Source organism: Notamacropus eugenii, chromosome 2 (genome assembly GCF_028372415.1).
Source record: "Notamacropus eugenii isolate mMacEug1 chromosome 2, mMacEug1.pri_v2, whole genome shotgun sequence".
NCBI lineage: Eukaryota > Metazoa > Chordata > Mammalia > Diprotodontia > Macropodidae > Notamacropus > Notamacropus eugenii.
The window spans coordinates 269,516,013-269,660,191 of record NC_092873.1 but is presented as its reverse complement, the minus strand read 5'-3'; the positions used below and the strand labels follow the sequence as shown (position 1 = coordinate 269,660,191).

The following is a 144,179-nucleotide window of genomic DNA, read 5'->3' as shown; positions in this document are numbered from 1 at the left end:
AGAGACAAGACTGGGTCAGAGTTATGGTGGTTGGTGAGAACAAAGTCTAATCCATATCTCCTTTCTCCCTCAATACATCCAAAGAGCACTGTGCTGGAGAAATTTCCAACCCAGAGTTTAAATATAAATCCTATTCTTCATTCTCCCCTCATACTAGATGGGAGAAGAGAGATAAGGAGAAGAGCCAATCCCAACTGTCCCTAATTTAATCTGTGTCTTTTTAAAATGCCTTTTGTTTATCCTCTATGGATATGCTATTTTATACTCCTAATAAAGTACAAGACAATTAACAGTCATTTTTATCTACCCATAGGTTTGAGATTCAAGGCTGAGGCAGAAGAAGTAACCTAGAGGAGAAAAAAATGGGAGCCCAGAGACAGAAAAAGCTGTACACTTGAGGAGATTTTTGTAATCTATTTTGTAGCATATCCATACTCAATAGATTGCCTTTGAACCCAGAAAGAAAATTAATAAGGAAACAAGCCTATGAAAATTGTGGAGGATTTTAGAATGGTTCCTGAGTGAATCTTGGCAATCCCCTTCATCTTCAACGACATCTTGGTTTAATGTGTTTGAAAAAACATTTGTCCTTTGGAGTTTTATAGCGCCTTTCCTCTTCTCCATGATCTTTCAAAAGATCACTGGCAAAGGCCCAGAAACCATTCTTTTAGTGTAATAAGATGAAATTTGGTCAGCCTGGTTTCTCTGAACTCATTGACAGCAGGTAAGTGCCCTTTAATTATTTCCTCACTTAATTGAGATTCAACTCCATGACAGACTTTTTTATTCTTCCCTCTCAATCCAAAAATAACTTTCCTTGGAAAAAGGAAACGAAAAATGAAAAAAAAAATTTAGTTCCACCTTCTCTCTGTTGTCCTATCAACATAAGCAACGGTCTTATCACTTCTTTGATTTCCTCTTGATCCCAGCAAAACAAACCAAAACAAACCAACAGCAACACAAAAAGTCCAAGCCCTTTTTGTTAACCTCAGAATTCACCCCCAGCTCAGATCATAAGAAAAGCCTGACACTCTTCTCAGAGCTTAGGGCTGCTCATTGCTTCACCCTCTGTTATCTTCTCTTTCTTCCTTCTTTCATACACACATTTTAAAAAAATATGTTGGTCAGTTAGTTTCCTAACCAGTCACATCAGTTCTTATAATCAACAAATCAATCAACAAACATTTATTAATCACCTACTATGTGCCAGGCAATGTGCTGAGTGCTAGGGTTACAAAGAAAAGCAGAGGGCAGCCCTTACTCTCAAGGAGTTCACTGTCTAATGGAAGAAACAACTATATATGAACAAGATAGAGACAGGATAAACTGAGGATAATCAACAGAAGGAAGGCATTAGAATCAAAGAGATATAGGAAAAGGTTTCTTGAAAAACGTAGGATTTTTGCCAAGACTTAAAGAAAGCAGGGAGGTGGAAATGATGAGGGAGACTTTCCAGGCATGGAGGAGAGCCAGTGAAAATGCCCAGAGTCAGGAGATGGTGTGTCATGTTGAAGCAACAGCCAGGATGGAAGAGACTGGGTGAGTAGAGAGATGAGAAGAAAGATGTGAGCAGAGAAAAAAGGTAGAAGGGGACCATGTTATGACAGTTCCCTTTTTACTTATTAGACCAATTTAACCAATCTTCAGAATTTCATTCTTGAGGGATTCTTGGGCCCTCATTTCTTGGTTTCTCATCATTTCTCCTTTATCAGACAATAAGAATCAGATCCAGAAGAGGAGTTCCCTTCGATGGATGCTTCCTCTACTTTTTGAAGAATGTGAGAGCCTCCTGCCTGACACATTTGGGGACTTCTCACTAAGTAGATAGAATGTTGGGTGAAAGTCTGGAAGGCTCCTGTTCCTGAGCTCAAATCTGGCCTGGGACACTTACTAGCTCATCTATAAAATGAGCTAGAGAAGGAATGGCAAACCCCTAGTATTTCTGCCTAGAAGATTCCATTGGGGACACAAAGAGTTGAACACAACTGAGAAACAACAAAACCCACATTAATCTGGCTCATTGTCCCTACACAAGTGAAACCTGGGAACTCCAAAATCTACTAGCCCATCACCTCGCTTCCCATGATGGCCATCAATTCCCCTTACCAACACTCAGAACTACAAGACTTCAAAACCTAGAACAATTGTATTCATATAGTTAAAGAAAAAACAAAACAAAGCACAGCAAGACCCACAATGTCCAAAATGCCCCAATTCCTATAAGTCGCTCTTCCCTTGCTTAGACTTACAATGTCCTGGTGACTTTTAGACATATCCTGAGGAGATATTTCTCTCTGATCCTTTTCATCTATTTCTTCAATGGTGACTCCTCTACCCTGACACCTAGCGGATGTAACCTCTCATTCAGTCCTTGATTCCCCAGATGTTGCTTAGTTGTGTCTCCTCTTAATCTCTGAAGCAACAGGCCTGTGGACTGTTGCCTTGAGTAAATAGTCCTGAGCTATTTACACCTTCTGTTGTTTAACTTTGGGATCCCTCCTGACCCCTTCCCCATAAAGGACTTCCTCTAGTGACCAGGGGAATACCTCTCTCCTGGATTGCTCACTTGATCTCTATTTTTTACTCAGATCAGTTCTACCCAGGCCTCTTCTTTCTGTCTTGCAGGGTCCTGTTTACTTCCTCCCTCAAGCATTTTCTAGGTTTCTTCTCACCCTAGTGGAGTCATGTCCCCCATGAGTGTCCCTTTTTACCCTAGTGGAGTTGTATCCCCACATGAATCACCAAGAATGGACATCTGGTTTGGCACACCTTGGAAGATGCTTCATCCCATGCAGGATATGTGCCCTGGGCAGAGAGCAGACCTTTTTCTATTGTTTTTTGTCAGGTCAAAGAATACTGCTCAGCAAGGAGTCACCAACTACCAGGCCTCCTGTCCTCTTCCGGTTTGCACATCCACATCCACCTTCCTTGGAGGAAAAGCAGCTGCTTCCTCTTCAGAGTGTCCAGCTCCCCCCTCCACAGGAAGAGCGTCATTCCCATTTCTTAGTTCCAAACGTCTTTGTTCTTTCTTCCTTTCCTTCTGGGAACCACTTTCTTCCACCAACTTGGGGCTGCCTTTCTCTGCTTCTTTACATCCATTATTTTCTGTTTACTTCTTCCATTTTTTTTAGAAACACTTTCTAGTCTCCCTTAACCTAGAGAGGAGGAAAGCATTCTTTCGGCTCTTTTTCTTTCTTTTTTAGAAGGGATACATATCTACAATGTGTTCTTGTTTAGTCATTTCAGTTGTGTCTGGCTCTATGTGACCCCATTTCAAAACTTTCAAAATTGACTTTTTGAGCTCATGTACATACTCTTGGGGAAGGGGGTGAGGCCTAGAGCTTCTGACAGTATCTTTATTCACAGACCCTCTCAGGTCAGGGCTCGAAGAATACCTGGCCAGCTCTGCTCTCAACGACTGCTCACTCTGCCTCAGACCAAGGTCTCCAACTGCATTCTGGGCCATCTCCAGTGATCCTGATCTAAATCTGGCCCCTGGACCCAGATGGCTCCAGAGGAGAAAGTGAGGCTGGTGACTTTGCACAATCTTCTCTTACTTGAATCACCTTCCTGAAGTCAGGGTCCTCTTCAAGAACAGAGGACAAGTAACTATTACTCTGTCTCATATCACTCACCAAACCCTCTCATGCTGAATTCTTATTCACAAGGTTATTCTCTTTTTTCACGGACTCCCAAACACTCAATACAAGTAGTCACTCAAAAGGTTTAAGCTTATTCTACTACAATGCTCCACCCTCAGTCTTTCTGTTTCCTCTGGAGACAGCTAGGGGACAAAGCAGATAGAGAGTGCTGGGCCTGGAATCAGAAGACTGGAGTTCAAATCCTTCCTCAGATGTTTACTATCTGTGTGACCCTGAGCAAGTCACTTAACCCTAGGCTGCCTCAGTTTCCTCATCTGTAAAATGGGAAAAAATAATAGTGCCTCCATCCCAGGGTTGTTGTGAGGATCAGATAAGGTAATATTTGTGAAGTGCTTATCACAGTGCCTGACACACAGTATGCACTTAATAAATGCTTATTTTCTTTCTTGCTTCCTTTCTCTTATCTCCCACTAGTTAGGAAAGCTGGAACCTCCCTGACCTCCCAGGACTCAGCCTATGGATGTCTTTAATCACTTTAGTCACATGACTATACCCTTATTTCAAGATGCAAAACTTTAGCTGTATGATGATAATAATTACGGAAACAGCTCTGTCTCCATGCTCCTTCTTTCATTACCCCCTAGTTCTCCAGCCGCTCCATGACCATCTCCATCACTCCTAAGGCTATTCTTCTCAGTTGGAGCCAGCTCAGTCCAGCAGTTGTGTGAGGACAAATTGATAAATTTTCAGTGTGAGCATTTATACCTTAGAAACCAGCAAACAGACAAATCAGGGCTTAATTAATTGTTTTGATGATTGCCTAGACTGAAGAAGGTGATGGAGAAAATCATAATAATGTGGATTTAACTTAAAAACGCCATCTTTCCCAGCCTTGAGTACACAGCTGCACCTTCCTTCCCACCATCTTCAACACCTGAGCATGTCACCACCTCTCTGAATTTCTTCATGCAAAAATGAAGGAATTGAAATAAATGACCACTAAGGTTGGCAGTTAGGTGGCAGAGTGGATAGAGCACTAGACTTGAAATCAGAAAGACTCATTTTCCTGAGTCCAAATCTGGCTTCAGACTTACTAATTGTTGTGACTCTGGGCAAGTCTCTTAACCCTGTTTGCCTCAGTATTCTCACTTATAAAATGAGCTGGATAAGGAAATGGCAAATCACTCCAGTATCTTTGCGAAGAAAATCCCAAATGGGGTCACAAAGAGGTGGAGACAACGAAATGACAAAAGGGTGGAGGTTTTAGGATCCTGCTCTCCTCAGACTAAGGAATCAATCAATCAGCCTTTATTACATACCTATGGTGTGCCAGGTGCAATGGAAATACAAAGACAAAAATGAAACAGTTCTTCCTTCAAGAAACTTATATTCTCCCAGTTCCTAGTACAGGGCATTGCACATAGTAGACAATGACTCTCATGAATGAATGTATACTGTTGCAGAGTGTATGATTAACCTTCCAAATAGTGAAATATCAGTAAACATTTCCAAGCAAATAGCACTACTTGTCATCTTACTATAATTTAAGAAAATTGGTGGTATCTATTATGCCCTATTTCCCAAGGAAAATAAGTTTAAGGCCAATTCTCTTAAATTAAATGGCATTTTCCCTTTTAATTATTGAAAAAGTAACTAAACATACAATACAAAGATTCGTGGACATCATGGACAAATAGAAACATCCAAGGGTCAATGTGGTATGGTGGAAAGGGTGCTAAGTTGGGAATTGAGAAAGATTTGCATTTAAAACACACCTCTCACAATTTTCTATGTGGCAATAGGACAAGTAATTTAACCGCTCTAAACCTCAGTTTCCTCAGATATAAAAGGGAGGGCATCTACACCCACAGTGTTAGGGTCATCAAATGAGTTATTATCTGCAAATTATTTTATATACAAGGGGCAACTAGGTAGTGCAGTGGATAGAGCACCAGCCTTGGAGTCAGGAGGATCAGAGTTCAAATCCAAGCTCAATACCTGACATTTACTAGTTGTGTGACCCTGGGCAAGTCACTTAACTCAGACTGCCTCGCAAAATAAAAAAAAAGAAAGAAAAGTCTTGTGTATATGTAAAAGACCTAAGTAAATGTCAGCTATCATTAGTGCTAATTCTGCTCTGGACTCACATTTTTGAAAGGCAAAATGAAAAAGAGTACTGACTTTGGAGTCAAAAGGTATAGGTTCGAATCTAGGCTTGGTGATTCACTTGCTATTTGATCTTGGACAAGTCACTTACCTTTCAAGGTTTTCATTTCCTCTCCGATAACATATCACTTGAGTTCTCTATGCTTTCTTTTTTATTTTTTTGTAGAAAAAGAATAAGGTTTACTTTATACCTCCCATAAATTCTGGAGCTAGAAAAAGCCTGAGAGGTCATCTAATCTAACCTCAGCTCTTTTTACAGATAAGGAAACTGAGGACCACGAAAGTTAAGTGACTTGCCCTTCCCCTTTCCTTCAGTAAATAATAGGTCACAATGATAATATCAGCATCAAGTCATATTTACGTAGTGTTTGAAAACTTTGAAGCACTTTCCTTACAAGAGCCTTCTTCGATAGATGGTCCAAGTACAATTATCCCCATTTAACAGATGAGGAAGTTGAGGAATAGAGTCATTGATTGAGTGACTTGCCTTTTGCCACACAGTCTGTCCATGGGAGGCCAGATTGAAGCCCAGACCTCTCCTGATTCTAGGTCTTGTGTTCTTTCCAATATTCTCTTCAGCCAGCCCTAGAATTCAGAAAACATGAGAATAAAGAAGATGCTAAGCAAGAGCTGATTTTATTTACTTTTAAAGTCACTGTACATGATGAAGGTTTTGTCTTAGGAATAGGGAATAGACTGGTGATTTCATCAGTAGCAGGAACTCTGTGGTAAGGAGATTCTCTCTGCCAATGCACATCTGCACCTTGTAATAACAGAGAGTTGCCCAGAGCCAAGAGAGGTTATAGGATTTAGATGTGGACACCCCATCGAGTATCTGTCAAAAACAGGACTTGAGCCCCGGTCTTCCTGCCTTCCAGTCTAGCTCTCCATCCACTACACCGCACTTCTGATGAGTGAAAAGAATAGAAACCATTATCCTTTATGAATAGAGCTTTTATTTACATTATATCAATAATTACTCTGGTCTTAGGAAGACCATAATTATAAATATTTGTATTATAAATCTCTGTTTTCAAATGTTTGTAATTTTTAACCCAATGTTTTTTGTTGGTGGGTTGTTTTTTTTTCTGTTTGGGTCTTAGCATTCTCATGATTACTCTCTGGGGATCTTGGAAATGTTGGTACGTATCCATTTGGCTGTTTAGTGATTTTTTAGTGTGGGAAAAATATGTGGTTATTTCAGGTTATGACATTTAACTGTTATTTTCTTTCCAAGTTCAGCTTACTCGCATACAGTAGGGCTTTTAAAATGCAAACTAGTGCTTGGAACATGGGTTCATTGATTTAGAGATGGAAGGGACCTCAAATCTTCTAGTGTAACCCCTACAGAGAAGGAAATTGAGGATCCAAGGGGTTATGTAACTTTCCCAAAGTCCCCCCAAAAAGCTCATAGCATCATAGATTTAGAGCTGAAAGGATCTGCAGAGGCCAATTTATCCATGCCCATCATTTTCTGCGTGAGGAAACGAGGGCTAGAGATGTTGTATGGTTATATCATTTAACCAAGATGACAAAGGTGATCCATAGGAACCCAGGACCTCTGACTCCAAATATGAAGCCTTTCTACACTGTGCAATGCTATGTTTGCTATCTTGGAAGAAATGTAATACAAAATAAAATCATGCATGTTAAAAGTAGGTATAAGAATAGATATTGTTATTTCACTGATACAAAAACTCCCTGATTAATAAACTCATTCTAAGAATACAAATAGGCCCCTTCTCTGCAACTCAGTCTTAGAAAGTTGCCTAGAAACATCTTACATCATCTACCAAGATAAAATCCAAGTGGGTACATGAGTTAAATATAAAGGTCAATACTGTAAGCAAATTAGGAGAGCAAGGAATAGTTTACTTGTCAGATTTATGGAGAAGAGATAGAGAACATTATGTAATGCAAAATGGATAATTTTAATTATATTAAATTGAAATGTTTTTGCACAAAGCCAATGCAACTAAGATTGGAAGGGAAGCAGAAAGATGGGAAACAATTTTTACAACCAGTGTCTCTGATAAAGGTCTCATTTCTCAAATATATAGAGAGCTGAGTCAAATTTATAAGAATACAAATTATTTCCCAACTGATAAATGGTCAAAGGATATGAACAGGCGGTTTTCAGATGAAAAAATTAGATATATATAATCATATGAAAATATGATCTACATCGGTATTGATTAGAGAAATCCAAATCAAAACAACTCTGAGAGACCACATCACACCTGTCAGATTGGCTAATATGAAAAAAAAAGAAAATAATAAATGCTGGAGATGTGGGAGAATTGGATATTAATGCATTGTTGGTGGAGTTGTGAAATGATCCAACCATTCTGGAGAGCAATTTGGAACTTCGTCCAAAGGGTTATGAAACTGTGCATATCCTTTGACCCAGCAATACCATTCCTAGGGGTATATCCCAAAGAGATAAAAATGGGAAATGAACCCACATGTACAAAAATATTTATAGCAGCTCTTTTTGTGGTGGCCAAGAATTGGAAATTGAGAAGATGCCCATCAATTGGTGAATGGCTGAACAAGTTGTGGTGTATGAATGTAATGGAATACTATTGTTCCATAAGAAATTATGAACTGGCAGACCAGAAAATCCTGGAAAGGCTTACATGAACTGATGCTGAGTGAAGTGAGCAGACCCAGAAGAACATTGTACACAGTAACAGCAACATTGTGAGAGACCTAACTTTCATAGACTTAGCTCTTCTCAGCTATGCAAGAATCTAAAATGACTCCAAAAGACTCATGATGGAAAATGTTATTCACATCCAGAAAAAAAACCAAAACTATGGAGTCTGAATGCAGAGTGAAGCATGCTATTTACTCTCCCTCTCTCTCTTTTTTTTTTTATGTTTCTTCCTTCTTATGGTTTCTCCCACTGGTTCAAATTCTTCTTTATAACATGACTAATGTGCAAATGTTTAATGTGAATGCATCTGTATCAGATTGCACACCATCTTGGGGAGAGGATAGGAGAGGGAGGGGGAGAAAATTTAGAATTCAAAATCTTAAAGAACTGAATGTTGAAAACTAAAATAAATAATTTTTGAAAAAAAGAAAGTTGCCTAGAGCATTCAGAGATTAAGTGACTTGCCCAAGGTCATACATACTTGCCCAAGGTCATATATACTTGGCCAGGACCATTCTAGAGATGAAAAATATTTTAAACCAACAAAGAAGTCTTCTCAGGGTTCTCTGAAAATACATCTTAGCCATTTTTTATAGAGTAATAATATCCCATTGCATTCATATACAAAATGTGTTCAGCTGCTCCTCAATTAGTAGATACCCTTTAATTTATAGTTCTTTTTTGATTTTAACCCCTCCTTCAGGATCTACCCTCCAGAGTTGAAGTTTGTTTTGCTCTCAACTATTTTCTCTCTGCTATGATCCTCCCTCTGAACAACCCCTCCCCATCTTCATAGCTTTTCCTGTTGAGTTTGATGTATCTCTTCACCAAACTCTCCCTCACCCTTGAACTTAGACTAACTTGGGCATCCTTTAATCCACCACAACAGAACAATCCTCTCCCAGTGATGTTGTGTAGCTATATAGTGAAAGGCTACATTGGACTATTCTATTGTTCTGGGTTTTTTAGCTGAGCTGTAGAATGTTCTGGCTGCCTGGTGCATGGAGAGAGGCCCAGAGAAACTCGAATGAGCCCAATAAGAGATGAGCAGAGTTTAATCATTGAAAAATGAGCTATTACAGAATCATTGTTAAAAATATGGGGAGTGGTCTATCCCAAAGAAACTGACTGCTCTACTTTCCTTTTCATAATAAGCCTTCTTAACATCATAGATTTAGGGCTAGAAAGGCCCATGGAGGTCATCTAGTAAGGACATCAGAAATTAGCCATGACATCTCTCTCCCTTGTTTGCAGAGGTGCAAAGCTTTGGTCATGGAATGCTGCAAACACTACCAGACTCAATTACTGTGTTAGTTAATTTTGCTGAACTGCATTTTCTCACTTCTATACTCTTTGGTACAAAGGATAGCTCAATGAGAATGGAAGAGAAGGATATATTTTGAAATTGAGATTAAAAAATGAAATATATCAATAAAACTTTTTTAAAAGAAAGAGATTGGGACAATGAACCATTTTGGAAAGAACTAAAAGAGATGTTCAGGTGTAAAAAAAAAAAAAAAAGTAAAACCAGATAGCATATTTCTTATCATGTAAATCTTTAGATCTAAAATGCTTGTGTGCGGGAGGCGTAACTTTAAAAGAAATCTGTGAGCACTCATTCCTTCTAAATTGCAGATTTCTATTTGTACATGTATCTGCTCATGGATACAGCCTCTTACACTTGCTAGAAGTTTGTCCTGGGTCAGTAAAGATGTTCCCTTTTCTCATGCTTTGGGAGATACTCATGCATCTATCCTCAAGGTAAAATACAGCAGAAGAACCTAGACACTGATCTCCTGTCGATGTCTATAACACCTTCAGGTTTACAAAGCATTTGTTATCATCTCAGTTTTGCAGATGAAGAAACAAAGAGTCACAGAAGCTGAGCTGTAACTAGCAATACTGGTAATAATTGGCTTGGGTAATTAAGTCAAGGGTAGAGGAGAATCCTGTACATTGCCCTCTGCTGGAGAAGAAGAGTCAGAGACCACCAGGCCATTAGACTACTGCAGGGAAATGTCTGGTGCGGAGAAGCAATGAGGGTAGAACTCATCTAGAATGTGTGTTTGTTCTTTATTGCCGAAGAAGACCATGACATCAGAGAAATGATGACATGACTTGCACTTGACTTTGTTTTGAGGGAGGGAGGGCTGTGCAGGTCACCAGCCTCACTTCTCCAGAACATCTGAATCCAATGATCAGATATTTGTCAGGATGATTGGAGATGACCCAGGATGAGGCAATTGGTGTTAAGTGACTTGCCCAACGTCACACAGTTAGTGCGTATCAAGTGTCTGAGGTGAGATTTGAACTCAGGGCCTCCTGACTCCTGCGCTGGTGATCTATCCATTGCTGCCCCAAAACTTACCTAGAACACTGCCATTAGGAAAGAAGTGCTCTATCTGACAATTTCTTATTATAACTAATTATTCTTGCTAACTATGCACTGAGCTTGATTGTTTCTGCAACTGTGAATGTTGTCAGCACCTTCTAAATTTTAGTAACCTCAGTCAAAGTTTGGGTCACTCCACCCTAGCTACACCTGTAAAAAGGTTATGTCACTTGTCCAACATCACAACCTGTAAGTGTTGGCAAAATTCAAATCTAGGTCTCTGCTGACCACATACTCTTCCCACTATACCCTACCACATCAGTATAGTACTTTTATCAAGCAGCTGATTTAAAAATATGTAAGCATTTAAAATAGAAGTTTTAGAAATGAGCTGGGTGCCTCCAGGAGAGATGAGGGCCTTTGCAGAGAACAAATAACATGCAACAAAGCAATCTGACTCCAAACCCTCTTCTGCTACTGATTTAATAACAACAAGTTTGATATTCTCTTAAACATAAGCAAAGGTCAGCCAAACACAGGAAGACAACCAGCCCCATCCCTTTTCCCTTTCCCCCTCCCCTTCCTCTCTTTAGTTCCCTATCCCCAAAGGGTGGACCCAGCCTTTCCCAAAGGTTTATTCTCAGAACTTTGGGCTCCCACAGTGGAACATGCCACAGATATGGGAATAAAGCTTTCTAGTCAATAGGGAAAACCAAAAATACAAGCTCAGATCTTTAATAAATTCCTAGTCTCTTCCTGACCCAGTTCTCTCTGTCTTTCTGCCAGGCTTGTGGCAGAAAGTCTGCTGTTACTGCAATTACTGTTCCAAATAAAAGTCAATTCTTCCTGGGAGGAGAAATAGATTTGTCAGCAGACTCTACACCCAAAATCTCTGAACATTTTTTGAGGTTTTCTACATTTTCTGTCATTGATTTGGTCCTGAAGGACCCTCCAAATGCTGGAGAACAAGTTTACCCATATTTCAAATGCCCCAACACTGGGAATCCCAAGCACTGATAATGTGATTGGTTAATGAGCCAATTGAAACATGTAGAAGTGAATTTGCAAGAAGGAAATAAAAATATTCAATCCTTGCTAAGAAAGTTATTGGTATTTCATTTCATTCCAGGAAATCCCAGAGCCTATAAATAGAAAGGAAACACTCATACCTTCCACCATCATTCTTACCATAACAGTGGTAAGAGCTGAAGCAAGCTTTCTGCTCTCCATTGTGGGGGAGGGAGAAAGAAAAAGGAGGTGAATGTTTCTGCAACACATTTGTTAACCTGAATGACTGGTTCTGAACCAAGGATCACAAAAGAAAGGTTCAAAACTCATTTCAAAACAGTCAGTGTGCTTGAATTAATGACCTTTCTCATTAGCTGCTGCTCCAACAAAGATGTGTTCCAGCGGCATCCGATGCTTCCTTCCTGTCAGGGCCTCCACCCAAGGCAATTTTAAACACTCATACTGTGTTATAGCCAAGTCATTGCTAAGGACGTGGCTGAGTTAATCTTTGAGGGCCTTGTATTTACTGTTTATTAATATCCTCTAAATTTAATCTTTGTGTGTGTGACCGTGCAGGCGATAATAGCATTTATTTTTACCAAGTCAGGTGTATGGAAATCAATAAAAAATGTGCTTTATAAAATCAAAGGAGCTTAATGACTACCAAGGGGCTTAACTAACCATCCATTTCAATAAAAATAATAATAATTTCATACCTTATTAACACTTAAAAAGGTAAGCAAGAGAACACCAGCATCTACTAACCTCTAAGTCTCTTTCCATCTATATAAAATTTTTTTGAGAGAAATTTCCACACCCATTAAGGGTATGATTAATGATAAGGGTATTATAGGAATCAGAAAAGCAAGTGATATTTATAGGGGATGACATCTTTACCATCACACAATAGATTGAAAGATCCAGGGAACACAGAATCTCATCACTTCTTGTTGACTATAATTGGATACATTTTTAAATAAAATAAAAAATACATTTTTAAAATGTATGCATTAAAATTATGTTGATGATTTATTTTGTATCCTGCATCTTTGCTAAAATTGTTAATAATTTCAAGTAGTTTTTAGTTGATTCTCTAACATCATATCATCTGCAAAGAGTGAGAGATTTTTTTACTTGTTGCCAATTCTAATTCCTTCAATTTCTTTTTTCTTCTCTTATTGCTTTGGCTAACATTTCTAGTACTACATCGAATAAAAGTGGTGATAATGGGCATCTGTGTTTCACCCCTGGTTGTATTGGGAAGGCTTCTAGCTTATGCTCATTATAGATAATGCTTGCCAGTGGTTTTAGATCAATATGCTTATCGTTTTAAGGTAAGCACCATTCCTATGCTCTCTAGTATTTTTAATGGGAATGGGTATTGTATTTTGTCAAAGGATTTTTCTGCATCTGTTGTGATAATCATATAATTTCTGTTGGTTTTGTCATGGATATGGTCAATTGTGCTGAGAGTTTTTCCTAATACTGAACCAACTGTGCATTCCTGACATAAATCCCACCTGGTTATAGTGTATGATTCTTGTGATATATTGCTTTAATCTGTTTGCTAATATTTTATTTAAAATTTTTGCATCAATATTCATTAGGAAAATTGGTGTATAATTTTCTTTCTCTGTTTTGACTCTTTCTGTTTTAGGTGTCAGCACTATATTTGTGTCATGAAAGGAATTCGGTAGGACTCCTTCATTGCCTATTTTTTCAAATGGTTTATAAAGTATTGGGATTAATTATTTCTTAAATATTTGGTACAATTTGCTTGTGAATCCATCTGGCTCTGGGAATTTTTTATTGGGAAGTTCATTGATGGATTGTTCAATTTAATTTTCTATGATTGGTTATTTAAGTATTTTATTTCTTCTGTTAATCTGGGTAATTTATATTTTTTATAATTATTCATCCATTTTGTTTAGGTTGTCAGATTTACTGGCATATAATTAGGCAAAATAGGTCCTAACAATTGTTTTTCGTTGGTAATGAATTCACCCCTTTCATTTTTGATACTAGTAATTTGGTTTTCTTCTTTCCTTTATTTAAATCAAATTAACCAATGGTTTATCTATTTTATTGGTTTTTTCATAAAATCAGCTTCTAGTTTTATTTATTAGTTCAATAATTTTCTTACTTTCAATTTTATTAATATCTCTTGATTTTCAGGATTTCCAATTTGGTGTTTAGTTAGGAATTTTTTAATTTGTTCTTTTTCTAGTTTTTTCAGTTGCATGCCCAACTCACTGATCTGCTCTTTCTCTATTTTATTGATGTAGCATTTAGAAACATAAATTTCCCCCAAGTATCACTTTGGCTGCATCTCATAAATTTTGGTATGTTGTCTCATTATGGTCATTTTCTTTAATGCAATTATTATTTCTATGATTTGTTCTTTAATCCACTTTAAAAAAATTAGATTATTTAATTTCCAATTAATTTTAATCTATCTTTCCATTGTCCATTATCGAATGTAATTTTGATTGTGTTATGAGCTGAAAAGGATGCATTTACTATTTCTGCTTTTCTTCATTTGGTTGTGAGATTTTTATGTCCTAATACATGATCAGTTTTTGTGTAGGTACCATATACTGCTGAGAAAGGTATATTCCTTTTTTGTTCCCTTTCAGTTTTCTCTAGAGATCTATCATATCTAACTTTCCAGAATTTTAGTTACCTCTAACATTTTTCTTGTTTATTTTGGTTAGATTTATCTAGTTCTGAGAGGGGAAAGTTGAAGTCCCCCACTAGTATAGTTTTATTGTATATTTCCTCCTGTAACTCATTCAACTTCTTCAAAAATTTAGATGCTATACCATTTGACGCATATGTGTTTATATTGACATTACTTCACTGTCTATGGTACCTTTCAGAAAGATACAATCTCCTTTCTTATCTCTTTTAATTAGATCTATTTTTGTTTTTGCTTTGTCTGACATCGTGATTGTTGCCCCTGCTTTCTTTGCTTCACCTGAAGCATTACAGATTCTACTCCAGCCCCTTACCTTTACCCTATGTGTGTCTCTCCGCATCTAATGTGTTTCTTGTAAAGAATCCTTTCTCTTATCCACTTCCATTCTATGGATGAGTTCATCCCAATCACATTTATAGTTACTGATGACTCACTATGTTTTTTCCTCTATTTTATTCTCCCCTTGTTTATTCCTTTCTCTCTCACTCTCACTCTTTTCCTCCTCATAAGTATTTTACTTCTGATCACCACCTCCTCCAATTCATCTTCCCTTTTATTAGGTACCACCACTCCTATCATCCCTGTCCCTTTTTACTTCCTTATAGAGTAAGATCTATTTCTGTATTCAACTGAGTGTGTATGTTATTCCCTTTTTGAGATAATTTTGATGAGAGTAAGATTTAAGCTTTGCCTGCCTCACCCCTCCCCCATCTTTCCCTTTATTATAATAGTTCTTTCATGCCTTGTTTGTGTGGGATAATTTACCCCATTCAATCTCCCCCTCCCCCTTCTTCCAGTGCAATCTTCTTTCTCACCCTTTCATTTTGTTTTTTGGGGCATCATCCCATCAAAGTCATCTTCTATCCACACCCACTTTCTATGTATACTCCTTCTAATTGCCCTTATAGCAATAAAGTTGCTAAGAGTTATAAATATTTTCTTGCCATATAGATATATATGCAATTTAACCTTATTGAATCTCTTATGTTTTTTTTTTCCTTATTTATTTTTTCCCTTTTTGTGTTTCTCATGAGTCTTCTATTTGGAGGTCTGGTCTTTTTCTTTCTTTCTGCTCTGGCCTTTTAATTAGGAATGTTTGAAAGACTATATTCAATTTTGCTGAGTAAGTGATTCTTGATTGTAATTCTAACTCCTTTGCCTTTCAGTATATCATATTCCAAGCTCTCTGGTTCTTTAATGTGAAAGCTGCCAAATCCTATGCAATCCTGACAGTAACTCCATGATATTTGAATTGTTTCTTTTTGGCTGCTTGCTGTACTTTCTCCTTGATCTGTGAGCTCTAGAATTTGGCTGTGATATTCTAGGGAATTTTCATTTTGGAATCTCTTTCAGGTGGTGTTCAGTTAATTCTTTCAATTTCTATTTTGCCCTCTGGTTCTAGTATATCAGGGCAGTTTTCCTTGGTAATTTCTTGAAAGATGATGATGAGGCTCTTTTTTTTGTCTTGCCACTGGACTCTGATGATTCTGGAGGAGAGATTGAGGCTGACAACCTTATGCTGCTCTTCCTCACTCAAATCCAATTCACTCACAAGTCACGACATCACCCTTGTGATGATATAGGCCCTTTTACATAATGAAGGAAGAAGGACAATAACCATTTTTAAAGATTTTTTTGATATGTGACTACGTAGTAACGAGGCTGAACTTTTAGCAAATGTACCAAAATTTGAACATCTCATTGGAATATTGTCCCCCTCAAAATGGTCCACTCACAAGATCATACAAAATTTGATATATAGTCAAATGGTGCTGTATGTGTCAAATGACATTTCCTTTAATATCTTATTTGAAATTCCCTCAGAGACAGTTTACCAGATACTTATAGAAAACTCGTTCATTATTTTATGGCCACAGACCACTTTTCCTTGGTCCAATATAACCTGGTCTCCTGCCTGCTCTCCTCCCTTCTCTTTCTGCTTTGATTAACCAACCTCAAAGGCATTCTGTATTGGCATTTACTAAAATCTAGAGACCTAGATATTAGGAGAGAGGAGGAAGAAAGGAGAAGGTGCTAGACTAGGTCTAAGAATGAGAGAGAACCTTATCCTCAACACATCAGGAAGCAAACTGATCCAGAGTGGTTCATTTCACACTGTTACAGACAATAGAATACTACTGGTTAAGAGTAGGTAAATGCATATGCAAAAAATTTAATCTTATGTGTGAAGAACTATTTATAGGGTGAAACTTCATTAATTTAGAGCCTATTAATTGGGAGTGGTATGATAGTTCAAACAAGAATTGCATCTTATCTTTATGATCCATGAAGAAAGAATTTGCCAGGAAAATTATTTTAAATTATGTAAAGTGTATGTACCACCCATGTGGACCATATATATTCACATGGATTGTCAAAATGTGGTCTGAGTGGAGGAACCGATAGATATCTACGGAATCTTTTTCATCTCTATCTAAGAGAAACTGATTCTTCCCTGAAAGAGATTAGGAAAAAGGACTGTGAGGCTAGTTGCTCAATCTGCCTCGTCAAGGGGATGCTGGATTAGAAATTATATCAATCTGCCCCACCTCCTTAATATTGTTAGTCTAGAGGAATAATTACTTTTAGGTTTAAGCCCTTTTTCTGGTCTGTATCCCTCAAAGTTGAAAGGATAACCCCAGGCTTACAAGCAAAGACTTGGCTCCTTCTCACTAAGTGCTAGTTACAAGAAAAACCGTCACAAATAGTGAATAGCAAATGAACCTATTTATCCAAGCAAATAACAAAAACAATAGGGAACTTTATAACAGATTAGAATATGCCTAACAATACATAGAGTAAATGAACTCTCCCACTGGAAGTAAGATATCTCAGCTGAATGAAGAAAGAGTGCCTCACCTCCCCCAAGGGCAAATTCTAAAGCCTTTAAGGAGGCAAATTGGAAATGAGACATATTGAGGATTTTACTTTCTTCAACATGTCTGCCTTCCAAAGTCTTTTCTCTTTCTCCATGGGTCTCTTTCCCTATAGATAGTATGATTCATATGTCTTCTCTCAAAGCAGGAATCAAGACTTTGTCCTCTCCAAAGCTCTCCAGTTTCACTTCTCATTTAGGCACTCAAGTGATCATTCTATCCATCCATCTGGTATTATAACATAAGCAGCATCCAAAAGACATGTTCAAACCCAGGTTACAAATAGCTTACAAGAACAATGTTTATTCTACTTAAAGGAAACATCTTTTCAAACAATTAATAAATATCATTTTGTGTACAATTAATAGATCAACTATAAATAAGCCTAATCTATGCATTAAATCAAGTGTGCTAAAGGTTTTTATTAGATGATCTTTTGTTAAACTTGCCCAAGTCTCTATGCATACTCATTAAAAATATTCTGAGTATAAGGCAGGAGAAGGAGTGAACAGTGAGGCTCAGAGCTAGGAAAAGCTAGATTCAACTCCCACTTCTAATACATATTGGCCATGTGACCTTGGGCAAGCCAATTAACCATTCACTGCCTCAGACAGTTCTCTAAGACTCTGAACTGCAGAACAGGTTAATATCTACAATGGTAGATCCAACAGAAATCCCTGGCCCAGTGAAATCACAGGTCTGGTCAAAACAAACAAACAAAAGTCATCTGCAATTCAGCTTTTCACTGATCCATACTGTGCTTTCTTTCCCAGTGAATCTGAATGAGTGAACTTTTCCCACAGGCATTTTTAAAATAATATTTTATTTTTTTCAATTACATGTAAAGACAATTTTTAACATTAACTTTTTGTGTACAATCATGCTTTGCTATATCAAATTCATTTCACTTGATGAATTCATTACAGTTGGAGATTCGAATGAATATTAAAATTTACCAGATTTTGTTTACCTGACAGAGACAGAAGAACTATTCAAATTATGCGTTAGTATGGCACTTCCATTGACATTCATCTTTTAAAAATTTTGAGTTCCAAATTTTCTCCCTCCCTTCCTCCCTAAGACAGGAAGCAATTTGATATAGGTTATATCTGTGCAATTATGTAAAACATATCTTCATATTAGTCATGTGGTGAAAGAAGAAACAGGCCACAAGAACTACAAAAAATAAAGTGAAAATAGTATGTTTTGATCTGCATTCAGACCCAACAATTCTTTCTCTGGATATGGAGAGCATTTTCCATCATGAGAGATTTGGACTTAGATTGGATTGTCTTGGATTACTGTATTGCTGAGAAGAACTAAGTCATTCATAGTAGATCACTGCACAGTGTTGCTGAGCCTGTGTACAATGTTCTCCTGGTTCTGCTAACTTCACTTTGCATCAGTTCCTGTAAGTCTTTCCATGCTTTTCTGAAATCCGCTTGCTCAGTAGTGTTCCATTACATTCATATACCACAACTTGTTCAGTCATTCCCCAATTGATGGACATCCCCTCAATTTCCAATTCCTTGCCACCACAGAAAGAGCTGTTATAAATATGTACATGTAGTTCCCTCTATAGGTATTTTTAATGATCATCACCATATGTACATAACTGACCTTGTACACACAGTCACCATAGTAGTTTAGGCTTTCATAACATTTTGCCTGGACTAATGTGATAGCCTCCTAATTGGTCTCTTTGTCTTTAGTCTCTCCCTTTTTCCAATACATCTTTCACTCAGATGCCAAATTAATATTCCTAAAACACAGGTATATGATTGTCACCTTTCCTGCAACCCTTCCTCACCTTGCTCAGGAAACACTAGTCATTTTCTATTGCCTATAGGATATATTGTGAACCTCTCTCAGGGTTAAGTGACTTGCCCAGGGTCACACAGGTAATAAGTGTCTGAGGCAGGATTTAAATTCAGATCTTCCTTACTCCAGAGTTGGTACCATAGTCACTATACCACCTAGCAGCCCCCAAAACTTTTTACATCTGACTCCACCTTACCTTTTCAGAAATATTAATTCCTTTCATTCTCTGCTTCTAACCAAACTCCCCTATTTGCTATTTTCTATACATGGTATTTCAGTTCCTGCCTTTGCAGAGACTGTCTCCCGTGTCTGAAATACTTTTCTTCTGTATCTTTACCTCTTGTTGTTCAGTCATTCAGTCGCGTGCAACTCTTCATGACCCCATGAACATTGTTCATGGGATTTTCATGGCAAAGAAAACTTAGAGTGGTTTGCCATTTCCTGCTCCAGCTCATTTTACAGATGAAGAAACTAAGGCAAATAGGAGTTAAGTGACCTGCCCAAGGTCAAACAACTAGTAAGTGTTTGAGGTCAGATTTGAACTCAGGTCTTCTTGATTCCAAACACAGTGCCTTACCCACTTCACCACTCAGCTGCCTCATCTTTCCCTCTGGAACTCCCTATTTGCCTTTATGGTTTAGCTCAAGTGCTACCTTTTATAAGAGGCCTTTCCTAATCTCCCAAATTATTACTGCTTCCCCCTTTTTATTTTATTTTAATATTTTAATTTTATTTTACTTTGTAAATATGTAGCAGGGGTAATCAAGGAAATCCTTGATTTACTCAGCTGGGGCACTTCCCACGGGGACACAGGCCCTGGCTCTTTACCGAGCAACATTTGCTTTGCTAGGATAAAAAAAATGAATGGAGTCCAGTAAAAAAGGTTACACCAAAGCAACTAAGAATGAGTAGGTGGCCTCTAGTTGGGAAGATCCATTCCCTCTGTGGTCTATAAAAGGAGGAAAGAGAACTCATTCCACTTTCTTCTGGTTCTCTTTTCCAAAGTTTGCAGCAAGGGGAGGGGTTGGGGGGGAGATGGAAATGTGATTCAACATTGGATTGGATATATGGGATGAAAATGAGTGATGAGTGCAGGATGCCGCTGAGGCTGTGAGCCTAGGTGACTGAAAGGTTCATAATGCCCTGGACAGTAATGAGAACATTCAGAAGAGGGGAAGGACTGAGAGAAAATGAATAATATTTTAGGCATGCTGAGTTCCTTATACTAATGAGATCACAGGCCCAGTCCCTATACCGAGGGCGGAGAACTGCCACCTATCCCCTAACTCAAGGCACAGGCCTGCCGATTTTGCTCTTTTGCTAAAAAGCATCTCTAGTTATTAACTCTAGGATAAAATATAAACTCTTTAACCTGCTATGATTTGACTCCAACTTACCTTTCTAGGCTTATTTCACATTCTTTTCCCGTACATATAGTCTTCATTTCAGCTGGATTGGATTACTAATTATTTCTGAATCTCTATATGATAATTTGATGTCACCTCCATGCCCAGAATGCACTTTCTTCATTTCTGCTTTCCAGAATCTTCTTTTTTTCAAGGTCCAGCTCAGGAGTTACCTTTCCATCAAGTCTTCCCAGACCGTTCCTCACCTGTCCACTTAATGACCCAGGTAAAAGCATGTTCTCCCTTCTCAACTTTTATAAAGTGCTGTCTGGATTTCACCTTTACTCCTATCACAATCAACCTGGAATTAGCCTTGTTGTGTATATGTCACCGCCCCCTAGGAGAAAAATGCTCCTTGATTGGGGGTAGGGGAGGGTGGGGAGTTCAATTTTTTTTCCATCTCTATACTTCATCCTAACTCCTAATATGATGCCTTATGCAAAAAAGGCACTTTAGAAATGCTTGTTGGATTAAATTGACCTCAGGCTGGGAGGTGTGGCATCACTTAGGAGATTAAGTTTATGATTCAAAGTGATCTTAGTAAATCTGAGAGTAAGACATAGGTAAATCTATCATGCCAAGGAAATAAGTGAGGAAGCAAAATCAGGGAAGGAATGTCCAGCTGTATGTGAATATGTCAGGAAAAAAGAGTGCGACTTCATGAATTAGTAAGGAAACATTCACAAAATAATATTTAAGCATGTCAAATTTTGGCCCTGGATATATAATGAGAAGCGCACATTCTTTATTGGCCTCAGTTTCCTCCTCTGCAAAATAGGAGGATGAGATGTTTTCTAAAGTCTCTTCTAGCACTATAATTTGGGGTCCTCTGCCTCTGTGAATTGTCGTTGTGGTGCATTGGCATGACCGATGAATTTGGCATCAGATGACCAAGATTTGAATCCTGGCTCTGTCACTTACTATCCATGTCACTTTGGGTAAGTCATTTAAACTTGTTTCCTTATCTGTAAAATGAGGGAGTTAGACTAGATGGTCCCTAAGGTACCTTCCAGATCTGAATCTATTATTTCCTCCCAGAAAGCTCTGAAGTTTTCGTGTTCCCCAGCCTTTGCCTTTAGATAACATTCAAGAATGGCCCAGATCTGGTAAACCTAAAGACTCCAGCTTCTGGGGTAAGAACTCATTACTTGACAAAAACTTATGGCAGAAACTTGGCATAGACTAATACCTTACGTTGTATGCCAAAATAAAGTCCAGATGGGTACATGATTTAGATATAAAGGCTGATACTACAGGCAGACTGGGAGAGCAAGAAATACTTTATCTGTCAGATTTATGGAGAAAGGAAGAATTAATGACCAAGCAAGAGATAAAGAACATTATGAAAGCATATGAAGTGCAAAATGGATAATTTTGATTACATTAAATAGAAAAGTCTTTATACAAACAAAGTTAATACAATCAAGACTAGCAGGGAAGCAAAAAACTGGGAAAGAATTTTTAGTGTCTCTGATAAAGACCTCACTTCTCAAATATATAGAGAACTGAGTCAAATTTAAGAATACAAGTCATTCCCTAATTGATAAATGGTCAAAGGATATAAACAAACAGTTTTCAAAGGAAGAAATTAAAGATATCTATAGTCATATGAAAAAATGCTATAAATCACCATTGATTAGAGTAAGACAAGTCAAAACAAGTCCGAGGGACTACATCACACCTGTCAGATTGGCTAATATAATAAAAAAAAGAAAATGATAAGTGCTGGGCAAGATGTGGGAAAATTGGAATACTAATTCATTGTTGGTGGAGTTATGAACTGATCCAACCATTTTGGAGAACAATTTAGAACTATGCTCAAAGAGCTATAAAAATGTGCATACCCTTTGACCCAGAAATACCATTTATAGGTGTGTATCCCAAAGAGACTATAAAAATGGGAAAAAACCCACATGTACAAAAATATTTATAGTAGCTCTTTTCATGGTGGCAAAGAATTGGAAATTGAGAGATACCCATTAATTGGGGAATGACTGAACAAGTTGTGATATATGAATGTAATGGAATACTATTGTGCTATAAGAAATGATGAGCAAGCAGACTTCAGAAAAACCTGGAAAGACTTCTATAAACTGATGCTGCATTAGGGGAGCAAAACTGGGAGAACATTGTACACACTTACAGCTACATTGTACTATGGCTGATTTTGATAGACTTGGCTCTTCTCAGCAATGCAAGGTTCCAAGACAACTCCAAAAGGCTCATGATGTAAAATGCAGTCCACATCCAGAGAAAGAGCTATGGAGTCTGAATGCAAATCAAAGAATACTGTTTGCTCTATTTCTTTTTTGTTTTGTTTTTTCTTTCTCGTGGTTCATTTCATTGATCAAAATTCTTCTTTGCAACATGACTAATGTGAAAATTGCTTAATGTGAATGTATATGTGAAGCATATAACAGATTGCATGCTGTTTTAGGGAGGGGGGAAGGGGACCAAGGGAGAGAAACTTCGGAATTCAAAAGTTTGTGGAACTGAATGTTGTAAACTAAAAATAAGTTAATTAAAAAAGAAAAAATGGCCCAAATCTTCAAACTTCCAGATTGACATATTTTTTAAAGGATGCATAAGACAAGTTTTCAGAGAAAAGATTATTATTGGATTCATTCACTAAATAGGTAGTAAGTACCTACTGTGTGTAGAGTGCTGTGCCAAGCCTTGGTTTTAATTATTTAAATTAATTAATCTGGTTTTAATTATTTCTTGCTCTCTCACCGTCCATTCTGCTCCTATTCCTAAGCTGTAAAACCAGTTTAAGTGCAGATCTTCATGGGAGCCAGAAAGAAAAATTAGATCCTTTGACATACAAACCAAGCAAAAATTTAAACTGTAACGATAACAATCACAAAAAACAGGGTCTACCTTGAAGGGCAGTGTGAGGAAGGGCAGTGTTAATGCTCTAGAACAAAATTTTGGAAAACTCCGCATGGATGAAAGGGTTAATGTTTGCCAAGTTCAGAAGAGTCCTACATTCTTTCTAAATGAAGCCACATCTCTAGCTTAATTTTACTGTTGCTCCTTGATCTCACAGCCTGACCTACGGTTTCTAACAAGGGTCTGATTTTCTCTCCCTGTCTTTCAATATGACAGGCAAATTCACGATCAATTTGAAGAAATGTCCCAGCTCAAATCAAAATAGGATCACAGAATTAGAGCTAGAAGAGACCTCCGAGGTCATCTTGTCTAATCCCTTAATTTTTACAGAGAAGGAAACTGAGGGCTGCAGAGTTGTAAAGCGATTTGCCTAAAGTTACTCAGAAAATGCAGAGCAGAGATGTGATTTGTACTCAAGTCTAATTCCAGAACTACTGGAAAAAATGCCAAGTCGTACAAAGGTGAGCATGGTACAAATGAGAAGCAGCATGTGGGCAGAGGGTTGGACTTGGAATCAGGAAGGGTTGCATTGGTTCAACAAGAATTTATTTATATGCCATGCATTGTGCTAATGAGGATGTGGGCAGAATAGCTAAAAGCAAAACCAAAGAACTCCGTAGTTACTGCCCTGCAGGAATCTACATTTTAATGGAAGAGATAACAGGTACAAATCTAGGTATGCACAAGCTATTTGTGGAGTTTAGGAGAGTTATCTGAAAGGGGGAGGTATTACCAGCTAGGATGATGGAGAAAGGCCTCCCACAGAGAATGGGATTTAAGCTGAGGCTTGAAAGAAGCTGGGTAACTAAGAGGCCAAAGTTTGGGGGCTGAGCACTCCAGTTCTGTGGCAAGGTAGGGAGAGAGATTGTAATGCCAAGGTTAGGAGGTAGGAGTGTGTATTCAAAGAGGAGAGTTCAAATATCCCCTTTTCACTTGCTAGCTGTGACCAAGAACAAGTCTAAGCCTGTTTCTTAACCTTGAAAATAAAAGGATTGGATCTGATGGTTTCTAAGGCCCCTTCAGCTCTAAATCTACGCAATGGGGCTCATCTTTTCATGTTCAAGGCCTGTTTCTCCTTTACCCAAACCATGAGAAACATTGGCCTAGAAATTGGGAGACCTAAGTTGTTTCCAGTCATGGTCTGCCACTGCCTAGATAGCTGTGTGACCTTGAGCAAACTGCTTCCTTTTCTCTGAGATTCCATTTTCTTTGCTGTAAAATGATGGGGTCTTCTTGCTCTAGCATTCCTTGACTTGGTTTAGAGAGTTTTTAAATCCCCGGGGAAGCATCTTGTGCCTTTCAGTATCCCCAGTGCCAAGAAGTGAGTTCAATATATACCTATTGATGATGATAATATTTGGACACTGAATTGGGAACTGTTATCACATCATGATAACTTCTCCTTTCTAGGCTTAATCTTTGTTTCTGTGTGAATTTTAAAGTGAACTTTATTTGTTAATGTATCTACTATATTCCATCTAATTGTAAGAGTCAAGAATACCTTTATTTGTCTTGACAAATGACTTCTAGAAGTAGCAGATAATAATATTATAAATGGATGAGAAATATAAGTAGATATAGCACTGGGTTTCGAGTCAAAAATACTGGAATTCAAATTCAATCTCAGATACTTACTGTGTACCTCAGTTTCCTCATCTGTAAAATGAGGATAATAACACCTACCTTCCAGGGTTGTTGTGAGGTAATGACTACACTTAGCACAGTACCTGGTACACAGAAGTCACTACATAAATGCTAGCTATCATCATTAATCATCATCATTTTATTGCACTATAGTTTTCTCAGTGAAAGGAAGGAGTAGATCGGGTGGGGAACCTACAGCCTCAAGGCTACATGTGGCCTTCCAGGTCTTTGGGTGTAGTCTTTTGACTGAGTCCAAGTTTTACTGAACAAATCCTTTTTTTAAGGGGACTCAGTCTGTGAAGTTTGAATTCAATCAAAGGGCCACACTTGAGGACTTAGAGTGCCATGTGTGGCCTTGAGGCTGCAGGTTCCACACCCTTGGTAGATCAATACATCTTAAACTGTGCTGCAAGGTGTCTGAAACATTCCAAATTTGGTTTTTTAAAATGAACTTTCTGTAGTTTGTTAATATATATTAAAAATAATAACTTTAGAAGTTTTTACTATGAGAGTTCTGCCCAAGTTTTTGTTTTTTTTTAAATTCTGTTTTGTTTTTAACTGAAAGGTTCTGCCCTTGTGGGAAGAATGAATCACCTTGGTCCCTTTGCACTCTAAAATCTGAAGGGCACCCTAATGCCTCAGTCACTCAGGCTCACAACATAGGCCTCCTCCTTCACTCCCTCTCATATCACATCTCCAGTGAGTTGCCTAAGTTGATTCTACCTTTATAACATTCCCCCTACTGATGCCTTTTCTTTTCTGATGGCCTCCACTCCAGTTCAGGCCCTCATCACATCAAACCTGGGCTATTAAAGCCTGTTGCTTGGTGTCTTTGCCTCAAGTCTCCCCACTCCCCAGGCCATCATCTATTCCGTTGACAGATTGATCTTCCTAAAGCCCAAACATGATCATGTTGCCTTCCCTTCCCCTTACTATTTGATCATCCTCAGTGACCTATCACCTCCAGGATCAAAAATAAAACTGTATTTGGAGTTCAAAAGTCCTAAATAACCCCTCCTACCTTTTCAGTCTTTGTAAACTTTACTATGGGGCAGCTAAGTGGATAGAGCACCCAGTGGAGAGTCAGAAAGGCCCCAGTCCAAATGCCCTGGACAAGTCATTTAACTCTGTTTGCCTCAGTTTCCTCATCTGTCAAATGAGCTGGAGCAGAGAATGACAAACCAGGCCAGTATCTCTACCAATAAAATCGCAAATGGGATCCCAAAGAATCAGATGCTACTGAACAACAAAAACTGTATTCCCCTCCACCAGGGGAACGAATCTTCTGACTCTTCCTTACATAGGATGCTTATTGCCTTTTCACTGGCTGTCCCCCATGCCTGGAATGCTCTTCCCCCTCACCTTCACCTCCTAGATTCCTTCAAGTCCCAGATCAATCCTTCTACGAAAAAGCCTTTCCAATCCCCCTAAATACTAGTGCTCTCCCTTTGAGATTATCTCTAACGTATCCTGATATTTTGTTTCTATAGAGTTGTTTGAATCTTAACTGTTCCATTAAATTATTAATTCCTTGAATGTAGGGACTGTCTTTTGTCTTTTTTTTGTACCCCCATTGATTAGCACAGTGCCAGGCAGATAGTAGATGCCTAATAAATACTCATAGACTGAGCAAAAAACAAAACAAAACTATGTTTACTAACCTCTAACTGAATTTTAGCTTTTCCTTCAATTATAAAATTTTTTTAAAAACCACATTATTATGGTTCCCACAGGAGTCTACAGACTTTACCAGATTGCCAAAGGGGTCCGTTGCACAAGATAGGGTTAAGAATCTCTGCTCTAGGGAACATTGGGTTAGTATCTGTTAGCCTTTATTTCTTACTTCCTCCTGACCAATCTAATTCTTTTTCCAGAAATGCACAGGAGCATAAAATAACAGAATTAAATCTTGAAGTGGTCTTAGAGGTTCTCTAGTGATATTACTGATGATATGGTTAATAGCATTTCTTATGCTCAACAAGTCGTCGTTACTATTGAACGGTAGAGTCACAGGAACTGGGTTCATATATGGATGCTGCTACTTACTCAAAATGAGACCTTGGAGCAAATCCTTTCATTTCCCCTGTCTTCAGTTCTCTCATCTGTAAAATGAGATTTGGGCTAGAGGACCTCTAATATCCCTTCTAGTTTTTCTATGATTCTCTGTGAGACTCATCATAAGTCTTTTCATTGCCTTCTTGCAATTTTTATTCTTCTGAGATGGTGGTGTCGCAGGATTTGCAGTTGTATAGGATTGCTGGGAAAATATTGATGCTAAAAACATGAGCTTTCATGTGGGAGGGGAGGGGAGGGGAAGGGAGAGGAACTTAAGATGACTGAAAGAACCACTGTGAAACTGATCAAATCCGAAGCTAGCCCAATCCCTGCTCCCATTTTTGTCACTGTCTATCTGTAGCACCTGACCAAGATACTGATTTCAGTTAATACTTAGTGGACTAACTCAATGGACTGTCTATCCAAATGCATGTCAGAATCAAAACAATAAGTGTTTTCCATCCTGTTTGATTTTACAGTGAGGATAGTGAGACAGTTCTACACACATCTTAGTAAGTCTGCATTTTAGGACATCCTATGCTTACATCAAAATTAAGTAGAATGATAGCATACTACACTTTTGTGTAATTAAATCATTGGGTAATTAAACCATTTTCCATTTGGGGGGAGATTTGGATATTTATCTTATGTGGTTGTAGATTTGTTCTCATAAATATTTGGTATCCAAGTGATCCAATGTTTGAGTTAATAAAAAAATTAATTTTACTGTCGAGACCGTTCAGTAACAAGGCTTTAAAATATGCTGCATCTCATTTTAAGGTCTTGACTCAAGAAACTTCCTTTGAAGTGAGGAATAGGAGGAGTTTCAGGAAATCACGTGGTCTGCACCTTAGCCTTAGAGATTTCTTTGAACTTTGCAACCTCGTTAACTATGACCTCAGTCTTCTTTTATCACTCAGCAATGTAATCTTGTCCAGAGACCCTGCATTGATTGGGAAATGCTTTGAAGATAGAAAGAAATGATACTCAAGTCTCGTGGTAGGGTCTCTGGGCAACTACTCAAATGAGGATGAAACTCTTCTTTAGACAAACACAATGAGGTTGGCATGTTTGCAAATCTCCCTAAAATATGGGCAGCAATAAGGAGGAAAAAACCAAAACAACCATATCTCAGATTTCACATCCAGCATCCAGGAGTAAACATCCGTACTTTTTCTTCTTAAACATTTTTTTTAAAGAAGGTTGCTGACCTCTGTTCTGTGTCTTTGATAAAGTGAATGAATGCTAAGCCTGACTAAACTTTACATTCAAAAAGTTTAACTACTTTGGCTGGAGCTTGGGAAAATAAAGAAAGGGAGGTAAAATCCATGGCCTGGTAAGGTAAAGGGAACGCCCTTGCTATACATGGGAGAGGGAGAAATGTTTATCCAGAACTCACTACTTAGGATATTCAGGCTTTTATTGTTGTTTAAATTTACTCTAATGTTTCATCCTAATTATAGCCTGAGTTTCAACTACCCACAGAAGGAAACAGAGTTAATCAGCTGCAGCAAATCTTCCTCTGCTGCATGAACGTTCTCTTTTCTTACAGGACTATGAACTCTACACCTCAGAGTGGAAAGAGAGCTGCATTGGAAGGTAAAGGACCCAAGTTTGAGTATCAGCTCTCCTATTTCCTACCTTTGTGATATGAGAGCCTCAGTTTCCTCAGCTGCAAAATGAAGGGGGTTGGCCTAGATGAGATGAAAAGAGCCCTTTTAGCTATAAATCTAAAATCTGTGCCCTACATGTAGTTAACTTGACTACCCCAAGACTCCCAGGTTGTAAAGAAATAGAAATCGTATCTGTCTCTGTAGCAGTGATGGGCCTCTCAGCTCCCTTTTCTTTCTGTTTTCTTCCTCAGTCACATAGTATGGGATAGTTACTTAGATTAACTTCTAGGCTAAAGTCTTCCTTTCTCTCCAGCTATGATTAGGGCACAGTTCTAGGGGTTTGGATCTTTTTACAGGCCAGATGGATTTTGGACCTGAACAGATCAGTCAGAGCAAAGAATACTCAGGCAGCTAAGGCAGTGAAGGTAAATGTTTAAAAACTAGTTCTCCACCAAAAAAAAAGTATGCCAACACACTTTTAACATTATTAACATTTTCTCCATCGCTTTCTTAAGTCTAGATAACCAATAAAACAATAGCAGCAGTCCAGTTTTGTAGTGTTTACTGATTTCCAAGGTATGAATGTTCACTTTGAAATTTAACAACCAGTTCTTGGAAGGCAGCTCCAGCTGGCTCCAGTTCACAGAGAGCAGGCATCTACTGACTGGTTATGCATCCCAGTGTCTTCCAAAGACCATCATACCATTAGCAATGAAGGAATGCTCCTCCGAGCTACAAACCTGCCTAAACACTCATTCTCAGATATCCTCGTGCCAGCCTTGTGTTTATTCCACTTTACATTAGACAGATGGGGTGGAGAATAGTAACTGGGCCCCCGGCTGATTTTATCCAGAAACCCCTTTCTCTTGACTAGTCATCAGCAGTACCTGCCAGGGAACCCATTTTCAGTGACCAGATCTTTTGCATATCATTTCAAGTCTGCAGTTCTGATAACACTATTATGTGTTAGTGCAATTCTCCAAATTCTTTCAGTGCATTTCCTGCCGTCTCTGTGACTCATGCCTTGATATTTCCCTGAATTTCTGTGATGTGCTCCCAGGGTCCTGTAAGGCATCACACTGACGGTGCTGATCTCAGGGCTAGATTTAAGGGTCACGATATGTCCAAGGAGAGGAAGGGCTTTTATGTGTATTGGCCTTGGGCTGACCCAGTGTGATAATAATAAAGGAGCTTTATCATTCATTATCATACGGTCAGAGTAGACAAATACCACAGTGCTGAGTTTAAAGAAAAAACGCTCTGAAGATTAGTCTTTGGGAAGCTAGTTTGAATAGACACAAGCATATATACATGCATGTAGATTTTCTGAATATATGCACATGTAGATATACATATGGATGCATTATTAAGGGAGGTATATGTATGTGTATATGTATATATATATACATATACACATATATATACATTTTTATGTGCTTACAGCTCCCCGTACTTTAAAAAATGTCATTGCTTTTTCTTACAGACATATAACGAAGAAGAAAGTAAGCATTTATTGAGCTTATACATAAGCTACTATGTGCCAGGCACTGTGCTAAGTGCTTTACAAATCGCATCTCATTTCATCTTCACAACAACCCTGAGAGGTAAGTACTGTTATGGTCCCCATTTTACAGATGACAAAACTGAGACTGAAAGAGGTTAAGTGATTAGCCCAGGATCACTCAGTTGTTAAGTGTCTGAGACTGAATTTGAACTCAGGCTTCTCTGACACAGCACTATCCATAGTACCACCTAGCTTGCCTCTGGGGAATGTTGTGGCGTAGCAGAAAGAACACTGGGATGGGGAACTTAATCCTGAGTTTTAGTTTTGATTCTATCACTTATTTGCCATGTGACCTTGGACAAATCTCTGTCCCTCTCTGGGTTCAGTTTCCTCATCTGTAAAATGAAGGTGCTGAACTAGAACAGAGGTTCTTACTTTTTTGTTGTCATGAACCCCTTTGGCAGTCTGAGAAAACCTATGGACCCTCCTAGAGGTAGCTGGTAGCACAATGGATGGAGTGCTGGTCCTGGAGTCAGGGAAACCTGAGTTTAAATCTCATTTATTAGCTGTGTGCCCCAGGGTAATCACAACCTCTGCTTACCTCAGTTTCCAGAACTGTAAAATGGGGATAATAATAACACCCACCTCCTGGGATTGTCGTGAAGATCAAATGAGATCATATTTGAAAGAGTATTTCAGAGTATTTGGCACATCGTAGGTGCTCAGTAAATGCACATTTCCCTCTCATAATAATGGTTTTAAATGAATACAATAAAATCATGGACTTACAAAGATTAGTGAAAATTAAAATGTTATTTTCCCCCAACAAGTGCTCAAAGACCCTCTGAAATCTATCCATAGACCCCCTAAAACCCCACGTTAAAAACTAGACTAGAAGATCTTTAATGTCCCTTTAATGTCCCTAATTGTTCATGATATCCTCCTGGTCTTTATACCCCTGCCCAAATTACTCTGATTTTATCTCTGTATCCTCAGTACCTAGCACAACGCTTGGCATATTTTTGTCATTGTTGTTTATTGTTCAATTGTTTCAGTCATGTCCAACTCTATGACCCCATTTGAAGTTTTCTTGGCAGAGATACTGGAGTGGTTTGCCATTTCCTTCTCTGGCTCACTTTACAGATGAGGAAACTCAGGCAAACTGGGTTAAGTGACTTGCCCAGGGTCACACAGCTAGTGTCTGAAGCCAGATTGAAGTCAGGAAGATCAGTCTTCCTGTCTCTAGGCCTGGCATTCTATTCCCTGCACTACCTCGCTGCCCCTATATGCTTAGCACATAGTAGGTTCTTAATAAAAGCCTATTGATTGACTGATTGATCCTATTTGTCCCCTGGAGACATTGTAAGACAGAGGAAAGACTACTAGTAATTTGGGAGTTAGAGGGTCTAAGTTCAAATCCCAAATTTGCCATTTAATATCTGTGTGACCTTGGTCAAGTTATTTAACCCCTCTGTGGCCTCAGGTTTTTTCATCTATAATATAAGAAGATTAGACTAGATAACTTCTAAGGTTCTCCTTTCCACCTCTAAAGGTGTGTGTGTGTGTGTGTGTGTGTGTGTGTGTGTGTGTGTGTGTGTGTTGAGAGAGAGAGAGAGAGAGAGAGAGAGACAGAGAGACAGAGAGAGACAAAGACAGAGAGAGACAAAGACAGAGAGACACAAAGACAGAGAGACACAAAGACAGAGAGACACAAAGAGACAGAGACTGAGAAACAGAGGCAGAGAGACAATGAAAAAAAGAAGAATGTTTATAACTTCAGACAGAAGTTATAAACTCCATCTCCAAAGTTCTCTTTCAGTTCGGCCAAGGTACTGCTGGGAATCAGAGGCAGGAGGCAGGAGGGGCCGGGCAACTGTCTAAATGGGGAAGAGGACCTCAGGGTCTGCTTACCCTACTATCTTTCTTTCTGTGAAGTAGTCTCACAAATCACTCCCTTTGACCCTCCCAGCTGAGGGGAAAAGGCATGTATCACGTAGCAGACAGAAAACTGGATCAGAAGTTGCATGAGAGCATCTGGGTGGGAGGAAAGGGTCTCTAAGCATTCCTACCCAGGAGTCTGTTTTGCTCCAGTTGCGATCTTATCCTCTCTTTGGCTGTTACTATCCTAACAGTTCCAGATAAGAACATTTCTGAGGTATTATACAGGGCTTTGAGAACCTTAAAATGTAATATAAATGTAAATTCTCTTCCTTCTCCTTCTTCTTAATATTATTATCACTATTCAAGACAGGTGTTAACATCTGGCCAGATCATTATGACTGGAACGACTGTGATGTGAAGAAGGTAGAGACAGATAAATCTGCTAAGAAAAATTCCTTCAAAGCTTTTAAACTTGCATCATAAGTAATTGTAATAATGATAATATCTAACATTTTTAGAGCACTTTAAAGTTTATAAAGTACTATATATGCATTATCTCGTCTGGTCCTCATGGAAACCCTTCTGGGAGAAATTGTTAGGTAACTTTTATTAAACTTCTATTATGAACCAAGCACTGTGCTAAGGACTAGAAAGGTAACAAACAGTGCCTACCCTCAAGGAGCTCACAGTCTGATGGGGGAGACAATATGCAAACAACTATGTACAGACAATGTGTGTGTGTGTGTGTGTGTGTGTGTGTGAGAGAGAGAGAGAGAGAGAGAGAGAGAGAGAGAGAGAGAGAGAGAGAGAGAGAGAGAGAGAGAGAGAAAGAGAGAGAGAGAGAGAGAGAGAGAGAGAGAAAGAGAGAGAGAGAGAGAGAGAAAGAGAGAGAGAGAGAGAGAGAGAGAGAAGAGAGAGAGAGAGAGAGAGAGAGAAAGAGAGAGATAAACTGGAGATAATCAACAGAGGGAAGGCCCTAGCATAAAGGGAGACTGGGGAAGGCTTTTTGTAGAAGGTGGGCTTTTGCTGAAGCTAGGATATAGACATGAGGAGGCAGAGAATTCTAGCCATGAGGTGATGGTCAATGAAAATGCTGTGAGTCAGAAGATGGAATGTATTGTTTGAGGTACAGCAAAGATTCCAGTGTCACTGAATTGTAGAATATGTGGTAGGAAGGGACCAGGTTATATGAAGGACTTTAAAAGTCAAATAGAGGATCTTTTATTTGATCTTGGAGGTAGTATTGGAATTCCAGAGTCACCAGAGCTCACTGAATGAGGGAGGGTGTACGTAATATGGTCTGACCGGTGCTGTAGGAAGATCACTTCTGAATAAAATATGGACTAGATGGTGAGGGATTTGAGGCAGGGATACCAACTAGAAGTCTAGTACAATAGCCCAAATGAGGTGATGAGTACCTAAACCAGGTGATGGAAGTGTCAGAGGAAAGAAGAGGTCATGGAGGAGAACTATGAAGGTAGAACTGACATAATTTGGCAAGTGATTGAATATGAAAAGTGAGAGAGTATGAGGATCACTCAGCTTGTGAAGTAGGATGACTAGGTATATGGCAGTACCCTCAAGGTGATACCCTTTTCTTGTAACCAGAAAGTTAGATAGAAGGGAGGGTTTGGAGTAGAGGAAAAACTATGACTTCAGATTGAGACATGTTGAGTTTAAGATGTCTACAGGTCATCAATTTGAGATGTCCAATAAGCGGCTGGAAATGTGAGACTGGAAGCCAGGAGAGGTTAGGACTCAACAAATAGATCCTAGAGTCATTTGCATAGAGATGATCAATGAAACCATAGCTCCTGATGAGCTCATCAAACAAAATAGTGCATAGAGAGGAGAGAAGGGAGCCCACAAGAGAGCCTTGGGGGACACCCACAGTTAATGAGCAAAGCCTGGACAAAGATCAAGCAAAGAAGAGTGAGAAGGGGCGGTCATGGAGAGAGGAGAAGAACCGGGAGAGAGGCATGTCATGAAATCCTAGAGAAAAGAGAATATCAAGGAGAAGAGACTTCAGATAGGTCAGGAAGCATCAGGACTGAGAAAAAGCCATTAGATATTGGTGATCAGGAGATTCATGGTAATTTTGGAGGGAACAATTTCATTTGAATGATAAGGTTGAAAGCCAAACTGTAGAAAAGTTCAGGAGGAGGGAAAAGAAAGGAAATAGGGGCACCAACATAAGTGCATTTTTAGGGAGGAGGGAAGAAGCCAATAGACAGGGAGAGACTGAAGATTAGTGAGAGAGTAGGGATTCCTCAGGTCCTTACTAGCTGTGTGACCCTGGGCAAGTCACATCACCCTGTTTGCCTCAGTATCCTCATCTGTAAGATGAGCTGGAGAAGGAAATGGCAAACCACTCCAATGTCTGTGCCAGGAAAATCCCAAATGGGGTCTTGAAGAGTAGGACATGACTGAGAAACAACAGGGATGATAAAGGGGGAATCTGCTGGAGAAGATAAGATGGAATGGGACCATTTGTGCATGCAGAGCCAGCTACTGCAATGAGATAAAGAAAGATAAAGAAATTGAGGGGATGAGAATAGTCAAAGATGGGGGGGAAATGTTCTTTAAATCCAAATCTTCCTAACTCTGAGGTCATCTTTCTCTATCCATTACCCCACCCTTTTTGCAAACTTTAACATGTACTGATGATGATGATGATAAGTTTATGGTTTAAGGTTTATGGTTTACAAAGTGCCGCACATATATTACTTCATTTGGTCCTCACAACAACCCTGAGAAGCAGGTGCTATTCCTATTCCCATTTTACAGATGAAGAAACTGAGGTCTTGAGAAGTAAGATAATTTGCTCAGGGTCAGACAGTTAAGCATCTGAGGCAGGAGCTGAACTCATATTTTACAGACTCCCATTCAAGACGAGTCCTGTATCTACTACTAGGGGATACCTCAGTCCATTGTCAAAATAGAGCTTGCAATTAGACAGGCTGGACAGAGATGGGTTTGGGGGAGGGAATTAGTTTTTTTAAGCACCCCACTCTTTCACTGTAAATATAAACTGAACTTGACATTTACAGCCATTTCTGTTTCTCTGCACAAAAGTGTAGCCTCAAGTTCTCAAGAAAATCCAAGGAGGCATCATGAACATCAGAGGCTCAGTTCTGTGCTTCCTGATATGAATACAATCCAAGCCTGATGTCTTAGCCTCCTCATCATGCATCTGATGAAACCCCAGTTTACTGACTGTAGGGACTGGTGGAAAAACCACCTCATATGGTAATTAAAATGTGGCTGTGTATAGGGTTCAAAATACTTTTAATTTGAGTGTTCCCTGAGGCTCTCTTAAGGGTATCATTTAATAAATTCAGTAAGTCATTAAGACACCTTTAATTTTAACCTTCATTAAATTAATTTTTAATTGATTTTTAAAAATGTCTTGAGAAATGTTTCTTTCACAGAGGTGACCCTGAAACATCCATTGGACACATGGGATAAGTGGGGAAAGCCGTGAACTTCTAAATTCAGAAGACCTGGAGTAAGTTTCAGGCTCTGGCACTAACTGCTTACACTAACAATTATACTAACTAGCTGTTCAGACAATGGGTTACTGCTTAACCTCTTGGGCTTAAGTTTCCTGATTTGTAAAATGAGGTCATTGCTCTGTTAATGTACCTTCCAGTTTTCACATTCCACCTACATTCCATGAGTTTTTGAGGATGGGCTCAGAACAGCTAATACGCCTTTCAGAGCCCATCCATCCATATAGAGATGTCATTGGCTCTTCTGAACATTACAAGATTTATTGTGTGACTTTGTTATTTATCTGAAAGAATTTGGTGCGTACGTGCAAGTAAGTGGCAGAAACTTTCCTAACTGGCCCTAGTGGAGGTAGAATTCGAGGTGGAGGAGGGGAACAGAGAGTCAGGTATTTGGAGGAAGAATGTTTTCCCTTGATCCAAATGTATAAATTACCCAGAACCACAGGGCCTGGGGGGATAAGTGTTTCTTGTAGAAGTTATCTCTCATAGACACGCTGTCAGCCACTTAGCTGTAACCAATTAGTTTTACCATTATTCTGTCACTTTTTTGAATCAGCAAAGATAGGGAATCAGGATGAAAGAAAGCCTCTAGCAGAGTGTTATCTGAGGCTCAATCCTTGACTATTCTGTTCAATATTTTTAAAGCAATAAATTGGATGGAATATGTTTATAAAATCTTACAGAGAAGGATGATGGACTATTATGAGTAGCGTCATCTCATATAGCAGAGAGACACTGGAGGGTAAAACCAGTTTAAAGAAAACTTGGCAAGAGATCAAAATAATCAGTCATTCCAAGAGCACTTGAGGATGAAAACAGAAAATGAACAACAAATACAAAGAAGAAAAATAGAAAACACCTTTTTTCACCATCAAGAGCAGGGGAACCACCAGAGTGAATCCTAACATCACAATCCAGAATGTGCCTAAAGAAGCAGTAAATATGTCACTATAGAGACCAAAGATGAGACAAACAGCTGGACTGGAATAAGGGCTAAAAAGTATAGGAGAGGGAGAAGACTATGCATGTTTATTCTCCTAATTAGATGTCATAGAGTAACTACAATGAAGGAAGAATATCAGTTGAGACACCCAGAGTGTGGGAGACAAAATTTAAGAAAAAAACTAGCACTAAACATGGGCTTGGATGTCTATAAACAGATGTCCAAAGTTTAGCTGACAAGAGAAAATCCTAATGCAATTAGAAGTTTGAATGCAAAGAGGCAAATCTGACCTCTTACGTATTTCTGAGACTTGGTTGGATTACAACGAAACATGGACTGTGGTTGTGCAAGAATATACTTTATTTAAAAGACAAAGCATAAGTAAAAGTGTCCCAAGTTCAGAAAGGATTCCCATGGATGGTGAGTACTCACAACACTTCTGTTTATGGATAGCATGAAGCTGGAACCATCAAGCCTTAGAACTTTGAAAGAGGTCTGTAACCACTCCCTGAACAGTTTAGCCCAACCACCCCCATAGGAAAGATCAAGTGAATGAAGAATTTCTATTGCCCATATTTCAACGTGTATTTGGTTGGACAACCTGTTGAGTTTGTTCATCAGTGTTTCTGTCTGGGATAGGCAATACAGATAGATGAGTTGGGTTCATAGTTTAAAAAAGGGGGCAAAGCAGGCTGAAAAGATTGAGCCATCTGAGCAGGTTCAGTTGCCCTCAGGAAACTGCAAATCTCTTTTAATTACTCCAAGCTCCCCAATAAAACAAAAGGCTATCTTTTAAATAAACTGTATTCTACCACTGTTACTTGTTGGCACTGAGATATGTAATACAGCAATCTTCAAAGAATTAAAAGAGATATTACCCTGAGGGCAAGGGAGCAGTACATGATGGGTTTCAGTAAGCTGCAACATATAGTCATTAAAGAACTTCAAATAAAGTAAAATATGTCAAGGAAATGCGTGATAGGAAGAGAAGATGGTTATGAAGATGTTCTGAATGGGACAGATGACAGGTAGACAACCGGTGTGCTCCATTGGTACACCCTCAAGATGTCAAGGAGACAACTAGGTGATGCAGTGGATAGAATGCCAGGCTTGGAGTCAAGAAGATGTGACCTGCCCCAAGTGGACAGAGCTTGAATAAACATTCTGGTTCCAGGTACTCTGCACTCCTATTCTCTCACCTCCCTTTTTTGTAAAATCATATAAACCTCTTCCTAAAGCCCAACCTTTGGAGCAGTCCAGAGAGTTCTGCTGTACTCAATCAATAAACACTTTGAGTTTTGCACTTGAACTATGCCTCGGTTCCCTCTGCCTTGATTAATGATTCTGCCCCCAATTAATTCGCTTCAGTTTGCACTCTTAAAGTTCATTACCTCTCTTTCTAGAGGTGGACAGCATATTTCATCATGAGGTCCTCTGGAATTGTTGTTGACCAATGTGTTTAGTCAAAATTCCTAAGTCTTCCAAAGTTGTTTGTCTGTACAATATTGTTGGTATTGTATAAGTTGTTCTCCTGGTTCTGCTCACTTCACTTTGCATCAGTTCACACAGTTCTTCCATGGTTTCTCTGAAACCATCATCTTCATCGTTCCTTACAACACAATAACATTCCATTATATTTGTATACCATAACCTGTTTAGGCATTTTCCAATTGAAGGGCACTCTTTAGTTTCCACTCCTTGTAGTTTACTGCTACAAAAAGAGGTAATATGTGCATATATGTATGTATATAATATATACACATATGTTATATATACACATATGTTACATATATGTTTATATATGCAAATATATAGATGTTAACGCATACAGTAGTTTTTCTCTTTTTTTGATCTATTTGGGGTATAAACCTCGTAGTACTTTCACTGGGTCAGATGGTATGCATTTTTTAATGACTTTTGGGGCAGAGTTTGAAATTGCATTCCAGAATGGCTGAACCAGTTCAAAAGCTCTTAATTTACATGTTTTCCCACAGTCCCTTTAGCATTTGTCATTTTTCTTTTTTTGTCAGTTTTGCTATTCTGGTGACTACAAGTTCATACCTCAGAGTTGTTTTCATTTTCATTACTGTATTAGTGATTTAGAGCACTTTTTGGTATAACAATTTATGGTTTGGATTTCTTCCTTTAAAAACTGCCTATTCATAGCTCTTGATCATGCATCAATTGAGGAATAGCTCTTAGTCTTATAAATTTGACTCAGTTCTCTATGTATCTTAGAAATGAAACTTTTATCAGGGAACCTGTTCCCATTGTACATGTACCTTTTAGCAAAATGTAGTTTCCCTGTTTCTTTTAATTAGATCTATTTTTGTTCTTAATTTGTCTGAGACAGTAATTGTTACCTTTCCTTTCTTTCCAGATGGCTCAGGAGAAGAAAGTGAGGCTGGTGACCTTGCATAGCCCTCCCTCATTCAAATCAAAGTCAACTGCAAGTCATGTCATCATCTTGATGTCATGATCCTCTTCAAGAAAGAAGGACAAACATAACAACAATAGATTATGCTTCAGCCCCTTATTTTAAGTCTTTGTGTGTCTTTCTGTTTCAATTGTGTTTGAGGGCAGGGTCTATTTCATTTTCATCTGGGGCCCTTCTTTGACTGACAAACTTCTCATCCTAAGGTTTTTTTGGGTAAGAAAAGGGGAGGGGGGAGTGGAAATGGGGCAAAGCAGTGGACTTGTGATGAAATCTCAACATTGCCTACAAATTAAAAAAAAAATCTTATGCGTAAAATTTTATTTTTGGACCAGACATGATTTTATTGATACAGGGAACTTTTGGAGAATCGTTTACTTTACTAATAGATTGTCACCTTCTGTACACCTTACAACCTTAGGAAATTGCCCAGGAGTTAAGGGACTTGCTCAGGGTCTCTCAGTCAGCCTGTGTCAGAGGCAGAGCTTGAACCTGAATCATTTTACTCTGAGGCCAGCTCTTTACTATACCAGTTAGTCAGTCAATTAATATTTATTAAATGCCTACCAAGTTCCAGGCAGTGTGCTAAGTGCCAAAGATACAAAGAAAGACAACAGATTGTCCCTGCCCAGGGAGCTCATGATCTAACAGGGGAGACAACATGCAAACAACTGTGTACAAAGCAAACTATATATTAGATAAATAGGAAATAATTAACAGAGAGAAGGCATTAGAATTAAGAGGAGTTGGGAAAAACTTTCTGTATAAGGTGGGATTTTAGCTAAGACTTGAAGGAAGCCAGGGAAGCCAGAAGGTAGAGATGAAGAGGGAGAACATTCTAGGCATGGGGGAATAGCCAGAGAAAATTCCCATAGCTGAGAAATGGAATATCTTATTTGTAGAACATCCAGGAGGCCAGTGTCATTGAATAGAAGAGTATATGGGAAGAGGGGAAGTACTGTAAGAAGACTGGAAAGGATGGGAGGGGGCTGATTATGGAGAGATTTGAATGCCAAACAGAAGATTTTATATTTGGTCCTAGAGGTGATAGGGAGTCCCTGGAGGTTAGTGAGTAGGGAGAGGACATGGTCAGACCTGCTTATGTGTGTATGTGTATGTGTATGTACATACGTATACATATATACATATGTACATATACATATACACATATGATTTGAACAGAGGTCTTTCTGATTTCCAGTCAAGCTGTCAATCCACCAAACTACTTGGTTTACACATATACCACACACACACACACACACACACACACACACACACACACACACATCATGATCTGCTACCCAGATATCTTGACTACCTCCAGACTGTAGAGATCAGAATCAGTTTTTATACCCTTTGTAAGATGGAGCCATATAAGCCACATCGATGTAATAAAACAAAGGAATTAGATTTAGCTAAACTGGTGCCAGTGCCCCAGTGCCCTTCCCCCAAGGGAGGTTTCTGAATGTCTTGAAAGGGCATTGAACAGGAATTCAGGAAGCCATCTAACACACTAGATGTGAGTCAGGGTCCCCAGAGATCTTTTTTTTCTTTTTAAAAAAATTTACTAATTTATTTGCTCTCAGTTTTCAACAATTACCTCCAAAAGTTCCAAATTTTCTCCCCCTCCTTCCACCCTCCCTCCCTAAGATGGCATGCAATCTTATATGGCCTCTACATATACATTCCTATTAAACACATTTTCATATTAGTCATATTGCATAGAAGAATTAAAATAAATGGGAAAAGCCATGAGAAAAAGAAAACAAAACATAACAAAAGAGAAAATAGTCTGCTTCCTTCTGCATTCTGACTCCATAGTTCTTTCCTTGAATATGGATGGCATTTTACCTCAAGAGTCCTTTGGGAATGTTTTAAGTTCTTGCATTGCTGTGAAGGGCTATGTCTATCAAAAACAGTTCTCACACACTGTGGCTGTTACTGTGTTTAATGTTCTCCTGGCTCTGCTCACTTCACTCAGCATCAGTTCATATAAGTCTTTCCAGGTCTTTCTGAAGTCCTCCTGTTGGTAGTTTCTTATAGCATAATAATATTCCATTATATTCATATACCACAACTTGTTCAGCCATTCCCCAATTGATGGGCATTCCCTCAATTTCCAGTTCTTGGCCACCACAAAAAGAGCTGCTATAAATATTTTTGTATATGTGGGTCTTTTTCCCATTTTTATGATGTCTTTGGGATACAGCCCTAGAAGTGGTATTGCTGGGTCAAAGGGTATGCACATTTTTATACCCTTTGGGCATAGTTCCAAATTGCTCTCCAGAATGGTTGGATCAGCTCACAACTCCACCAACAATGAATTAATGTTCCAACTCTCCCACATGTTCTCCAATATTTATCATTTTCCTGATTTGTTATGTTAGAGAATCTAATAGGTGTGATGTGGTACCTCAGTGTTGTTTTGATTTGAATCTTTAATCAATACTGATTTAGAACATTTTTTCATATGACTATAGATAGCTTTAATTTCTTCCTCTGAAAACTGCCTGTTCATATTCTTTGACCATTTATTATTTGGGGAATGGCTTGTATTCTTGTAAATTTGACTCAGTTCTCTATATATTTTAGAAATGAGACCTTTATCACAGATGTTAGTTGTAAAAATTCTTTCCCAGTTTTCTGTTTCCTTCCTAATCTAGGTTGCATTGGCTTTGTACAAAAACTTTTCAATTTAATGCAATCAAAGTTATCCATTTGGCATTTCCTAATGCTCTCTTTTTCTTGTTTGGTCATAAGTTTGGTCATAAGTTCCTCCATTCTACATAAATCTGACAAATAAACTATTCCTTGCTCCCCTAATCTGTTTATAGTATCAGTCTTTATACCTATATTGTATACCCATTTGGATTTTATTCTGGTTGGTCTATGGCCAGTTTCCACCACACTACTTTCAAGTTTTCCTAGCAGTTTTTGCCAACAGTGAGCTCTTATCCCAGAAGCTGGGGTTCTTGGGTTTATCAAACAGTAGACTGTTATAGTCATTAACTAGTGTGTCTTGTGTACCTAACCTATTCCATTGATCTACCCCTATCCTTAGCTAGTACCAAGTGGCTTTGATGATTGCTGCATTATAATACAATTTGAGATCTGGTATGGCTAGGTCACCTTTCATAGAATTTCTTTTCTCTCAAAGATCCTAACAGGCTGGAACACTGTACTGAATTGAATAAGGAAACAATGAAGAGGGAAAAATGTAAAGTCTTATACTTGGGTTCAAGGAATCAACTTTACAAATACCATACAGGGTACATGATTACATACATAATGTATACATGCATATACATATACACATACATATACACACATATGTTCAGCTGCAAAAGTTCTGAGAGACTTTAATGGATTACATGCTCAAAAGGTATCAGCAACATGATAAGGGGTCCAAAAAAACTCCATTCAAACCTAATATAGTCTTGGATTGCTTTGAGAGGGGATAACTTCAGGAATGCTATAAGGAATTATTCATCCCTCTCTCATCATTCTCTCCTGATGACACCAAGATGATGAACCTGGGTGACTAGGAGGATGGTGGTGACATCACCTGAGAGGTTGTTTGTAGGGGAAAATGCATTCTTTTCTATATGTGTTGAATTTGAACTGCTTATGGGTCCTCTTTGTCTTTATCATCTTCCCCACTGCCTAACACAGTACATTGAATATTTGTAGAGTGGGTTTGGGGATTTTATATTTCATTTGTGAGAGGAATTTCTCATGTGAAAACTCCCTTTACCAATCAATGGAGACTGGAAACTCTTTTGTAATTTACAGTCTTACAAAGTTGCCTGAGGCACTGGGAGATGAATTGTTTCTCCCAGGATCATTCAGCTCATATGTGTCAAAGATGAGATTGAATGCTGGTCTTCCTAACTCAAGTTTAACTCAATATAGCACATTGTTCTCACACTGTTAAACACTTATTGAATGAGTGAGTGAATGTTATGTAAGGTACAATCATTATATTACATCATATTTATCACATTGAGTCTGAGATACTTGAAATACCTTTCTGAGTCACCAAACATTATATTCAGTTTGTTTTTTCTATAAATATATGGTATTCTAACGCCTTCAAAATTGTTGAAATACAGAGTCCCCAATTTAGGAAATGAACGTATTCTAAAAGTGTATTTTATGTGTTGATTCTTTGACATTTTCCCATGGGATCAATGTTTAAGTGATAATTAGGTTCTTAGGCCAACCCACTTACCTTCACAACGTAACCAAAGTATAATACTAATAGCATTTCATATTTCCAGGGATCAGGGACTTGTTAATTCCTACATTTGTGCAAAAGAAAATACCATTTTATGCCTGCAGAAGAAGGAACCGCTACTTCAAGTGTGTAAATGTGGGTCAGTTACTTCAGGAAGTTTACACTTGGGAAATTAAATGAGATTGTGGGTGGAGGTGGGTAGGTTTGGGAGCTCAGTGGGGAAAAGGATGAAAAGGCTGCTCAGAGGATGTTTCTACTGCTGTTCCTATGCATGGTACATTTGTAAAAAATAAAAAGTAAAAAAAGATATTTCTCAACTGAGAAATTAATTTATTGAAAATCCTTCATAGGATATGTGTGTAATGGGGAGAGGGAAGAAGGGATTTGATGCATATGTCCCCAGACCACTTAAGATGGCATTATCTTCCAGGTATATGTGGGAAACAGGAAGTTCTATTTCCCCAGTTTCGGGTGATTGAGGATTGTGACCTAGCACAGTCATGTTAGAAGGTCAAACTACTGTGCATGCTCGATGAGGGAAAGTCTGTCAGAGGCAAACATGAAGTGACATGGCCAGGAGATAGTGGCCCACAGGATTAAAAGTTTGGAATTCTATAAGAATCCTGCCTCATCCTGACCTTGTTGTAGACATCTGGTGATCATGCTGGAAGCTACTCATTCCTTCTAGGAATGTAGAAGGCCTTTCCTCCTCGGAACTCTATTTTAATAAATTTTCCTTGATACCTTTTTGTGTGTCAAGCTTGCCTCCAACATAAATATTAGTAAAAACTATTTGATGTTAAGTGGATAAATAGGACTGAGGGTCTGGTCCCAGATTACTTATCCACACATGTGGAAGTTGCCAAAATTATTTGTGTAGACATTCTGATTGGCAAGAACCTTTTTCCACTGGCTGTTTCAAAGTAAGGCCTGACTCAGCTCCTGTTGTGAGTCTAAGGGGTCCAGGTGACTTCTTCACTCACATCCTGAGAGACCATTCAGTATGAGATTGAGGGTCTTACTGCTTCCTTCTACTTCCCCTTTACCCCCCAGGCCATATAGCATGAGAGAAACAGGTCTGGGTTTTTGCCATTTTCCTTTATTTTTTCTATTCTACATGAAGGGAGTGGGATCTCTGAATTGGGTACAGAGTGCAAGCCACAGGGTTCTGGGAATCCAGGAATCCAGCATCTGGAATAGTCAGCCTAGAACTCAAATTCTGAGGAGTTAACTGAGCTACCTGGAATTACCTTTGGTACTCCAGAATAGCAGAACCCTGAAGCAATACCAGCTTTGGACTTGAACTTGATGGGACTAGTGCTATGCAAGAAATGAGTTGTGAGCCTGTACCCTCCACTCCAGACCAAAATTATGGGGGGAGGGGTTATGCCCTCAGATGTTAAAGGAAATATTTGTACCTTGTTCTGCCTGATTGGTTGGTTGGTTGTTGTCCTTCGTCTTCAAAAAGGACGAAAATGACATCACCATTAAAAAGTAAAATTTCAGTGTGTCTGACTGTGGCTGATCAGACCAATAAGAGCTGGGAATGCTCTACCACAGGTTGGGTACAGATAGTCTGTGTGAATATTTGGGGTGGATATCCCAAATTTGCACATCCTGCATTTACTTTGTGCTGTCTCAATTCTGCTTTGTTCAAAGAGCACAGTACCCTTTCTGATGGGGGCATGCCATGCTGAGCAGCCCTATGCCAGTGTCTTCCATGGTGCATAGTCAAATCCAAAGTTCTTGAGAGAGACCTTGAGAGTGTCCTTGTATCGTTTCTTCTGGCCATCATGTGTTTGCCTTTCCCATGCAAGTTCTCCATAAAATAGTCTTTTTGGCAAGTGTACATTTTGCATTCGAACAATGTGTCCAGCTCATTGGAGCTGCGCTCTCTGAAGCATAGTTTGAATACCTGGCAGTTGAGCTCGAGCAAGGACTTCAGTGTCTGGAACCTCATCCTGCCAGGTGATCCTCAGAATTTTCCTAAGACAGTTTAAATGGAAGCAATTCAGTTTCCTAGCAAGGTGCTGGTAGACTGTCCATGTTTCACAAGCATATAACAATGAGGTCAGCACAATGGCTCTGTAGACCTTCAGTTTGGTAGTTAGTCTCATACCTCTTCTCTCCCACACCTTTCTTCAGAGCATCCCAAACACTGAGCTAGCTCTGTCAATGCGTGTACCAACCTCATTGTCAATGTGTATATCCCTGGAAAGTACACTACCAAGGTAAGTGTACTTATCCACAGCATCCAAAACTTCTCCACTCGTTGTAACCGATGGTTCCATGTATGGATGGTGTAGTGGTGGCTAATGGAGCACCTGTGTTTTCTTGGGGTTAACTATTAGGCCAAAATTAGCATAGGCAGCAGAAAATTGATCCATATTTTGTTGCATCTCAGCTTCAGAGGCTGCATTGAGTGCACAATCATCTGCAAACAGAAAATCATGCACCAACACTCCCTGCGCTTTGGTCTTGGCTTGTAGCCTTTTCAAATTGAAGAACTTGCCATCAGTACAGCACTTTTGATGAATGTGAATATTTAGCTTGGGAAGGATAAGTCTATGATCAGTCCAGAACTCTGAACCACACATTGCCTTTGTTACTCTCACATCTTGTCTGTCTCTTCTCCTTACAATCACATAGTCTATTAGATGCCAATGATTACTGCAAGTGTGCATCCATGAAGTTTTATTGCTTTTAGATAAATGGAAAACAGTGTTGCTGATGAGAAGGTCATGTGATGCACAAGTCTTCAGCAGTAAATGACCATTGCTGTTGCTGTTTTCAACTCCATTCCTCCCTAGGACTCCTTGCCAAGTCTGGTAGTCTGAGCCTACTCTAGCGTTAAAGTCACCCAGAATTATAAGGTTGTCTTCTTTTGGCACATGGATGATAAGGGTCTCTAGGTCTTCATAAAATTTTTCTTTGACTTCATCAGGGCTCATCAGGGTGGGAACACAGGCACTGATGATGGTGGTATGGCGTTTTCCTGAAAGTGGCAATCACATTGTCATGAGCCTGTCATTCACTCCTTTTGACAGGCATACCAGCTTGCTGATTAGATTAGTTTTGATTGCAAAACCCATGCCAGCTTCATGACACTCCCCTTCACTGCTCCCACTCCAGAAAAAGGTGTATCCAGCTCTAACTTCAGTAAGCTGGCCTTCATTTGCCAACCTTGTTTCACTCAGGACTGCTATTTGGATGCAATACCTGTTGAATTCTCTTGCAACAAGAGCAGCTCTTCTTTCAGGTCTACTGGATTTTGTGTTGTCTATTAGTGTCTATTCCATGTGCTGATGGTGAATGGAATCATCTTTGCAGATGTTTTTGTACATTTTGTATATTTTTTTGTATTTCGACCACATAGTGGGATTCCCCGCCTGTCACGGTAATCAGGTCAGGGTTGGGTAAGCAGATAATGTTTAGGACACCTTCTCTAGCCCTCTTCCTTACACTAGGAGATGAGCAGTGCGATCCTTAAAAGGCTGCTCATACTCAGGGGGCTGCCGAGTCCCACTGCTGCTTCCAGTGAGAAATGACCCTATGGCCTGGGCTGCCTGTGTGCAGGGTTGTGACTACAGCTCCTAATGTATCACTTCATCACTTCCCTGTCACCACAGGACTATGAGGCATAATAGTGAAATGATATGGGTGATGGCTTTTGATTTGTGCATAAATTTTATTTAAGTGAGGCAGAGTTGCACGAAGTTGTCAGCCTCTCTCTCCTCCAGAGTCATCACAGTCCAGTGGCAGGACAGAGTCAAGATGGCTGGTGATGGCTCAGGATGCAGTGAATGACCTTGGTGTCTTCTGTGTCTAATCATGCTCTAAGCGCTCCACATCACCTGCTTCATCTACCTTCAAGGCTGTTGGAACAAATTGTTCTCATCTGTCCATTCTTCTAGAGAAAGTCTTCACATGCTTGGGGTAGATACCACCGTAACTCACTAATAGGTTTGAGAACCCTTGGTTACCCTCAACCTGGTCTGACCCTTCCGCAGAAATGGTTTACTGGGGTGTGGCCACTGTGCATGCTGCAGCTTCTTGGAGCCACAGGTGAGAGTTAGGTGGAGCAGGTGGTGACCAAAGGTGGAAAGAGCCCTGAAGAGGGCTCAGTAGTCATCACACCAAAGGTACTGGTTCTCCCTGAACACAGCCTACATCCCTATATAAACTTTAACTGTACCCCTCTAATGTTGCAGGTTCCTGAAGAACTCTTACCTGCTCAAAAGCATATTAAATCTTTACCACCTTGACTTCAAGAATGCTTGAGTTTGCAAATTCTTTCTAGATGGCCCACCTAGAGATCTCCACCTATCCAATCGTCATCGGTGTCACAGAAAGAGAATTTGGAATCTGAATCCCACCTGTGTTACTGATCAGTTAGTTGTGTGACCTTGGGCAAATCATTTAACCTTTAATAATAATAGCTAACATTTATATAGCACTTTAAGGTTTGTCAAGCTTCTTACCTTTGTAATCTCATCTGATCCTCACCAAGACCTTGTGAGATAGCTGCTATTATTATCCCCATGCTAACAGAAGAGGAAATGCTGGCACAGAGATATTAGGTGACTTGCCCCCAGGGTCACACAGCTAACGGTCTGAGTAAGAATTTTGAATTCAGGTCTTCCTAATTCCAAGCCCAAAACTCCATGTACTATGCCGCCTGAACCTGAATCTAAAGTTTCTTCATTTATCAAAAGAAGGGGTGTGACTGAGTTCTCATCAGGCTCTACAGTTCCATGATACTCTCATTTGCTTTCTTGCTTATTCAGTATTTTATGTGGAAGAGATGAAAGACAATCACTAACAGAAAGTGTTTAACTCACCACCTGAAGGACAGAAGTAAATAGTTTAAGAGGTTCCATAAGAATTCCAGTTTCTTTTAAGTAAAGTTTTTTTAAATAGAATTTTATTTTTTCCCCAATTACATGTCAAGATTAAGTAATGTTTTGATGAAGCAATTTGATGAAGCATGCTACTAGTTAGCTGGATATACGAAGCATTTATGAGAGAGCCATTTTGTCATACAGCCTGATTTTGATCATGAAGCAATAGATGGTAAGCTTTCCTTTCCAAATCTTCTTCCATAGCTGAGTCTTTTTTCTTAGCAGCATTTTAGGTCTCGTGCTTTTCTTAGGACAAATACTGTCAGATTTATTTTACTATTCAAGTTTCACAGAGTAGAGTGGAAGACTCCATTACTGGAACTCTTTGATTTCTTTCTCCTGACATATGTGTAAGTACCAAAGTAGCTGAACACAAAGATAATCTTTCTTTACAGATTGATGCAATTTTTGGCATAAATCTTTCAACAGTACGTCATGGGAATGGCTTTCCCTGCTCTAAGGTGGTGTCATAATGAACTGTGGCTTAGGCTGGCATATTGGCAACTATGTTTCAGGCAAACTTAACCAACAAATAAAAGTGAAAACAACGCCAACACCTTTGGATTTGTAAATGGATACCTTGACATAAGCTCAGCTTTATTAGTGGCAGGAATAATACTTTTACATGAAATCTTAAAGATTTCAAATAGCTCTTCAAAAGACAGTCTGTGGGGATTATAATTCCCATTTTACACACAAGGAAACTGAGCCCAAATGAGGTTAGGCAATTATTCTCAGGAATAGTAAGTGAGAGAAGTAAGATTTCAAAAAAAAAATTTTTGGAATTATTTTTATTCTTAACTTGGAAAAAACTATCCAACATGAATATTTCCCTTTATCAAGAACAGAGGAATGTACATGAAACCATGAATCTCTATATTTACTCTTTCTTTTGAAAGTATATGGCATTCAATATGTTAGTTCCAAAACTCTTCCATTTACCTCTGTTTCATTCTGAACTTCCTTTGGTTCTGTGTACTTTTTTAAAAAAATGCTTCACAAATATTCTTATTTTTTTGTGAACTACTTCATTTATCCTTATTTCCTTTCCTACTCATAAATTTAAAACACAAGAGCATTCCCTGGCATCCCAGTAATAACTCCCTGCATTGGCCATGTCTGAAAATGTATATCTTATTCTTCACAAGAGGCAAGATTTGAATTCAGGTCTTTCTGACCCCAAGGTTCAACAATCTATCCACTACTTTAAAATGCCTCCTAGTATAAATATAGCAATGTCATATCCTGGTAATCATTTAGGGATCTTTTGCTTCTGTTTCATTTTTGTTTCCTTGTTTTCTCTGGTCAGGAAAATACAAGAGTTCCTGAGTACATGCAATGTCATTCATATTCTGTTCCAGCGTTTGGTCTGAATTGATTCCTTGTTTCTCAGTTGCATCTATTTCGGAATCAAGATTAATAACCTGCTTGGTCAGTTTTGTCTATCCTGGAAGCTGGAGGGTTTTCTAAATTTTTATTATTCTGCCCTGACATTCTTTTAATCAGTTTTCTCTAAATGATTCAGTGGTGAAGTCAAGAGTAGCTCTAGTGACAGGGAGTGATATGGGCTGGAGATCTGCCTTTGGACCTGTTTTTATTTATTTTCCTTCTTTTTCAAGGGATTTATTTTCCATCTTGAGAAAGGGACCCTTGGTTCTAGAGCAAGTTGGGCAAAGCTGTCACTAGTTCAGAAGTAAGATAGAGTGTCTTTTAGCAAACACACTGGCAGGAAAGACACAATTTTCAATTGTGGTACCTGTCAGTAGCCTGGGGCATCATACTTGGCCTTTGGAGATTCAATCTACTTCTACTGCTGCAGGATTCCTTATAACTGGACTGCTAAGCTGCTTGACTGGGTGTACCTAGGGCTCTTTCTCCATGTTGAATGTGATTCAAGCAGCTAACACAGCAGTCTTCTAAATCTATAGGACTCTTCCACAGTTGTGCAGTCAGTCAATAAGAAATGATTAAGCATAAGGTCTGGGGATAGAAAGGCAAAAACACAGAGCTTCTCCCTTGGAAGTCAGTCTAATGAGAGCTACAATATACAAACAACCAGGTATGATTGCCAAGTCACTTAGTTTTCCTTGGTCTCAGTTTCTTATCTGTAAAATGAGGGCTTTGAACTAAATGGTTTCCCTGGTCTCTTTGAACTCTAATGATCTGTGTGTGACCTTAGGCAAATTATCTAAGCCTCTCTGGAACTGTTTCCTTATTTTTAAAATGAAGAGGTTGAGGTCTCTCCCAGCTCCTCATTTCTGTTGCTATGATCTTTCCTACCCTAGAGGAGCTTATCAGTTGATCAACATGTATTTATTCAATCAATCCATAATCAATCAATCAAAACCTTTATCAAATTCCTACTGGGGCTAGGCACACAAGTACAAAGAAGGAAGCAATCTCTGCTTAGTATGAACTTATATTTTAATAGGGGAAATCAGTGCATCTAAAAATCATATACAGTATAAAGTTAACACATATTTTATCTATGCCATTGGTCATGTATCTGTATCTGTATCAGGGGTTCTTAATCTTTTTTGTGTGGTGGACCGCATTACCAGTCTGGTGAAACCAATGGACTACTTCTTAGAATGTTTTTAAAATGCATAGAATTATAAAAGAAAACCAATTTGTTCAAATTGTTGTTGTTCAGTGGTTTTCAAGCCAACCTCATTTTCTTAGTTTTCTTGGCAAAGATATTGGACTGTTTTGCCATTTCCTTCTCCAGTTCATTTTACAGATGAGGAAAGTGAGGCAAACTCATGGGGACTTGCCTAGGGTCATTTGGCCAGTAACACTGAACTCAGCAAGAGGAGAGCTCTGCACTCTATGCAATGCTCCATTTACAGAATAGTTATAAAAACATCTAACAACAACAATTTCATGGACTTGAGGTTAAGAACCTCTGACTGATATTTATTTCTATATAGAAAGTAGTTAAATGCAAGAGTTGAGAGTCGGGGTAGGGGCCGAGGCAGCCCACGCTTCCTGCGGGAGATGCGCCTGACCTGCCTTTTAAATGAAAAGAGGGCTCTATGAAGCAGGTAAGAAGGGAGTTCATTCCAGGCCTGGGGAACTGCGAGAGCAAAGGCACCATGAGGGGAACCGAGTCTTTCCAATGACCTATCTGGTTTTCCCCATATGAAGACCAATCACCACCTGCTCGGAGTCTCGGCTGCCGCGTGGCTGCGGGCTAATTGGCTCGCGTGGCTGCTGCAAAACGCACGCTTGGCTAGCACGCTCCCAGGTGGGCCAGACACCGCGCGAGGCACTTCCCCAGCCCGCCACATTCCAGCCAGTCCAGAGCCTGGCCAAACTCTCCAGCCTGGGCTCCCCAGCCCGCCGAGGAAACGCCGCAGCAGCTGGAGGTCTGGGACGAGTTGGGGAGCCTGAGCCCCGCCCCTCTCGGGTTCGATGGGGGCGGGGCGACCGGGGGCGGGGAGCTGGGGCCGCGCTGGTGTGAGCTGTGGCTGTGGCGGCGGCCCCCGCGGCTCTGCTGGAGCTGGCCCGGGGAGGGGGCTACGGGACTCGGCCACGACCCCCGAGACCTCCATGTTCGCCCTGCGTACCCGCCGCGGCGCGAAGATGCTCCCCCGGTGAGGGTCGTCGAGCCCCCTTTTCCCTGCCCCGCAGTGGGGGAGGAGGCGCGTAGGGAGCGGCCCCCCTAGCCCCCTCCCTCGGCCCCCTCCCTCGGCCTCCTCCCCACCCCCAGCCCCAGCCCCCTCCTCCTGGGCTCGGGGGCCGGGGCTGGGCGAGGGTCGCGGGCCTCCCCGGGGCTCGGTTCAGCCCCGTGCGGAGCTTCCCGGGACGGGACGGGGCAGCAGGTGCGGGGCCTGCCCGGCCGCGGGGGCGACGTTGGCACAGTCGCGCTCCCTTTCCTGTTTGTGACTTCAACCTTCAGGGTCCGAGGCTGGGCTACCCTCCCCACCGCGGGCGTCCCCGGGCCCCTCGGCCGGAGGGTCCCTGTCCGCCGTCTCTGGTCCGGAAGGAGAGGTTGGGGCCCCTGCGGTCGCTGGGGGGATTGGGGGGAATTCGGGGGAGCTCTGGTAGAGCTGCACCGGGCGGACCCAAAGGAGACTGCGGAGCCCTGTGCGGCTGTCCTGGGTCTGGAGGTGACCCAGTCTTCCCCCAGCCCGGGCCGCCCTGTGAGCTTTCCAGGCTGGGGCGGGGGCGGCGTCGGCAGTATCCCCTTCCCCTCTTCCCTCTCCTCTTTTTTCCTTCTCTTTCTTCTTTCCTTCTCTTTTCCTTTTTCCCTTCCTTTCCCCCTTATTTCTCTTCTTTCGTCTTTCCAGTCTTCTCTCCTTCCTCTCCTTTCCCCTTCTTTCCTTTCCCCATTTCTTCCTTCTCCCCTTCTCCTTCCTTTCCTCAAGCCCTTCCATCCTTTCATCTTTCCTTCCCCCTTTCCGTTTCCCCCCTCCCTACTTCACCCTTTCTCTTCCTTTCTCCCCTCTTTCTGTTTCTGAAGCGCTCTTGCTGCCCTCCAAAATGCACGTCCGTCCTGGCTTGGTGTGCCTTGGGGAACTACGTTCTCCCTCCCACCCTTCTGCCTGTTCAGGATGGGAGAGATTCTCCTCGGGAGTGGGGGGCGGGGGGGGGGGGGGAGAGGAGGGAAAGGTGGGGGCCGAGAGCTTCCTCTCGGGACAAACGTGCGCGGCTGCCACTGCTCCCCCGGGAGAGGAAGGTGGCGGGCACGGGAGAACCCAACTGTGCTTCGGAAGTCACTCTCGAAGAGCCGATTTGGCCGTGCTGAACTGGTGTCACCGCAGCATGGCCCCAGCCCCACGCCTGCACGCTTTGGGTCTGTGCACTGTGGATTAGTTCATATTTGGGGGGAAGGAAAGACAGCTAGCGCAAGCCTCCCAAACTTTGTCTGCCATGTTTTACGCAGTAAGAACCTACCTCGTCGGAAAAATGTGCTGAAAGAGCAGATTTCTGAAATAACAGACATTTTTTTTTCCCTGAGGAAGACTTAGTAAGATGAAGTGCACAGATGTTGATATAAGATCTGGCCATTTTACAACTTCAGTTGAATAGTTTCATTTCTTAAATAGGAAATATTTCCATCTTAAAATACCTGATTTTTTGAGGGAGAAATACTAGTGACTTTAAGTCATAGCTAGAAAGCTGTAGGAAAAGCCTAAGATCAGAGTTGAAAGGGACTTGGAGGGACTGTCGTCAGTTTTACTGGGGGTGGAGGTGGGGCACATTGGAGTTTAATTGATTTACACAAAGTCTTATACTCTTAAAGTCAGCTTTGGGATTTGGACCTTTGGCCCTAGAGCCTTTGTTCTCTCCATTTTGAATCACACTGCCCCTCAGGTGAAGTTAATATTCTCTTAGCTTAGTGTTCAGAGTCCTAGGGCCTAGGTTCAAGCCTTGGCTTTCCCTTGACTACTGTCTCTTTGAGTGACTTTCGTTAAGTCAGTTTCCCCTGGGATCTGCTCCCCCTTGGTTTTTTCATCTGAGAGAGTGAATAGACTTGGCTAAAGTTTCTAATAGTTCAGTATCCTACAATTGCAATTCTGTAACAAGGCATTTTTGCATCTAATACATTTTTGATATCTGCATTCAATCAATCAACAAACATTTAGGAAGCACTTAACTCTGTGCCAGGTGCTTTGTTAAACTCTGGGGCTACTGAGAAATGTGACAACAGCCTCAGTCTTCTAGGATCACACATCCTAATGAGGGAGACAGCATGGAAATAGAGAAATAACTGATGTTTGATTTAGAAGTTAAAACATTACAGAAAAGATAGTAGTAGTATTTTGATTAACTGTAAGGGTGAAAAGAGTTCGGTGCAAAAATGTTTTTTCCTTGGTTGTCTGTTTGCACAGTTCCAACTTTACCTGGAGTCTCTGAAAGTGCTAGTTACCATTTCTGTATTTTTTCTTCATCATCTACAAATACTTTGGCTTTGAAGTGAAGTCATAGGAGAGTTAGCATAAAATGATGTGCCAGTTTAATGTGGAAATATTTTTAGAATTGTAATTTCCTATGGAAACTCAATTTTCAATTAAGAAACTGCACTGGTAAATATTCATATAGGAAAGTATATCATGTACAAGCTTTTTAGTCTCTGTCTTAGTTTGTTATTAAGTCCAGGTGCCAGGAGAGAGTTGGATTGAATATCATACACGACATTAGTAACTTGGTGTGTGTGACCCTGTGACTCTGGGCTTCAAGTCCTGCCACATGCCAGGCATTGTCCTAAGCCCAGTGGATAGAAGGAGAAAAGTGAAATGGTTCTTGACCTCAAGGACATCCTATTCTAATGAGGGAGACAACCTATACATACATGAGTATTTATAGGATATGGACAAAATGAATCCAAGGTAGGTTAGGGAAGGAGGGCACTACCATCTGAGTGCATCAGGAAAGATGTCATGTAGAAGGTGGCACTTAAGCAGAGCTTTGAAAGAAAGTAGGGGGATCCAAAAGGTGGAGGTAAAGAGAGAGAATGTTTCTGGCAAGGGGAATAGCCAGTGGAAAAGCACCAGAAATGGAGGGTTATTTGAGCAATAGTCAGAAGGCCTGCTTGATTTGGAGTAGAGTGGCATGGTTAGACCTGAGCTTTATTTAGGAAAATCCCTTTGGTGGCTGTTTGGAAGATGGAGTAGAGAGTGAGGAGAGACTTAAGGCAGGAAGACCAAAGGGGAGGTGAGAGGTCATGAGAACTTGAGCTAGAGTGGTGAGAAGGGGAGTTTAGACTATAGAGTTGTGATAGGAACTGATGGAAGTACATAGGGTGGAGGAAAGAGGATGAGGTCCAGTTCCCTTTTGAATTTGGGCTCTGTGTTGTATTTTCTTCATCAGGGTGGGAAATGGGTTTCATGAGCATACTTCTTCCACTTTTATCTCTTGCCCAGTGTTTATTGCCCAGGAGTCTTTAAATAGGGTTATTTTCTTTGAAGGAAACTTGAATGATTTTCATGAAGGAATCAATGGTAAAACCTGATAAAACTTCCTTACTTGGAGCTGTGTTAAATGCTGGAGATAAAAATGCAAACAATCCTGCACTCAAGCAGTTTACATTTTATGGGGGGAGGCTAACCCATAAAGAAGAACCTGAAAGCTGAGAGTGGAGTTTGAGTATTACTAGTTAGGAAATGGTCAGCAAGTGACTGAGCTGGTGTAGAGCTCAGCATCCTAGGCATACCACCCAAGGTTCTGTGGGAGCAGAATGGTCAGTGATGCAATGGCCTTGATTCAGGTAGAGATGACTGGAAAGATTTTGTTCACAAAGGAGAGTTTGCATAGAAATCCGTTGTTATTAATGTACTCTCAATGGCCTTTTTTGGATATTTATAAGGTTTGAGGTTTTTTTTTCATGTTTTTGGTGTATTCTTTCTGAGACACCTTGTATATATTAGTCCCTCAGCACCCTCAAATTTGTGTTACCTCTGGCATCAATCTCTTCTCTATTTATTTGGTCCAACTCTGACTGCTTTTCTCATCTTTGTTCTCTTAAGGGACATTTCTGTCTCCTGGAGTTAAAAGTGATGTTGACGGAGAAAACAGTTTTATTGATTTTTGCCCAATTATGCAAATTAATGCTCCCATAAAATTTAAACAAATGTAATCAGAGCAAAATTGCATTATTTTCATATTTGAAAATAGACTCAAAATAAGGACTTATTTTGGAAAGGTGAAGTCTAAAGGAAGGAATGTGATAATTTGAACAATATTGGGGAAACATGAATATACTCACCATTTTAGGGTATGCTAGATTTAAGGGCATTCCTGAGCTTGAAAAAGGGTAAACTTTAAGATAAAAGAGAAACATTTTGATGTGTATAAACTTACTCTACCTCAGGAAGTTATACAGGCTAAAGATGAAAAGGTTAAAGAACAATTTAAACAGATTGGTTACACACAGATAGATGTTATAGAAAAAATAGGGTTAGACTTTAAAGGTCAACATTGAACCTTGAGATGATGCTCTGAAAGGCAACCATGCCTTCTCCCAAAATATTTTTTTTATTCTCAGAAATAAAGTACTGGGACAATTATATTTCCATGTATTTGTACTTAATAATTGTCTTCTTTTCTCTTTAAGGATTTCCATTTTCTGTTACCAGATGGACATTAACTGAAGGGATTTCAGAAGCACTGTAACAATTGGGATGTTGCGGCAGACTGGTGGAAGCAACAAGCATGGTTTATCATTTGGCCGATTCTCTCTATGTAATCTTTTCACTCTTCTTAATTCTGGAAACTGGAGGATGGGCCACTGTACCAAGAACAACTCTTTGAGCAGCATAAATTCCAGCCCAAATTGCTGTAACAGCCCCATTATTGATCCAGAGTATGTGAAGCAGTTGGTCAGTGATGTCAGAAAGTTTGCAGAGTTGTTGGTGTGTTTGAAAGAAGCTATCCTCTCAGAAGGTGTGTACCACCTGTTTTTGTCTTTGAAGCATCCCAGGAATAGAAAACCAAATCTGTGTAATTACTTATGTTTATGTGTCTCCAGCATTGTTGGTAACAAAATTTAACTTCAGTTATTGACTGTCTGGTTTGTTACAATTATTGTTTTAGCACAGTTGTTATTTATATGGTATAGTAGTTGTGACTTTTGAGTGCTTTCCTCCACTCAAGCACAATGTAATCTCTTTGCCAGTTGGACCTAATGTAACATGTAGCTGAGAGCTGGTAAATCTAAGGAAGCCAGGAGACAACAGTATTCAGCCTTCAGATATGCCTGTTTGGGATAGAGAAACTATAAGGGCTTTGTAGTTTAATCTTTTTAAGCTAACTTCAACTCAATTCATTGGTCTTTAGTAGAATAACATTTTTATAATTCAGAAGCACATTATTGATATTTTAGCTTAGATTCTCCAAGGTCATCAAATTTGAATTATGTTCTTCTTCCTAAATTAGGCTTATTTGAGTGTAGCTTTTAACCCATCAATTATTATACCAGAATATAATCGTAGGGTTAGGGTTACACAGAAGGATAGAAATGACTCCCTAAGATTTATCCCAGGAAAGTTGTCTTGAGAGAAAATAAATACTTTCCTGTTAAGGACTCTGCAGGGAAAATAGATTCCCATAAGCAATCAGTAAGCATTTATCAGATCCCTAGAATGTGCTCAGCACTGCTGTGCAGTAGAAATACAAAGGTAAAAATGAAACCATTGCAGCTCTCAGAGGGCTTACTCTTTATTGGCAAAGATACATAACATAAAAAGTTTACAAATATAGATAACATAATTTTGAAGAAAAGGCATTTCCAGCTGAGGAATCAGGAAAACTTCAAGCAGAATATGTTGTTTAGCAGAGCATTGAAAGAAAAAAGTTAAAGGCCAGAGATGAGGAGGCATGGGGAGAGAGCCAGTTGAAAAGCATGAAGAGAACAGGAAGGCAGGAGCCAGGTTGTGCAGGGGTCTTTCAAAGACAAGTAGACATTTCCATCTCCTCATACAGGCAATAGGGAGCCACTGAAGTCAGACATGTGCTTTAAGAAAATCACTTTAGTTGCTGTGTAGAGGATGAATTGGAGTAAAAAAAGAGTTGAGGAAGGAGACCAGTTAGGAGGTCATTAGGACAGACCAGGTGAGAGATATTGAGGACAGAATTAGGGAGGTGGGCATGAGAGGAAAGAGAAGAGGATGGCTATGAGTGATTGTGAGATGAGAATGGACAAGCTTTGGCAGATGATTAGGTATGTGGGATAAGAGAGAGTAAGGAGACAAGGACAATGCCAAGGTTGTGACTGAAAAAGAAAGAGGGATGGTTTTGTGAGGAAACATAACATGATATGGTGGATAGGATGGTGGACTTGAATTCAGGAGGTCTTCAGATCCAGCCTCATACTCTTACTAGCTATATGACCCTGAGCATGCCACTTACCTTCCATAGAGTAGTTTCTTCATCTGCAAAATGAGGTTAAAATAATTTACCTCTAAACTTCTTTTCAGCTTTAAATCTATGATCCTGTGTTTCTTTGAGTTCTCTTTTGTGCTTTTTGAATTTGAGAATGTCAGTGGGACATCTGGTTCAGAATGTCTAGTGGGCAGTTGGAGTTGGGTGACTAGAACTTAGGAGATACTAGGACAGGATATATCGATTTGGGAATTAGCTACATTTATTGTTGTTGTTCAGTTTCAGCCCTTTATGACTCTTCCTGACTGATCCTATTTGGGGTTTTCTTGGCCAAGATACTGGAGTGGTTTGCTCATTTTATAGATGAGGAAAGTGAAGTAAGGAAGATTAAGTGACTTGTCCACGGTCACACAACTAGTAAGTACCTGAGGCTGGATTTGAACTCAGGGCTTCCTAACTCCAGACTTGGGGGAGTGCACTCTGGTACACTGTCTAGCTGCCCAGTTATCTACACAAAGATATAACTGAACTCTTTGGAACTAATGAAGTCATCAAGTCAGAGATTGTAAAGAGAGAAGAATGAATGGCCCTTAATAGAGCCATGGGGTCACAGCTACACTTAAGGGTCATTAGGCAGGCATTGAATCATTGTTGGTGAATGTGAAGGTACACTCAGGGAGGATAGCCAGGGCTTAGCAGTGTCACTAAAATCAGGAGGAAGAAAGAGTGGTCAGCAGCCTCAGATGCCACAGTCAGCAAGGATGAAGATGGAGGAAAAGGTGGTCAGATGTGACAGTTAAGGCTGGATCTCTAGCTGATAAATTACTCTTGATTCTTGATTGGGTGATAAATCTGGGGAAGACGGACCTCAGAGGAGGAAGCCTTGCTGAATGATGGGGGCAGAGGGAAAGCCTTGAAGGCACAAGAAGTGTTCCCCCCTCCAGAGCCAGTGTGCCATGGAATTAGGACAAGGGTGGTCATGGATGCTGTGTTTTATGAGGGGAGCAGGATCTCTGAGAGTGCTGGAAAGAGGAGGGGTGGAGGAAGCGGTTGTCGCATTTTATGTGTACATAGTAAATTCTTCTGATATGAGGGGCTGTAAATCTGAATCATACAATTAGCTTATGATTATTACCTTGCCACTTAACTCACCCTTGCACTTTTTAATTCTTCTTTTCCCCCTACTTTAATGATGGTGAAAAGTAAATAACACAAACTTGTTAACTAAAAAGAAAAGCAGAGGGCTTGGCTTTTAAGCAGTTTATTTCTTCACTTTGGATGGTATGGGAGTGGAATGAAGATCTCATAGGACCATAGGTATAGAGTTGGAGGAGATCTTTAAAGGGCATGTCAACCAACTTTCTCATTTTATTTATTAGTAAACTGAGACCCAGAGAATCCGAGTGACTTCTCCAGAGTCACACTGTAAACAACAGAGATGGAATTTAAATCCAGGTCCTCTGACTCCAAATCCAATTCTTCTTCTACTCTACCACACTTTTAGAATGTTTACCAAAACATGGTAAAAACCAAACCACTTGAGTTGGTAAAATGGAAAAAATTCTTTATGGATGTGAGATGTTGATACAGGCATTTATTTTTTGCAAATAAATCATCTGCAGAGACGTTTATCTTGTGCTGATGTTATTGGAAAAGGAGTAAAAGATTAGGTGTTAACTTTCCCATTTTTAATAGCTTAACTTGGAAGTATTATTGTGATCAACCAGATGGCTCCGTTGTTCATCATTTAATTCAGGAAATGCCATAGCTGGGCAGGATCTCAGAAACTGAGTTGAAAAAGAACCTTAAAAGGCTTCTTCCTTAGGTCTCTTGTTTGAAAACCAAGAGACTTGAGGTGCAGAGGGGTGCTACTAAGGGGCACTCTTGTGACTTCCAAGCTCAGGGCTTTGTCCTGTATCAGTAGGACACTTTGTCAGATTACTGTCCCTTTTTCTGTAGGAGATAGAGGTTAGCACAAGAGTTCTTCTTAACTGAATTCACCTTGTTGGGGTTTTTAATATTTTATTAACTTCCATATGAAGTAAAATTTACTTTTATCTAAGGTATTACATTTTATTTATTTTTTAATCTATTAATTTTTAGTTTTCAGCATTCACTTTTATAAGATTTGGCCCTCTTCATTTTTCCTCCTCCCTTTCCTCCTTCTTCCCCAAGATGGCATGTAACCTGATAAAGGCTATCCATGTATAATCATATTAAACATATTTCCACATTAGTCAAGTTGTAAAGATAACATTTTAGACTATATTCATCAGATGTGACAGAGTATGTTAAGTTGGTTAATTTTGCACTTAGGACATATTCTATCCTTTGTTTCCTGCCTGTATTTGTTATCTTTAATCATTCATTTTACAAATAGAAAATGCTACTAATTTAAAAATAGTTGGTATGCTTCTCATCACTAACAGTTTTTTGTTTTAATTCTTTGGCAGTCCAGAAAAATAGGATGGGAGAGAATAGCTGGCTGTAATGGCAGTGGAGATAAAAATGTAACAAATAAAAGCTAGCAAGAGGAGATCATCCCAGGAGATAAAAGTATTAGAGTATAGAAACATGTTGAGTCATTGAAATTTTAAAAACCCTTTAGAAGTAATGTGCAGTATACAAGGAGGCCTTTTTTCTAAATCTTAAGTTCTTGATTGAATCTCAAGAAGTAGGACTTCCTGATAAGTAACCTGAAATTTTTGACAGGTAAATTTAGAAGAAATGAAAATTTGCTAACCAGTTATCAGTGAAAACTTGGCTGGAGTTTATTAATATAAAAACCACTAACTATTCCTATTACTTTTGAATATTAAATGTCGAGTTGCTTTTGTTTTGTTTTTTTAATGCCTCTCCAACAAAAATAAGAAATGTATACCTTTAATTCTCTTGTCAGAACCTGTGAGTTAGTTTCAGGGCCATGGCATTGAGGACATCTTCTGAATGATGAGAAAATTTTTTTTTTAAGATTTGAGTTAGATTTTAGTCTTGATGATAGTTTTCAATTTATAATGATCTGAGAAGGTCATTATTAACTTCCATATGAAGTAAAACTACCTCACAGCATTATTGTGAGCATCAAATGCGATGGTGACTGAAGTGCTTTGACAGTTAAAAGTAATTTGTAAATTTGATTTCTAGCCCCATTGCCCTAGCATATGTACCTTTTGATTTGGGAGAAATCATGTAGTCATTTGAGGTTTCAGCTTAGATCTAATAGTGAAGTCACCATCTCTGTATTGGGGAAAAAATAATAATCTTGTAAAAGCACTTTTGATATTTTGTTCTCCTATCAGGGAATAGAGAGAAGTGGAGTGTCTATCTCCTTACATTTTATCTTTTTCTCCACCCTTTACAGAAAAGATGCCCTCATTTTCACAGTGTTAGTTACTTTTCTGTTTTGTTTGAAATATTTTAATCATTTAGTCTAGAGATGAGCAGATAATTGTCAGTTTATGGTGTAATCAAAATAGTCTCTTGAATAGATGCTTTAATGTATTTGTCTTTATTACTCATCATCAGAATTTTACTTAATTGACATGAATGTTGAATCATGTTACTAAGGGTCTCCATCTAGTTTAATAGACTTGATTTGCATTCAGATTTCCTTTGTAGTGAGCCAGGCTCCCAGAGATAAGAGATTCTCATATTCTGTGTAGAACATTGCTTATACATTGTATTTCTCCATGAACTGACTCTGCATTTGATGGAAATCACTTTTTGCCATCTGGAAAAATACATTGCTTTCCTTGGGAACCCTGAGAAGAACTCAGGAGACCAGACTTAGCAACTGTACTTCTGTAACATCAAAGGAAAATGTTGGAAGGAGAGCTAGCATGGAAGCAAATTCAAGAGAATTGAACTTTGGAAATAAGAATTTGCAGTATAGCTAGAAAGTCTTTCCTTTTACGTGTGTGTGTGTGTGTGTGTGTGTGTGTATACACACATATATATGCACATAACAAATATGTGGATCAAACTGCCTTCTTGGGTATGAGCAGATTAAATTTCAGTCACATAATAAAGCATGATGTACAGTATAGAGGGCTAGTAGACTGGAGTGAGACTTGGGTTCCAGGACATAATTTTCATTAATAAAACCATGTGACCTTGGGAAACCTACACAAGTGCTATTTGAGGACTCAGTTTTCTCATCTGTGAAACAAAGGACTTTAGACTATGTATAACATATTCTGTGAATATGCAATTTATAGTTTTTGTTCAGATTGTGAAATTAAACATTTTAGTGAATATTTCACATTCAACAGGAAATATTGTTGCTGTAGAAGTAAAGATTTGTTTGCCAAATAGAATGAATACTGAATTTGATACAACTTAGTAAATTATTCTGTTTTTTGGTTTTTTTTGCTAGGACTTTTTAAAATGTGTTTTTTGTGGTGGTAGTTTTTATCAACAGTGTTTATGGAACCTTGACATTCAGAATAGAATTCTTAGGGTAAAAAGTGTTGGTGAACTGCTTTCTAAAGACTTACGTAGTCTCTTGTGCTGATTTCTTTAAGGATATGCTGCACATGGTACTCTAGCAGATGGTATTTTAGTTGATTCTAATTTTTAAAATTTCTAACTAAAGGTAGGCAGAGTAACGTAGGAAATTAGAATAGCCTCTCCATTCCTTGCTTGGAAATGGTTACATAGAAATTCTTAAGTTACATATTTTCAGCATAAGGTTGCTAATGTAGTCTTTATACTTGTAGCAGGTGTGGAGTCTGCAGTTTTAGATCTCTATCTGGTATCATTAAGGTGCATTATGAATAATTACAAGGGTAACTTTTACATCTCATATTAAAATGCTGAAGCACTCAATTATGGGTATGTGCTTGCAGTTTAATTACAACACTGTATATGAATATACTTGCAGTATAACTAACTACTAATTCAAGTTTGTGGTCAGTGACTACCTTTGGTGTATATTATTGCATATTTCAGTGGGTCAGTCTAGTTAATTTTAATTAATAAAAAGTTTTTAGGTAGTATCTGGTTTCCTAAATAAGTTTTATACAGTTGATAATGCTTTCAATATTGATGACTTGTTTCAAAATGTACTTGAACTTATTTCCTAATAATAAAGCTCATCTTTTTCAGTACGCCTTTTTTAAGGGATTTATACTGCTTAAGCACTAATATGGAAACTCTTGCTTTAGGAAATTAATTATGTATAGTAGGAATGTTAGTTTCAGCAAACATTGAATTTAAAGTGGGATGTTACAAGACAAAATTGGACTCCCACAAACACTCCCCAATATCATCTCTCCAAATCTGTTCATTCTTCTGACTTTTGTTCATTTAGTAAACTGACTTCATTATTTCAGACAATGGAATCTTATTCAAAACCTGAATATATTTTTACTTCATTTTTTCTTACCTCTCTGATCTGTTCAGCCATTATCTTCCTTCTAAATCCTTTTCCTCCTCTCAGTACCATTAACTTAAAGAACCTCATTTTTCTCTCTTTTTTATTCTCTCAACTATTAAAGTGATGCTCTTACTGGTCTTTTCAGGATTAGCTACTCATTTACTTTATCCTTCACATTGCTGCCAGGCTTATTTCCCTGCAGAGTGTGTAAAGTGCTTTTGTAAATATCAGATTGCACTATGAATGCGAGCTATTCCTTTTTGCCTTCATGTACTTATTATTTCCCCTTAATTGATCATCACTTAAACAGTTGGGAAACCAAATCAAGGGGATTGACTCAAGTCTGTAGAGTCCTACAAACAGAAGAAGATTATCTAAGAGGTCATGAATTCTTTGACCATGGCAATTACGAAGCAAAAGGAAAAAAAATACTCCTTCTAGGTTACTTCGGCCAGAAATTCTTTAATTATTTTTAACTTTAGTTATAGTTTTCTTTAGTTAGTTAATGCCAGTTAGCCTGGTACTCAAGGTCTACAAGTGCCACCCAACTTTACCAGCTTTATTTCATGTTACTTATTCTGTATACTCTAGTAATCTCTGCCCCCAGAACAAACCCTGCTCTTTCTCAATTCTGTTTTTGCTCATATTGTTTCCTGTGTTGGAATGGATTCCCTTGAATTCCTCCTTTTCCTTTAAAACCCAACATACAAGCCTGAAAACTTCCCAGATTCCTCCCTAGTCATCAACTTCTTTCCCTTCCTTGGTTTTTATGTTATGCTTTGTGTATTTGTGATGCATATCTTTAGCACTTGCAGTATTGTTTTTTATGTTATAAGTTTGTATATTTGTATACTCTGTAAATAGAGTGATATTCTGTACTTTTGATGAGGAAACTGAGGCCCCAAGAAGTTGAGTGACTTGGCTAATGTCAAGGCTAATGCTCCATAGCAAGGAGCACACAACCAAGGTGTGAACTCAGATCCTTGAACTACAGATCCAGGGTTCTTGTCATTGTGCCCTGCCTGCATCATCAACAGTAGCTAAAGTCCCCCTCATGTGGCGTTCTCTGCACATAGGATGTATTTAATATCCATTTCTGGAACTGAATTTAGGGTAGTTATGATTTGTAGAAAATGTAGCTCTTTCACATGGAAAAAGGGATACACGTAATGGAAATATAGATGCTGGCAATCTTCACGGTGGAATACTTTTCCTTGCAGTAGTCCAGAGATACCTATAAGTACTGCCTTCCTGTCTCAGGAACTTTCATTTACCGTGAATACTATGGTTGAGCAGATTTAACCTGTTCTTTCCTTCTTAACCCCCTTCCCTTCTCTGCCATTGCTCTGTGTAGCGGAATCCCCTCAGGCAGGCCTCTTTCTATTGTGATGCTGTGTTACCTTCTGGAATTTCCATCAAGACTCATCACTGTACTTCTCTTCTCCCCTCTTACTCCCATCAAAAGCCAAGGGCTATAAGCTCAAGTCTGAGCAAAGGCTCTGAGGTGAGCAGTCCTCGCAGGGTTTCCCCAAGGTAACTATTAGTACTTTCTCTGCTTCATTTGGGCTTTTGGTCCTATTGTGAGAACTCCCCCACTATTTATAACATGGTTTTAATGGGAAATTGCATTCTGAATTTCAAGTAAATGATTTATACAAATGAACTTTTAGAACAGAAGTTCTAAAGTTAGGGACTTCTTGCTCTTTGTAGGTAAAGCTTATTTGATCTTTGCAGGGAGGGGCGCGGTACAATTTATTTCTAGTGTTAAGCTGCCCTAAGAACATAACCCATTCCAGAAAGATTTGCTTTTTTACTCTTAAGGGCAGTTTTGAAGGAGCTAATTCTTAAAGGAATAGTTTAAATTTTTAAAATATGAATTGAACAGCATATGTTGCTTCACAGTGGTCTAAAAGAAAAGGTACCATTACAAAGTTAATCTAATTTCTACACTGGAATTAAGTAACCTTTTTGCACATAGAATTTTGTATTTGATGTTTAGACGTATCCAGCAATTTTATGAAGATAATTGCAGATAATCTATATCTTATTGTTGCAACCTTTCAGTAACTAACAAGAGTGAATAATGAATTTTAAAACAACTTTTGACCACAGTCTTGATCCTCATTTTCATCTAATTGTCTAATTAATGCTGTCTGAGAGTTTGGTTTTGTCCACTTCAGCTAAACTTAAATGGTTTAATAACGCTGAAGACTTCTGAATAAAATAGCATCTAAAAGAACATTCTTTTTCTTTATAACATCATAATTCTTGTCATGAGATTTACTGGTGATTTACTCCCAAGTCCCGTTTCTGTTTGTGTCCTGAGGAAAAGACAGAATATTTGTTGTGAAAAATTGTATGTTGACTTTATTCAAAATCATGAAACAGATATGGAACCAGGAATTAATTATTTGATATTATTAAGTCACACTAAATCCTTTCACGAATGGAAAAATCTACTTGAATTTTGTAGCATCTTTATTGGAATTTGGTATCAACTACTCGTGGTATTTTGAAACATCTGTATAGGAAATAGGTCTAATTCCACAAATCCATTTTTTAAGAACATAAAATGAACATCATATGAATTTATTAGGTACAGTTGTTTTTTTTTTTAACATATATAAGAAATACAACCAAACTGTTGCTTTCAGAGCTGCCCTGTTTGTGTTTCCTTCTCAGTTCCCTGATGTTTTAAAACAAATCCTTCCAGAGACTCTTTTCCAGTGACACTGTTTACAAATTTCCTTCTTTTTCTCAATCCCTCTCCCCATGAATTAACAAAAAAAAAAAATAGCCCTTAGAGAAATAAGTGTAGTCACGCCAAACCAATTCATGCAGTTACCGTGTCCAAAGTAAAATGAACGTTTCATTTTGCACATGAGTCCATCTCCTGTGTTAGGAAGTGAGTCCCTTGGTTTATTATCCCTCCTCTGGTTCCCTTGGTTGAGCTCTGCATTTATAAGAATTCTTAAATCTTTCAATAGTGTTTCTTTACAGTACTTTTACTGTATAAATGTTTGCCTGGTTCTGCTCACTTCCCCTTCTCAAAGTTCGTACAAATCTTCCCAGGTTTGTACGCAGCCATCACTGAGATAATTTCTTATATAACTGTGATATTCCTTTCATTCAATATGCCATAATTTGTTCAACCATCCCTCCCCAGTGGTGGGCATCTCTTGATCCTGCTTCCAGTTCTTTGTTAGAACAAAAAGCTGTTTTAAATAATTTTGTATATGTTAGTCTTTTCTTCTTTCTCTTCTCATTTCTACATATTCAGAAGGTTAGTGACTTAGAAGGATCAGAATTCCAAATGACTTTCCAGAAATGGCTGAACCAGTTCACAGTTTAGCCATATCTAATGTTAATACAGCTTTATACAGTAAAAATAATTCAATTTTTAGCCTCTTCCTAAAGAGCCAGTAAGGACCCACAGCATGTAAAATAGTAAGAAAACAATTTTGAATGTACCTTTCCAGTAGCTCCACAGATGGACTAACTTGAAAGCTTTTTTCCTCAAAGCTGAATCTAAAATTATCTGAGTCACAAAGGGATGCTTTGTAAATGCTATGTAACTAATTTTATGAAGGCATGTAGACTTAGAGTTTTAAAACTTTCCAAATCACCTATTTATTCAGCTGAGCCTCACAGTTTAGCTTGTTGGATAAAGAAAGTTTTGGATAATAGATAAAAGCTGAGGAGTCAGAATATGTTAGTTCAAGAGAATGTTAAACATTTAATGTTATAGGTGCTCCTAAAAATATCTTAATGTCATTTTAAATAGGAAGAAGCAGGTATGCAATGCATTGTGCTGGGCCCGGCGTTCAGGAGAACCTGAGTTCAAATCTAGCTTCAGATATTTAGATAGTCACTAGCTATGCGACCCTGTGCTGGTCACCTCACCTTGGCCTTCCTCAGTTTCCTCAACTGTAAAAATGGGATAATAATGCTACCTATCTCCCATAGTTATTGTGGGAATCAAATGAGATAATAATTGGAAAGCTTTTATATAGCACAGTGTCTACCATAAAGTAGGCATTATAATACATTGTGTGTATAATAGGTTGGTAGTTGTTAAGGTGACGCCTATAGAAGTGAAGTGACTTGATCTAGGCTGCTCAGCTCATTGAGTGTGGAGCCTGGTCTAGACCCTAAGTCAGTCACTCAGCTAATTTAGTGTTGAGTCTGGTTTGGAAATGAATTTTTTTACCATCTTAGTAATTAATATAGTTGGGTTACTCCCTTGTATAGCTTCACTAGTTTCAAAGTTCTTTTTCACTTCATGCTGCCATGTCTGTGAAGATTGTTAGCTTTTTTATGCATTCTGAAAATTTCCTGGATCTTTCCATTTTAGAATGTCTAAGCTCAATTGAGTGGTATGATTGTCATTTTGAAGTATTGTCATTTTTACAAGTCAAGGGAAATACCATGGTTTTCTTATTTATTTAAACATTTCTATGACGTGTTTGCAATCTAAACACTGTAGCATTGTGTGTTAACTTCTGAAAACCAGAAAGTGGAACTGACTAATCTGTTTTCAATTGATAAGCTGAATGAAACAAACAAAAAAAGTGAATGGCATCAAATATATTGAAATTTGAGTTTCCATCTTACAAGGAAATTAGATACACAAATAACAAGGAATTTTAAAAGAACTGAGTTATTTTAATTTTTCTTGAGTGAAGGCAAATTGAGTTTTAATTCACATGAAGGACTTTTTGACAAAATTCAGTCTTTGAATATCTGAATTTGAATTCAGAACTTTGAATATTGTGTTCTGTAGATTTTTGCATTATCAAGATTTGTTTGTGTGTAGAAATGAAATTGAAACCCAATTTAATTTTAATGTGTCAGTGAATGTTTTTAATTTATTCTGCAGAGATCTGTCAAGTCTAACTTGAAGATTCTAGTCTATCATGCACATAATTTTAAAATATGTGTGTGTATAGTCCCTCATTAGAAACTAAAAATAATCCTGTGAGGTTTGTAGTATAAATGTTATCCCCATTTTACAGATGAAAAAATAGGCTCAGAGAGGTTAAATGATTTTTTTCTGTGGGTATCATCCAAAGGAGGTTGAAAAGCAGTCCTACGATATAGACTGAGGATAATTTTTGTAGTCTCTTAATTTGGTAGGTACTTAATAAATATTTAATTGAATCAAGAATATATGTGAGTTTTGACTATTAAGAGGTATTTTACCCATTTGTATTTTCTGAGTGACTAACACTCTCATAATTATATATTGTAAAAGTTTTTTTATGAAAAGTGACGTGCTAATAAGACATTTGATGTAGATTTTCAGCTCTGAATAGCTTGTAAATTTATAAATTTCTACAGTTTATTATTATTAGGTTAGAGTTATTGTCCCTTTTTATAAACACTTTTGTTTGCTTCGTGTTTTCTAATGAGTTTTTAAAATATTTCAGAAAACATTACATTTTTAGATCTATTTACAAATCTATAAACTCTTAAATTTTCTACTAACGAGTATCACCAAAGTATTGCATTTTTAAGAGTATACCTGCAACAAGCATTTATGAAGTACCTAATGTGTGCCAGGTACTTATGCTTCGTATGCTGCGTATGGAGACAAAAACTAATTGTCCCTGCCCTCAAAGAGTATCATTGCATTCTGTTGTTACTGGTGGTGGGGAGAGCTTACCAGGGAATTAAAGCAAGCAAAGAAGTGGTGAATCAAGGCTTCTGAGGCAGGATAGTGTTGGCTATTCATATGCATGGGCCCTTTATATACATGTTCATAAATGTAAGACCACCAGATATATGTCCTTCCCCATGAAAGAATTATATATTCTTTGATAATTATCATGAAATTAATCCAATAAATATTACATAATGATTATGTGTAGAACACCATGCTAAGTCTTTTAATCACTGTGGATAACATAGAATGTAATGGGTAAGAGCCCTGGATTTGGAGTCAGAGGACTTGACTTCATATCCTGCTTCTGCTACTTCATAGGTCTGTGTGAAATAAATAGAAAATAATATAAATAAAATGAAGGCATCGGACTAAGTGGCCTCTATGGTTCTTCCTAGTTCTAAATCTATGATTCTTTGAAATTAAGGCTTCTAAGAGGCAGAGAAGTGCTAGAACATTTCAGACAAAAAGGATATATTGTTTAGAGGCTAGGTGGAAGAAGATGGGAGTACCCTATAGGAGTAACAGAAAGCCATTTTGGCTGGACAGTATGCTTGAAGGACTAATATATAATAAAATTGTAAAAGTGTGTTGAATGACCCCAATTTCCTGAGTAAAGTGTGCTATGCCACAAAGTTCTCAGCTGTGATAGTGGGGGTTACGTGAGTTTGTTAAAAGTGTTAAGTGTCAAACAAGAGAGTTCATTTGGTCATAGAGGCAATGGAGTTATTGGAATTCATTGAGTTAGGGTAGTGACATACCTAGGCCTTGTTGTACACTTGAGGGAAATAACCAAACACTGTATAGATGTATTCTAGGACAGCTTGAAGAGGGAAGAGATTTGAGGCAGAAAGAGCAATAAGGGGGCCGTTGTAATAATCCAGACTGGAGATGATGATGACTCTATGTAAGGAGGTGCCCATGGGAGTAGAAATAGGGACAAATTTGAGGGTCATTGGGTAGAAAGAACAAGATTTAGCAGCATATTGATTATCTTGGGGTGAATGAAAGTGAGGAATAAGGAATGGCACAAGATTGTGGAACTGAGTAGTTAGAATGATGGTGGTTCTTTTGACAGAAATAGAGATGTTCTGAAGAGGATTGGCTTTGGGGGAACAGAAAATTTCTGTGTTGGACATGTTGAGATGCCTATGATAATCTCTATGTAAGTGTGATGTGGGATTAGAGGTAGATAAATAGATCTGGGAGTAAGCAGCATAAAAATAATTAAACCTATCTGAGTTGATGGCATTGGTAAGACAGTGTAGAATGAGAAGAGCCCCCAAAAAGATCCTTAGGCAATACCCATAGTTATTAGGCATAATATGGGCGATAATCCAGCTAAAGAGGTTGAGAAGAAGCAGTCAAACAAGCAGAAGAGGACCAAAGCTGTGTCACCAAACCCAAGAAGAGAAAGTATTTTAAGAGGAAATGTTGGTCAGCCCTGTGCCATGCTACAAACAAGTCAAGAAGGAGAAGGATTGAGAAAAGGCCATTAGATTTGACAATGAAAAGATAGTTGGAATTCTCGGATTGTTTCATCATGACATCCCTATCCTTGATCCTAGTGCATACTGTAGAATGAATATAAGCTGCTCAACAAATTGAGCAGAAGCCTTTACTTGCTGGAAAAGACAAATAATGAAGAAAATACACAAACATATGATATGTGGTAAATTTTTTCATCACTTTGGGTAACAACAAACTAATTTTGGATTAATTATTTTCCTGGGTTTAAGCAGAAACAAAGAGCAAAACATTCACAATATTTATGTGGTAGAGAGTCAGCCCAGGGCTGCTTATGGCTCTTGGGCCACTTGTGGCATACCAAAAAAATTTCTGGCACCCTAAAAAATGTAGAGGAAAACATCCTTTTTATATAGAGGAAATCCTTTGGCATGCTGCAAGTGCCCTGAGGGGACATAAGCAGCCTGCGGGCCTGTTCTAGAGGAAAAATCAGAGTCTAATGAAGTAATCTTTCTGAATGTCCAACTTGTTTGGGTCAAAAAGGTCATCCAATAACTTAAGGTCATCCAATAAATTACCAGTGCCATTAGCAGTGTGGATCATTTCTAAGGTCAATGAATATAGCCCACTACTCTAGTTGGAAAGCAATCTCCTTTTTTGGCCCTGAACTCAGTAAACATTCTGTGCACTTTTTTCTTTCCTTATTCAAAGTTTGTATCTATATACATGTTATAAAAGCATATTACCATTTTTAAAAAAAGATAATTGGTAACTTTAGAGAGAACAGTTTCATTTGAGTGATGATACTGGCATCCAGACTCAGTGGACTGAGAAGTGAATGGGAGGAAAGGAGATGGAGGCAGTGAGTGTAGAGGACTTTTTCTAAGACTTAATGCAAAGGAAGAGCAGTATAGGATGACAGCATGAGGTGATGGGGCTTGTTTATCATGTCAGAGAAGATGTTTACATGTGTGTAGACCTCATGGAAGTATCCAGTAGTTAGAGTGAAACTGAAAATTAGAGAGAGGGTCTGATTGTGGGAACAGCCTTCTTTGTCCTAGTTGGAGATGGGCAAGGAGGATGAAGAAGATGCACAGTGCCTTGGGGCTCAGAGGTTGGAGTCGGAGTTTAAACTGGAATCATGCCCTGTGTCCTGGGACAAGTTTCTTAACCTCTCTGGGCCTTACTTTCTTCATCTATAAAATGAGAGGTCTAAAGTATAAATGACTTCTGAAACCTCTTCTGACTCTGGCACTGAGAGAATAGGAGAGGATATTATTTAGTCTTATGATGTGTGGACCTAGAAAAGAGGGTGCTGGAAGATGCATGGCCTATATTTTCTCAGTGAAGTGTGCTGCAAGATCCTCAGTTGTGATTTGGAGGGGTAGGATAGTAGTGCAGAGGACAGAAGCAACTCCAATTTAGGATAAGAATTCCTAAAAAGAAGAGCTTCTCATCTCAGCTAATGTTAGAGAAGTCACAGTTTTACAAGTTAGAGATTTGTCGTACAGTGCAACTAAGAACTTAATCACGTTCCTCTTTAAAGGCTGTTCAGGTCAATATTAGTTTTAAGTTGATGCTAGAAAAAATTATAAAGTATTATCCATTGTTCATGATTTAAACGTTTCTGTTTTAATTTCACTGAAGTAACATTTGGAATTGATTGATAATGCTGATTTTTAAAATTAATAAAGTTAACGGTGATGCCATATCGAATAAGATAATTTATATTTTTAGTAAGGCACTCATCTTTCTCCTTTTTGCTTATAAACCTTTTCACAGTGGGAATGACTCTATGTTCCATACTGGTGTTCATTATTGTTAATCATCTTATTATCTGACCACCAATATATCAGTTATAAACAGAATTACAGAAAGAAACCAATGCTTGATTCACAATTGCCTTATGAAATACCAAGTCAAAAAAAAATCTGATGCTTTGTTTCTTAGAAGTTGTTTAGTAGAATTTCTAAATTCTAAAATATCTGTGAATACACTTTGAAAGTATGTTAAAAGATCAATATATTCTAAAGATTTAAAATGCATAGCAGAGCACATCTAGATTAATTGAGTGTGGAATCTGAAGGCTAATACAAAAGTAGGAGGAATGTGGCATACCACATATTGAAATTGATGAAAAGCAGCGCTGTGGTAGACTTTTTCCATGTGGGAGTTAATCTGTGAATTTTAATCTGAAAATAATTGCAAAAGCAACAAATGAATTACCTTGATCAAATCATTCATTTGCTCACTGCAAATGTTTGCTTCTGATTTTAAAAACTAAGAGAATTTTTGCCTTTCTGTGTTTAACTCTTTATCTACAAGATACTGAATTATTTCACAGAATTTAGGTTTGGAAGGGACTTGAGCAGCCATCTATTCTGAAGCCTGCTTAGCTTTTTCATTTTTGTAAAAACCACACTAATGACATATCTGAATATGTCATTCTTTAGTCATAGCACTTGCTTATGTCTTAGCATGTGTGGAACTTCCATAGAATCTTTTTCTTTGTGTTGAGTTCCATATCGGTGTTAGAAGTGAGCCCGTCTAACAAGCCCCCAACAGTGAAAAACATGCTTACCTTAAGCAAAAAACAACATCTGTTGTGAAATCAAGAAAGCTTTTATTAATCTTTACATCCATTCTCCCTGAATGGATGGGCAGCCTCCCCAGAAAGGTTACAGGATGACTACCACACATTCAGAAAGATGGGGCTTCTTATACTGTTTTCCCGAACTTTGGGTCTCCCAAGATACTGTCCCCTGGTCATGTGACTCCATGTTCTCTCTGATAGGCTTTTCCTCACACAACTTATTGAACCTGCACATTAGTTTCTGACCTCTAACCTGTCCATGCTAGGTCGCAACCCTTATCACCTAGAACTGTGGAAACAGAACTTCCTTGTTTCCCACATAGGTAATAAAGAGCAAAGCTCTCCCTTTAGGGTAGCATCTTTTTTAAAAAAAAGTTTTTTCATTTTTATTGATGCCTTACGTCTTCATTACATTACTTTGTGAGCATTTTCTTCCTCTTCTCCCTAGAGTATGCAAAGAGCCATTCTTTGTAAGAAAGAGGGAAAAATTTGTTCCGCAAAATGAATCGACACATGAATGTGCATTCTTCCATATGCATAGACACCCTCACCGCCCCCACCTCAGCAATGATGAGAGGGAGGTACATTTCTCAACTCTTCCTGTCTTTGCAATTTCACAACATTCAGCTTATTTTAAGTCATTGTTCTTTTCGTTTACATTGCTTCGTAATTCTACTTCAATCTTTAAGTCACCTAGCTTTTATTAAGACCTTACTGCATACCAAGAACTATGAGCACTGGAACATCACTTCGTATAACTTCCTATGCACCGCTGAATTCTTTTATTTTTAACTAAATTTTATATTTTTCAGGCAGCAAAACTCTGTTTTCTGTATTTGTAAAGTGTTTAGCACAGTGTCCAGGTCCAAAATAAATAAGCGTGTGTGTATGTGTGTGTGTGTATATGGGGAGAGATTGATTCTGTATTCTTAAGTTTTCCCCATTAATTTATTAGTGTTTCAGCATTAGTCCTCAAGAATCCTAGTTATCATTACACTGATAAGAATTCCAAAGCTTTTCCAAGTTGTTTGTCTTTGTAATATTGTTGTCATTGTACATATTATTTTCTTGATTCACTTCACTGTTTTGGTTCATAAAAGTTTTCCCAGGTTCCTCTGAAAGTATACCCTTCATTATTTCTTATAGCACAACAGCTTTTCATCATATGTATGTACCATAACTTTCTTAGCCAGTCCCCAACTGATGGACATCCCTTTGGATTTCTATTCTTTGCAAACTCAAAAAAGAGCTCTATTTTTGTACATCCTTAGTTAGAGTTTGTTTTGTTTATGAATAATCTCTCTCTTAATAAAACCTCTTTCTAATTCCCTTTTCTCCCTTCTCCCTCCTATTTCCTAGTTAAGTGAAATGTATTTCCCTGCCCAGCTCAGAGTGTTTGTGTATATATCCTTCCTTTCTTTTACCATTTCAAATGAGAGTGGGCTTCAAATGTCAAGCACTTCTCTCACTCCTACCTTCTTGTTTGTATAGACTTCTGCTTGTACCCTGTTTACAGGATATAATTTTCCTTCGTCTTCCTTTTCCTCTCCAGTATCTTCCTCTTCCTCTCTTTTTCCATTATTTTTAAAAGATCATTAAGATTACAGAACCTCTTAGGCCTTTGGTCTCATTAGACTCCCTCTGTGACCTCTAACAATGATAGGGCTTAGAGAAGACACATTTATCATCTTCTTGTATTACAGTGTAAGGAATTTATCCCTGTTTAATCCCTCATGATTGATTATGTTTACTTTTTAATGTTTCTTTTAACCTCTACATTTAAACTTAGTATATAGTCAGTAAACATTTATTAAGTGCTTACTGTATGCCAAGCATTGGGGATACAAATAAAAAAAGAAAATCCCTGCCCCCCAGGAGCTCACAATCAAATGGGGGAAGACAATAACAAAAGGAAGGGGGAGAGGGGCCACCAGAGGGTACTTGACCTAGGGCATGATGTTCCTGGCATTGACACTGAGCAGAGAAGCTGATGGTAAATGAAGTTAACTGGAAAGTCTGAGCGTTCTATAAAAGGAAGCTTGGGAGGAATTGATTGCTCTGACCTTCACCCCTGCAGGTCAGAGGGGATAGGCAAGTGAGGGTGCTGAGGAGGTGTTGAGCACCAGAGCTAAATTAGCACTCTCCTGGATGACGAGATTTCTGATGACGAGCTTATCTTGGGGAAGATGTTCCTGAACTGACGAGAACATCTGAACTAAATCTCAGTTTTCTGTGGCTCTGGTCTTTTCATCAGAAATGTTTGGGAGTCCTCTATTGGAGGATGGATTGTTGAGTGTGAGGAACTATAAAGATGCCTGTATCATTGGATTAGAAAGTAAGATGTAATAAGACTGAGGAGGCAGGAAAAAGTCAGGTTAGGAAGCCCTTTAAAAGGTGCTGGAGGTATGATAGGGAGCCACTGGAATTTATTGAGTAGAGGGGTGACATAGTCAGACATGCATGTAAGACACCTGAGTATAAGATGGCTTGAAGAGGGGAGAAACTCACGGCAAGGAGACCAACCAAAAGGCAGTAGTCCAAGTATCAGGTGATCCTGCATCTGGATGGTGAAAGTATCAGAACAGAGAAAAGAGCACAGAGAAATGTTATATGGTAGAAACTATAGGACTTGACAGCTAATTGAATATGAAGTGTGAGAGAGAGGGAAGTGAAAATGTCAGCCTAGATGATTGGAGAGCATAGTGGTGCCCTTGACAGCAATAAGGAAGTAGTAGGAATAAAATATTTGTGAAACACTTTGCACAGCTCCAGGGACATAGTAGGTGCTGCATAAATGCTCGTTATTGTTGTTCAATTTAGTTCAGAAGAGGAGAGAGGGTTTGGGGGAAAAGATAATGACTTCAGTTTTGGACATACTGTTTAAGATATCTTTTGGACTTCCATTTTGAAATGTGCGGTAGATGGACCGTTGTGATGTGAGACTGGAGGTCAGGGAAGAGGTTAGAGCTGGATAAGTAGATCCAGTCATTTCTATAGAAGTGATCATTGAAAGCATGGGGGCTTAAGAGATCAACAAATGAAGCATTAAAGGAGGAAAAGAAGAGAAGAGGGCCTAGGACAGATCCTTAAGGGACAGTCACAGTTATTGGGTTCCAGCCAGAAGAAGGTCCACAAAAGGAGTCAGAGGAGGAGTCACATGGGTATCAGGAGAACCAGTTCCTAGAAAGAAAACATGGAAGAGAATGTTAAGTTGAGAAGGGTGATCCATTGTCAAAAGTTGAGGTAAAATAAGGATGAGGATTGAGAAAAAGATAATTAAATTTGGCATTTTATAGAGCGTTCTTGTATTGTTGGTGAAGTTGTGAACTAGTTCAATCATTCTGGAAAGTAGTTTGGAATTTTTTCCAAAAGTTATTAAACTGTGCATACCTTTTGACCCAGCAATACTGTCCCTAGGTCTATACTCCACAGAGATCAAAGAAAGAGGAAAAAGACTCCTCCATACCAAAACATGTATTTATAGCAGCTGTTTTCATGGTGGTAAAGTATTGGAAACTAAGGGAGTACTGTCAGTTAGGAAATGGCACAAGTTAGAGTATAGGAAGGTGATGATATACTGTTCATCTGTGACAAGTGAGAGGGATTGTTTCAGAAAAATCTGGCAAGATGCATATGAATTTATGTAGAGTGAAGTGAGCAGAACCAGGAGAACAATTTTATAATAACAATATTGCAAAGGAAATGAATCCTAAAATACTTCGGAAAACTAACTTGCACAATGATGAAACATGCTATGCATCTCCAAATAGAGCACTGATGGACTCAGTACAAATTGAAGTATATTATCTTTTCTTTCTCTTTTGGACGTGGTAATATGACAGTTGATTTTGTATAACTGTACATATTTGTAATGGGTTTCATTTTTCTTGCCTTCTCATTTGGTAGAAAGGGGAAAGGGAGAAGAGAATTTAGAACTGAAAATAAAATTGAATTAAAAAGAGAGCAGTTTCTTTTGAATGATGAGGTTGGGAGCCAGACTGCAAAGAGTCTGCAAAGACAGGGAAAGGAAAGAAAGTGGAGGCTTCTATTGGCCATCTCAAGGAGTTAGCTGAAAAAAGGAGGAAAGATATGATGATAGCTAGAAGGGATAGACAGATCAAGTAAGACTTTTGAGGATGAATGAAATATGAGCATGTTTGTAAGCAGTAGGAGAGCAGCCAATAGATAGGAAGCTATTGAAGATTAGTGAGAGTAGGTGTGATAGAGGCAACAATCTGCTGGAGATCACATGGAATGGGATCACCTGTGCATTGGGTTTATTTTATCCCTTTCCATTTGATAAATATCTACTCCCTGCCCTCTCCCCTTACAGTTGTATAGAGGGGATTCTTATTAAGCTACCTGTTGGATAAGATGGCTTCTGAGGCATAGTTATTCTCCACTTTACTCTTTATCAGGTCATATGAGTCTTCCTATCTTTTTCTGAAGCTGTTTTTCATTTCTTGCAGCATAACATTCCATTACAATTACTGGGTTTTGTTCAGCCATTTAGAGGTTGAACTTTCAGTGTTTCATTAATAGCCTTTTACATATGCTGAGGAAAATGAATTAAAATGTTATATTTACATAATAAACTAAAAATGACTTTTGGGTAGAGGAAAATAGAGAGGCATGTGATTTGAGCAGGCTGCAACATTATAACCAGGGAGGAATTTAAAAATCAGCAGGAGTAAAAGTTGTCATCAAGTCACTCTCTAATAGGAAGAGACCTGAGTGAAACAAAGTTGGCAAATGAAGGCCAGCTTACTGAAGTTGGAAGAGGATACACATTTTTCTGGAGTGGGTGCAGTGAAGGGGAACACCGTGAAGCTGGTGCAGGTTTGGCAATCAAAACTAATCTAATCAGCAAACTGGGATGCCTGCCAAAAGGAGTGAATGACAGACTCATGACAATGTGATTGCCATTCGCAGGAAAATGTCATACCATCATCCATCATGAGTGCCTATGGCTCCCACCATGACAAACCCTGATGAAGTCAAAGAAAAATTTTATGAAGACCTAGAGACCCTTGTCATCAGTGTGCCAAAAGAGGACAAGCTTATTATTCTGGGTGACTTTAATGCTAGAGTAGGCTCAGACTACCAGACTTGTTAGGGAGTCCTAGGGAGGAATGGAGTTGGAAACAGCAACAGCAATGGTCATTTACTGCTGAAGACTTGTATATCACGTGACCTTCTCATTGCCAACACTGTATTCCATTTACCTAAACACAATAAAACTTCATGGATGCACCCTTGCAGCAAACATTGACATCTAATAGACAATGTAATTGTAAGGAGAAGAGACAGACAAGATGTGAGAGTGACAAAGGCAATTTGTGGTACAGAGTGCTAAACTGATCATAGACTTATCCTTTCCAAGCTAAATATTCGCATCCATCTAAAGTGCTGCCCCCAAGGCAAAATGACTACCAGAAGAATTAATGTCAGTAAATTAGAGCTCCTCTGAGTGTTAACAGTTTGTTGCTAACTTGGAGAGAGAGTTGAGCAGCACATAGTTGGCAGCAGTGGAGCAGAGAAGGAGTGGGCAGCTCTCAGATTTGGTGTACAGCACTGAATTTGCTCATCTGAGTCAGAACACTCACAAACACCAAGACTGGTTTGATGAAAATGATGGGGAAATTCAGAAGCTGCTCAATGAAAAATGATAACTCCATAGGATTTACCAGCAGAATAGTTCATGCACCTCTAAGAAAGCAGTATTTAATTCCATTAAAAGCAAAGCACAAGCAAAGCTTAGAGAGATGCAAGATTTTTGGCTCAGTAAGAAGGCAGATGAAATTCAGTTTTATGCTGATAGTAACAATCCAAAGTGCTTTTATGATTCCCTGAAAGCTATTTATGGACCAAAAACCTCTGGTGCATCACAACTTCTCAGTGCTGATGGAGCCACATTGATTAGTGATAAGGACATGTTCCTAGAGAAGTGGGCTGAACAGTTTCATAGCGTTCTCAACAGACCATCATTAATCAATGCTGAGGCCATTGACCATTTATCTCAGGTTGAAGTCAGTCCCTCCTTAGCTGAACTTCCAACTGAAAAAGAGGTTTCGAGGGCTCCTTTCATGTGGCAAAGCACCTGGTGTTGATTCTGTTCCAACTGAGATTTACAAGGTAGGGGAACCATTGCTCATACAAAAGCTGATTGAAATTTTCCAGGTTATGTGACAAGAGGAGGTTATCCCCCAGGAGTTCAAAAATGCCTCCATTGTCCATCTCTGTAAAGGTAAAGGGAATAGATTGTCCTGGGACAATCACAGGGGAGCGTCTCTGTCATAGTCATTGCTGGCAGAATTCTTGCTAGAATCCTCCTTAATAGGCTGATCCTTCACCTGGAAGATGGCCACGTACCTGACAGCCAGTGTGGCTTTAGAAAGGGCTGAGCAACAGTCAATATGGTGTTTGCTGCCTGACAACTCCAGGAGAAATGCCAGGAGCAGAACAGAGGTCTGTACACATTTGTAGATGTGACCAAGGCCTTTGACACTGTTAGTCATGAGGGCTAATGGAAAATTATGTCAAAATTTGCCAGAGAAGTTTATCAATATTGTACGTCAGTTTCTCGATGGCATGTTTGCCCGGGTTCTGGATAACGGACAATGATCTCGTGCCTTCCCAGTCACCAATGGAGTGAAACATGGCTGTGTGCTTGCTCCCATGCTTTTTATCATGATGTTTTCAGCCATGTTGTCAAATGTTTTCAGTGAGGATGAACACAGCATGAAGGTCAACTACTGTACTGATGGCAAGTTCTTCAGTTTGAAAAGGCCACAGGCTAAGATCAAAGTGGAAGGAGTGTTGGTCCATCATTTTCTGTTTGCAGATGAGTGTGCGCTCAGTGCAGCCTCTGAAGCTGAGATGCAACAAAGTACGGATCAATTCTCTGCTGCCTGTGCCAATGTTGGCCTAATAATTAACACCAAGAAAACACAGGTGCTCCATCAGCCACTACCACATCATCCATATGTGGAACCATTGGTTACAACAAATAGAGAAGTTCTGAATGCTGTGGATTAGTTCACTTACCTTGGTAGTGTACTTTCTTTTTTTTTTCTTTTTTTTAAAACTTATTTATTTATTTAACTTTTAACATTCATTTTCACAGAATTTTGGGCTCCAAATTTTCTTCCCCCTTGTCCCCTCCCCCCACCCCAAAACACCGAGCATTCCAATTGCCCCCATCACCAATCTGCTCTCTCCTCCATCATTCCTCTCTGCCCTTGTCTCCATCCTCTCCTCTGTCCTGTAGGGCCAAATAACTTTCTATACCGCTTTACCTGTATTTCTTATTTCCTAGAGGCAAGAACAGTACTCGACAGTTGTTCCTAAAACTTTGAGTTCCAACTTCTTTTCCTCCCTCCCTCCCCACCCCCTTCCTTTGGAAGGACAGCAATTCAATATAGGCCAAATCTGTGTAGTTTTGCAAATGACTCCCATAATAGTCGTGTTGTATAAGACTAACTATATTTCCCTCCATCCTATCCTGCCCCCAATTACTTCTATTCTCTCTTTTGATCCTGTCCCTCCCCATGAGTGTCGACCTCAAATTGCACCCTCCTCCCCATGCCCTCCCTTCCATCGTCCCCCCCACCCTGTTTATCCCCTTATCCCCCACTTTCCTGTATTGTAAGATAGGTTATCATACCAAAATGAGTGTGTATTTTATTCCTTCCTTTAGTGGAATGTGATGAGAGTAAACTTCATGTTTTTCTCTCACCTCCCCTCTCTTTCCCCAAACTAAAAAAGTCTTTTGCTTGCCTCTTTTATGAGAGATAATTTGCCCCATTCCATTTCTCCCTTTCTCCTCCCATGTATTTCTCTCTCACTGCTTGATTTCATTTTTTTAAGATATGATCCCATCCTATTCAATTCACTCTGTGCACTCTGTCTCTATGTGTGTGTGTGTGTGTGCATGTGTGTGTGTGTAATCCCACCCAGTATCCAGATCCTGAAAAGTTTCAAGAGTTACAAATATTGTCTTTCCATGTAGGAATGTAAACAGTTCAACTTTTATAAGTCCCTTATGACTTCTCTTTGCTGTTTACCTTTTCATGCTTCTCTTCATTCTTGTGTTTGAAAGTCAAATTTTCTTTTTAGCTCTGGTCTTTTCATCAACAATGCTTGAAAGTCCTCTATTTCATTGAAAGATCAATTTTTCCCCTGAAGTATTATCCTCAGTTTTGCTGGGTAGGTGATTCTTGGTTTTAGTCCTAGTTCCTTTGACCTCTGCAATATCCTATTCCATGCCCTTCGATCCCTTAATGTAGAAGCTGCTAGATCTTGTGTTATCCTGATTGTATTTCCACAATACTTGAATTGTTTCTTTCTAGCTGCTTTTGCAATATTTTCTCCTTGACCTGGGAACTCTGGAGTTTGGCCACAATATTCCTAGGAGTTTCTCTTTTTGGATCTTTTTTCAGGTGGTGATCAGTAGATTCTTTCAATATTTATTTTGCCCTCTGGTTCTAGAATATTAGGGCAGTTTTCCTTGATAATTTCATGAAAGATGATATCTAGGCTCTTTTTTTTGATCATGGCTTTCAGGTAGGCCCATAATTTTTAAATTGTCTCTCCTGGATCTATTTTCTAGGTCAGTTGTTTTTCCAATGAGATATTTCACATTATCTTCCATTTTTTCATTCTTTTGGTTTTGTTTTGTGATTTCTTGGTTTCTCATAAAGTCATTGGCCTCCATCTGTTCATTCTAATTTTGAAAGAACTATTTTCTTCAGTGAGCTTTTGAATCTCCTTTTCCATTTGGCTAATTCTGCTTTTTAAAGCATTCTTCTCCTCATTGGCTTCTTGAACCTCCTTTGCCAATTGAGTTAGCCTATTTTTCAAGGTGTTATTTTCTTCAGCATTTTTTTGGGTCTCCTTTAGCAGGGTGCTGATCTGCTGTTCATACTTTGCTTGCAAGTCTTTCATTGCTCTTCCCAGTTTTTCCTCCACCTCTCTAACATAATTTTCAAAATTTTCTGAGCTCTTTTTGAGCTTTTCCCAGGTCTGATCCCATTGAGTGGGCTGGGATACAGAAGCCCTGACTTCTGTGTCTTTCCCTGATGGTGAGCACCGCTCTTCCTCATCAGAAAGGAGGGGAGGAGAAACCTGTTCACCAAGAAAGTAACCCTCTATAGTCTTGGTTTTTTTCCCTTTTCTGGGCATTTTCCCAGCCAGTGACTTGACCTCTGAATATTCTCCTCACACCCACCTGGCCTCTGGATCCTCCCAGCCAGCGCTTGGGGTCTGAGACTCAAATGCTGCTTCCCAGCCTCAGGGCTTTGGGCGGGGGCAGGGCTGCTATTCAGTGTGAGATCAAGTTCAGCTGCCCAGGTGGGGGCAGGGCCGTCTCACGGGCTCAGTTCCCTCAGGGGGTTTATGCAGAGACCTTCAACAATGGATCCAGGCTCCTGCCTGCTTGGGGATCCCTGGTCTGCTCCCACCTCCGCTGGTGCCTCCCGAGGGGGCCTGAGTCATGGGGGCTCCCCATTCCCCTCTCGACCTGCCAAAGAGACCCTCTCACAGACCCTTGTCACCTGTGGGTGGAGGGACCCGCGCGGCTGCTGGAGATTCTGTCCCTGAAGCCTGCTCGGATCTGCTCCTCTTGGCACTGGGCAGCCAATGCAGGGCAGGGCTCTGCTCCGCATCCGCAGCGCAAAGAACCTTTTGCGAGAGGTTTTCAGGCTCTCTGGAACAGAAATCTCATCCACTCTGCTGTTCTGTGGCTTCTCCTGCTCCCTCATTTATTGGCAGCTCTTTTCTACAGATATTTCATGGGCTGTGGGTTCGGAGCTAGCGTATTTGTGTGTTTCTACTTCACCATTGGTAGTGTACTTTCTAGGGATGTGCACATGAACAATGAGGTTGATGCACGTATTGCCAGAGCTAGCTCAGTGTTTGGGAGACTGAAGAAAAGTTTGGGAGAGAAGAATGACTACCAAACTGAAGGTCTACAGAGCCATTGTGCTGACCTCATTGTTATATGCTTGTGAAACATGGACAGTCTACCAACGCCATGCCTGAATTGCTTCCATTTGAACTGTCTTAGGAAGGTTCTGAAGATCACCTGGCAGGATAAGGTACCAGACACTTAAGTCCTTGCTCGAGCTGAACTGCCAGGCATTCAAACTATTCTTTAGAGAGTGCAACTCCGAAGGGCTCGCCACATTGTTCAAATGCATAATATTTGCTTGCCATAAAGACTATTTTATGGAAAACTTGCATGGGGCAAACGATCAGAAGAAGCGATACTAGGACACTCTCAAGGTCTCTCTCAAGAACTTTGGATTTGACTGTGCAACATGGGAGACAGTGGCACAGGATCACTCAGCATGGCATGCCCACATCAGAAAAGGTGCTGTGTGCTTTGAGCAAAGCAGAATTGAGACAGCAGAAAGTAAACATAGGATGTGCAAATTTTGAGTATATTCACACGGACTATCTGTGCCCAACCTGTGGTAGAGCATTCCAAGCTTATATTGGTCTGATCAGCCACAGTTGGATGCACTGAAATTTCACTTTGTCATCATGATGTCATTTTGGTCCTCTTCAAAGATGAAGGAAAACAACCGATCAACCGACCAATAGGAAGAGAAGCTGTGCTGGGAAGTGGCAGAAATGAAGGATGACCAGGCACAAACATGATGCTCCACTGGAACCTTCAGAAGGTCAAGAGAAAGTGAGGAGAGGCATCCAGCATGTGGGGTGGAATGCCTTTGGATGGGTTCTAGTGTTCTATACCATTGCATGGAGCTTTCCTATCAAGATTACAGATGAGAGTATTTAGATAATAGAACATCATGTAAGATACTATGACAAAATAAAAATAAATTGCCAGTTTTGTACTAAAAATGTCCTGTATTTGATTCTATTGAAATATAGTGTCAATGTTTAAATGATAAGTTAATGCACCTCCAGTAAGAACTCTTTCCTTAAATGGTTCTCCTGAGTTACTGTGGCCATGAACCAGCCTCATTGAACTCAGTAAGAATTTTAAAAGACCTTGACAATATAGAACATTATACCAGATCTAATGAGGTAAAATTTAATAGGAATGGATTTGAAGCCTTATACTTAGGTTAAGAAAAAATGCTTCTCAAGTATAAGCCAGGGAAATTGTGACTATACAACAATTTATCTGAAAAATATGTGGGGATTCCAGTGGAATTGAAACTCAGCATGAGTCAGCAGAGTGTGTATATGTGTATATGTCTTGTTCCTCCTTAGTTATAATTCTGTGAGATCAGGGATCAGTTTATTTGTAAGTTACTTTCAGGGCCTAGAATAGTCCCTTATGTACAGTAAATTCTCCAATCGTTTTTTGAATTTTACTTTGAGATTGCCATTATATATGGACTAAGGACTCCAAGGTCAGGCAGATTGTAAGACAAGGCATTTTAAAACATGCATATCTATCTTTTAGGCCTCTGTTACTAGTCTTTAAAAGAATCATGATCACTGGAAGAGAGGTGTTAGACCAGAATTAAGCAAATGTCCTAATTATCAAACAGGAAGGAGGAAGATGGACTTCAGAAATTATTCATTGAACAAATTTAATGTGAATCTCATGCAAAACTCTAAAATATATCATTGAACAAGTGGTTTCTGATCACTTAAAAAATGAAGTGGTAGTCATTAAGAACGTGTCATGTCAAAACGGCTTTTTGTAGTAAGGTTACTGTACTGTTAGGTCAGGGTTAGGTTGTGTCTTGTATATTGATTTTTAGCAAAATCCTAATGCTATTCTTTTGGAGAGGATTAAAAGTTCAAGCTAGGTAAACTTAGTAGATTCATAGCTGGTTGAACTGAAGGTGGTATCCAAAATATATGAAATAATGTCAAGGCAAACTGATAAAGGTACACTAGTCTAGTGCATTGTTGGTGAAACTGTGATGCAACCATGTTGGAAAGTAGTTTGGAATTATGCAAATAAAGTGACTAAAATGTCAATATTCTATACATATACATTTGCATATTTGACTATGTTATAGCCACAATATCCAAAGCAGCACATTTTGTGGCATCAAAGAACTGGAGACAAAGCCCATTGATTGAGGAATGGTTAAATAGTATGGTATATGAATGAAGTAGAATATTACTGTGCTGTAACAAAGGACAAATATGATAAATCTAAAGAAGCAAGGAAAGACATGAACTGATGGAAAGGAAGAGCCAAGAAAACAGTATATACAATGACTAGAGCATTATAAATGGAAAGAACATAACCACAAAACAGCCAAAATGACAGAATAATCATGGCCCCAAAGAAAGGTACATGAGAAGAGCCAACTCCCAACTCTTTAATTTTGGGTTTGGTTTTTTTTTTTTTTTTTTTAGATCTGGCCCTGTAGCATTTAACCCTTCTGTATATTAATCATTTATTAAATGCCTTAGGTGCCCTTGGCACTGTGCAAATACTTGGAGGACTGTGAAGATGACATTTATCAGATCTGCAGATGATATAGAACAGGGAGGGACGGGTAATGTGCTGGAGCATTAAAGCAGTATTCAGCTAGACTAGACAGGTTAGAGTGATCAGCCAAAGGATATAGGATGTGAGACCTGGAGAAACAGGCCAGGGAAAGCATATATGCTAACTACTCCCATGTTTGAGGGGCTGTCATTTGGAAACATTGCTTCTTGGCCTGATAGAGCAGAGCTAAGAACTGGGAGTGGAAGTTTAAAGAGCAAAATTGAGTTTTTGTTTAATTAATGAAAAACTTCCTAATAATGAGCTTTCTTAGAGTGGAAAGGGGCTCTCTCAAAGTAATGGATTTCCTCTAATTAGGAGGCTTTCAAAAAAGACAAAAGGATAAATGACCACTTACTGTGATTTAGCAGTTTTTATTTAAATTAAAAGGACTAGATTTCCGTAAGGTCCCTTCCTTGAGTTTCTGAACTTTTCTCTTGACCCCTACTTTTTGAAATCTTGCCACATCCTAGGATATCTTCTAGAGTTTGTGCTCCGTTGTAATAGACACCCCTATTAAAACTACACTAAGACTTTGGACAGTTTCTGTAGTATACCTTCCTGCCACATTGAGGCATTGGATTTGTGTTTTAGTAGAGGATAGATTATATTTAATTGCAGTAGTAAATTAAAATGGAAATGATTTTTCAAGAGACCAAAGTTTCATCTTTAATATGCATCCAAATAGCTTTGCTCATGTAATGTAAACTTCAGAAAAAAGTGCCATGCAAAATTTTATTCAGTTTTTTTCCTTCTTGTCATAGCAGATATGTTCCTTTTTCAGAAAGTCAAGCTTGTCTGCATGAACGTCTTGGAGAGGTGCTGAGAGTTCTTCAGGCCATAATAAAAAAACACCAGATCCTCAACTCAGCTGATATTCTTAGTGCTGCAGGAGTAGTTATTGAAAAAGTGAAAGGTAAGAGAATCATAATGCTCTGGGAAAACTGAAAATATGTACCTTTTTTTGCTTCATAAGAAATACTTTTCTAAGAAATAATATTCTCAGAAGACTATATAACTTATAAGTAAACTGCCAGTGGTATTAAATGTCTAGTGTAATCCCTAATGTTTATTCTTAAATACTAAAAGTATCTGCCTGAAATGAAGTAAAATGGAGCTTCTTTGCATGGAAACAAACAATAAAATTCAATTCACAGAGCACATTTGTTAAGCTCCTACTGGATGCCAGTGGGGATACAAATAAAATAAAACAATCCCATCTTGTAAGAAGCTGACATTCTAATAAGAACATATGCAGCATAAGTGGAAAGTGAATAAATACAAATATACACAAAGGGAAGGGAGAGCACTGGCAATTGGGTGGAGTCAGGAAAAGCTTCCTGCAGAAGATAGGGCTTGAACAGCAGCCTGTTAAAGAGAAAGAGGCAGAAGTAAGGAAAGAGTTCATTCCAGCCATGGTGGGGGGGATGTCTAGTGAGGAGATGACACAGAGCCTACAGGTGAACATCATGTGTGCACTTTAGGGTGAAAAGAGAAGAACTGATATTTGATCCTAGAGGTCAAAGGAAGCCCCTGGGGAATCTGAACCATTACATTTAAGAAAAATTACTTTGTCAACAGAATTTAGGATGTATTGGAGTGGTGAAAAACCTAAGTCAGGGATACATTAAGCATTTTAAAATTGGATGTGCATTTTTTTTGGCTGTATAATATTTTACATTGGAAAAGATGTTCTTTTGATGAAAATGAATTCACCTTTTGGAATTTTTAATTATACATTACAGATGTTATTAATGAAGCAGGAAGCCACTGTATACAGTAGTATCAGGGAATTGACAGTGGGTACTTAGGACAGATAAGATGAGGGGGGAGTAGAATTTTAAGTGCTTGTTTAATGCTCAAGCAGTATTCAACCTTTATTGAGATTACCTTATGTGGTTTGAAAGAGCATTATTAGGGCATTGGTAATGTCAGCTTTGTGTTATCCTACTTTGTATTATAGGATTTGCCTATAAATAGAATATATATATATTAAAAAATGAGCTGTTTAACCTCATTGTTGACTAACAGTAGTGACTTTCTGATTTATCAAAAACATAGTTATTTTTAGGAGCTCTCATGCATATACATGAAGCTAATATCTATGACTAGGAAGAAATTTGGAATTCTGTTTTATTTCTACTATTTTATGAATGCTTGTGTGATTGCAAAGCATGCATTGGCTTGAATGAAACCCTATCCCTTGAATTCAGATCTCAATAAATAAAAGTATTAATAGGGTCTGGATGTTTTCCTGGACACTAGGAATACAAAGATAAAAGTGAAATCATCTCTACCCTTAAGGAGTTTAGTAAGTACTAAAGGAGAGAATGTATAAGAGATGTGCAGAAAATCAATACAAACCAATATTTTGAAGGTAAGTGTTGGTTACCATAATAAAAGGCATAAGATAATTTTAAGTACTATCCTTATGAATAGAAATATAAGAAATTAATGAATTTGCTTTTTTATCTTATGAACATTAGATAAGTATTTATACAGTTATCTGATATCTTGGTCTGGAACATGGAAAAACCAAAGCTGGTTTGCAATAGGCGAATGTAACAGCTAGTGTATCACTGGTGTAAATTTTAAAATTTTACCCAGTAGCCATACTTGTTTTCAGTAAGTCGTTTACAGATGCCATCAAACTTCATTTTGATAGGGCAATTTCTGTCTATAGAGAGCCAAATTTCCATGCTGAGAAATAGCAATGGTTGATTGTTGTTAGTGGCTATTGTATGCTGTCAGGATGTCCTGGGGAAAGAGAGTGCACGTTTAGAGTTGATGCCCGCATTCCAGAAGCAGACTTGAGTGAAGAAAGCCATTTCTTCAGGCTGCTTTGTAGGCAGAGCCTTTGTATCTTTGGGTATGACAGCCTTTTACATTGATTTCACTCTATGGCTGTCTTCCTTCATGGGGTCATTGTTGCTCTATTTTGCCTCGCTGGATGTATCTGAAAGGGAAAGATTCTGCAGCCTTTTAAAATATTTGGTGGCCTCACACAAAGTAACAATCACTTTGGAATTAGAAACAGTTTCAGAGCAAAACATCTTTGGGGAGGGGCTGTATGTTTTTAACCACGAATCCCTTGTCATTAGTGCAGGATTTCACAATTTGTTACATTTCCAAAGATGTTTGGCTAAGGGATATATAGTATATGTTATGGTGAGTTATACTTCAACAGTACATTATGTATCATTAGATTTCTGTTACTTTGTCTCTGATTTAATCTTCTTAATAGCTGGTAAACTAAGAAGGTTAAATAAAATGTTAGAGAAATGTACTGACAAACTTTGATATATTTCTGAATTTATGCTTAGGAGTTCATACCTAGATACGTATATATGTATGTGTTAGTAGTAAGTAAATGTGTTTATAACACTTGTAGATTTTTGTAGCTGATGCTTAGCTATGTTTAAAAGTTTTATTGTGTAATTTAATTATATAGGGTAAAACTAAATGATGACCAAAAAGGGAAAAGTGCCGTTAAAAATGTGGCTGCCACTGCTGCATTTAGTTAGAAGTGATAGTAATGGTAGATTTCACATATATAGGTATATATACACATACATGTAAACACAAACATATATGTAATACTAAATGGACTGTAGTCTCAAATTCAATTTTAAAATTCTGTTTGTTTTTGTTCCCCTGAGTTTTAAAAGAAGTGTCTGGAGGAAGGTATTTGATTAACCAAACTCCATAATATGGATTGAGATATATTTTTAACAAGGGTAATATATGTATTAACATGAGCCTAAAGACCCAGACCCGGAAGAAGTCATTTCAATAACTAAGGATTATAGATGAAGATATATACACACATATACATGTATATATGTATATCTATATAGATTTAGCATGCACTATTGGGTTTATTGCACATGTGACCTTATGTTATATCATTGTTGTGATGTTGGGATAACAAAAAATTTTTAAAGACTAAACTGCTGTTTATATGCACATATATGGGTATGTATATATGTGAGTGTGTACGTATGTATACATATATGAGTATGTGTTTAGTGTGTGTGCACAGATATGTGCATATAAATATCTTTAGTAAAGAAGTAATTGAGTTAGCCATTTGAAAAAAACTGAATGTCTACATGCATATGCGTGCATAGGCATATACATGCATACGCACGTGTAAGAATTCAGCATGCCTATGATGATATATATTTTCAGTAATAAGAGCCAGAGGCAAAAATCCTTTTTCTCATAACATGTCACATTTCACATTATAGTCTGACTATTTGAAGAACATGTTTTGAAAGAGAGCTGTGAATAAGAAGAAATAGCACAAAATAGGTCCTATGTTGGAGGCAGAATTCCAATGTGACCTCTGCTCTGTTTCCAGGACTGGATTGTTTTCACATGGCAGAATTATCCATGAGATTTGTCTGTTGATGGCTTAATGTGTCTCACATATTTGCAATGCCTCCCCATTTTTGTGTGGTCTGATATTCCTTAGCATAATTATTTCCGGAATGGAGAAATGATAGTTATCTTGCATGCCAAGTTCTTACATCTGCATCTTAAGACATTTTGTGAAGTTGTTTGACAATAAGTTAAAAAGTAAATAAGCTACTTCTGTATACAAGGCTCATAAGAATTGTCCCCTTATTTAATGTATCCTCCGTAGCTGTGAACTTCAACAATATTAATGAAGACAATAAGAGACATCTTTTCAGTGAAATATTTTCTTCTATAGAAACATTGGCATTCACCTTTGGTAACGCGTAAGTAAAAATTTGTTATTTAAGAAAATTTAGTCCCAGGGCAGAGTGATAGTATTGTTTGTTTCAGTACCCAAAAAACTCTATGACTAAGGATTAAATAACATTACAGATTTTGTGCATCTATATCCTGTACTACTTTGTTATCAAACTTAAAACTGCTAGGAAGGTAGTTCATTAGAGACAAATGCTTTCTCCCAGGTTCTGGTACATATACTCCACGTTTATATGTGGTGTTGGATCACTTCATGGAATTTCAAACTTGGAAAGTACTTTAGAGATCATTTAAGTTAACATGAGGGACCAGTCTCAAAGAGGCAAAAAAACTTAACCCAAATCCACAAAGACAGTAAGGAGTTTTGAAACCAGTCCCTCTGACTCCAGGTGTCCAATGTTGTTTCTACCATCTTGTACAGCTTCCTTTCTCTTGGAGGGATGGGAGTGGGGTATCACTAATAATATTTTATTAATCTGCTTTTAAAATAAACACTTTTGAGTGATTTGTTCATGAACTAACCTCTGTCACAATTTGTGTCTTTTTCTTCCTGTGATAGTGTTTCAGATTTCCTTATGGAAGATGTAGACTGTGGTTCATCATTGGAACTTCCTGTGTCTCAGAAAAGTCAAGTAAGCAGAGTTTAATTGTGGATAGAGTTTTAAGTTGAGCAACATTTCAGTATAATGCTTTCTTGCCCTTTTCATCTGACCAGTCTTACCATAATTCGACTTTTTTATATTCCTTATTTACTGAACTCACTAAAATATTATATCAGAGCAAGTATACATAGGATTAGGTTGAGTGATTATGCTTTATGAAAAGTCAGTTTCAGGAATTCTTTTAATTAGAATGAGGACACGTAATGAATACTTTTCATAGCTTCTCATATACATATTATTGTATTATCAGCAGTTTCAAACAGTCTTTTCATACTTTTAGAGTAGTAATTCTCACATACATTCCTACCAAACTCAAATCACCTTTCTATCAAAAGTAATTTTTGGCATTAGAGAAGAGCCTAGAGACCTAGAGATTTTAAGATATAGAACGCAGATCCCTCTTGAATATTTCTCACCTATGTTTCCTCAGTATCTGACACTCTGCCTTCAATTTAGTAGATGTTTGACCTCTTCAATTCAAAAAGCACAACTAAGAATGTCTCAGCCTGTTCAAATGCCATACAGGTTGTCTCTGCCGTCACCAAACAGTACTTAAAAGCTCTTCAGCTACCATCAATGGGATTCTCCCCAAAACTCTACTTTAACCATGTGTTGGGATAGGGGAAGAGGGGGTTCTCCCCAATTGGTAAAAAACAAAGTTGCTGTAGATTGATAATTAGCTCCCAACTGAAACTTCTGCAAATAGAGAAATTTGCAAAACATTGCCTGTGTAGAATTTTTATTTTTACATTTATTTATTTATTTTTAGATTACGATATTCATTTCCACAAAATTTTGAGTTTCAATTTTTCTCCCCATCTCTCCCCTTCTCCCATCCCATAACACCTTGCATTCTGATTACCCCTTCCCTCAATGTGCCCTCCCTTCTATCACAACTCACTCTTCCCTTATCCCCATCTTCTCTCTTTTCTTGTAGGGCAAGATAGATTTCTATACCCCATTGCCTGTATTTCTTATTTCCCAGATATATACAATAACAATTCTTAACATTTGTTTCTAATACTTTGAATTCCAACTTCTCTCCCTTCCTCCTGCCCCATCCATCCCCACCAAGAAGGCAAGCAATTCAATACAGGCTATATATGTGTCATTTGGCAAAAGACTTCCATAATACTCATGTTGTGTAAGACTAACTATATTTCCCTCCATCCTGTCCCCCTTTTATTCTATTCTCTCATTTGACCTTGTCCCTTCCCAAAAGTGTTTATTTCTAGTTACTCCTTTGCCCCATTTGCCGTCCCTTCTATCATCCCCCTTGTCCCACTTGTCCCCTTCTCCTCTACTTTCCAGTATGTAAGATAGATTTTCATACCAAATTGAGTGAGCATGTTATTCCCTCCTTAAGCCATATGTGACAAGAGTAAGCTTCACTTTTCTCCTCTTACCTCCTCTCTTTTCTGCTCCACTGAAAAAGATTTTTCTTATCTCTTTAATAAGTGATAGTTTGCCCATTTCTCCCTTTCTCCTCCCAATATATTCTTCTCTCACCCCTTAATTTTATCTTTTTATAGATATCATCCCTTCTGATTCAACTCAACCTGTGCTCTGTGTGTGTGTGTGTGTGTGTGTATGTGTATAATCCCTCCATCTATCCAAATACCGAGAAAAGTCTCAAGAGTTATAAATATTATCTTTCCATGTAAGAATGTAAACAGTTCAGCTTTAGAAAATCCTTCATGATTTTTCTTTCCTATTTACCTTTTCATGCTTCTTTTGATTCTTGTGTTTGAAAGTCAGATTTTCTCTTCAGTTCTGGTCTTTTCATTAAGAATGCTTGAAAGTCCTCTATATCATGGAATGACCATTTTTTCCCTTGAAGTATTATACTCAGTTTTGCTGGCTAGGTGACTTGGTTTTAATCCCAGTTCCTTTGACTTCTGAAATATCCTATTCCAAGCCCTTCAATCCCTTAATGTTGAAGCTGCCAGATCCTGTGTTATCCTGATTGTATTTCCACAATACTTGAATTGTTTCTTTCTAGTTGCTTGCAATAGTTTCTCCTTGACCTGAGAATTCTGAAATTTGGCCACAATATTCCTAGGAATTTCTGTTTTTGGATCTCTTTCAGAAAGTGATCAGTGGGTTCTTTCAATATTTATTTTGCCCTCTGGTTCTAGAATATCAGGGCAGTTTTGCTTGATAATTTCATGAGAGATGATATCTAGGCTCTCTTTTTGATCATGGCTTTCAGGTAGTCCCATAATTTTTAAATTGTCTCTCCTGGATCTATTTTCCAGGTCAGTTGTTTTTCCAGTGAGATATTTCACATTATCTCCTATTTTTTCATTCTTTTGGTTTTGTTTTGTAATTTCTTGGTTTATCATATAGTCATTAGCTTCCCTCAGCTCCACTCTCATTTTTAAAGAAGTATTTTCTTCAGTGAACTTTTGAATGTCCTTTTCCATTTGGCTTATCCTGCTTTTTAAAGCATTCTTCTCTTCATTGGCCTTTTGGACCTCTTTTTCCAATTGAGTTAGCCTATTTTTAAAGTTGTTATTTTCTTCAGCATTTTTTTGGGTCTCCTTTAGCAAGCTGCTGACTAGCTTTTCAAGCTCTTCCATGGCCTGAGCCCATTGCATATTCATTTTGGAGGTACTGGATGCAGAAGCCTTGACTTCCTCTGACAGTATGCATTGTTCTTCCTCATCTGAAAGGATGGAAGGAAATGCCTGTTCACCAAGAAAGTAACCTTCTATGGCCTTATTTTTTTTCCTCTTTTTTGGACATTTTGCCAGCCAGTTACTTGACTTCTGATGCCTTTGTCAAGAGGAGGGTCCTAGTGCTCTTCCTCACCCCAGGACCATGCTCAGAGCTGAGATTCAGATCAGCTGCTCAATTCCCTCAGGGGCTTTAGGCTGAGTGCTTCACAGATGCATGATGCCTGGGGCCCCAGCTGGGAGGGACCATGCTCCCCTCTTGCCCAGCTGGGAAATCTCTCTTACTGACCTTTGAAGCTTTCTTTGGTGCTTGTGGGTTGAGGGATCTATGACCCTCCCTGCTGAGGATTCTGCCCTGGAAGCCTGTTCTGGTCCTGTTCCTCCCAGTGCAGTGCAGCCAGGGCTGGGCTCCACTCTGCTCAGCATCCTGGGGGCTAGACCTTTCCTGTTGGCCTTCCAGGTTACCTTTGGCTGGAAATCTCTTTCACTCTATGGTTCTGTGGCTTTTGCTGTTCTAGAATTTGTTGAGAGTTATTTTTTACATGTGTTTTATGGGTTATGGGGGAAGAGCTAGCATATGTGCATCTTTCTGCTCCATCATCTTGGCTCTGCCCCACCATGTAGAATTTTAAAACGAAACTAAGAAGTAAGTTTTAAAATTAGAAACTTGAGGTCTGAAATAGATTCTAAAGCATGTTTTGAATTTAATTTAATTGTAACAGTTAAGAGCATTTTTATAGTTGCTCCCTTGGTAAATTTTATTTTTTCATTTGTTCACTATGTAACTACATACAAAACTTAAAATACATTAGTACAGCTTGTTTATAATGAGACTACAGAAATTTGTGTATTTGAGACCATATTTGATTACTGTTGTTGTTGTTCAGTTGTTTCAGTCATGTCTGATGCTTCATGACCCCACTTGGGGTTTTCTTGGTAAAGATACTTGAGTGGTTTACTATTTCCTTCTCCAGCTCATTTTTCAGATGAGGAAACTGAGGCAGACAAGGTTTTGACTTGCCCAGAGTCACATGCTAGTAAGTGTCTGAAGTTGGTTTTGAACTCAGGTTTTCCCAACCACACCCTGCACTCTATCCACTGTGCCATCTAACTGCCTTATATTTGAATATGGCAGTGATCTAAAATGAAATGAGGTTTAACTTTTACCAATTTGTGACTTAGCTTTATCAATTATAAGCCAGAGTCGTTCCAAGTTTGTGAGCTATGTCCCAGAAAAGTGTGCATTTATCATAGTTCATGTCCTGTGGGGCCAATTGGGCCTACTACCTTTTTTGGTATAGCTGCCAAGTTAAGAATGGTCTTTATGTTTTAAAATAATGCTATATTTGAAAATGTAAAAACCATTTTTAGCTCACAGGCCGTACAGAAACAGGTAGGAGTGTGGCACTCTGGCCTTGACAACCCCTGATCGCAGCTGTTGAAGGTGAACAGTTAATTTTCCATTGATCTTGGATTGCATGATTGAGATCACTGAGTAACAGTGGTAAACAGTTTGAGCGATGATGAAATAATAAGTTGGTGTTCTGACATTCTTTCGTAGTGTGCTCATTGTAATAAATCATCTCCATAGGACCTGCTGCTTAGAGCTGCCCTGTTAGTTGGCGGGGCTTAAATTGATGCTATATGAAACTTTCCTCTTTTATTTGAAGCATTCTTCTTAGGCTTCCACTCAGTTTTTGAGAGAGTGAAGAGTTTCTTTTTTCATCATTTTCCTTTTTATATGAAAAAATGATGCAGCTTTACTGTTTTCTTTTTTTTTTGCTTTTCTTTCCTGAAATTTAATTGAGAGATTATTGTATGAGAGCAGTCTTCATATTTGGTGTCTCAGTTGAGAATAACATGTATTCAACTAAAGACCGAAAGGACTCTAAAGTAGAAATGTGGTATGAATGTGAGAAGAGCAGTAGCATGACCTCCTGTGTTCCTTTGACCTTTTTCCTGTGATCTTTTATTTTCAGAGTTGGTTGTTGTCCACTTAAAATTTTTTTCCTGCTATTTGATGATAGGGCCACATGCTATCCCCATCTTTTCCTAGGGAAATAATAGCCAGAGCATGTAGACTTACAGGTGACAGAGTTAGTGGAAATCATACTCTCTTGACTGAGTTAAATTCTTCTTATTAGATATACTTAGCAACATAATAATAATTCAGATAGCACAAAGATAAGGTAATTAACAGGAAATATCTAAGCTCTAAAAAATCTTTTTTCAAAACTAAAAATATCACCTGGACCTTAATCTGCTTCAGAATCTCTACATATGTATTTGACAAGAGACAGTGTGGTGCAGTGGATAGAAAGCTGAGTTCAGAGTCTAGAAGATTTGGATTCAGGTGCTTCCTCTGACACAGACTGACTTTGTGTGACCCTCAGCAGATTATTGAATCTCTCTATACTCTAACAACCTTATTCTCCTAGTTGGGACTGAGTTGCAGAACTGTTGCAAAATCCACATTGGTAGAGTAGTTTCTTCACCTGAACTTCTTTACATAGATGAAATCTCAAGTCCAGATCCCAAACATTTGTAAATTCTAATAGTAGAAAATCTCTGATTAACAGAACTTTTTTGTGTTCAAAAGTAGAAATTGAGTTTTCAGGTACTGGTTTTAAATTAAAGATTTGTTCATAGGTGCTTTTTCTTTCCTTGTTCTCAAGCCTTGAGCTTTGTTGAAGCTTAGTTTAGGGGAGATGTTATCTCCTAGCTAAGCCTTTCCTCTTTCTGATTTCTTTTTGAGAGATGAAAGAAAATCTATGCTGGCAAGGGTAGAAAATGTGTGCCAATTCACACACATAAGTGGGATGAAAGCTAGCTCACTGCACACTTTTGTATAATACTTTAAGGTTTTAGAATCTTATGTTTCTTCCAACTGTAATAGTTTTGTGTTTGTGTGAAATGTGGAGGGTGTCAACACATTATTTAAGTTAGCACTAAATTAATACTGTTTCCCCCTTGAATTATATGTGAGAGTGACGTATTGTTTGCTTAGGTTGGGGAGGTCAGGATGTATTTTAGGCAGCTAGGCCAATTTTAAGTGACCCCTTCACTCTCAGTTTAAAATAACCATGGCTTATGTTTTATGCAGAAGAATTAGTATAACCAAAACAAGTTAAAATGTCCTTTTAGGAAGATGTCATTCATACATGCACAAGGGTATATATATGTGTATATATATGTTTATTGATATATATGTATATCTGCTTTTAATTATAGCTTTCTTTAAGGCAGGGGAGTTGTGGGGGCAGGGAGGTAGAAAAAAGTTAAAAGTGCACTGCAGAGAACAAAAAAAATATCCAGGAAGAACCAAGGAAAAGCTGGGTAGTTTTGAAAACAATGTGTAATATTTATTATATAGGTTTTCTTGAAATGGAAATTTCTTATTTTCTGTTGAATCCTCTCATGATCTGCTGTGTACATGGAAATGTTCTATTTTTTTCTTGTCTTGTTTTGTATTTAAGTTTAAAATGAATTTTAAAAATTACAAAAAAAGAGGCATCATTCATTCATCTATAGATCAAGATTTATGATTTTGACCTTTTTGTGTTAATGATGGAGATGAATAAAGAAACAATACTGAAAAGGTTATTGCTTTGGGGTCAAGGATATATCATGAAAAACCTCAATGCTTTAGATGTACCAATGATATTCAGCCTTGATTGAATGGAGAATTATTTTCCATGTGTATTGAATTTTGAGAAAATGTTACTATATAGTAAGTGGTATTATTCAACTAGATTAAGGAGTATGATTTATTGAGTTAGAATTAATGTTGGCAGCTTCTGCAATTCCTCACTGCTGCCCCCTCCCCCTGCTCCCCATATTTAGTCCATTACCAGATCTTTTCACTCTTTTTAGCTTCACAACTTTTCTCCCATCCAGTGCCTTCTTTTTACTCATAGGGGCACCTTAGTTCAGGCCGTTAGCACCTCTTGCCTAGCTTACTGAAATGACCTGATTGGGCTTCCACCCTCAAGTCTCTTCCCACTAAAGTTCATCCTACACACTATTACCAAAGTAATTTTCCTTAAGTGTAAACCTGACCATATGACTCCTCTGCTCAGCCAACTCTAGTAACTTCCTATTGCCACTAGTTTCCTCTTTACTATACTATCTTCAATTTAACTACTTGTATTTCCTTTTTTTATATTCTGTGTATACTTATTTGTGTTCTGGTTGAAATTCCCCTTCCCACCACTTGACTGGAAGCTCCTTGTGAGTAGGAATTATTTTAACTTTTTCTATCCCCGGTGCCTAGCACAGTCTCTGGCACATGGTAGATACTTAATAAATGCTTGTTGAATGTTTGGTTATTCCTTGGCCAGTACCTAGCATTTAATAACTATTTTGATGTTCTTATCAGTTGCATTATTTGGTAGGGAGGAAGGACTCAATACCTTTTTTCTTCTATCACTATTTATTTTGCCTACAATATAAATAGATCTGTTAAACAATTTAAAAAATAAGTAAATTACTAATGAATTTCTTAAATTTTTCTTGAAATTGTGCAAAATGTGAATGAAACTTTGGTTCGTGTGTTAACACAATTCTTATACAAGATTATGTAGCCATTTCTGAAGAGATTGATAGAAGTAGTAGAAGTAGTAGTAGAAGAAAGTTAATTAGTCTTAAGATTTTCAAGTAATTTGCAGTTTATTAATCCCATAATGTTTTCTCTTAGAATTTTTGCTGTTAACTCTAGAAAATGAGAAATTTTAAAAAATCATTTTATTCTCTTAGGATTATGAAAAGCTCACAGAGATACAGAAAAAGAAAACAAAATAGTCAGATTTGGGGCAGAGTAAATTTTTTGAGCACCTTCTCTCCCAAAAGTGCCCTAGGATTCCTGCCAAAATTTATCTATAGTTTTTCAGCCATTTTCCAAAAAATAGTTTTTCCTTTTTACAATTTTGTTTTCCTTTTGAAAACTGTTATTTTTCAATTTATACTGAAACAGTTTGTGTCAGGAAGGCCATTAGATGATTAGGAGAGATTCAGGGAAAATCCCAAAATGTTAATCTATGTAATAATTAATCAATTAAGTTTCAGTTCAGAGAAAAGTATAAAAATGAGGTGCTGTTACATATTCCTGGCTGAAGTTATTTTTAAGTTTTTAGGAAAATGCTCCTTATATGTCTTTATTTATAAAGGCGATAACAAAAGACAGAAGTGTAGAGAGGTTGCTGTTTCTTGGTATCTATGCATTATTTCCTAACTTGTTAGTTTTAGAGTGTGTATGAAGAGCTTGAGACAAGTAGGTGGTGTGGTAGATAGATTTGCAGTCTGATGTCATGAATACTTTTCTTTCTAAATACTTAACAGTGTGAGCCTGAGCAAGTCACTTAACCCTGTTTGCCTCAGTTTCTTCATCTGTAATATGGGCTTAAGAAGGAAATGCCAAGAAAACCCCAAATGTGGTCATGAAGAGTTGAACACGACTGACACAGAGCTTAAATTTATTTAATAATTATGTCTTTATTATTCACATATAAGCTCTTTGAGGACAGGGATTGTTGTATTTTTTCTTTTCTATCTTCCATCACTTAGCCCAGTCTTGCATATAATAAACTTTTGTTGACTCTAATGTGTTAGAATTGATAAATGTGAATGCTTTATTGAACAGCAAAATTGTTTATTCTTAGCTCTAGAAGATTGCTACTATAAATATTCTAGAATGACCTAAAGAGATTTTATTATTTAAACATTGCTTTCAGAATCATTAGCTTTAAATGCTTGGACTTTTTAAAGAGTTAGATTTTTAATGAAATATGTCAGAAGGATAAATTAGGCAGAAAAAAATCTTTTAGATGAATGGACTAAGTATTTTTCTACTCTAATTTATAGTTTTGTTTGTTTTTACATTCCAGTCCTCAGAAAACATTTCTGTGGAATTGCTGCATGAAAAAGATGATCTTCAAGGTACTTATGAATATTTGTTACATTTTTTTAAGGATTTATCCTTTTCAGTTAATGTACTTGTTAAAAATTACATCTACTTGATAACACTAATTGTAAAGCTTCCATATTATTCACATTTGGAAATTCACATATTTATTCACATATTTCCACATTTGGAAATGGAAAGGCTAAAGCTGGGTGTGGTCTGGGCTGATGTCGATTTTGTGACTTGAAGAATATTTTTTAGAAGGGTAGAAGAAAAAAATATCGAAAGACAGAAATGGAATTCAAACCTAACCAAACTGTGGCATTTAAGTTGTCCTAAAAGCCTATCAGCTGTATTAGCATCAGTTTTCATTAGAGATCATCTGAGCTGCTCTTATTGCTTAGAGAAGTGATACCAACTTTTCTGGTAGTACTGAAATATGTTCTCCATTTAATATTTTCTTTTTCAGGACTTCTGTGGCCCAAGGAACTGAATTGCATGCTTCTCAGAAGTGATAATGGAGTTGAATTGGCTTTGTCCTATGCCAAAATGTGGTCAAAATATGCCAAAGATATAGTTACATGGGTTGAGAAAAAGATTAGTCTGGGTAAGTGACTGTTTGAGGCATTTAATCAGCTTTGTTGTCGTAGAATTAAACTATTGATGAGTTCTCTGACAGAGTCATCACTAATATGATTCCTGTGTTAGTAGTAGTTTTCGTTGAAGTGAGTAAAAATAATTGTATTTTCTATTGTTGAAATAAACAAATGGTCTTAGTATATATATACTTTATTTATTGATTTGCTTTGGTAGCATGATTACAGCTCCTGCTGTGTTTGGATTCCCCTGATGCACAGTAAAGTTTTTTCTAGGCATCACTTTTTTTTTTTAATTTTTTTATTTTTTTAATGTTTAACAATCACTGCCATACAATTGCAATTTTATCCCTCCCCACCCACCCCCCACTACCTCCCTCCCTCCCCACGACTGCATACAATTCTGTATAGATTCTACATATACTTTCCTATTGAGTATATTTTCACTATAGTCATGCTATGTAGTCAGACTAAGATAAATGAAAGAATCCGTATAACAAATCAGAACATGATACACAAACAGATACACATACACAAACATGATCTGCTACATTATGTGAGTGACTTCCATATTTCTCTCTCTGAGTGTGGAAGGCATTTTGCCTTGAGGTCCACCATTGGGATTTTTTTTTTTTTCAGAAGTTCTTGTGTTATTACAAAAATCTAAGTCTACCAGAAAAAACTCTCACACACTGTGGTTGTTGCTGTGCATAAAGTTCTCCTGGTTCTGCTCCTTTCACTCAGCATCAGGTCATATAAGTCCTTCCAGGCCTCTCTGAAGTCTTCTTGTTCATCATTTCTTATGGCACAATAGTACTCCATTACATTCATATACCATAATTTATTCAGCCATTCCCCTATTGATGGACATCCCCTTGACTTCCAGTTTTTGGCAACTACATAGAGTGCTGCTATAAATATCTTTGTACATGTGGGACCCTTTCCCATTTTTATGATCTCTTGGGGATATAGTCCTAGTAGCGATATTGCTGGGTCAAAGGGTATGCACATTTTTGTAGCCCTTTGGGCATAGTTCCAAATTGCTCTCCAGAATGGTTGGATGCACTCACAGCTCCACCAACAATGAATTAGTGTTCCAACTCTCCCACATCCTCTCCAGCATTTATCATTTTCTTGTTCTGTCATGTTTTCTAGGCATCATTTTTGTCCTGTGTGTGTCTTTGTTTTTTAAATGTATTTCTTTTAAGCAATAGATTATGATGTTTTCTTATCCATTCTGTCATTTTCCATTTTATTATGTTGCTTAATTAATTCATATGAGAATTTAGGAAAATTATATTTTCCTCCATTTGTTTCAAACTTTTTTTTCCCCCAAATTTGGATTTTTCCGTCTCTTCCTCTGTAAACACAGTATTAAGTCTCATATTTATTTTAGCCTTAATCAATGTTCCTACTGGCTTTTTTTCCCCATTATTCTTAAGCCTCTCTCCCTCTACGTCATTTGTTATCCCTATTCCTAGTATTGGGGTTTTACCTAATTTATGAGTTCTGTTTTCTTTGATATAGTCATTCCTCTCTTTTTTGCTCTCTCGGGTAAGTACTCAAGTAAAATGTCTCTTTTTCTCTTACTATTTACTTTTTTGTTCCATTTTACAAATTTCATTTTTTATACTTTTTTCTATAAAAGGATTTCTTTCCCTTGTTCTCTTTATTATTTATTTTCCATTTCTATTTTAGACTTTTATTCTTTGATTCATGAACCTTATATTTATTCCTTTGTTAGTCTCTGTCTTCCTTATGGAATTAAAGATTTTAAGATCCCTGTTTTGGATTCCTTATTCTAAACAGTTTCTATGTTGTTGTCTTGTAGATCTTGTTTCCTGGCCCTCTTTTATTGTTACTTGTTTTTAAAAAGAGCAGTTTCAGTGGATGATAAGAATACTGTGCTATCTAGAAATTTTCCTATGTCCCTGATTCAGCAGTGCTTCATTAACCTTTGACCCCTTTCTATGGTCATTTTCCCCCTTCTTCCCCCCTCCCCATTTGTGTTGAACTCTCTTCCCTCCCACTCTTCTGGATGTCATTTACTTCCAGGAGTTCTGATTCCCCTCTCCTAAGGCAGAATGAATGATCTCTTTAAGTACCAAATCTCTGCAGCTTACACCTGTGTACTTAATTCTCCTTTATAGACTCTCTGTTCTCTCCTGGAGCATGCATTACTTGTCACCTCTTCCATTACTGGAATAAGATTTCCCCCTTTTACTTTATTTCCTCATACATTCTGCTGTAGGCTCTCATTTTCCTGAGAGAGTACAGGAATTATTTTCCTGTCATTATTAAACCATGGACTTGATTAGGGTAATTACTTATTCCCCTGTTTCTTCTTCCTTTCCTTCCCCCTTTTGTATGTCCTTCTGTTCTTTAATTTAGTTCACCCCCAAAAAAACCCAACCATTGATTTACCTTTAGTTAGGGTGATATGAGTTTTATTATAATGTCTGTGAAGTTTTAGGGCTGTTTCTCAACCATCACTTCTGTTTGACCTCTGCTTTCACTTTTGTCTCCTGTGTGCATTTAGAAAGGAATTTCTTCATTGTCTTTTGGTTGTTGCCTCTAGTTGCTTTACTTGTTTACCTTTTTTGTGTATCTGTTTGAAAAACAAATAATTTCTTCAGGTCTAATTTTCTTTCTAGGAGGGTTTTAAATCTCTCACTGAGCATGCATCTTTTTGTTTAACATTAGGCTCAGGTTTTCAGGGTAGGTCACCTTTTGTTACTTCTGTTCCATTCTCTCCTGTGGCTTCTGGTAAATGCATAATAATCTTGTGTTATTCAGCTTTCCTTTCTTTTTTATTTGAAGGTCTTTCTCCTGATCATTTGCAGGATTTCTTTTTTTGCCAGTGGAGTTGTTAAATTTAGTTACTATGTTTTTTTGAAGTTTATAGCACAATGCTTTTTTTTTTGAGGAGATCTGTGGATTATTTCAGTTGGTACTTTGTTTTCTGTGTTCAGAATTTCTGAGCACTTTCCTTATGTTATTTCTTATATTATAGTGTTCTGGCTTTTTGGTTTGTTGTGTTCTCAGAGATCTGGAATCCTTACATTGTCTTTATGCATCCTGATGTCTTTGAGGTCAATGTTTGCTCTTATTTAGATTCCATGGTTTCTTTTAATGTTATTCCTTTTAGTTTCTCTTTTTCCCAGTTGTCCTTTGTTCCTATATATTTGCACTTACACTTAATTATCGTTACTTTTCTTTCTTTAGCAATGTTTGCCACTGTATGTTTAAGTTTTTCTAGCGTGACAATGATTTCTGTAGTGTAGGCCATCCATTCTGCTTCTGTAATGTTTGTTTCTTTTTTTAATATATCCAGGAACATTCTTCTGTGGTTTTATGTTCTCTTGAGAATCCGTAGGTCCTCTGCCTCATCAGGTGTTGATTCGTTTTCCTTTGTCTTACAATATTTATTCATAGATGCCTGTACTAGTTAGGTTATTTGGAGTTCCTGTTCTCTTTCATTATTAATATCTTACGGTGCTCAAGATTGTTAATTGAGTTCACCTTCTAACTCTTTCTGCCTTTGAGTATGGTTTTCTAGGAGCTGGACCTCAAAGCTGTCACATTCTCTTGCTGTGCTAGACAATTCATGGTTTATTAGCTTCAGTCTCTGCCTCAAATATCTTCAGGAGGAACAGAATTGGTTTCAGCTGTGTGCTAGGCTTTTTACTCAGGCTTAATGGAATGCCAGGGGGTAGCTAGGCAGTGCAGTGGATAGAGCACCAGTGCAGGAGTCAGGAGGACCAGAGTTCAAATCTCACCTCAGACACTTGACACTCACTAGTTGTGTGGCCTTGGACAAAGTCACTTAACCCCAATTGCCTCATCCTGAGTCATCTCCAGTCATCCTGATGAATATCTGGTCACTGGATTCAGGTGGCTCTGGAGGAGAAGTGAGGCTGGTGACCTGCACAGCCCTCCCTCACTCAAAACAAAGTGAAGTGCAAGTCATGTCATTATTGGTCTGATAGCATGGTCTTCTTTGGCAACGAAGGGCCAACACACACACACACACACACACACACACACACACACACACACACACAGTGGAGTGCCTCATAGCCATATACATGTATCCCATCCCAGTGCCTCAGTTACCTGTACAGCTGCCCTCCTGTCTCAGTAATTTTTTCCTTTTTGGTTTTCTGTGGCATTGATGGGAATATGAGTATAGGTGAGTTCTTTTTCTAGCCTATGAATTGACTACTATGACCCTACTTTCAGAACTGGGTGGATGGTGGAGAGGTGTGCTGAGTGATCACATTAAGATCTAAAGTTTAGCCTTCTTTGTTGTTCATTGAATTATTACCTTGTTTGGATCCTTTGGTATCCTAGATTGTGGAGATGACTGAAATAGCTTTATGTCTTGCACATAATTGTATTTTGGAAAAATTTGAGAGGCCAGGAAGATCAGAGAAAATGTCAAGGTTTAGTTTTGGGGTTGTTTTTTTTTTTTTTTCATTTTATTGGTCATGTGATCCATATAATTTTTTTTAAAGAAACAGCAGTATCTGTGGTTTTTGTTTTAAAGATGACAATTAATTAGAACTTTTCCCTTCCAGAATTAGAATGTGCTAGAAATATTGCAAAGATGGCAGAGACAACTAAAAGCATTATTGGACTTCAGGTAATTACCTTGAGAGCTTCTGAGGTATGTCAATGAGTTGGTAGCTTAAGAGTTTTCTTAATTACCTATCCTTGATTGAATGAAATATCTGATTGTGAGACATATCTAATTAAGGCTAACTTTATTGGTCAAAGATAATAGCGTTTTGGCATACTTTTGTTTTAAAATGGGATGCTCTTTTCTCTGCCAAAACAAATTTTGATACTTAGTTTTATAATTAATTTTTCTTAAGGATCGTTGTCATAATCATTATTATCCCTAATTTCAGTCACAGAAAGTATACTCTGAATGTTGCTTAGATAAGTTGTCTTTACAGCATGGAATTCAGTTTGATGGTGGCTAGGGGTATGGGCCCCATGTTTCTCATGTCACTTCTTTGACTCACAGAACTCCTTCTTCATGACCACCCGGGCTGAGGCAGGGGCTAGCTACATTTCTACTTTGGAACTGACTTTCCTATTTTAAATCTTAGGAATTTATGCCATTCCAGGCTTTATTCTTAAATGCTTTTGATAATGATATTGAGAGCAGTCAGCTTTCACAACAAACAGCAGCAGCTCTTCAAGCCAACAAATTTGTTCAGGTAAAAACTTAAATGCATGTGTAATTTCCATTGCTCTTAAATTTAGAAATTACTTACTTGGACATGTTAACTTGTGGGGAAAAAAAACAAACGAAAACCTAACAATTTTTGTTTTTGATAGCCCCTCCTTGGGAGAAAAAATGAATTGGACAGACAGCGGAAAGAAATTAAAGAGCTTTGGCAACAAGAACAGAAGAAAATGGTTTGTATCACAATGGAATAAGACAACTAGTCCTTCTCTCTTACCACTGTTCCTGCCCTGCCTCACATCTATGAATACCTGCCAAGTGTTTAAGCATCTTTCCTTACGTACTCCTTTTTACTGCTTTTTCATAGTCAGGTTATCTAATATGAAGAAAGAATATATAATGTAAGATTTCAATGTCTTTTTTCCCCACATAGCAAGAAACAGAGGCATCTCTCAAAAAGGCAAGACTCTTCTGTATACAGCAACAGAATGAATATGAAAAAGCCAAGTCTTCCATGGTACGTGCTGAAGAGGAGCATCTGAGCTCAGGTGGAGGACTGGGGCGAGAGGCCAGCAAGCAGTTAGAGAAAAAGCGAAGGCTGGAAGAAGAGGCATTGCAAAAAGTGAGTTTTCCCAAAACACTTTTGAGAATGGACAGGGTGAAAAGAGAGAGAGAGAGAGAGAGAATGGGATAAACAGTGGGAAAATAGGATGGAGGGAAATATATAGTAAGCATTACTGAAAAAAATTTCACACAAATTTCTCTGATAAAGACCTCATTTCTCAAATATACATAGAACTGAATCAGTTTTATAGGAATAAGAGCCATTTCTCATTTGATAAGTAGTCAAAAGATATGAACAGGCAGTTTTCAAACTAAGTAATCAAAGCTATCTATAGTCATGTGAAAAAATGCTCTAAATTACTATCGATTAGAGAAATACAAATTAAAATATTTCTGAGCTACCATCCCACTCCTATCAGAATAATATGACAGAAAAAGAAAATGAGAAGTGTTGGAAGAGATGTAGTAAAAATGAGACACTAATGCCCTGTTGGTGAAATTGTGTAGTGATTCAACCATTCTGTGAAGCAATTTTGGCCCAGAGTGATATAAAATCATGCCTTCCCTTTGGCCAAGTGATACCACTACTAGGTCTGTATCCCAGAAAGATGAAAAACAAAAAGATAAAGGTCCTATATGTGTAAAAATATTTATAGCAGCTCTTTTAGTGGTGGCAAAGAATTGGAGATTGAGAAGATGTCCATCAATTGGGGAATGGCTGAACAAGTTGTTGTATATGATTGTACTGGAATACTATTGTGTTGTAAGAAATGACCAACAAGATGTTCTCAGAAAAACCTGGAAAGACTTACCTGAACTGTTGCAAAGTGAAATAAGCAGAACCAAGAGAACATTGTATACACTAATAGCAATACTGTATGTTGATCAACTGTGAATGATTTCTTTATTGTCAGCAATACAATGATCCAAGAAAAGTTTGAAGGAAAAAAAAAGGAGGCTTCCTTCTGGTCATTGGAAGTTGAACCAGCAGCAGCAATGTAGCAAAAACTGACATTTTCTCCTTCATTTCATTTTGCCAGAGGCAGAATAACTAGAGAACGTGGAGTGTGTATGTGGGACAAAATATGGCCAGTTCATGTAGTTTACTTGTTGAGCAGTTTATATAAGCTACCGTTCAACTTTGAGATCAAGAATGGTCACTGCATTTTTTTTATAGCACATATTCCATTTAGAACTATCGAGGCCATATTAAGGCATTTCAAATGCTATTGCTCATTATTAATAGCCATATTTTTTAATGTTCTGATTTCCTGCAGGTTGAAGAAGCAAATGAACACTACAGAGTTGTGATGATAAATATGGAAGAAAGGCGAAATGATTTAGAACATACAAAAAATGAAATTTTAATACAACTTCATAATCTTGTTTTGCAATGTGATCTAACTCTTAAAGCTGTAAGTAATTTAAGGGAACAAAAGACTTGAATGTTCTATCTTTTCCTGGAAGTTGTGTGGAGGGGCAAAGGGATAGGGGAAAACTGTCAAATTTTTGTGTAACTAAAGGAATCTTTTGAAGACTAACACGAAAATTTGATTTATGGTGCCCATTACATCTAGTTTTTGGACATACAGATTATCTGTAGAATTGTGACATATACTTGCCATCTTTATATAGTTAGTGATGAATGTTGAGTTTCCTCTTCCTTTTATAAAATATAAAATGCAACTATGCACGTGTAAATTATCATTTATGTCTCAACTCTATTGTGAAGTTTTTCCATTGAAGGTTATTCTTTATTTGATTTGGATAGAAATACTAGGCTGCTTGTGTTTCGTAGAATTCAGTCTATCTTAGATTGGGATATGTAATTAATTTAGCTACCTAGTCAGCTTTATCAACACTACAGATCTTCTAGTTACTGTTCTTGAACACTTGTTAAACTTTCTGTTTACACAATGGACAGAAGATAATTTGGGAACAGAGAATGAGGATCTTGATTGTTTTCATTTTTCTCCTTTGTTTCTAGCCAAGCATTCCATGTTGAATTTTATTTATTTGCCTCAGATTGAGAATTACATTTTAGGGGAATCTCATAGTGTTGCGATTTCTTTTGTCATCTGATTATCACAATTTACTTTTTGTATTTGGTTGCCTTGAAATAGTTTGACATGTAAAAAAAGAAGATGTAAGCTGTTATGAATTAGTTGTTTTGCAGCTGTTATGAATTAGTTATTAGCATAGAAAAGTAGAGGGCTGCATCCTTGTCTTCAAGAAGCTTATAATCTATTTAGTAATCCAGGACTAGTAAACATGAAATAGTTAGCAAGTAATAAACCACAGCATAGAATAAAATACTCAATGGTATGGTATATATTATTTCCATGGGAGACTAGAGATGAGAAAGATTGCTTATGATCAAGGGAAAATAATTTTGGAGGGCAAATATAGACTTGATGGTATGCTGACATGGACTTTAGAGGATGAGTAGGATTTGGAGAAGAGGAGAGAAAAACATTTTGGGAAATTTAATATGACAGAAGTATACAGAATGGACATCAGTGGTAGAAGCTGTGTCTTTTTTATCTTGACTACGTTGGTTTCCTTTGAAGGGAGATGAGAAAGCCTTTCTCAGCATCACCATTGATATGGCTTCTCTGCCACCAGGGTTATAAAAGGCTCAGTCCAGGCAGAGTTGGTATCTTAAGTTTCCAGTGGAAAATCCACTGCTCGCTGCTCATTGACCACCTTTTGGACCTACTGTGGCCAAATATGCTGAATGCTGAGGTGGATCAGAGTAGTATTTATCTGAGTAGCTAGCTTTCTTAACTTTTAGAATTGTAGTTTTTTAAAGAAAATTTAAATCAAATTGTTTTCATTGCATTCTAACTACTGTCCTGAATCATTGGACTATGTCACCCCCATACTCAATAAACTCCAGTGGGTTCCCCTATTACCTCCAGGAACAAATATGGATCATCTTGTTGAGTATTCAAAACCCTTATTAATACTGCCTTGTCCTGCCCTTCCCATCTCCCCTCCCCCCTCCCCTTCAATATCCCCACACACTTTCCAATCATCTTACACCTCTCTCCTTCCCTCTGTCACCCTTCCTCCACCCCTCCCTCCTGTTCTTCCTTGATTCAGTGACCTGGGCCTCCTGGCTGTTCCACAAACAAGACACTGCATCTCTTAGCTCTGCCATGTAGACATTTTTCATGTGTTGTTCTTGTTTTGGAAGATAGTACTTTTTTATCTAACTATTGAGGAAAAGTGGTGAAAAGAAATGTCACAAGGTGTTTGTTTATAGGATGTAGAAAAGAGAGTCTGTACTGTGATTTACTGATATAAAGAGCTCCAGTGGGGAACGCGCACTCCCTAAACAGATCAGGGCCTTTGATACAACCTCAGAGTCCTATCAAGTGTCTGGGAACACTGAGGGATTTAATGACTTGCCCCCAGGGTCAAAGAGCCAGTCTGTGTCAGAGGTGGGAATTAAATTCATGTCTCCTGACAGTGAGGTCAGACTTCTTTCCACTATTGTGTGCTGCCTTAAGATTTCATAAAAATAAAGAGTATTTCTACTTTATTTCTTTCATTTTTATTCACGCATCTATTCATTTGGTCTAAACTTCTGATTTCATGGGTTCAGAAAATACAGAAATTTTGTATTTATTTGTAATGCTTTTAATTTTATGCATTGAAGCTCTATGGTAGTAAGGTAGAGGTTTAACAAACACCAAAAAACATTTCCATATACAAAGCAGAATAGAAGAAAAGAATTTATGTGAAAACATGAATTTTGAAGTCTTTCCGTACACCCTCTTACAACTTGTCACTGTTCTTTGTATATGAATTTTTAATTCTTCAAACACTTCTGAAGTCCACATCCCACTGCCTTATGGCAATTCTGACACAATATTGGTCTTAAAAAAAAATAGTTATTTGCTTTTGTTAGAGTTGGGGTAATTAAAAAAAACTTTGTAGTTCCTCAAAGACAGTCCAATAAATGAATGAAACAGTGAGTGAAAGACCTTCTAGATTGGCTATATGGTATTACAAATATACGTTTGTTTTCTAAACACTTGAGTTATTTTCACTATCTGCATAATGAGTGAAGTCAGTCTTTTGAAAAAAAAATATAGCGGTATGTACAAATGAGTAGAAATTTTAGTTGTGAATTTTCCTTTGTTGGGTAAATGTGCACAGTAAGAATATGTATTGTACCTTCTCTTGGCTAAAAATTCTTCCCCTGCTACTTCCATCTTTTAAAATCTGAAATGCAAATAAGAAAAGACAGAAGTAGTTGTTAGTTTTTGAAATGCAAACAGGCACAACCTAAGTGAAGGAAATTCATACTGTGCTGGCCATCCTGCTAGGCATAGTACATGAAACTTCTAATCTCACGAAATTGTGGAAGCAGGAAATTTATGCCATTAACTCCAAAGTGAAGACTTTAGGCAGGAGGTGTCCAACTGGATGAGTAGAATGCTGGAGGGCAGACCTCCAGGTTATGTTGAGTCATTTGGGGAGAATAGGGTTTCTTCTGACAGATTCCTTTTAAAGTAGGAAAAAACCTCTCCTCCTTCCCCTCTCCCTGCCCCTTTTAAAGTAAATTTTTCAGGAAGTCATCCAGTCTGTACATCATCTATATCTATGTGAATAAATCCCCATTTTAGTGAGTCCTTAGGGGTGAGAGGTTAGATGTTGTAAACAACATTGTGCAATATTACTTTTAACTAAGTACCTTTAAAGATCTTTTTATTTAAGGTGTCCGATTATTCTTATGCTTTATCTTCATTTGGCAAATAGGTAATCATAAACCTCTTCCAGATGCAACATGAGCAGCTTCTGTCCCTTCTAGTTAACTACCAGTCTCTCTGTGAGAATGCCAAGTCATATAACCCTGGGAGAAACTTTGCAGACTTTGTAAAGGCAAAAACTTCACCTAAGGAGGATGTTCGCCATAAATCGATTTCTGTTGACAATTTAAAAAAGGATGGGTAAGAATGAATGTGTTATTGAAATTTAGTAAAGGAAGCTCATTTGCTGCCAGATTCAAGTCCAGTTTGAGTAGATTTACTCCCTGTGACAAGAGCTTCATAATGTAATCATTTTTGCTTCTCCTTATTGGAAGTAATACATGTGTTGAAAGTGATAGATTATGTGTTGAAGGGAGTTTATTTTTACTCAATTCAGGTAAAAATAAAGGCTGCCATTCATTTTGAGCTTATTTTTTAAAATTCAAAAACATTTCTAAAAAAGGGGAAACTAAGAATCTTAGACCTAATCCCTTTTCAGTTTCTGGAAAATTAGTAGAAAAATTTGGATATAGTTTAGCTCATTGGGCTTGTGAACTATTAAATTAGTCCTCATGTGTATAACCAATCATAATAGTATATGCTTAATATTTTTATATGGTATTTCTCCTGATTCAGTAAACACTTGCTGAGCACTTTCTGCTTTACTTAGAGCACTATGCTACCTAGATACTTTGAGATATTCACAGTTGAGACAGAAGACATGCTTCCTGCCATGGGGTGGAATAAGACAGTAAGACATATTGACTGTGGTGCACACTATTACATAGAAAGTGCATTAGAGAATTGCACAGCAACATGTATGCTAGGTCTAAGAAGGAATTAGGGAGTTTTCATCAAGAAGGTAGCATTGAAGGTGAACCCTTAAGGATAGATGTAGTACAGTTCAGTAGGGGAAGAGGAGGAGGAAGGACATTCCAGGAGAGGGCAGAGGACTGCTTAGGACAGATGGAAGAAGACCGAGAGTAGTTTAGATTGACTGGATCATCATAGACAGTGTAGAGGGAAAGGAGTAATATGAGATAAACTAAAAGATGTAGTGGTATCAGATTGTAGTGTTGTTGGAATATTTTTGGAGTTCTGTAGCACTTGAGCGATATTATACTCTTAAAGTGAGTTCTCATTTAAAGTTTTTTTTGAAATTCATCCATATAAATACTGCATTATGAAATTAATGTGCTTTTGCGATATTGAATATAAAATAAATAATATAATTTTCCCTTCACTGACAGGTTTTGTTTGTTGTATTTTTTTTTTCAGAGGGCCACCCCCTTGCAGATCATGGTCACTTGTTAACCAGGGTGGTGGAATGTACAGTGATACAGAGAGTGCTGGAGGAAGCAGTGAATCAAGGTCCATGGATTCTCCTTCTGGAAGTCCAGGTATAGAATTTTTTTTTAAAGTTTGGTATTTTTGGAGAGTTACAAATAATGATAAAATTTACAAGATTTAAAAATGAATTTTATTGATTTTTTGTTGACATTTTTGATCCCACACCATAACTTTTGTCTGCTCCTCTTATTCCTCTACCTGAAATGTTCCTAAGATGTCCTTTCTAACTTTTTTCTCTGAGGTCATACTTTGTATTTGTAGGATTTTTCTAAGGAACTCTCAGATAGAAATCTGTACCCATGAGACTCAGGTGACATCTGATCCACACTGGTGTTCTTCCACGCTTCCTTCCTTCCTGAGTCATGCCTGTCCTTTTAGATTGGTTTTGTGTTTGCCTTCATCAGTATCACTGGGGCCTTCCCCTTCCCCTTTTAGCCACTCTTGAGCACTGAGGAAATGGTGTTACTGTAGTCCTTTTCTGGTTAGGAAGTTTTGGAAGCAAAGCTTAAGTTATCTGTGCAGTACTTTTATAATTGAGCTTCATAAAACACACATGAATATTAATACCTTCCACATGCTTCTGGTAAAGCTGCTTCAGACCCTTTTAGGAAGGAACTTTAGTGCTTTTCCCATTTCCATCATTTATTCAATGTGACAATCCAAAGGCCACCATTAATTGTGTATTTCTTTTCTATATTACATTCTGCTGGCATATGGACCAGGACATAGTGGATGAAATATAAGTTTAACACCCACCAAACACCAGTGCTCCATTTAAAGTAGTCATATTGAGAAAAAGGGTCAACCAAGATGGTGGATTAGAGGCAGCCCGGCTAAACTGTCTCAGCACTCCCCTCCAAACAACTTTAAAATAATGCCTCAAATCAAATTATGAATGAATGGTAGCAGTAATGGTGGCTGGCTATAGCAGCAGCTTCAGGAGATCTCACCTCAGAAAAAGTAAAGGGGTCAGACAAGCTGGTCAGAAAGAGATTACAAGGGGACCCTTTGCTGGCATTGTGCACAGCTGGTGCTAATTTGCAATTCTGTTGCCCATTTACAGTTTGGCGTCACAGTTCCAGGGTGGAGAGGGGCAAGGTTGGGGGGTAGGGTTGTGATCAGTTACACGTGCTGCAGGGAACTGGGGTCCTTCCTGGCTAAAGACCAGAGCTCACAGCAAGAGAGTGATGGCCATACTTCTCCCAGGATCATACCTCCTTAGAAGCACCAAAAACTTTCAGATCCCCACAACTAGCTCTGAAAATAGGAGCATGAAAAGCCCTGAATCTCTGGATAGTGCCTCCTTACCCACAACAGAGACCAACTGTAACATCAAGTTCAAAGTCAAGAAATGGGCTTGAAAAAAATGAGCAAAAAGCCAAAAAAATAATTTGGTCATAAAATACTACTAAGAGGACAGGGAACACTGAGTCATAACAGAAGAAAACAACAAGGTGAAAAGAGCTACAAACAAAACTTTGAAAAATGCTCATTGGACCCAAGTCTACCAAGAATTTCTAGAAGAGTTAAAGAAAGAAATGAGTGATAGAGGAAAAATTGGGGAAAAAATGAGAGTGATGTAAAAAATTATGAAAAGAGAATTAACAGCTTAGTAAAAGAGGCACAAAAATGCACTGAAGAAAATAATTCCTTAAAAATTAATATTGGGTGAATGGAAGCGAATGACTCTATGAGACATCAAGAAATGATAAAACAAAGACAGAAGAATGAAAAATAGAAGAAAATGTGAAATAACAAAGTGAAAAAATAAATGACCTAAAAAATAGATGGAGAGATGATTAAAGAATTATTAGACTACTAAAGCATAGAACATATTATCTGTCAGATTTATGAATAAGAGAAGGGAGAGGGGATGATAAAAGTGAGGAGACAGTATAAGAAGGGCAGTGGTTAGAAGCCAAAGAGCCTTTTGAGGAGGGAGAGGATAAAAAGAGAGAAGAAACAGAAGAAAATGGGATTAAAGGAAATACATAGTAAGCATAATTATGAAATGGGATGAACTCAGCCATAAAACTTAAAATTCTTAAAGGTAAGAATCTGGGTATGAAAAATCAATTTGTTAATTAGGCTAGAAAATAATAAATTGAGGTCAGAGATCTCTCAGGTGACCAAAAACCAAAAAGGAGTTTCTGGTCACCTTAAATCTGATCTTTTCCTTCTGATGGACCTCCTCTGACAACCAAAAAGCAACCCTGATTGGTGTGCATTTAATGAGGAGGTAGACTAAAAGTTCTCATCTCCTTTTGTTGGTTAGTGGGGAAAGGAGTGAAAGCTGAGAACAAGGCCTACTTATGAGATTTGAGCTGTGTCTAGCTATCTTGGGCAAGGAAAACTGTCTCTCTGACTAGTTTCTCCTTTAAGGCCAGGTTGTCCCCAGACTAATAGAGGGAATAAGGACACTGAGAGGAGCCCTTGGTGGGTGGGATTGGCTGGTTCAGTTTGGTTTCTGTTTATAGAGTAAACAAAGGCTACTCCAAATCTTGTTGGGAGAGGCAGGAATGGGATGAGATTCCTCAGCTAAAATGGGCCAAGTTGGTTTTCTCTGTAAACTAGTATAAGAGATGGCATTTTAAACAGACAAGGGAATGTTACAAATTAATTTAATAATCAAATAACAACATTAAAATTAATTTTCTGAAAAAGGGAAGCAGATAGAATGGTTTAGAAACCAGAATACAACAATATATTGTTTAAAAGAGACATACTTGAAACAAATAGGCACATGCAGATTTAAAATAAACTGCTAAAGCACAGTGTAGTATCCCTCAGCTGAAATTTGCATACACACAAAAAGACAGGGGTAGCAATTATAATCTCAGACAAAATAAACCTAATTAAAAGGGATAGTCAGCGAAGAACATTATGCTAAAAGGTATCATAGACAGTGAAGTACTGAAAAAGGCCTCATTTCTTAAATATATACTGAGTGTAGAACTGAGTCAAATTTATTTTTAAAAAGAACCATCCCCCAATTGATAAGGACATGGAAGAAGTTTTCAGTAGACGAAATCAAAGGTATCTGTAGTCATATAAAAAATGCTTTAAATTTCTGTTGATTAGAGAAAGGCAAATTAAAACAACTCTAAGATACCACCTCATACCTATTAGAAATGACAGATACTGGAGAGGTTGAGGGAAAAATAGGTACACTAATGAACTATTGGTAGAATACTGAACTGGTACAACCTTTTTGAAGAATAATTTGGAACAAGGTCCAAAGAGCTATAAAACTGTGTATACAAAGAAAAAGGAAATGGGCCTATATGTCCAAAGGTATTTGTAGCAGTTCACTTTGTGGTGGCAAAGAATTAGAAATCTAGGGGATGCTCATCTGTTGGGGAATGACTGGAGAAGTTGTGGCATATGATTGTGATGAGTACTGTTGTGCTGTGAGAAATGGACGAGAGGAGTGATATTAGAAAATCATGGAAAGACCTCTGTGAACTGAAGCAAAGTTCAGTGAAAAGAACCTAATCATTGTGCACAGTAACAACAAGGTTGTAGTTATGATCAACTGTGAAATTTGTGACTGCTCTGATCAATACAGTGATCCGAGACAATTCCAGAGGTCTCAAGATGAAAAAAATGCTTTATCCTCTCTTTATTTTTCTTCTTTTAAAATATATATTTAGTATAGAAGTATTTGTATATGATTTCACACATATAATTGATATATTACTTGCCTTCTCAGTGGATTGGGGATGGGAATGAGGAGAGAATGCAGATGTCATATTTCAAAAAGAAAAGAATATTAAAATAATAAATTCTAAAATGTTTTTTAAAATGAAACTGCTACACTAGAGAAAGATTACTTAGGTGTTTAAAGCCTTTTAATTGATGGTGAGAAAAATCTTTTCTGTCCATAGTACAGATTCATATGTGTCTGAAAATTGTGCAGTGGAAAAGATTCGATAATAGTATGAATTGACATTCAGTGACATAGAGGAATTTAATGAATTCTTGAGAAGCCAGAACTAAATAGAAAAATTGACTTTCAAATACAACACTCAAGAGAAGCATGAAACAGTAAACAGGAAAGAAAAATCATAATGGACTTACTAAAATTGAACTGTTTAAATTCCTACATAAATTGAATATAAAGGGATGATATCTAAAAATAAAATTAAGGGGTGAGAGAGTAATGTACTAGGTGAAGGAGAAAGGGAGTGGTAGAATGAGGCAAATTATCTTACATAAAAGAGGCAAGAAAAAGCTTTTACAGTGGAAGGGAAGGGGGGGGGAGGTAAGAGGGAGTGATTGAACCTTACTCTCATCAGATTAAGGAGGGAATCACACACACACCCTCAATTGGGTATAGAAATCTAGCTTACCATGCAGGAAACTAGAGAGGATAGGGTTAATAGAAGTGGGGGCATATTGGTGGAGGGGGGTAATCAGAAACCACTACTTCTGAAGAGGGTCAGGGTGAAAGGAGAGAATAGAATAAGTTGGGGGTGGGATAGGATGGAAGGAAATATAGCTAGTCTTTCACAACATGACTGTTATGGAAGTGTTTTGCATAACTATACATGTATAACCTATATTGAATTGCCTGACATCTCAGTGAGGGTGGATGTAGAGGGAGGGAGGGAGATAATTTGGAACTCAAAAGTTTTAAAAAACAAATGTTAAAAATTGTTTTTACATGCAACTGGGAAATAAGATACACAGGCAGTGGGGTATAGAAATGTAGTTTACCCTACAGGAAAGTAGAAGGGAGGAAAGGGATAAGAGAAGGGGGAGAGAAGAGGGTGATAGAAGGGAAGGCAGATTGGGGAAAGGGGTAATCAATATATGGAGTACAGTCACAGGGTGGGGTGAGGGGAGAGATGAGAAAAAATTTGGAACTCAAAATTTTGTGGGAAATGAATGTTGAAAACTAAAATAAATAAATTGAAATGTGAAAACATTAAGTGGATCTTATCAATAAAAATATTAATAAAACATAAAAATAGATAACAGTATGTGTAATTATTTTCTCTTTTCCAAGAGATTAGTCTAGTCCTAGGGATACCTTAGAGAGGTGAACCTAGAGGAGTATTAACTGCACCCTTTGCTGTCAGTAGACCTTAGGGAAATTAAGTTGATTCCAGCTTAGTCCCAGGAATTTGGCTCCATTCTCAACCAAATTTGATGCTTTAGTTAAGCTAGATTTCTCAGCCCAAATTTCCAGTTTTGTCAAGTGAAGAGACCAGATCTCCTTAAGGGGATGGTGGAAGGGTTGTGGTGAAGCTAGTGACTAAGTACTTAATTATCTAGTTACAGATTCTTTCTTGTCATTCAGCAAATTTCTTCCATGTTCCACCCATTTCCAACTTCTTTTCAAAATCAGTTTTGTATTTGAAAGGAGTTTGGTTTCTTTAAAAAAAAAAACCCTCATTTAATTATAACTATCATTTATATAACGCTTTAAGTTTTGCAACATACTTTCTGTCTTTTATCTCAGCTGATCCTCACAGCTGACTGTGGGATGTAAGCAGATGCTGTTGTTACCCACATTTTATAGAAAAGCAAACCAAGAGAGGTTAGATGATTTGTTGAAGATCCTGCAGCTGGTAATGAGGTGGTATTGGAGCTCAGGTCTTCCTGACTTCCTTATAACAAGAAAGTGCAGTTAAAGGCAAACAGGCTTATTGAAAAATGTATTCGTCTTTCTGCACCTGTAGCACATCCTCTCACCTTAAAATAGGAGCTATGTCTCATCATCATTCCTTTGGAATAATACACTGATGAGAATTTCTGTCTTTTAGTATTGTTTCCTTTTCCATTATTGCATGTGTGTGTGTGTGCGTGTGAGTCTGTGCATCTGTGCATCTGTGCGTCTGTTGCCCTACACCAGTTTATACAGAGCTGGCCAAGTTTCTCAGAGGCTTTCATAGTACTTTATTCTTCTGATATAATAATAATTCATTGCATTCATATACCATAGTTTATTTTAGCCATTTTCCAATTGATGGACTTGCACCTTATTTCTACTTTAATTACAATACCTTTTTCTTAACGACATAACCTAGTGTTAGTTTGAGAATTGTCCATATTAAAGTCGGGAAGGAGAAGCAAATCTTTTACGTTGAAACTAGTAGAATACTGTAGACTGTGAGACTGTTTGTATGTGTGTTATCTTATGTGTGTTTAAGAACTTGTCGTTTGATCAGTACACTGCTCTGCACACTGATGTAGATGTAGATTATAACTTTTCTAATTTAGTGATAGTTTTTCTAGAGGTTTCTTTGGCTAAAAAAAAAAAAATCATCGCTCTGCAACTAATCCAGTGATTTGGCCCCTGGTTTCTGGGCAGCTGATATGAGTCTATCCCCAGACCTTCCTTGGCCTGCAAAAACCTTAACATGATGATACACCAGAGTAGGCTTGCTTTAGTGGAATGCACTCACACACACACACACACACACACACACACACACACACACACACGCACGTACGTGTGACACCATTCCTCAATTATTTGAAAATAGTCATTGTTTTTCATCTCTCCCTTCACCCACCTGTTCCCATATCTTCTCTCTTCCAGGTTGAACTCACCAGTCTATCTGTTTTCTTCCCTCTCTCTCTTTTTCTTTCTTTTTCTCTCTCTTACATACATACATAAAAATATTAATTGCTGATACTTAAATAGCCGATTTTACAATCTGCAAACCACCTTATGTACATATAATGTCATTTGAGCTTCACATGGCTCTTTGAGGGAGATGGTGTACATGGTGTCCCAATTTACAGATGAGGAAACAGACTTAAAGAGGTTACCTTGCCTACAATTACATAGCTGCTCAGAGGAAAAACTCAACCCAATTCTTTCTAGTTCAAGTCCAGCACTCTAGTCATTATGTCATACATACACACACACACACACACACACACACACATACACATACATACACATATGCATGTGCGCACGCACACACCCCTCTAAAATTCAACAAAATATTGTCCTTTATAAAACAAACTCCTTATTGTTCAAATGAAAAAATCTCTAATTGCATACACAAAGAAGTTTTACTCAATCTGTCTTCCTTTAGGAGCATTTAAACGCCACCTTCCTCGAACACCATCAATGGGGACTATGTCATCTGCTGATGAGCTGAATGAAAGAGAACTACCTTCTCCTCTTGAGACTGGTATTGTAGTTTATTTGACCCAGTTTTAGTTAGCTAGATTAATTTTAAGCCACATTATATGGTGATGAATAAGACTTTTGAAATCTTAATATGAAAATGGTGGTACTTTGGCATATTTGTGCCAAATATTAATCATTTCAGTAGCTCACATTTGCAAAGGTATTTTATATTTTACAGAAAGTTTTCCTCAGAGCATCCTCATTAGGTGTAGATAGTATACAGGACATTGTCCTCAGTGAAACTGTGACTTGCCCAAGGTCACACATCTCGTAAGTGATAGAGGTAGGTTTACTTAATCCAGGTCTCAAGAGGCTTTTCGTTATAGCTCACACTGTCCTTCACCAGGAAGGATGATTTTAAAATAATGTAGTAACTAGACCTCAAATGTGGTGTGACAAATATTTTAACCAAATAAACCCTAAGACTTTATCATAAATAATTATTGCACGATGTATAGGATAGAGATATAATGCTAGAGCGGAAGTTCTGTTTTCGTCAAAGTAATAATGCATAGCATTTAACAATTAAAGCAGTCCTATTCAATGGCAACAATTCAGAACTCTGCATCAATGAAGTGTGATTCTTGTTAGAGAAACTAGCACAGGTGAAAAAATTAGAAAACATTGGGGGAGCAAGGACTTGGTGACCAAGTTTGCTTCGTATCTGTTCATTTGATTGAACCCAATGCATTACAAACCTGAGGGCCAAACCTGCTTTGACATCAATTTAAGAAGATTTTAGATATTTCTAGAACATGAGGAGTTAGAGATGAAAGGAACCTTAGACAGCATCTAATTGGATGGTAAGGAAACTAAGGCCTATAGATGGGGAAGCAGTCTTATACAAGATGACACAGTATTAACAGAGGTAGGATTTGACTCCAAAATGATTTTTAGTTTTGGACATTCACATCAGTAGGAACTTTCCTGTCCCAAAAACAAGTTAATTAATGACCCTGCCCATGTGGGCCTATATTAGATATTTGGTTTGTTAGTGATGACGATGATGATGATGACACTATGACCTTTGCTTGAAGGAGCTCAGCTTGCCTTTTCTAAGGATAAAAATAAATACATGCCTTAAACTGTGAAGCAAGAGAAGGAAAAGATATACTACCATATTATAATTAAACTGAGAAGTGATGATTGGTGTCCTCTTGGAAGGCCTGTGTTCATTAAGAATAGGACTCATTGTGCAAAGGAGGAAATTAATGCGTATGTGGATCTGAAGAACGTAAGGTGAATCCGTAGGACTAAGTTCCTCATAACAATCTTTAGTCTTTTAGTTGATCTTACCTTAAAATTCTTGTGTTGGTGTGGTGATTTAAAAAAATGGGGGGAGTCCATCAGGTATAAGGACCGTGTTTATTATGATAGCGCTACTTTGTCAGAAGTATTGAAAAGTGCCAAGAGGTTAAGATCATCCTAAAGGTCCTAAAGACCAATCATATGTTTTCTGACCGATATTTTAATAACTATTGCTTTAAGATCAACATAATTGTAGTGTAACGAATTATTCTTAAGAAGTATTATAGGAAACTGGCCTCACATTATAAAAACTAGAAATACCTTTGCAAATGTACTTGTAAGGAGTCTAATTTTGTTGTTTGCTTTAAGGTCTTGCCAGTCTAAGTTAATTGCATGTTGTAATATTACCATCATTTTTAAAAGATAAATTTTGGCAAATGAGCCTATTTTAAAATCAAATAATATCACCCTAGAAATATTAATCAATCATTTAATTTTCTTTCAAGCCTCAAGTGAACATCTAGCTGAAATTAGTCCTGGACCATTTAGAAATGTCATCAAGTCCAAAGCTGCTCTTAGCCATAGGTTTCGGAAGCTAAGGACGCCCTCCAAATGTAAGGAATGTGACACCTTAGTTATATTCCCGGGGGCAGAGTGTATGGAGGTAAGAAATACCAGGAAATAATACAACTTTGCATTGTTTTCTTAAATGTTTTTAAAGATGTAGTATAGTAATTGCTCACTGTTTTTCATATTCAGTACTCCAGTAATAATTGACGGGCTAAATATCTAAACTGAATAATTACTGGGTAATGCAAAAGCACTTGGATATTTCAGTTATTTGGGTCCATGATCTCATTGATGGGAGTTCTCTCTCTGCTGGTTAGGATTATAATCCTTTTCCCCTTCTCATTCTATGTGATTGTTTCCCTTCTCATGTGTTTCCGTCCCTCCTGACAGGGGCTTTCTGTCACTTCTCTCCTCTCTTGCTGACTCGCCCCCTTTTCTGGTAAATGCACATAATTCATTGACCTAGCACTGGCCCCTCTTCATACCTGCTGTGCATCTCTCCATTGCTCTTCGCACGATCCCTCAGAGTGGGTTGTTGTTCTTTATGTGGGTAGCTCTGTAGTATTATTGGAAACACTCTGCTGTTTGGAAGATGAGCCTTTGCTTTAGGAAGATGATTGGAATCTTTGAAAGTAATGCATTGTTTCCAAAATCATTCCAAAGCATTCATTTCCTTATATTCGTTTTGGTTGCTGTTCAGTTGTGTCAGTCATGTCTGTCTGACTCTTTGTGATCCTGTTTGGGTTTTCTTGGCAAAGATACTGGAATAGTTTGTCACTGCTTTCTCTAGCTCGATTTTAGATGAGGAAACTGAAGCAAACAAGGGTAAGTGATTTGTCCAGCATCACACAGCTAGTAAGTGTCAGAAGACAGATTAGAACTCAGGAGGGTCAGTCTTTCTTACCCCATGCCTGGCACTGTATCCACAGAAGGGGGACTTCAGTAGGGGGAAAAGGAGGCAAACTTAGGTTTCCAACATTCTTGTCATTAGACTTCCTGTTTAGTCAGTCAGCAGGCCTTTATTAAGCTCTGCTCCATGACAGGCACTGTGCTAAATGTTGATGATACAAAGAAGGGGGAAAAAAAGCTCAAGGAGCCTGCAGTCTAATGGGGTGAGGGGATGGGGAGCAGTGAGTCAACATGCAAACAATACAAGTAAGATCTATACAGGACATGTGAGGGGTGTCTGAGAGGGAAGGTGCCAAGATTGAGGAGGACTGGGAAAAACTTCTTGGCAGAAGGTGCATCTTTAGTGGAGATTTGAAGAAAGAGGAGCAGGGGGCAGAGACAAGGAGGGAGAGAGATGGTTGATGCAGTGTCATGTGTGAAAGAGACCAGGATGTTACAGGATGGCAGAGTAGGTGAAGGGAGTAAGGTGAAAGAAGACTGGAAAGCTAAGAGGGGAGCAGGTTATAAAGTCCTTTGAAAGGACTGAGGATTTTATATTTAATACTAGAGGTAATAGGGAGATGACATGATCAGACATGGTCTTTAAGATCGTTTTGATAGCTGAGTGGAGGATGGACTGGAATGAGGAGAGATGAGTCTGGAGAACCAACCAGAAGGCAACAGTCCAAGCCTTAGGTGATGAAGCCCTGCACCAAGGTGGCAAGTGTCAGCAGAGAAAAGGAAACATGTAGGAGAGATGTTATGAAGGTAGAAATGACAAGATGTGACAACTGCTGGATAGAGAGGATGAGAGTGAAGATGTGAGGTGTTCACCTGAGTTGTGAGCCTGGATGACTAGGAAGTTAGGGAAATGGTGAGGATTAGGAAAAGGAAAATAAATTCAGTTTCAGACATGTTTAAAATGTTTACCGGCCATCCAATCTGAGATTGTGTCTGCCACATATCCAGTGTAAAGTGTGCAACCAGGATTTGGTGCCATGAGACTAAAATTCAGGAGAGACCTTCAGGCTAGATACAAGGATTTGGAAGTCATCTTCATGAATAGTTAAACCTATGGGAGACAATAAGATTACCCAGAAAGTATAGGAGGAAGAGAAGAGGATCCAGGATGTTGCCTTGGGAGCACTCACAATTACAGGATATAATATGAACAGTGATCCATCAAAGAGGGTGGAGAAGGAATGGTCACATAGGTGGTGGGAGAACCAGGAGAGAATAACATTCTTAGAGAGGAGAGACTAGCCAAGAATGAGAAGAAGGTTAATAGTGTCAAATGTAGCAGAGAGGTCAAGACAGATTAGAACTGAGAAAAGCCCCCCAGACTTTGCAGTTGAGATCCATGCTAACTTTGGAGAGAAGAATTTTCAGATTCTAGAATGCAAAGGCTTTCATAAATGAGAGAATGAGGAAAAGAAAGCAATGAATGATAGATAACTTTGTTCAGGGAGTTTGGCCAAGAAGCGATTGAATGATATTTGAAGGGATAGCAGGGCCAAGTGTATGGTTTTTTAAGGCTGGAGGGAGACCTGGGTGTGCCCAAAGGCAGTAGGAAATGATAAGAGATAGTCGATAGAGGCTGAAAGTAGGGAGAGGTGAGAAATGATGGACAGAGCAATCTGCTAGAGTACACTGGATGAACGGGATCAAGGGCATATGTGGGGGGGTCAGCATTGTCAAGGAGTAGAGCTGGGGGATGGTGTAAAAGAGCTTTGAGATGAAGAGAAAGGGAAATGAAAGACCTGTAACCTTAGTTTTCTCAGTAAAACAAGAGGCAGGATCTTTAAGCTGAGAGAACAAGGTAGTATGTAAGAGACTTAAAGAGAGAAGGGAATGTCTGGATTAGCTTCTTTGGGAGTGAGATAAGAAACCAGTTAGGCAGGTTAAAAGAATGTGCCTTGCCTGAAGTAAAGCCCAAGTTGAAGTGGGATAATAGGATTTCATAGTGCACTTGGTCAGCATGTCTTCCTTCAGTTTGTCAGTCCCTTGGGAGTGTTAGTGGAAATGGATGTCCAGAGTAATCTAGGATTGGTGTTTAGCAGTGGAGGAGCAGTTCGACCAAGGCAATGAGAGATTCCAGAACAAATATTTAGTGTGAAATTGATTCTGATAAGTAATTAATTGCATAAGGAAATCCTCAGAAGTAGAGGGACTGAGAGCCCTTCATGACTATGAAGAATAAGCCTAGGAGTGGTGAGGGAGAGATGGAATAATGGGAAGCTTTGGTCACATGGAAGAACGTCTGAGTTTTGGGTAAAGGAATTAGAACTGGTGTGTAATCATCCTCAGATGTAGCTAGAATGGCGTAAATGAGTAGCTGTTCAGGAAATTTAGGCATTGAGAGGTTAGGAAGTTTGAGAGAGCATCCAAATGGACATTGATGTGCCCCAGCTTAAGGGCAGGAATGGGGGAGAAAAGTCGGGCACCAAACTCCTTGAGATGTACAGAACAGCCATTGTGATTTGAAAAGGGTAGATAGAACATGTTAATGCAATGAATTTCAAAAGAGGAGAGGCCTCTTTAGTGATGGTAGCAATGAGAAAGTCTGAAAGCATCAGTGGGGAGCATGGAGTATTCCAGTGCCCTCTCAAGGCACAATGAGTCAGGAAGGTAACAGCCAGTGCTGGAGATAGTGACCAAGGACATAATAATACTTTCTGGAGGAAGCTAAATTTTGGAGCCAGTGGATGGAAGGAGTGTAAGAAGAGGGATGAAAATGAAGCAGAATTTATTCTCTGTGGAACAGAAAGCCCAAAGGAAGGAGGCAGAGGGAGATTGGGACATGGGCAGGGATAGGTTAGAGGAGGTTGGGCATCATGAGTTAGTAATGCCAGGGACAGAAAGAATAACATGATGGGAACTAGTTAGTCATGGAAGCCATGGTGGGTGGCAGATGAAATATACTGTCACAGGTTTGGAAGTGTGTTACTGCTAGACAAGATTGAGGGGCACAGGGCCTTGGTCTGGTCTTCCAGGCTGTCTGGACAAGAAGATAGAGCTTGGCCCATTCCTCCCTGCTTTCCACTCCCCAAAACCTGCTATTTGGGTAGTGAGCCCTTTGCAGATATCCTTTCATTTAGCAGCAGCCGCCTTTTGTCTCGTGGTGTGGCAGCAAGAGCCATGACCTAGAGCCCTGCCAGTGGTCACTTAGGTTCTTGTCTTGCCTGTGATATTTTTTAAAATGTTTTCCCCCAAATTTACTTATTTGTTTTCAATTTTCAGCAATCACTTCCATAAGTTTTAAATTTTCTCCCCATCCCTCCCCAAGATAGCATGCAAACTGATATGAACTCTACACATACATTCTTATTAAGCACATTTTCACATTAGTCATGTTTGCCTGTGACGTTTTTTAAAAATCTAAGAAAAGGTGAATTCTGCCTAGATGGGTTCAGTTTACCTTGGGACACTCCCACACCTCCACCTTCAACCCAACCTGTGCATTACTGACACTGGCTGTATGACCCTGAGTATGTTACTTAGCCTCTCAGTAAAGATCTCACAAGTAAACTTGATGTTTGTAGACAATTTAGCTTTTGTTTCTGCATTTGTTAATTTTTTTTATGACTAATAAATCACTCTACAAAATCTCCTTTCTCCTAGTGCTCCCTTGTGTGCCATAAAGCATGTTTGGAAACATTAACCATCCAATGTGGGCACCAGAGACTTCATGGCAAATTACATCTATTTGGTGGAGAATTTGCTCTGGCTGCTAAAAATGCCCCTGATGGCATCCCCTTCATCATTAAAAAATGTATTTCAGAAATTGAGAAGAGAGCCTTGCATGTGAAGGTATATTTTAAGTTTGGTTACTTAAAATTTTAAACCATAAACAGATTTTTTTTTTTTAGTAAGCATTGAAAAGGTTTTGTTATGAGAAAACTGTCTTTAAAATATTATGTAACCAATATTCATTTTTCTAACAAATATTATCTTATGTAGGTTTACATTACTTAATATTTTCCAAAATGTCCATTTGAAATATTTATTTCCTGGTGAAATCATCATATTGAAGTTCTTGTACCAAAGGAAATTTTTCTGCTTACTCTTTCCCTCTTTTTTTAAGGGCATCTATCGGATGAATGGTGTTAAACTAAGAGTCGAAAAACTCTGCCAGTCCTTTGAAAATGGAAAAGATTTAGTAGAATTATCGGAACTCTGTGAACATGATATCAGCAATGTTCTTAAGTTATATCTTAGTAAGGTAAAAGACTTACCACTTGAAATTTGCTTTAAATTGCAGCAAGAATCTCTAGCTGTCTTTGTTATGAGGAAACTATTCTTTAATCATTCCTTACAATAACTAACACTACAATCACTTTTTGCTGGTACAGTATATTGTCTGTAGTATACAAAGTACCTTTCCACACTTGAAAGTCACCAGTTCAGCTCATCAACTCCAGTTAAATGAGTAACAGGGAATTATAAGAACTTCCAGCAGCTAGGAGTCACAGATTCCCAATTTCCTTGCAAATTTGAAAAAGACCCCGGAGGACCTGGAATCAGATGATCATTGAATTGTAATCAGAGGACATGGAATCAGATTCTGCCTCTACTTCTTCCTCTGGCTGGGACCATGGCCAAATTATTTTACCTTTATTGACTTCAGTTTCTTCCATAGCAAGCTGAGGGGCTTGGACTAAATAATTCATAAGGTTCCTGATTTGTAGATAGATGCAGCTGGCAGTATAGTGGTTAGAGGACCTGGGCCTACTGTCAGGAAGATCTGATTGGAATCTGGCCTCAGACATTTAGTTGTGTGACCCTTGGCATACCATTTAATCTCTTCCTGCCTCAATTTCCTCAACTGTAAGATGGGAGTAATGATGATAAAACCTACTGCCCAGAGTTGTTCTAAGGATCAAATGAGATCCTACTTATCAAAAAGATTAATGAAGTGCCTGACACGTAGTAAGTGAACAGTAAATACTTATTCCTTCATTCCCCTTCCTGGATCTTTTGGTCTGGGCAGTTCCCCAGAAGTGACTCAGTGAGGAGGAAGCTATACTGAGTATTTGAAAAAGGAAAAAGAGCTACATTCTTTGCAGTACTGGGAGTATCAAAGAACCAGAATTTCACTATAATTCTTATTATTGAACCAGAGAGTCCACAGTGCTCAAAATGCCTGTGGGTCCTGTGGGTCAGTCGGTGGAAGAAAATTCCATGCACAAGATAAATAATAAAGTTTCGAGGGGAGCTTTTTCTTTTGGCTCCCTCCTATGGAACTGGAGTTTTGTTTCTCAGTTGGCTAAAGAAGATGTGTCCCGGAGCTAGTTAGTTGCAGAGCCAGGGTGTGGCCCCTGATCTCTTGCCTCCCAGGGTATTCCACTAGTATTCCCTTTGGAAAAACTCTTCTTTCACCCTCATTCTTCAGCTTATACACAGTAAGATTCTGGAGACTTCATTTCCACTCCTCATACACTAATAAGATAAAGTCATAAACCAGCATGAGTCGATGAGGCTGCAGTGGATTTATCCAGATCCTACCTGTCCTTCAAGGCACCATTTGGGTAACACCTGAGATTCCTCCAGCTGCAGATACCTTCAGTTGCTTACTGCCAGCCTAACTCTCATAACTCTTTGCCCTTTTCAGAAGGCACTTAGCATACTGTCCCATATATTATAGTCCATATTAGGAGCAGAGGAGAAGCATTGAGAGATCAGAGCCTCATTTTTTATCCCCACGACATCTAGTTCAGTGTTTTGCCAATTAGGTGTTCATTAAATGCTGAATGAATTAAAGTTAAAGCAGAAGTTTGCGTAGTGTTCTAAGACTTTAATCTCTTTAAAGAAAAAATGCTAAGCTATATGATGATAATCAGGGAAAAAAACAGATAGTGTAATGTGCAGGCTGGCATTCTTAATGTTTTTTATTCCTTTTAGTTACCAGAACCCTTATTTTTGTTTCGTCTTTACAATGAGCTTATTGCTGTTGCCAAAGAGATCCAGAATGTAAATGAAGACTCAAGACAGGCAAGCCCTGAAGCTTTGGGTGCTGAACTAAATAAAATCCTGAAGAAAATCAAAGCTCTTCTAAAAAAACTTCCTGTTCCAAACTATAATACTATTAAGTACCTTATCGGCCATCTTAATAGGTGAGAGCTTTACCTTAAAGAATATCTCCTTTCTTATGAATAGGTAATAGGCAAATATGGAATTGGATGTGGTGGTTTGTTTTGTTTTGTTTTGAAATGGAATTGCCTTCAGTTCCTCCAGAGAAGTAGCCCGGAGCAGAAGAAGTAATCTTGATGGATGTGGATTTAGGGTCTTCTTTTTTCATCTAATAACTTGAAAAAACTGTAGCTTCCCCTTCTTCACCACAATTCCTACTATGTAAGTCTTGTGCTGGCGTATAGTTGGTAGTGCGGAATCCTACTCACATCTGGGGAGGTGATAAAGAAGGATATCTGAATACAACTTCATCATTACAAATCTTTCCCAACTTCTTAAGTCCAAAAGAAAGCCTACCAGACTTGACAGCTCCCTCCCCTGTTTTCCTCTCCAGGGTGGTCCAAAGGGCTGAAGAAAACAAGATGCCAGCTAGTAATCTGGGGATAATATTTGGACCAACTCTGATCAGGCCTCGGCAGATGGAGGCCAAGGTTTCCCTTTCCTCACTGGTGGACTGCACTCTTCAGGCTCGATTTGTGGAGCTTCTTATAGCTTATTATGAAAAGATTTTTGATGTGTCTCTGCAACCACTCTCAGCTTCTCCTGCCAGTGTAATCCCCACCATTGAGCCCCAAAAGCCCGGGTCATGTCTTGCTTCAAAGGAAGTGAGTGGTGCCAAATGTTGAATTCTGCCTGAGCCTTGTGGAGTTTGCATGAGTGAATGTCAGCTCTTTGACCCATTTCATACAGTGTGTTTACTTTTTTAACTTATGTTTTTAATCCTATTCCATCAATAGGGCATCCTACTTCCTCATAATGAAAGTACAATTTCAGAAAGGGCTACATCATTTGAAGGATCAAATAACCATAAAAATGCCCTAGAAGGAGCTGATGCATCTGTGTTGGGTGAGTAACTATTTGCAAAACTAGCTGGATGATAGTGATCATAGTGGGTACTGATGTACAAGAGGACTGCAAAGTTAGAAAGGACCTCTTACTGCCTGAGAAGGGATTCTAAATCTGTTCCTTGAAGTAATAAGGAGCCACTAGTGTTTTTTGAGTAAGGGGAAGAGATGGTCAGACTGTCTTGTAGAAAATCATATTTTTCCCGGTAGGATAAAGTGGGGTAGACCAGATGGGCTGCTGAAATCATAAAGGGGAAGTGACATGACTGATGTAACCAAGGGAGTTAGCTGTGTGTGGCAGAAGAAGAGGCTGCCTATATTGGAGAGAAGTGGCTGCAGGAACAGGAAGCTTTTGGAGAGTGAGATACATCAGGATCTTTTTTCTGCTCAGCCTCTCCAAGCACTTCTACTGATCCTTCATAAACCAGGCTCTAGGCACTTCGCCATTTTGGTCAGGAGCACTTGAGTTTCAATCTCTGAGTCCTTCCTACACTGGGGCTCCCAGAACTGTCTCAGGCTTCAGCCAGGAGATGACCAGAGCAGGCTAGACCAGCCCTTCTCTTCTCTACATAAAGTGCTGGACTTGGAGTCAGGAAGTCTTGAGTTCAAATCCTGCTTGAGACACAAACTGTATGGCAAGTAACTTCAGGTCTCTACACCTTGGTTATCTCTTTGAGAAAATGGGGATAACTAGCCTAGCTTCTACCTGTCAGGGTCATTGTAAGGCCCAAATGAGATATTTGTAAAATCTTTTACAAACCTGAAAGTACTTTATAAGTGATAACTATATTGTTACTCTTATATTGTTATATTTGTGTCTTATGAACATTTATCAGCCAACAAGTACTTACTAAGCACTTATGTGCTAGGCACTGGGGATATATGTGTAGTTATTCCTTCCACATCACAGCAGGGAGGAGTGCAGCACCCCTTCAATCTCAAAAATCAGCATAAAATTTTTTTGCCTTTCCTTCTTACCAGAAAAGTCTGAATTTTTTATTTTTCTTTTATGGGGTGTTTAAAATACCTTACTGTAAAGTTTGGGTTAAGTATTTGGTCACAAGCTCTGTGTCATATGCAGCTTCTTAAAAAATTCACATTTAATTTCTTACGCTGACCTGCAATATACTGAAATCACAGTGGGGAAACTCTCAGTGTCAAAGGGATAACTGTATAAAGAACAAACAGATTGTTGCATTCACAGATTTTACATTCTGACTGGGAGAGATGGCAAGTACCAGTACAGAAAGAGACACAGCATAAACACAACATTAAATACAGATGTAGACAAGTTGGGAGTTAGAGCAAGAGCTCTAATGGTTGGGGTCAGGAAATGTTTCTTGTGATGGTGCCTGAGCTGGATCTTCAAAGAAGAGGAGTTTGGAGGGCCTTCTAGCTGTGAGGGACAGCCACTGGGAAGGCCCAGACATGGCCTAGTTTGGCTGAAGCAGAGTAATCACAGAACAGCTGGCATCTATGTGGCACCTACTATGTGCCAGGTGCTGTTCTCTGTGCTTCACCATTATTATTTCATTTGCTCCTCACCAGAGCCTTGGCAGGTAGGTACTGCTATTGTCCTCATTGTACAGTCATGGAAACTTCCACAGAAAGAGGTGAAGTGGCTTGCCCAAGTCAGGTAACTGTGCCACCAGCTGTCTAATGAGTGTGAGAGGGAGAGGCATGTCCAGAGAGGTTGAGAAGCTAAGGTAAGGCCAGGTTCTAAAGGGGTTTAATAGGTAACTACTAGAGTCTGTTTGATTCCCCCAGGCAAAGGGGAGCCCCTGCCATTGATTGAGTAAGGGAAGTCTTATGGTGAGATGTCATTAATTAAGGAAAATCACTTTGACCACAGTTTGAGAGACAGATTGGAGTGGAAAGAAGCAGGGAGACTATTGAGAAGGCTATTGCAGTAGTCCAGGTGAAAGGTGTTAAGGGCCTGAACTAAGGTGGTAGCTGCAGATAGAGAGAAGGGGTCAGATTGAAGAGATGTTTGGAAGCAGAAGCCCAGATTTGGCAACTCACCATATATGAGAGGGAGAGGAGTCCAGATAATGCCAAGATGACAGACTTGGAGCACTGGAAGGATGGGGAAGAAAGGAGGGTTTAGGGCAAAAGATAATGAGCTTAGTTTTAGTTTTGTTGGGTACGAAATTTCTCTGTGACATCAAGCTTAAAATGTCCTATAGGTATTTGATGAGCATAGGGAGAGGTAGAATAGTAATAGATTATGTTTATATAGGGAAAGCCCGAAGAGAAGTGTCAGAGAAGTGAAAAATTACCATTTATGGCTGAAGTGTGAAAGAAAGGAACAGATGTAGGAAAGGGCTGGAGGGAAGAAATGGACATAAAAGGAAGAAGATGATGATGATGATGAGCTAGGTGAGCACTAAACCAGTTTTTAGAAGTTTGCCTTTTATTAAGAAATGTTATGTCCAGCTGAGAAATTCTCTTGAGAGCAGCCTAACAAAAAGTAGTACTTGTAGAAATTCTTTTTTTAGAGGTTTAAATAGCCAGGCACTGAAAGAACTAGGCTGATTTATCAATAAAATGATGTAGTACACCACCATCTTCAGTGTTCTCTCTTATCATTTCTGGAAAAGCCCCATGTTGTTGGTACTGGAGTTCTTGAGCATTTTTACTATTGCTGTCCCTGGTTATTTCCTTATATTAGTACATATTTGTGATTGGAAATCTTCATCTCTGACCAGTAATTGGTCATTTATATTACTCCATCTAATCATTTCCTTTTTAAGCAAAAGGAAAAGTGAGGGAGCTAAATTATGGTAGAAATCAGTACGTCTGACAAACCGGTTAGTTTAAGCAAGTTAAAGTCTAGGGTAAGGACTTGTGTTGTCACTCAGTTATGTTCTGCCTCAAGATTTTTACTGGAACTTAATGATAGTGAGAAAGCCTACGTTATTTTTTTTCCTCGCAAATGTTCATTTATCCAGAAATTATGTCAGGGGAAGTAGTAACAAGGGTAATAAGTTCTTTCTCCAATATTTTCTGTGCTGGAATAAGCTTAAGGATCTTTATGAATCTGTCTTCTCTCTATGAGCATAAATAGATGTCCCTACAATTTAATGTGTTCATATTGAGATTGTGTGATAATGGAAATTAATGTCCATTTATTACTTCTTTCAGAAAATGCTGTATCTTCGGTTTTTGATGAAACTGAATCCTATCCCTTCAAGAATGAAGATCATTTTAAAGTTGACAATCGTTTAAATGTAAAATGTAATCCAGTAACCTTGAGATCACCGAGGATAAAGACATCAGCTAGACCTGTGAGTCTGCCTGTAGATCGATTCCTTCTTCCAGACTTTTTAAATGAGAACAATTCAAAATTAAATTCAGACAAATTTGGCAGGAGTTTAACTAATGAAGAAATGTCTGAACCAAAATCTTTTCCTAACTCATCCTCTAGACTTTCTTGTTATGACCTCAAAACTTGGGACAAACCAGTTAGACAATATGATAGAAGTTCAAGGACTAGAGTGATTATGCCCAGTACACTCCAGGAAAATAGAGAACCAGAGAGCGGTGCTGCTTGTGTTTTATCTCTCATTTCTGATAACCCTCCATTCAATGCCATGCAACTCAGCCAGCCAGATATGGTGCCAGTGAAAGTGGTAAAAGGAATTACAGAAGACTGCTCTTTGGATTCTAATCGTCCTGCTGCTTTCAGGGCACGGAGAACTTTGCAGCCCCCACCAGGGACATTTTATATGCCACCTCCCAACAATAAGGTAAAGGGAAATGGAAAAAGTTTTCCAGAAACTTATAGGGCAGCACCTGTTAGTGTCAATCAAGAAAATACTGTGAATTTTGTTGTGAACTCAGATTCACCTGGACAGCAGGTAAATCAACCCAAAGCTATCCGTGAGGAACTTCATTCATCTGATGTGAAACCAGTGTGCCAGAGACTAAGACCAAAACGGATTCAAGACTTAGAGCAAAGAGAAGCACAGTTTGTATAGGACTGCCAAATCTTGTGTTTTATTTTTATTTTTGGTTGAGAGATAATAGGAATGTTGTAGGAAATCTGTCCATAATAGGGTGATGAGGAAAGGTTGATTATCTTCATTGGGACCACTTTTGTGCCATATTTGAGTTATTGTTATAGGCATCATTTTAAAAGTTCTACTGGAAGGGTATTATGAACTAAAATGAAACTGTGGGTTTTTTTTTTTAGTTTAGTAAGTTGTTTTGGTTTTTTAGAGCAAAGAGAAGCACAGTTTATGTAGGTTTGCCAAATGTTGCTTTTTATTTTTAGTTGAGAGGTAATAGGAATGTTGTAGGAAATCTGTCCATAGTAGAGTAATAAGGAAAGGTTGAGTGTCTTCATTGGGACCACTTTTGTGCCATATATGAATAATTTTTATAGGCATCATTTTGAAAATTAGACTGGAAGGGAAATGAAGTTGACTCTTTTTTTGTTTGTTTATTTAATAAGTTGATTTTTTTTTTTTTTACTATGAGAGTCGTTGAAATGTATCTCCAATTAAATGCTTGAGCTAATAGGTGCAATTGTAAAAGCTTCAGTTTCTGAAGTGGATCTTAAGAGCTTGTTTGTTTGGGAAAAAATATTATTTCCTTGTGTAAAGCTTAAAACTACTTAGTATAAATTATGTGGTTTTAAAACAGCCTGACAATTTAGATTCTTGTGCTTTTTTATATAAAAGCTTCAGTTTTCCAGTTGTGCATTTCCATGTTTTTCTCCATAATAGATTATCTGATGGCCAAATTGGCTTATCATTGTATTATATGTATTTTTATGCTTATATTTTCATTTGTTGCCAATTTTCATGTGTCGTCACTTTAATCGTACCAAGAAGATGCACTTAGTAAACTGCAAAGGTAGAAGGGATGACAGTATGTGCGTGGTGGAGGGCAGAAAATGACCAGGCAGGAGAAGCATGATCCCCATGTAATTTAGAGGTATAGCTTCTCCCAGGCATGGTTTTAGGAGGATCTTTTTGAGGGAAAAGGCCACCAAGATGAAGAAGCATGGTCTCCAGGAACTGAAACTAAGTGCAATACCTCCTTCATGGCATGCTCTTTCTAGTCTCTTCAGATGTTGGAGCAGCAACATTGACCTGTTGGAATTGGGGATGGTACTAGAATTCCCAGTTTTGGAGGTCATTGACCCTCCTGTTTATGTTTTTCTTAGTTTTTTCTAAACTTGAGTATACAATATGGGTCAAAATAAACAGAATGTCTTCATTTGGTATATGCATCTGATATACACCTTATATTAGATGTTTTTATGCAATCATGTTACAACTGCTAAACACAATAAACATTAACTTTTTAACCTATTTAAACGACTCATGATTTTTTATATTAACCTATCTCAAGAATTTGTCACCTTTTAACTTAGGGATTTAGGGCCTCTAAGTTTTCACCATATGTTTTGTGATGAATACTTGGGATTCATGCCTTTCTGGAATATAACACTAAAGATGGATGGGGGAGATTTTGTTTATAATAATTTTTGTTAACTTGGATCTGATAATTCATCTATGTTGGGAAGTTCTAGATAGAAACTGCTACCAGGGATATAGATTAGCCACTTATTTGTAGCTAACAGCCCAATGACCTGCCCCATGGTTGTACTATTCTAGTACATGTCAGAAAAAACTGAAGTCCAATTCATCATTGCTCTAAAATGTTGGTCCCTTTATCTTTTAGACCACACCAACTTCTGATTTTATATGAAAAGGTATTTTATCATTCCTATTATATGGCCTTTAAAAACTAGGCTAATGAAGTCTAAGTGTTTTTGTATACTGTCAAGACTAATGTTCCCTATGATGCGGACAAATAGAAAATACCATATCATGTCTGAGCCCTGAAAAATGAAGATATCTGCCCCTAGAACTGCCTTTATAATTTAAAAACTTATTTAATCAAATTAGTGAACATTGTTTGAAATTGGTATGAAACAAGGTAGATGTTTGCAGGGAGCTAGCCTATGGGGAAGCTGATATCAGAAGTTGCGCTTTGTGAGAAGAATTTCATTCCTTGGTGCCATTGTTTTAGTATCTTCATCCACATCCTCTGTCCTCACCTGCAAACTATGGCCCAGCAGAACAGTCTTTGCCAAGGGTTATTGGTTATTGTTATTGGTGCTGTGGTTGGGGTTAGCTAGCTCTCTGCTTTCTGTGAAGACTTGTTGCCTCCTAAGGAACATAGAAGCACTCTGTGAAGGGATGTTGCCACTTATCCCATATACAACAGTGTACATGAGGTTGGACAACTTGGCACCATATCACATTATGGAGGCAGTTAGCCTGGAGGTTGGTCTATTACTAAGGCCAGGACCACATTTGGCATTTAGTACAATGTAGGAGCGATGAATTCTCAGAAAGAGATCAAGAGCCACCAGAAAGCCTCATGGGAAGTGTATGTACAGTTAATAAGTACTGCACTAGGGGTGAGTCATAGTTAAGAAACTGTTCTTGCCTTCTTTGTTGGGGAAATTAAGGTGAATGGATTTTCAGGTATTTGAAATTGCTTCATCTTGTGGAATAGATAACAAATTGCAAGATATCTTGAGAATCAGTCTCTCAGCATCTTCAAAATTGTCTCCTGACCTTGAACTTTTCTGGGTAGGGATACTTTGATGCAGTCTAGTTTTCTCTATTGCCATTTCTATTTCTTTATGAGAAACTGAGAGGACAGAACCCAAATGTGGTAGTGAATGCCTGACGGTCCTGGAGAAAAAAAAGTTTGCTACAGAAATCTGTCATCCTCTGCTATGTCTGCCTTTGCGTTAGGGTCTCCAGATATTTGAAGTATCCTTGGTTGATTGAATCTAGGTAGTCCTTTGCAGAATTTCTCTTCTTCCTCATCATCTGAAGCAGAGAAGAAGGTGCATAATTGCTATTATCTTCATAGTGATCATTTATTAATGCTCACCAATGGCCCTGTAGTGCAAAACAATCCTGGCATTCACCTAGGATCAGTGACTTCAAGCCGGAAGGTTATTAAGTGTTACCCATCCTCCAGTTTTACTAATGACCAAGTGTTTCGTGCAACAGTCTTGTTGCCCGCACAGCAAAACAAACTTGGCTAATTTATTCATTTGCCCCTTCAAGAAACATCTATGAGCTATCCTTTCATTTTTCAGCAAGTTCCCTTTTATCTCCAAGTTTCACTTACATCAAGAATGGCAGGGTTATGTGACATAGATAGAGAATCGTGACTTGAAGCCCTGCCAGCGTCAAATCCAGGTTCAAATACCACTTCTGACAGTGTTTTAAACTCTTCTTCTCTGTGTCCAAAAAATAAGTCTCAATCTGTACCCTGAATCTATAGTCTATCACCTCTCTGTCCAGAGGTAGAAAACAAGCTTGATCATTTTATTGATCAGATTTCAAGAGTCTTTCCAAGTTGTTTTTACCGTATTGTTTTTGTAGGAATGGTTCTGATTGTACTCACTTCGTTTGTATCTGAAATCTTCTTAGATTTCTCTGAAACCATCATTTCTTAACCCACAATAGTGTTCCTTTATATATTCATATACCATTTGTCCAGCCATTCCACAAGTGATGAGCACCTCCTTAGTTTCCATTCCTTTACCATCATAAAGAAAAGAAGTGCTGCTATGAATATTAGGTATTTCATATGGATTCTTTTCCTCATATTCAATCTCTTTGGGGTAGAGATCCCGCAGCAGTAGCTTCACTGAATTAAAGGAACAATGAATGCTCCCAAAGTTTCTAAACTACACTTAAGTAACTTTGGGAGCATTGTTCCAAATACCCAATTTCCAAAATGACCCAACCAATTCACAGCACCATCAATAGTGCATTAAAGTTTTCCCATAACCCTTAGTTGGCATAGTGAATACAACACCATGCCTGGAGTCAGGAACACATTCTTTTTCCTGAGTTCAAATCTGACTTTACTAGCTGCATGACCCTGGGTAAGTCACTTAACTCTGTTATCTTCAGTTTCCTCATCTGTAAAATGGATTGGAGAAGGAAATCACAAAAGTGCTCCAGTGTCTTTGACAAGAAAACCCCAAATGGGGTCATGAAGAGTTGGACTTGACTGAATAATGACTCAGCAACAAAACAGCACAACTCTTCCAACATTTTCATTTTCCATTTTTGTCAACTTTGCCAATCTTGTGAAAGTAAAGTGGAAACTCAAATGTTGCTTTAATTTGCATTTCTCTAATAGTGATTTGGAACATTTTTTTCATATTGCTATAGATAACTTGGCTTTCTTCTTTTGAGAATTGCCTTTTCATATCCTTTGACTGTTTATTGATTGAGGAATGGCTCTTATTCTTATAAAGTAGAATGCATACTTTATGTATCTTGGATATCAGACTTTTATAAGAGAAATTTACTGCTCATTTCCTTCCAGGTTACTGTCTTCCTTCTCATCTTTGTGCAAAAACTTGCCCATTTTTTCTGACCCTTGCTTGGTTATAAGCTCTACCTCTCTCCATAGATTTGAAAAGTAATATCCTTACTGCTCAAATTTGTTTAAAATGTGAGTCTTTATTTCTAGGTTACATGTCCATTTGGAATTTATGTTGCTGTTATAAGAGAATAGTACTTGTAATTTGAGTAAAACTTGAGTAGTATAAGAAAGTAATACACGGGAAGATAAGTATTCAGCAAACTCTTAGAATCAGAGTATGAATCAGACTCTTTAAGTCATCTCTGTTGCATTTTTCTGACTGCGTAGAAATAGTGTTCATTGCCAATGCTTTGGTATCTATATTTTCCTATTCCCTATCCTACCCTTCCCACGTATCTTCCTAAACCACTCACTCCTAAGCCCCAGCAGATATATACAGAGGCTCTTGTAATGTTTGTCATAGGGTGAAGTCAGCTTTCTTTCTACCTTTTATGAACTCTTTCTAGTTTCTTCCTAAGGAACAGAGAATCCTTGAGGTGATGGTGCTTTTTATTTAATATGCAGCCATAGTATATGAGGTATAAGAAGGGTCTTAAAAGTTAGATGCTTTGGAACTGTATCAAGTTATGAGGGCAATTAACTTAGAAGTTGACTTCTAGGTGAGGAGGTATTGTACATGGGAGAAGGTAGTAGAGATGAAGGTAGTATGGCTTGATATGATGTTAGGTCTCAACTGAGTGCTCATATCTTTTAACTTTAATTCTTGTAATTCAGTATGGATTTTGACTTTGCTCTAGCAGTTATTGCCTACCTAAATAAATCACTAGGATCCAGTTGTCATTCTACAGTCTACCATTGTTTGGCCTTTGTTTTATCTCTTTTGAGAAAAAAATATTATGAACATCAAATTAACAGCCTTGGTAGAAAATTTAATGTAGGTTCTTTGCTCCTACTTCTACATGCTGTCTAGTTAAGACCATATTTTCCTTTCCTTGCCTAGAAGTATCCACCTTTTAAGGTGCTAGTACAGAGACTAGTGGATAGAAGGTGAAACTGATTCTCCATTGCATCTTACTTCTTGCTGCCAAGAAATGACAATAATTAAGTGCTATCACCAGAGAGCCTACTAGTCAAGGGCAAAGGAGTTTTTGTATATTATTAAATGAAGTCTCATTAGAATTACTGCCAGTGGTGTTGATGGTATTGTCTGATGTACTTTCTAATTTTATTGCTTTGAAAGACTTCAGAAACAACTGAGGGAAAAGTTAGTGTCACATTATCTCTATTAGAATATTTCCATCACATACTTACGTGGCAGTGCTTAATCAGAGAGCTGACACAGTAAAAACTAAGTGATTAAAGAAATCTACTTAGTATTGAGCTGGATACTTTAGCTGCCCTAGAAATGGTTTTCTCAGTAGCTCTTCAGAAACCTCATTAGTCAAAAAGGCTGGAAAATTTGTCTTCTTTTTCCATGAGGGGAAGACTGAGGTTTATTTTTACATACATGTAGATTGCTTATATATGCATGTAAATGTGTTTACATGTATATGTATGCATGACATGCTGTAGTGTCACTTTTTCTAGGTGATATTGTTGCCCTTTGTTAGGGTCTAGTGACTTCACGGAACAAATCTCCTTAATAAAAGGATTTGTTCTATAAAACTTCGACTTGGTCAAAAGGCAGCACCCAAGGATGTAGAAGGCCACATGTGGCCTCAAGGACGGAGGTTCCCCACCGCTGGCTAGTTGTTTGTACTTCTGTTATATAACCAGGACCTGGCTGTCACTGACCTCAAAGCCTCCCTAAATGAGTGTTCTCCATGGCAGGCATGGAGAGAAAACAGATTTCTGGCACAAGGATTGTACCAGAACCCTTTTCATTTTACCTTCTCGAGTTTGAAAGAGGCACAGGATCACTACTGATGATTTAAGTATTACAAATTCAAACAATTAGCTAGGATGCTCAGGCATCCTTTGTCTTGGTGCCTCTCTCAAATTCTCTAGTAAAAGTTAAGATGTTCTAGTGGATTTGTATTTTATGTAACTTTTCTTTTTATATGTTTAATATAATAGTAATCATTCAAAACCAGGCAGAAGCAGGAGAGAATTGAGGTATTTTCTTTTTTTATATACATATAATTTTACATTTTTACATATATTCAGTTGGTTCTTTTTACAAACTAAACTTTATTTTGAAAATTTGAAGAAATTCTTAACATTCGCCCCAAAAATCATTGATGGTATCTTCCCACCAGCCGTATCTAAAACACCCAACTATTTTTCCCGTTCCAATCCATCCTCCATTTAGATGTCAGATTGATCATCCTACAGCACATATCTGACCACTTCACCTCATCTAGTCAGTAAACTCCAGTGGCTCCCTATCACCTCCAGGTGTTTGTCATTTTTGGTTCAGTCATTTCAGTCATGTCCAGTTCTTTGTAACTCTATTTGAGGTTTTCTTGGCAGAGATACTGGAGTGGATGGCCATTTCCTTCTCCAGCTTATTATACAGATGAGGAACTGAGGCAAACAATGTGAAGTGATTTGCCCAGGGTCACAGCTGATAAGTGTCTAAGGCTAGATTTCAACTCAGCTGCTTATCACTTCTGGGATCACCTCCATGATCAAATACAAAATCTTCTGTTTACAGTTCAAAACCTGGGCCCCTTCTGTCTTCTCAGCCTTCTTATATCTTACGCTCACATACTCTACAATCCAATGATGCTAGCCTCTGTTGTTTCTAGCCAAAGATTCTCCATCTTGATTCCAGGCATTTACCCTGATTAAGTCACTTTATTGAGGTCTAGAAGAGCTGGGAACCCCAAACAGGGACATCCAGGTCCTGCCCAAATGAATTCCACCCAGGTCTTCTTTCAGTCAAAGACAAGGTTTATTAAAGCAGCGATAAAGCAGTGATTCTAAAAATCCACCATATTGGCCAGACTCTTAAGGAATCTGAGTATTTGACAGGCTTGTATTGACAATCTGGCTAGACTGAATAGAAGCACCTTAATGGAGGCAAGATGGCTCATATATATAGAAAAAGACTGTGGAAACAAAAAAGGGATCCCCATGGAGTTAAGGGAGTGGCAGTCTAGGGTTGGGCCAGGTGCAGTCAATTAACTGGAGATAGCTGATTGCCCCAGATGAATTCCAGGCACTTTGGCCACATGGGAAGTCCAGGGGCTTTTCCACTTTGGGGTCCAGATCCCAAAGACATGGTCTTTTCCTTTGGGGGTTCAGATCCCATCCTCGTCATTCCCCTCGAAATAGGACCCAAATTCTTTTGGGGTAAGGTCGAAGGTCTACAGCTTCTGAAACTTCTTCCTGCTGGCAAAGTGCATTGAACTATCTCTGCCTTGAAGGGGTTCCAAAGAGGAGGTTGACTGGAACTGAGCACAGATTGCATCCAGGGAGCAATGGTGGGGATTGGCTAGTACCCACTGTTTGCTACCAACTGTAGGTGAACAGCTTGTAGTCCAGAAGATGCAAATGTGACAAGCAAGTCTGCAAACCCAAATATAGGGACAAGTAAAACTCCTAGAGCCCCATTAAAATTATTTACATTTGACCTGCAGAATTATCTGATCTTGTTACTTTCTCAAAACTTAAGTAACATTTTTGCAAATAGAAGTTTTCCACCCCTGGGTTTAATAATTATACAAATAAATTTGCCAAAGGTTGACTTTTACTCCAATTATAACAAAAGACCTGGGAGGGTACTTAAGTAATGATTAGGCCAAATAGGTTACCTCCCTCCAAGGAAATTGATTTCATAGAAATTCTCTTCCTCAAAACAAACAGATGTTTCTGATTTAATTTTAATTGTTTGGGGTATATAATGATTAAACATTGGGGTCAAAATAGCAAGATCTCACACACTTGCATTGTGCTTATATCTTTTACTGACCACTTGTCCCTGTTATAGACATTTGCTATAAAAGGATAAAACAGGGACAGGATTGAATCCCTGTCAATTTAATCCTATTTGCCTCTAATTTTCTTATCTGTATAAAGAGCTGGAGAAGGAAATGGCAAGTCATTCTGGTATCTTTGCCAAGAAAATCCCAAATGGGGTGACAAAGAGTCAGACACTTCTGAACAACCAAGCCCTCGAAGAACTAACAATCTAAGAGGAGAAGATAGCCCATGAAAAGAAGGTGAAAGACAAAGAGGGAAGGAAAGGGGTATCCAGCAAAGTGCCAAGATGAGGTCCAGGAGCTGGGTGGGGAATGAGGAGATACTGCCCTGGGCACCCTCCTTAAATGAAGGATCTGAAAGATCTCAGATGTTTGCCCTCCCACCTCTCCAGTCAGAGAACTCCTGGCTTAACAGTCTAGCCATAGTTCAGGTCCTTTGGTTAAGTACTGGGCTCTTGATTCATCTAGCCTCTGACCTCCTTGACATTTTCTCCTTTAGCTTCCTGAAAATGAAGGGGGAAATCATTGCCAAAGGCATACTGACTTTCATCATCGGGGAGTTTCCTTCCTCCGGGTTTAGGATGTGTATTTATTAAATAGGATGAGTATTTATGAAAAATAAAATAAAATTTCTTTGTAATCTTACTTTTAACTAAGTTATGGTCTCTCCAAAATGTATAGCCCATGCTTATTGTAAACTGGTGTTCTTGATTTTAAGGCCAGTTTTCCTGCCAATCCCCAAATGAATTAAAATGCCTTATCAAAGCTCATTGGGAATTTTTTCTCAAATCCCACCCTCTAATCTGAATGAAAGTAGGTCACAGACTCAGCTAAAAGAGGTGCTTGAGCAAAACAAATTCACTTGACTTTAAGTGTAATTCATAATCTAATTAAAGAGATTACTGCTGTGCAATCTGGCACCATCCAGCTTGGTCCAAGTTTACAGGTGGTACTCCAAAAGCAGCTATCAAAAAGACCTTCCAAGTTTTTAACTGAGCCTGTGAAATTGTGTACTAGGGAGGGGAACAAAAGCAAACATTCTGGGAATAAAGTTTTCAACATGTTCAAATTAGATGTTTGGTATTGCAGACTCCCATATCTCCAGCTGCGGCCCCAGCCATGTGCTATTTCTGTTCTCGCACTCTCTTCTGCTCTTTTCCTTCCCCCTTTATTTCCTTCCCATTTTCTCTCCTTTTTCTTGCCTGTTTAACTTTAGAACATACTATGTGCTATGTAAAAGGGGAGGAAGGGGGGGAGGCCCGAGGGTGAGAGAAGATAATGAAAGATGGCAAAAACATGGATTCTGTCCCCAAAGGAACTTAACAGTGGGAGGAAAGGCAGAGAAAAGAGAGCTTCAAAATTCATATCAACAAACACTTAAGTATTTATGGGCCTGGAGAGAAACAGAGACAGACAGACAGACAGACACACACACACACACACACACACACACACACACACACACACACACAGCATATACAAAGAAATAACAAAATCAATCCCTCAAGGACTTTAAATTGTAATGGGGGAGGCAACAAATATATTGTCAATTCTGAAAACAAATGACCAGTCACAGGTTATTCAACCTCTGCTAATTCTGAAAAATAAAATACTAGAGAGCTCACAGAAATAATGCCCCAGCTGCTAGCTCTGACAAACAAAATAAATAACCAAAGAACTACAGTAGCTGTGCAACTACTGTTAACCCTGAAAATACCAAATGGCTCACACAAGTTATTGTTGAGGTCAGGGAACCATAATGTTGAGACTTGGGATGCTTGGAACCCCAAAATACCGACACCCCAGATCCTGCCCAAGTGAATTTGACTCAAGCCTTCTTTCAGCCAAAATAAAACAAAGTTTATTAAAGATGCGCCATATTGGATTGACTTTTAAGAAGTCTCACCATTTGTGACACTTGTATTGACAAGCAGGCCAGATTGAATCTGGGCTAGATGGAACCTGAGCACCTTTATGGAAGCAAGATACAGAAAGATTGTGGGAGGGATATGGGGGTGCTCTAGTAGTCTGGAGTCATGGGAGGAGGAATCCAAGGAGGATCTTAATGGGACTGCTGTGACTGCTCAAGGGTATGAAACAGATGGAGGCAATTGGGAGGTCTCTGACAATGGAGGACTGGGGTGGGAAGCAGATGGGTCATTCCAGAGGTAACAGACAATGGAGGGCCAGGTTAGGTTAAGGGTAACAGATTTGGGAATGAAAAGCCTGATAAGTGGGACGATTTAAGGAGAGGTCAAGGCAGTTCCCAGAGTCTGAACCCACCATTATCACAATCACAGTTATTTCTGAAAAATAAAATTAAAATAAAAACAGTTCACTGTGGTCATAAGCAAAAAGCTCTTTTTGTTCTGTTGGAGGAAGAAAACTAGACATAGTGGGGCCAAACTGTGATACATATAACAGTGGCTAAGCTGTGAGCTGTAGCCCTGACAATGAAGAGTAACAGCTATTAAGACCAGTTTGATTCATATAGGGCTTCATGACCACTAGAACATGGTTCCTGCAGGTGTTTGTCTAAACTCAGGGACCAGCTGGGGCGAGGGCAGAAACAAGTCTGTAATTTTTCTGTTGCAGGGTTCATCCAGAGGATGAGCACAAAGGATTGTTATCCTAAGTTTAGGGCACCCTTTGCTTGCTGGGCCTTAGCTGTGGAAAAGTGTCTCCTAATAATAAAAAGAGACAGGTGGTCTTGGCATGGGAATCCTGACTTTCCCCACTTTTGGTGGTCTAAAAGAATCTATCCCATTCTGGACAATAAAGGAGATGCAGGTATAAGCCAAGATACCATGAGAAACCAGTTGGGCCAGGACAAGATGTTGAGTTGAGGACAGCTGTGGGCTTAGGTTGGAGATCTTAGGGGCTAAGGTAACAAATCCAACAATTTGTTAGCCCCTCTCTCTTAGCAACGATGGAAGATAG

At 38.4% G+C, this 144,179-nt stretch overlaps 1 protein-coding gene across 3 annotated transcripts; it reads left to right on the top strand.

The window, feature by feature from the left end:
* Positions 1 to 51,408: 51,408 nt before the first annotated feature.
* Positions 51,409 to 134,252, top strand: LOC140527256 (rho GTPase-activating protein 29-like). 3 transcript variants are annotated; one of them, XM_072644059.1, is made up of 22 exons: positions 51,409 to 51,552; positions 56,244 to 56,572; positions 86,380 to 86,511; positions 90,244 to 90,340; positions 90,892 to 90,964; positions 99,555 to 99,606; positions 100,041 to 100,178; positions 104,748 to 104,812; positions 105,285 to 105,395; positions 105,517 to 105,597; positions 105,798 to 105,986; positions 107,206 to 107,343; positions 110,699 to 110,889; positions 111,967 to 112,088; positions 119,094 to 119,192; positions 120,946 to 121,103; positions 125,519 to 125,707; positions 125,982 to 126,119; positions 127,799 to 128,010; positions 128,421 to 128,691; positions 128,824 to 128,932; positions 132,076 to 134,252. In XM_072644059.1, the coding sequence occupies exons 2-22, from the start codon at positions 56,311 to 56,313 to the stop codon at positions 132,909 to 132,911; spliced, it is 3,663 nt and encodes a 1,220-aa protein (XP_072500160.1). In that variant the 5' UTR covers positions 51,409 to 51,552; positions 56,244 to 56,310; the 3' UTR covers positions 132,912 to 134,252. The 3 variants fall into 3 exon arrangements, with proteins under 3 accessions (XP_072500160.1, XP_072500158.1, XP_072500161.1); XM_072644057.1 differs by lacking the exon at positions 51,409 to 51,552 and adding an exon at positions 51,656 to 51,780; XM_072644060.1 differs by lacking the exon at positions 51,409 to 51,552 and adding an exon at positions 52,108 to 52,177.
* Positions 134,253 to 144,179: the final 9,927 nt, after the last annotated feature.

What these genes read in the sequence shown, in the direction of transcription:
- LOC140527256 (XM_072644059.1), top strand. Translation starts at nt 56,311, where the DNA reads ATGTTGCGGCAGACTGGTGGAAGCAACAAGCATGGTTTATCATTTGGC. An exon ending in AACAAGAACAGAAGAAAATG is followed by an intron (nt 105,598 to 105,797) that starts GTTTGTATCACA and finishes TTCCCCACATAG; the next exon opens with CAAGAAACAGAGGCATCTCT. An exon ending in CTTATCGGCCATCTTAATAG is followed by an intron (nt 128,011 to 128,420) that starts GTGAGAGCTTTA and finishes TTTCCTCTCCAG; the next exon opens with GGTGGTCCAAAGGGCTGAAG.